General features: G+C 49.5%; 17 non-coding genes across 17 annotated transcripts; all 17 read left to right on the forward strand.

Annotated features, from left to right (window-relative positions):
* The first annotated feature begins 9,419 nt into the window (after nt 1–9,419).
* Nucleotides 9,420–9,492, forward strand: Trnat-ggu (transfer RNA threonine (anticodon GGU)). The gene has a single exon. It is a non-coding gene; the product is annotated as a tRNA-Thr (tRNA).
* Nucleotides 9,493–17,025: 7,533 nt separating this feature from the next.
* Trnat-agu (transfer RNA threonine (anticodon AGU)) lies at nt 17,026–17,099 on the forward strand. The gene has a single exon. It is a non-coding gene; the product is annotated as a tRNA-Thr (tRNA).
* A 9,409-nt stretch (nt 17,100–26,508) lies between these two features.
* On the forward strand, nt 26,509–26,581 carry Trnat-agu (transfer RNA threonine (anticodon AGU)). The gene has a single exon. It is a non-coding gene; the product is annotated as a tRNA-Thr (tRNA).
* Nucleotides 26,582–65,994: 39,413 nt separating this feature from the next.
* On the forward strand, nt 65,995–66,068 carry Trnaa-agc (transfer RNA alanine (anticodon AGC)). Its single transcript has one exon. It is a non-coding gene; the product is annotated as a tRNA-Ala (tRNA).
* Nucleotides 66,069–67,573: 1,505 nt separating this feature from the next.
* On the forward strand, nt 67,574–67,647 carry Trnaa-agc (transfer RNA alanine (anticodon AGC)). The gene has a single exon. It is a non-coding gene; the product is annotated as a tRNA-Ala (tRNA).
* Nucleotides 67,648–69,151: 1,504 nt separating this feature from the next.
* Trnaa-agc (transfer RNA alanine (anticodon AGC)) lies at nt 69,152–69,225 on the forward strand. The gene has a single exon. It is a non-coding gene; the product is annotated as a tRNA-Ala (tRNA).
* Nucleotides 69,226–72,307: 3,082 nt separating this feature from the next.
* Nucleotides 72,308–72,381, forward strand: Trnaa-agc (transfer RNA alanine (anticodon AGC)). Its single transcript has one exon. It is a non-coding gene; the product is annotated as a tRNA-Ala (tRNA).
* A 10,212-nt stretch (nt 72,382–82,593) lies between these two features.
* Trnaa-agc (transfer RNA alanine (anticodon AGC)) lies at nt 82,594–82,667 on the forward strand. The gene has a single exon. It is a non-coding gene; the product is annotated as a tRNA-Ala (tRNA).
* Nucleotides 82,668–84,171: 1,504 nt separating this feature from the next.
* On the forward strand, nt 84,172–84,245 carry Trnaa-agc (transfer RNA alanine (anticodon AGC)). Its single transcript has one exon. It is a non-coding gene; the product is annotated as a tRNA-Ala (tRNA).
* A 4,641-nt stretch (nt 84,246–88,886) lies between these two features.
* Trnaa-agc (transfer RNA alanine (anticodon AGC)) lies at nt 88,887–88,960 on the forward strand. The gene has a single exon. It is a non-coding gene; the product is annotated as a tRNA-Ala (tRNA).
* Nucleotides 88,961–90,464: 1,504 nt separating this feature from the next.
* Trnaa-agc (transfer RNA alanine (anticodon AGC)) lies at nt 90,465–90,538 on the forward strand. Its single transcript has one exon. It is a non-coding gene; the product is annotated as a tRNA-Ala (tRNA).
* Nucleotides 90,539–98,353: 7,815 nt separating this feature from the next.
* Trnaa-agc (transfer RNA alanine (anticodon AGC)) lies at nt 98,354–98,427 on the forward strand. The gene has a single exon. It is a non-coding gene; the product is annotated as a tRNA-Ala (tRNA).
* A 3,082-nt stretch (nt 98,428–101,509) lies between these two features.
* Nucleotides 101,510–101,583, forward strand: Trnaa-agc (transfer RNA alanine (anticodon AGC)). The gene has a single exon. It is a non-coding gene; the product is annotated as a tRNA-Ala (tRNA).
* A 1,517-nt stretch (nt 101,584–103,100) lies between these two features.
* Trnaa-agc (transfer RNA alanine (anticodon AGC)) lies at nt 103,101–103,173 on the forward strand. Its single transcript has one exon. It is a non-coding gene; the product is annotated as a tRNA-Ala (tRNA).
* Nucleotides 103,174–104,674: 1,501 nt separating this feature from the next.
* Trnaa-agc (transfer RNA alanine (anticodon AGC)) lies at nt 104,675–104,751 on the forward strand. The gene has a single exon. It is a non-coding gene; the product is annotated as a tRNA-Ala (tRNA).
* A 1,517-nt stretch (nt 104,752–106,268) lies between these two features.
* Trnaa-agc (transfer RNA alanine (anticodon AGC)) lies at nt 106,269–106,341 on the forward strand. Its single transcript has one exon. It is a non-coding gene; the product is annotated as a tRNA-Ala (tRNA).
* Nucleotides 106,342–107,842: 1,501 nt separating this feature from the next.
* On the forward strand, nt 107,843–107,919 carry Trnaa-agc (transfer RNA alanine (anticodon AGC)). Its single transcript has one exon. It is a non-coding gene; the product is annotated as a tRNA-Ala (tRNA).
* Nucleotides 107,920–108,382: the final 463 nt, after the last annotated feature.

Raw genomic sequence — 108,382 nt, forward strand, 5'->3', positions numbered from 1 at the left:
AGGAATAATTCCCAACCAGCAGAGGTTTCTAGGCAGATACAAGCGAACGATTAGCATCCACAATTGGCAAGCGTTCTTTTATTCGTGCGCAGGAAGCACCCAACTCGCACACCTACACTTAACTTAGAAACAGTACAAATGTTCCCATAAGATTCTCAAGCCTACGTCGGAAAGATCTGCCTTGCGCCGAGTTCACGTAAATCCCACTGCACGTTCCCATTCTTTGCGTGCAGTCGGCTGCTACTGGTGTTGCTGGTTGTGACTGCTGATAACAGATGCCGTAGCAATCACTTCATGGAGTGAGTTGAATGTTTTGCGATAGTCTGTCTCTGACAAGCAAGCACAGGTGATATAGGTGCGAACACAGGAAGCTTGCAGCCCCTCGCTGCCTGCAGACACAGAGCAGCCACACTAGGAGAGCGGCCTAAGCCGTAGGCGAAATGTGCTCATTCGCTTTGGCGCGACGTCGAACTATAAGTAAGGCTGTCACTAGCGTGAGCGTTGCGTGAGCGTCGTGTAAAGTCGGAAAAGTCGGCTGCATGGGTGATTGCCAAGTTTGTGGAGCGTTTCGCAGTATGATCAGTGCAATGGAGACGCGGAAACTGGTTGTGTCCCAGTGTTTTGCAGTTGGACGACAAGAGTTTTACACAGTAGCAAAGAGCGAGGCACTGAGTTGGCATGAACAATGGAGAGCACAATGGGGCTCGAGATGTGCTTGTTACCTCAGGTGCTGTGTGATTGTCGACAAGGAGTGAAATGGACCAATTTGTGACCGCCCTTTCCATTTAAGACGTGAAAAACAGACGGAATTTGCATTCGTAATACCAGAGTATCGAAACTACTTGGAACTCTTGTGTATATGAACGTGTCCGCGCCTTTGTACTCTGGTACCTTCGCCGCTACAAACCAACCAACCAACGTGTCCGTGCACATCAGAGTCCCAAAGAATGGAGAATAGCCAGGCTTGGACGTGTGTGCAGCCGTAGCTCAGTTGGCAGATCGTTCGCTTAGCGTGTGAAAGGTCTCGGGTTCAAGCTCCGGCTCCTCCATGTTTTGTGGTCAGTGCATGGTAAGTGTTGGTCGCGGCGAACATAAAGGGACGCATGAAGTTGCAAAACCAGCGTCACAGACTGATATGATGTATACTGTTATAAGGAGAGCAAGATGTAAGTGTGGTGACCGGCTGTTATCGTGGTGTCATCGAGTGCAGATCTGTCTTAGGTATCACGGCTTAACGTCATTGAAGCCTAGAGAGTGGACAACACGTTCGTCTTACTCAGAGCGGTGTCCGAATTCTACTTTCGACGTTATGCGTGCCACTCTTAATGTGGCCAACTACGATTCGATACAGAATGCACGAAACCTGAAAGACACCCTCACTGATACATAGAGAGTAGTGTTTGTCTGCGGAATAATGGGAGTGTAAGGGTCTGTGACGTTGATGTGGCTGTATGTAGCACTATTAGTCAACGGGGGGGTGGGCGTAGCTCAGATGGTAGAGCGCTCGCTTAGTGTGCGAGAGGTACTGGGATCGATACCCAGCGCCTCCAGAATTTTTAACACTCCTACATGCGCACCTTGCCATGCAAGAGGAATAATTCCCAACCAGCAGAGGTGTCTAGGCAGATACAAGCGAACGATTAGCATCCACAATTGGCAAGCGTTCTTTTATTCGTGCGCAGGAAGCACCCACCTCGCACACCTACACTTAACTTAGAAACAGTACAAATGTTCCCATAAGATTCTCAAGCCTACGTCGGAAAGATCTGCCTTGCGCCGAGTTCACGTAAATCCCACTGCACGTTCCCATTCTTTGCGTGCAGTCGGCTGCTACTGGCGTTGCTGGTTGTGACTGCTGATAACAGATGCCGTAGCAATCACTTCATGGAGTGAGTTGAATGTTTTGCGATAATCTGTCTCTGACAAGCAAGCACAGGTGATATAGGTGCGAACACAGGAAGCTTGCAGCCCCTCGCTGCCTGCAGACACAGAGCAGCCACACTAGGAGAGCGGCCTAAGCCGTAGGCGAAATGTGCTCATTCGCTTTGGCGCGACGTCGAACTATAAGTAAGGCTGTCACTAGCGTGAGCGTTGCGTGAGCGTCGTGTAATGTCGGAAAAGTCGGCTGCATGGGTGATTGCTAAGTTTGGGGAGCGTTTCGCAGTATGATCAGTGCAATGGAAACGCGGAAACTGGTTGTGTCCCAGTGTTTTGCAGTTGGACGACAAGAGTTTTACACAGTAGCAAAGAGCGAGGCACTGAGTTGGCATGAACAATGGAGAGCACAATGGGGCTCGAGATGTGCTTGTTACCTCAGGTGCTGTGTGATTGTCGACAAGGAGTGAAATGGACCAATTTGTGACCGCCCTTTCCATTTAAGACGTGAAAAACAGACGGAATTTGCATTCGTAATACCAGAGTATCGAAACTACTTGGAACTCTTGTGTATATGAACGTGTCCGCGCCTTTGTACTCTGGTACCTTCGCCGCTACAAACCAACCAACCAACGTGTCCGTGCACATCAGAGTCCCAAAGAATGGAGAATAGCCAGCCTTGGTCGTGTGTGCAGCCGTAGCTCAGTTGGCAGATCGTTCGCTTAGCGTGTGAAAGGTCTCGGGTTCAAGCTCCGGCTCCTCCATGTTTTGTGGTCAGTGCATGGTAAGTGTTGGTCGCGGCGAACATAAAGGGACGCAAGAAGTTGCAAAACCAGCGTCACAGACTGATATGATGTATACTGTTATAAGGAGAGCAAGATGTAAGTGTGGCGACCGGCTGTTATCGTGGTGTCATCGAGTGCAGATCTGTCTTAGGTATCACGGCTTAACGTCATTGAAGCCTAGAGAGTGGACAACACGTTCGTCTTACTCAGAGCGGTGTCCGAATTCTACTTTCGACGTTATGCGTGCCACTCTTAATGTGGCCAACTACGATTCGATACAGAATGCACGAAACCTGAAAGACACCCTCACTGATACATAGAGAGTAGTGTTTGTCTGCGGAATAATGGGAGTGTAAGGGTCTGTGACGTTGATGTGGCTGTATGTAGCACTATTAGTCAACGGGGGGGTGGGCGTAGCTCAGATGGTAGAGCGCTCGCTTAGTGTGCGAGAGGTACTGGGATCGATACCCAGCGCCTCCAGAATTTTTAACACTCCTACATGCGCACCTTGCCATGCAAGAGGAATAATTCCCAACCAGCAGAGGTGTCTAGGCAGATACAAGCGAACGATTAGCATCCACAATTGGCAAGCGTTCTTTTATTCGTGCGCAGGAAGCACCCACCTCGCACACCTACACTTAACTTAGAAACAGTACAAATGTTCCCATAAGATTCTCAAGCCTACGTCGGAAAGATCTGCCTTGCGCCGAGTTCACGTAAATCCCACTGCACGTTCCCATTCTTTGCGTGCAGTCGGCTGCTACTGGCGTTGCTGGTTGTGACTGCTGATAACAGATGCCGTAGCAATCACTTCATGGAGTGAGTTGAATGTTTTGCGATAATCTGTCTCTGACAAGCAAGCACAGGTGATATAGGTGCGAACACAGGAAGCTTGCAACCCCTCGCTGCCTGCAGACACAGAGCAGCCACACTAGGAGAGCGGCCTAAGCCGTAGGCGAAATGTGCTCATTCGCTTTGGCGCGACGTCGAACTATAAGTAAGGCTGTCACTAGCGTGAGCGTTGCGTGAGCGTCGTGTAATGTCGGAAAAGTCGGCTGCATGGGTGATTGCTAAGTTTGGGGAGCGTTTCGCAGTATGATCAGTGCAATGGAAACGCGGAAACTGGTTGTGTCCCAGTGTTTTGCAGTCGGACGACAAGAGTTTTACACAGTAGCAAAGAGCGAGGCACTGAGTTGGCATGAACAATGGAGAGCACAATGGGGCTCGAGATGTGCTTGTTACCTCAGGTGCTGTGTGATTGTCGACAAGGAGTGAAATGGACCAATTTGTGACCGCCCTTTCCATTTAAGACGTGAAAAACAGACGGAATTTGCATTCGTAATACCAGAGTATCGAAACTACTTGGAACTCTTGTGTATATGAACGTGTCCGCGCCTTTGTACTCTGGTACCTTCGCCGCTACAAACCAACCAACCAACGTGTCCGTGCACATCAGAGTCCCAAAGAATGGAGAATAGCCAGCCTTGGTCGTGTGTGCAGCCGTAGCTCAGTTGGCAGATCGTTCGCTTAGCGTGTGAAAGGTCTCGGGTTCAAGCTCCGGCTCCTCCATGTTTTGTGGTCAGTGCATGGTAAGTGTTGGTCGCGGCGAACATAAAGGGACGCAAGAAGTTGCAAAACCAGCGTCACAGACTGATATGATGTATACTGTTATAAGGAGAGCAAGATGTAAGTGTGGCGACCGGCTGTTATCGTGGTGTCATCGAGTGCAGATCTGTCTTAGGTATCACGGCTTAACGTCATTGAAGCCTAGAGAGTGGACAACACGTTCGTCTTACTCAGAGCGGTGTCCGAATTCTACTTTCGACGTTATGCGTGCCACTCTTAATGTGGCCAACTACGATTCGATACAGAATGCACGAAACCTGAAAGACACCCTCACTGATACATAGAGAGTAGTGTTTGTCTGCGGAATAATGGGAGTGTAAGGGTCTGTGACGTTGATGTGGCTGTATGTAGCACTATTAGTCAACGGGGCAGGGGGTGGGCGTAGCTCAGATGGTAGAGCGCTCGCTTAGTGTGCGAGAGGTACTGGGATCGATACCCAGCGCCTCCAGAATTTTTAACACTCCTACATGCGCACCTTGCCATGCAAGAGGAATAATTCCCAACCAGCAGAGGTGTCTAGGCAGATACAAGCGAACGATTAGCATCCACAATTGGCAAGCGTTCTTTTATTCGTGCGCAGGAAGCACCCACCTCGCACACCTACACTTAACTTAGAAACAGTACAAATGTTCCCATAAGATTCTCAAGCCTACGTCGGAAAGATCTGCCTTGCGCCGAGTTCACGTAAATCCCACTGCACGTTCCCATTCTTTGCGTGCAGTCGGCTGCTACTGGCGTTGCTGGTTGTGACTACTGATAACAGATGCCGTAGCAATCACTTCATGGAGTGAGTTGAATGTTTTGCGATAATCTGTCTCTGACAAGCAAGCACAGGTGATATAGGTGCGAACACAGGAAGCTTGCAACCCCTCGCTGCCTGCAGACACAGAGCAGCCACACTAGGAGAGCGGCCTAAGCCGTAGGCGAAATGTGCTCATTCGCTTTGGCGCGACGTCGAACTATAAGTAAGGCTGTCACTAGCGTGAGCGTTGCGTGAGCGTCGTGTAATGTCGGAAAAGTCGGCTGCATGGGTGATTGCTAAGTTTGGGGAGCGTTTCGCAGTATGATCAGTGCAATGGAAACGCGGAAACTGGTTGTGTCCCAGTGTTTTGCAGTCGGACGACAAGAGTTTTACACAGTAGCAAAGAGCGAGGCACTGAGTTGGCATGAACAATGGAGAGCACAATGGGGCTCGAGATGTGCTTGTTACCTCAGGTGCTGTGTGATTGTCGACAAGGAGTGAAATGGACCAATTTGTGACCGCCCTTTCCATTTAAGACGTGAAAAACAGACGGAATTTGCATTCGTAATACCAGAGTATCGAAACTACTTGGAACTCTTGTGTATATGAACGTGTCCGCGCCTTTGTACTCTGGTACCTTCGCCGCTACAAACCAACCAACCAACGTGTCCGTGCACATCAGAGTCCCAAAGAATGGAGAATAGCCAGCCTTGGTCGTGTGTGCAGCCGTAGCTCAGTTGGCAGATCGTTCGCTTAGCGTGTGAAAGGTCTCGGGTTCAAGCTCCGGCTCCTCCATGTTTTGTGGTCAGTGCATGGTAAGTGTTGGTCGCGGCGAACATAAAGGGACGCAAGAAGTTGCAAAACCAGCGTCACAGACTGATATGATGTATACTGTTATAAGGAGAGCAAGATGTAAGTGTGGCGACCGGCTGTTATCGTGGTGTCATCGAGTGCAGATCTGTCTTAGGTATCACGGCTTAACGTCATTGAAGCCTAGAGAGTGGACAACACGTTCGTCTTACTCAGAGCGGTGTCCGAATTCTACTTTCGGCGTTATGCGTGCCACTCTTAATGTGGCCAACTACGATTCGATACAGAATGCACGAAACCTGAAAGACACCCTCACTGATACATAGAGAGTAGTGTTTGTCTGCGGAATAATGGGAGTGTAAGGGTCTGTGACGTTGATGTGGCTGTATGTAGCACTATTAGTCAACGGGGGGGTGGGCGTAGCTCAGATGGTAGAGCGCTCGCTTAGTGTGCGAGAGGTACTGGGATCGATACCCAGCGCCTCCAGAATTTTTAACACTCCTACATGCGCACCTTGCCATGCAAGAGGAATAATTCCCAACCAGCAGAGGTGTCTAGGCAGATACAAGCGAACGATTAGCATCCACAATTGGCAAGCGTTCTTTTATTCGTGCGCAGGAGGCACCCACCTCGCACACCTACACTTAACTTAGAAACAGTACAAATGTTCCCATAAGATTCTCAAGCCTACGTCGGAAAGATCTGCCTTGCGCCGAGTTCACGTAAATCCCACTGCACGTTCCCATTCTTTGCGTGCAGTCGGCTGCTACTGGCGTTGCTGGTTGTGACTGCTGATAACAGATGCCGTAGCAATCACTTCATGGAGTGAGTTGAATGTTTTGCGATAATCTGTCTCTGACAAGCAAGCACAGGTGATATAGGTGCGAACACAGGAAGCTTGCAACCCCTCGCTGCCTGCAGACACAGAGCAGCCACACTAGGAGAGCGGCCTAAGCCGTAGGCGAAATGTGCTCATTCGCTTTGGCGCGACGTCGAACTATAAGTAAGGCTGTCACTAGCGTGAGCGTTGCGTGAGCGTCGTGTAATGTCGGAAAAGTCGGCTGCATGGGTGATTGCTAAGTTTGGGGAGCGTTTCGCAGTATGATCAGTGCAATGGAAACGCGGAAACTGGTTGTGTCCCAGTGTTTTGCAGTTGGACGACAAGAGTTTTACACAGTAGCAAAGAGCGAGGCACTGAGTTGGCATGAACAATGGAGAGCACAATGGGGCTCGAGATGTGCTTGTTACCTCAGGTGCTGTGTGATTGTCGACAAGGAGTGAAATGGACCAATTTGTGACCGCCCTTTCCATTTAAGACGTGAAAAACAGACGGAATTTGCATTCGTAATACCAGAGTATCGAAACTACTTGGAACTCTTGTGTATATGAACGTGTCCGCGCCTTTGTACTCTGGTACCTTCGCCGCTACAAACCAACCAACCAACGTGTCCGTGCACATCAGAGTCCCAAAGAATGGAGAATAGCCAGCCTTGGTCGTGTGTGCAGCCGTAGCTCAGTTGGCAGATCGTTCGCTTAGCGTGTGGAAGGTCTCGGGTTCAAGCTCCGGCTTCTCCATGTTTTGTGGTCAGTGCATGGTAAGTGTTGGTCGCGGCGAACATAAAGGGACGCAAGAAGTTGCAAAACCAGCGTCACAGACTGATATGATGTATACTGTTATAAGGAGAGCAAGATGTAAGTGTGGTGACCGGCTGTTATCGTGGTGTCATCGAGTGCAGATCTGTCTTAGGTATCACGGCTTAACGTCATTGAAGCCTAGAGAGTGGACAACACGTTCGTCTTACTCAGAGCGGTGTCCGAATTCTACTTTCGACGTTATGCGTGCCACTCTTAATGTGGCCAACTACGATTCGATACAGAATGCACGAAACCTGAAAGACACCCTCACTGATACATAGAGAGTAGTGTTTGTCTGCGGAATAATGGGAGTGTAAGGGTCTGTGACGTTGATGTGGCTGTATGTAGCACTATTAGTGAACGGGGGGTGGGCGTAGCTCAGATGGTAGAGCGCTCGCTTAGTGTGCGAGAGGTACTGGGATCGATACCCAGCGCCTCCAGAATTTTTAACACTCCTACATGCGCACCTTGCCATGCAAGAGGAATAATTCCCAACCAGCAGAGGTGTCTAGGCAGATACAAGCGAACGATTAGCATCCACAATTGGCAAGCGTTCTTTTATTCGTGCGCAGGAAGCACCCACCTCGCACACCTACACTTAACTTAGAAACAGTACAAATGTTCCCATAAGATTCTCAAGCCTACGTCGGAAAGATCTGCCTTTCGCCGAGTTCACGTAAATCCCACTGCACGTTCCCATTCTTTGCGTGCAGTCGGCTGCTACTGGCGTTGCTGGTTGTGACTGCTGATAACAGATGCCGTAGCAATCACTTCATGGAGTGAGTTGAATGTTTTGCGATAGTCTGTCTCTGACAAGCAAGCACAGGTGATATAGGTGCGAACACAGGAAGCTTGCAGCCCCTCGCTGCCTGCAGACACAGAGCAGCCACACTAGGAGAGCGGCCTAAGCCGTAGGCGAAATGTGCTCATTCGCTTTGGCGCGACGTCGAACTATAAGTAAGGCTGTCACTAGCGTGAGCGTCGTGTAAAGTCGGAAAAGTCGGCTGCATGGTTGATTGCCAAGTTTGGGGAGCGTTTCGCAGTATGATCAGTGCAATGGAGACGCGGAAACTGGTTGTGTCCCAGTGTTTTGCAGTTGGACGACAAGAGTTTTACACAGTAGCAAAGAGCGAGGCACTGAGTTGGCATGAACAATGGAGAGCACAATGGGGCTCGAGATGTGCTTGTTACCTCAGGTGCTGTGTGATTGTCGACAAGGAGTGAAATGGACCAATTTGTGACCGCCCTTTCCATTTAAGACGTGAAAAACAGACGGAATTTGCATTCGTAATACCAGAGTATCGAAACTACTTGGAACTCTTGTGTATATGAACGTGTCCGCGCCTTTGTACTCTGGTACCTTCGCCGCTACAAACCAACCAACCGACGTGTCCGTGCACATCAGAGTCCCAAAGAATGGAGAATAGCCAGGCTTGGTCGTGTGTGCAGCCGTAGCTCAGTTGGCAGATCGTTCGCTTAGCGTGTGAAAGGTCTCGGGTTCAAGCTCCGGCTCCTCCATGTTTTGTGGTCAGTGCATGGTAAGTGTTGGTCGCGGCGAACATAAAGGGACGCAAGAAGTTGCAAAACCAGCGTCACAGACTGATATGATGTATACTGTTATAAGGAGAGCAAGATGTAAGTGTGGTGACCGGCTGTTATCGTGGTGTCATCGAGTGCAGATCTGTCTTAGGTATCACGGCTTAACGTCATTGAAGCCTAGAGAGTGGACAACACGTTCGTCTTACTCAGAGCGGTGTCCAAATTCTACTTTCGACGTTATGCGTGCCACTCTTAATGTGGCCAACAACGATTCGATACAGAATGCACGAAACCTGAAAGACACCCTCACTGATACATAGGGAGTAGTGTTTGTCTGCGGAAAAATGGGAGTGTAAGGGTCTGTGACGTTGATGTAGCTGTATGTAGCACTATTAGTCAACGGGGGTGTGGGCGTAGCTCAGATGGTAGAGCGCTCGCTTGGTGTGCGAGAGGTACTGGGATCGATACCCAGCGCCTCCAGAATTTTTAACACTCCTACATGCGCACCTTGCCATGCAAGAGGAATAATTCCCAACCAGCAGAGGTGTCTAGGCAGATACAAGCGAACGATTAGCATCCACAATTGGCAAGCGTTCTTTTATTCGTGCGCAGGAAGCACCCACCTCGCACACCTACACTTAACTTAGAAACAGTACAAATGTTCCCATAAGATTCTCAAGCCTACGTCGGAAAGATCTGCCTTTCGCCGAGTTCACGTAAATCCCACTGCACGTTCCCATTCTTTGCGTGCAGTCGGCTGCTACTGGTGTTGCTGGTTGTGACTGCTGATAACAGATGCCGTAGCAATCACTTCATGGAGTGAGTTGAATGTTTTGCGATAGTCTGTCTCTGACAAGCAAGCACAGGTGATATAGGTGCGAACACAGGAAGCTTGCAGCCCCTCGCTGCCTGCAGACACAGAGCAGCCACACTAGGAGAGCGGCCTAAGCCGTAGGCGAAATGTGCTCATTCGCTTTGGCGCGACGTCGAACTATAAGTAAGGCTGTCACTAGCGTGAGCGTCGTGTAAAGTCGGAAAAGTCGGCTGCATGGGTGATTGCCAAGTTTGGGGAGCGTTTCGCAGTATGATCAGTGCAATGGAGACGCGGAAACTGGTTGTGTCCCAGTGTTTTGCAGTTGGACGACAAGAGTTTTACACAGTAGCAAAGAGCGAGGCACTGAGTTGGCATGAACAATGGAGAGCACAATGGGGCTCGAGATGTGCTTGTTACCTCAGGTGCTGTGTGATTGTCGACAAGGAGTGAAATGGACCAATTTGTGACCGCCCTTTCCATTTAAGACGTGAAAAACAGACGGAATTTGCATTCGTAATACCAGAGTATCGAAACTACTTGGAACTCTTGTGTATATGAACGTGTCCGCGCCTTTGTACTCTGGTACCTTCGCCGCTACAAACCAACCAACCAACGTGTCCGTGCACATCAGAGTCCCAAAGAATGGAGAATAGCCAGGCTTGGTCGTGTGTGCAGCCGTAGCTCAGTTGGCAGATCGTTCGCTTAGCGTGTGAAAGGTCTCGGGTTCAAGCTCCGGCTCCTCCATGTTTTGTGGTCAGTGCATGGTAAGTGTTGGTCGCGGCGAACATAAAGGGACGCAAGAAGTTGCAAAACCAGCGTCACAGACTGATATGATGTATACTGTTATAAGGAGAGCAAGATGTAAGTGTGGTGACCGGCTGTTATCGTGGTGTCATCGAGTGCAGATCTGTCTTAGGTATCACGGCTTAACGTCATTGAAGCCTAGAGAGTGGACAACACGTTCGTCTTACTCAGAGCGGTGTCCAAATTCTACTTTCGACGTTATGCGTGCCACTCTTAATGTGGCCAACTACGATTCGATACAGAATGCACGAAACCTGAAAGACACCCTCACTGATACATAGGGAGTAGTGTTTGTCTGCGGAATAATGGGAGTGTAAGGGTCTGTGACGTTGATGTGGCTGTATGTAGCACTATTAGTCAACGGGGGGGTGGGCGTAGCTCAGATGGTAGAGCGCTCGCTTAGTGTGCGAGAGGTACTGGGATCGATACCCAGCGCCTCCAGAATTTTTAACACTCCTACATGCGCACCTTACCATGCAAGAGGAATAATTCCCAACCAGCAGAGGTGTCTAGGCAGATACAAGCGAACGATTAGCATCCACAATTGGCAAGCGTTCTTTTATTCGTGCGCAGGAAGCACCCACCTCGCACACCTACACTTAACTTAGAAACAGTACAAATGTTCCCATAAGATTCTCAAGCCTACGTCGGAAAGATCTGCCTTTCGCCGAGTTCACGTAAATCCCACTGCACGTTCCCATTCTTTGCGTGCAGTCGGCTGCTACTGGTGTTGCTGGTTGTGACTGCTGATAACAGATGCCGTAGCAATCACTTCATGGAGTGAGTTGAATGTTTTGCGATAGTCTGTCTCTGACAAGCAAGCACAGGTGATATAGGTGCGAACACAGGAAGCTTGCAGCCCCTCGCTGCCTGCAGACACAGAGCAGCCACACTAGGAGAGCGGCCTAAGCCGTAGGCGAAATGTGCTCATTCGCTTTGGCGCGACGTCGAACTATAAGTAAGGCTGTCACTAGCGTGAGCGTCGTGTAAAGTCGGAAAAGTCGGCTGCATGGGTGATTGCCAAGTTTGGGGAGCGTTTCGCAGTATGATCAGTGCAATGGAGACGCGGAAACTGGTTGTGTCCCAGTGTTTTGCAGTTGGACGACAAGAGTTTTACACAGTAGCAAACAGCGAGGCACTGAGTTGGCATGAACAATGGAGAGCACAATGGGGCTCGAGATGTGCTTGTTACCTCAGGTGCTGTGTGATTGTCGACAAGGAGTGAAACAAACCAACCAACCAACGTGTCCGTGCACATCAGAGTCCCAAAGAATGGAGAATAGCCAGGCTTGGTCGTGTGTGCAGCCGTAGCTCAGTTGGCAGATCGTTCGCTTAGCGTGTGAAAGGTCTCGGGTTCAAGCTCCGGCTCCTCCATGTTTCGTGGTCAGTGCATGGTAAGTGTTGGTCGCGGCGAACATAAAGGGACGCAAGAAGTTGCAAAACCAGCGTCACAGACTGATATGATGTATACTGTTATAAGGAGAGCAAGATGTAAGTGTGGTAACCGGCTGTTATCGTGGTGTCATCGAGTGCAGATCTGTCTTAGGTATCACGGCTTAACGTCATTGAAGCCTAGAGAGTGGACAACACGTTCGTCTTACTCAGAGCGGTGTCCGAATTCTACTTTCGACGTTATGCGTGCCACTCTTAATGTGGCCAACTACGATTCGATACAGAATGCACGAAACCTGAAAGACACCCTCACTGATACATAGAGAGTAGTGTTTGTCTGCGGAATAATGGGAGTGTAAGGGTCTGTGACGTTGATATGGCTGTATGTAGCACTATTAGTCAACGGGGGGGTGGGCGTAGCTCAGATGGTAGAGCGCTCGCTTAGTGTGCGAGAGGTACTGGGATCGATACCCAGCGCCTCCAGAATTTTTAACACTCTTACATGCGCACCTTGCCATGCAAGAGGAATAATTCCCAACCAGCAGAGGTGTCTAGGCAGATACAAGCGAACGATTAGCATCCACAATTGGCAAGCGTTCTTTTATTCGTGCGCAGGAAGCACCCACCTCGCACACCTACACTTAACTTAGAAACAGTACAAATGTTCCCATAAGATTCTCAAGCCTACGTCGGAAAGATCTGCCTTTCGCCGAGTTCACGTAAATCCCACTGCACGTTCCCATTCTTTGCGTGCAGTCGGCTGCAACTGGTGTTGCTGGTTGTGACTGCTGATAACAGATGCCGTAGCAATCACTTCATGGAGTGAGTTGAATGTTTTGCGATAGTCTGTCTCTGACAAGCAAGCACAGGTGATACAGGTGCAAACACAGGAAGCTTGCAGCCCCTCGCTGCCTGCAGACACAGAGCAGCCACACTAGGAGAGCGGCCTAAGCCGTAGGCGAAATGTGCTCATTCGCTTTGGCGCGACGTCGAACTATAAGTAAGGCTGTCACTAGCGTGAGCGTCGTGTAAAGTCGGAAAAGTCGGCTGCATGGGTGATTGCCAAGTTTGGGGAGCGTTTCGCAGTATGATCAGTGCAATGGAGACGCGGAAACTGGTTGTGTCCCAGTGTTTTGCAGTTGGACGACAAGAGTTTTACACAGTAGCAAAGAGCGAGGCACTGAGTTGGCATGAACAATGGAGAGCACAATGGGGCTCGAGATGTGCTTGTTACCTCAGGTGCTGTGTGATTGTCGACAAGGAGTGAAACAAACCAACCAACCAACGTGTCCGTGCACATCAGAGTCCCAAAGAATGGAGAATAGCCAGGCTTGGTCGTGTGTGCAGCCGTAGCTCAGTTGGCAGATCGTTCGCTTAGCGTGTGAAAGGTCTCGGGTTCAAGCTCCGGCTCCTCCATGTTTTGTGGTCAGTGCATGGTAAGTGTTGTTCGCGGCGAACATAAAGGGACGCAAGAAGTTGCAAAACCAGCGTCACAGACTGATATGATGTATACTGTTATAAGGAGAGCAAGATGTAAGTGTGGTAACCGGCTGTTATCGTGGTGTCATCGAGTGCAGATCTGTCTTAGGTATCACGGCTTAACGTCATTGAAGCCTAGAGAGTGGACAACACGTTCGTCTTACTCAGAGCGGTGTCCGAATTCTACTTTCGACGTTATGCGTGCCACTCTTAATGTGGCCAACTACGATTCGATACAGAATGCACGAAACCTGAAAGACACCCTCACTGATACATAGAGAGTAGTGTTTGTCTGCGGAATAATGGGAGTGTAAGGGTCTGTGACGTTGATGTGGCTGTATGTAGCACTATTAGTCAACGGGGGGGTGGGCGTAGCTCAGATGGTAGAGCGCTCGTTTAGTGTGCGAGAGGTACTGGGATCGATACCCAGCGCCTCCAGAATTTTTAACACTCTTACATGCGCACCTTGCCATGCAAGAGGAATAATTCCCAACCAGCAGAGGTGTCTAGGCAGATACAAGCGAACGATTAGCATCCACAATTGGCAAGCGTTCTTTTGTTCGTGCGCAGGAAGCACCCACCTCGCACACCTACACTTAACTTAGAAACAGTACAAATGTTCCCATAAGATTCTCAAGCCTACGTCGGAAAGATCTGCCTTTCGCCGAGTTCACGTAAATCCCACTGCACGTTCCCATTCTTTGCGTGCAGTCGGCTGCTACTGGTGTTGCTGGTTGTGACTGCTGATAACAGATGCCGTAGCAATCACTTCATGGAGTGAGTTGAATGTTTTGCGATAGTCTGTCTCTGACAAGCAAGCACAGGTGATACAGGTGCGAACACAGGAAGCTTGCAGCCCCTCGCTGCCTGCAGACACAGAGCAGCCACACTAGGAGAGCGGCCTAAGCCGTAGGCGAAATGTGCTCATTCGCTTTGGCGCGACGTCGAACTATAAGTAAGGCTGTCACTAGCGTGAGCGTCGTGTAAAGTCGGAAAAGTCGGCTGCATGGGTGATTGCCAAGTTTGGGGAGCGTTTCGCAGTATGATCAGTGCAATGGAGACGCGGAAACTGGTTGTGTCCCAGTGTTTTGCAGTTGGACGACAAGAGTTTTACACAGTAGCAAAGAGCGAGGCACTGAGTTGGCATGAACAATGGAGAGCACAATGGGGCTCGAGATGTGCTTGTTACCTCAGGTGCTGTGTGATTGTCGACAAGGAGTGAAATGGACCAATTTGTGAGCGCCCTTTCCATTTAAGACGTGAAAAACAGACGGAATTTGCATTCGTAATACCAGAGTATCGAAACTACTTGGAACTCTTGTGTATATGAACGTGTCCGCGCCTTTGTACTCTGGTACCTTCGCCGCTACAAACCAACCAACCAACGTGTCCGTGCACATCAGAGTCCCAAAGAATGGAGAATAGCCAGGCTTGGTCGTGTGTGCAGCCGTAGCTCAGTTGGCAGATCGTTCGCTTAGCGTGTGAAAGGTCTCGGGTTCAAGCTCCGGCTCCTCCATGTTTTGTGGTCAGTGCATGGTAAGTGTTGGTCGCGGCGAACATAAAGGGACGCAAGAAGTTGCAAAACCAGCGTCACAGACTGATATGATGTATACTGTTATAAGGAGAGCAAGACGTAAGTGTGGTGACCGGCTGTTATCGTGGTGTCATCGAGTGCAGATCTGTCTTAGGTATCACGGCTTAACGTCATTGAAGCCTAGAGAGTGGACAACACGTTCGTCTTACTCAGAGCGGTGTCCGAATTCTACTTTCGACGTTATGCGTGCCACTCTTAATGTGGCCAACTACGATTCGATACAGAATGCACGAAACCTGAAAGACACCCTCACTGATACATAGAGAGTAGTGTTTGTCTGCGGAATAATGGGAGTGTAAGGGTCTGTGACGTTGATGTGGCTGTATGTAGCACTATTAGTCAACGGGGGGGTGGGTGTAGCTCAGATGGTAGAGCGCTCGCTTAGTGTGCGAGAGGTACTGGGATCGATACCCAGCGCCTCCAGAATTTTTAACACTCCTACATGCGCACCTTGCCATGCAAGAGGAATAATTCCCAACGAGCAGAAGTGTCTAGGCAGATACAAGCGAACGATTAGCATCCACAATTGGCAAGCGTTCTTTTATTCGTGCGCAGGAAGCACCCACCTCGCACACCTACACTTAACTTACAAACAGTACAAATGTTCCCATAAGATTCTCAAGCCTACGTCAGAAAGATCTGCCTTGCGCCGAGTTCACGTAAATCCCACTGCACGTTCCCATTCTTTGCGTGCAGTCGGCTGCTACAGGTGTTGCTGGTTGTGACTGCTGATAACAGATGCCGTAGCAATCACTTCATGGAGTGAGTTGAATGTTTTGCGATAGTCTGTCTCTGACAAGCAAGCACAGGTGATATAGGTGCGAACACAGGAAGCTTGCAGCCCCTCGCTGCCTGCAGACACAGAGCAGCCACACTAGGAGAGCGGCCTAAACCGTAGGCGAAATGTGCTCATTCGCTTTGGCGCGACGTCGAACTATAAGTAAGGCTGTCACTAGCGTGAGCGTTGCGTGAGCGTCGTGTAAAGTCGGCTGCATGGGTGATTGCCAAGTTTGGGGAGCGTTTCGCAGTATGATCAGTGCAATGGAGACGCGGAAACTGGTTGTGTCCCAGTGTTTTGCAGTTGGACGACAAGAGTTTTACACAGTAGCAAAGAGCGAGGCACTGAGTTGGCATGAACAATGGAGAGCACAATGGGGCTCGAGATGTGCTTGTTACCTCAGGTGCTGTGTGATTGTCGAGAAGGAGTGAAATGGACCAATTTGTGACCGCCCTTTCCATTTAAGACGTGAAAAACAGACGGAATTTGCATTCGTAATACCAGAGTATCGAAACTACTTGGAACTCTTGTGTATATGAACGTGTCCGCGCCTTTGTACTCTGGTACCTTCGCCGCTACAAACCAACCAACCAACGTGTCCGTGCACATCAGAGTCCCAAAGAATGGAAAATAACCAGGCTTGGTCGTGTGTGCAGCCGTAGCTCAGTTGGCAGATCGTTCGCTTAGCGTGTGAAAGGTCTCGGGTTCAAGCTCCGGCTACTCCATGTTTTGTGGTCAGTGCAATGTAAGTGTTGGTCGCGGCGAACATAAAGGGACGCAAGAAGTTGCAAAACCAGCGTCACAGACTGATATGATGTATACTGTTATAAGGAGAGCAAGATGTAAGTGTGGTGACCGGCTGTTATCGTGGTGTCATCGAGTGCAGATCTGTCTTAGGTATCACGGCTTAACGTCATTGAAGCCTAGAGAGTGGACAACACGTTCGTCTTACTCAGAGCGGTGTCCGAATTCTACTTTCGACGTTATGCGTGCCACTCTTAATGTGGCCAACTACGATTCGATACAGAATGCACGAAACCTGAAAGACACCCTCACTGATACATAGACAGTAGTGTTTGTCTGCGGAATAATGGGAGTGTAAGGGTCTGTGACGTTGATGTGGCTGTATGTAGCACTATTAGTCAACGGGGGGGTGGGCGTAGCTCAGATGGTAGAGCGCTCGCTTAGTGTGCGAGAGGTGCTGGGATCGATACCCAGCGCCTCCAGAATTTTTAACACTCCTACATGCGCACCTTGCCATGCAAGAGGAATAATTCCCAACCAGCAGAGGTGTCTAGGCAGATACAAGCGAACGATTAGCATCCACAATTGGCAAGCATTCTTTTATTCGTGCGCAGGAAGCACCCACCTCGCACACCTACACTTAACTTAGAAACAGTACAAATGTTCCCATAAGATTCTCAAGCCTACGTCGGAAAGATCTGCCTTGCGCCGAGTTCACGTAAATCCCACTGCACGTTCCCATTCTTTGCGTGCAGTCGGCTGCTACTGGTGTTGCTGGTTGTGACTGCTGATAACAGATGCCGTAGCAATCACTTCATGGAGTGAGTTGAATGTTTTGCGATAGTCTGTCTCTGACAAGCAAGCACAGGTGATATAGGTGCGAACACAGGAAGCTTGCAGCCCCTCGCTGCCTGCAGACACAGAGCAGCCACACTAGGAGAGCGGCCTAAGCCGTAGGCGAAATGTGCTCATTCGCTTTGGCGCGACGTCGAACTATAAGTAAGGCTGTCACTAGCGTGAGCGTTGCGTGAGCGTCGTGTAAAGTCGGAAAAGTCGGCTGCATGGGTGATTGCCAAGTTTGGGGAGCGTTTCGCTGTATGATCAGTGCAATGGAGACGCGGAAACTGGTTGTGTCCCAGTGTTTTGCAGTTGGACGACAAGAGTTTTACACAGTAGCAAAGAGGGAGGCACTTAGTTGGCATGAACAATGGAGAGCACAATGGGGCTCGAGATGTGCTTGTTACCTCAGGTGCTGTGTGATTGTCGACAAGGAGTGAAATGGACCAATTTGTGACCGCCCTTTCCATTTAAGACGTGAAAAACAGACGGAATTTGCATTCGTAATACCAGAGTATCGAAACTACTTGGAACTCTTGTGTATATGAACGTGTCCGCGCCTTTGTACTCTGGTAGCTTCGCCGCTACAAACCAACCAACCAACGTGTCCGTGCACATCAGAGTACCAAAGAATGGAGAATAGCCAGGCTTGGTCGTGTGTGCAGCCGTAGCTCAGTTGGCAGATCGTTCGCTTAGCGTGTGAAAGGTCTCGGGTTCAAGCTCCGGCTCCTTCATGTTTTGTGGTCAGTGCATGGTAAGTGTTGGTCGCGGCGAACATAAAGGGACGCAAGAAGTTGCAAAACCAGCGTCACAGACTGATATGATGTATACTGTTATAAGGAGAGCAAGATGTAAGTGTGGTGACCGGCTGTTATCGTGGTGTCATCGAGTGCAGATCTGTCTTAGGTATCACGGCTTAACGTCATTGAAGCCTAGAGAGTGGACAACACGTTCGTCTTACTCAGAGCGGTGTCCGAATTCTATTTTCGACGTTATGCGTGCCACTCTTAATGTGGCCAACTACGATTCGATACAGAATGCACGAAACCTGAAAGACACCCTCACTGATACATAGAGAGTAGTGTTTGTCTGCGGAATAATGGGAGTGTAAGGGTCTGTGACGTTGATGTGGCTGTATGTAGCACTATTAGTCAACATGGGGTGGGCGTAGCTCAGATGGTAGAGCGCTCGCTTAGTGTGCGAGAGGTACTGGGATCGATACCCAGCGCCTCCAGAATTTTTAACACTCCTACATGCGCACCTTGCAATGCAAGAGGAATAATTCCCAACCAGCAGAGGTGTCTAGGCAGATACAAGCGAACGATTACCATCCACAATTGGCAAGCGTTCTTTTATTCGTGCGCAGGAAGCACCCACCTCGCACACCTACACTTAACTTAGAAACAGTACAAATGTTCCCATAAGATTCTCAAGCCTACGTCGGAAAGATCTGCCTTGCGCCGAGTTCACGTAAATCCCTCTGCACGTTCCCATTCTTTGCTTGCAGTCGGCTGCTACTGGTGTTGCTGGTTGTGACTGCTGATAACAGATGCCGTAGCAATCACTTCATGGAGTGAGTTGAATGTTTTGCGATAGTCTGTCTCTGACAAGCAAGCACAGGTGATATAGGTGCGAACACAGGAAGCTTGCAGCCCCTCGCTGCCTGCAGACACAGAGCAGCCACACTAGGAGAGCGGCCTAAACCGTAGGCGAAATGTGCTCATTCGCTTTGGCGCGACGTCGAACTATAAGTAAGGCTGTCACTAGCGTGAGCGTCGTGTAAAGTCGGAAAAGTCGGCTGCATGGGTGATTGCCAAGTTTGGGGAGCGTTTCGCAGTATGATCAGTGCAATGGAGACGCGGAAACTGGTTGTGTCCCAGTGTTTTGCAGTTGGACGACAAGAGTTTTACACAGTAGCAAAGAGCGAGGCACTTAGTTGGCATGAACAATGGAGAGCACAATGGGGCTCGAGATGTGCTTGTTACCTCAGGTGCTGTGTGATTGTCGACAAGGAGTGAAATGGACCAATTTGTGACCGCCCTTTCCATTTAAGACGTGAAAAACAGACGGAATTTGCATTCGTAATACCAGAGTATCGAAACTACTTGGAACTCTTGTGTATATGAACGTGTCCGCGCCTTTGTACTCTGGTACCTTCGCCGCTACAAACCAACCAACCAACGTGTCCGTGCACATCAGAGTCCCAAAGAATGGAGAATAGCCAGGCTTGGTCGTGTGTGCAGCCGTAGCTCAGTTGGCAGATCGTTCGCTTAGCGTGTGAAAGGTCTCGGGTTCAAGCTCCGGCTCCTCCATGGTTTGTGGTCAGTGCATGGTAAGTGTTGGTCGCGGCGAACATAAAGGGACGCAAGAAGTTGCAAAACCAGCGTCACATACTGATATGATGTATACTGTTATAAGGAGAGCAAGATGTAAGTGTGGTGACCGGCTGTTATCGTGGTGTCATCGAGTGCAGATCTGTCTTAGGTATCACGGCTTAACGTCATTGAAGCCTAGAGAGTGGACAACACGTTCGTCTTACTCAGAGCGGTGTCCCAATTCTACTTTCGACGTTATGCGTGCCACTCTTAATGTGGCCAACTACGATTCGATACAGAATGCACGAAACCTGAAAGACACCCTCACTGATACATAGAGAGTAGTGTTTGTCTGCGGAATAATGGGAGTGTAAGGGTCTGTGACGTTGATGTGGCTGTATGTAGCACTATTAGTCAACGGGGGGGTGGGCGTAGCTCAGATGGTAGAGCGCTCGCTTAGTGTGCGAGAGGTACTGGGATCGATACCCGGCGCTTCCAGAATTTTTAACACTCCTACATGCGCACCTTGCAATGCAAGAGGAATAATTCCCAACCAGCAGAGGTGTCTAGGCAGATACAAGCGAACGATTACCATCCACAATTGGCAAGCGTTCTTTTATTCGTGCGCAGGAAGCACCCACCTCGCACACCTACACTTAACTTAGAAACAGTACAAATGTTCCCATAAGATTCTCAAGCCTACGTCGGAAAGATCTGCCTTGCGCCGAGTTCACGTAAATCCCTCTGCACGTTCCCATTCTTTGCTTGCAGTCGGCTGCTACTGGTGTTGCTGGTTGTGACTGCTGATAACAGATGCCGTAGCAATCACTTCATGGAGTGAGTTGAATGTTTTGCGATAGTCTGTCTCTGACAAGCAAGCACAGGTGATATAGGTGCGAACACAGGAAGCTTGCAGCCCCTCGCTGCCTGCAGACACAGAGCAGCCACACTAGGAGAGCGGCCTAAACCGTAGGCGAAATGTGCTCATTCGCTTTGGCGCGACGTCGAACTATAAGTAAGGCTGTCACTAGCGTGAGCGTCGTGTAAAGTCGGAAAAGTCGGCTGCATGGGTGATTGCCAAGTTTGGGGAGCGTTTCGCAGTATGATCAGTGCAATGGAGACGCGGAAACTGGTTGTGTCCCAGTGTTTTGCAGTTGGACGACAAGAGTTTTACACAGTAGCAAAGAGCGAGGCACTTAGTTGGCATGAACAATGGAGAGCACAATGGGGCTCGAGATGTGCTTGTTACCTCAGGTGCTGTGTGATTGTCGACAAGGAGTGAAATGGACCAATTTGTGACCGCCCTTTCCATTTAAGACGTGAAAAACAGACGGAATTTGCATTCGTAATACCAGAGTATCGAAACTACTTGGAACTCTTGTGTATATGAACGTGTCCGCGCCTTTGTACTCTGGTACCTTCGCCGCTACAAACCAACCAACCAACGTGTCCGTGCACATCAGAGTCCCAAAGAATGGAGAATAGCCAGGCTTGGTCGTGTGTACAGCCGTAGCTCAGTTGGCAGATCGTTCGCTTAGCGTGTGAAAGGTCTCGGGTTCAAGCTCCGGCTCCTCCATGTTTTGTGGTCAGTGCATGGTAAGTGTTGGTCGCGGCGAACATAAAGGGACGCAAGAAGTTGCAAAACCAGCGTCACAGACTGATATGATGTATACTGTTATAAGGAGAGCAAGATGTAAGTGTGGTGACCGGCTGTTATCGTGGTGTCATCGAGTGCAGATCTGTCTTAGGTATCACGGCTTAACGTCATTGAAGCCTAGAGAGTGGACAACACGTTCGTCTTACTCAGAGCGGTGTCCGAATTCTATTTTCGACGTTATGCGTGCCACTCTTAATGTGGCCAACTACGATACGATACAGAATGCACGAAACCTGAAAGACACCCTCACTGATACATAGAGAGTAGTGTTTGTCTGCGGAATAATGGGAGTGTAAGGGTCTGTGACGTTGATGTGGCTGTATGTAGCACTATTAGTCAACGGGGGGTGGGCGTAGCTCAGATGGTAGAGCGCTCGCTTAGTGTGCGAGAGGTAATGGGATCGATACCCAGCGCCTCCAGAATTTTTAACACTCCTACATGCGCACCTTGCAATGCAAGAGGAATAATTCCCAACCAGCAGAGGTGTCTAGGCAGATACAAGCGAGCGATTACCATCCACAATTGGCAAGCGTTCTTTTGTTCGTGCGCAGGAAGCACCCACCTCGCACACCTACACTTAACTTAGAAACAGTACAAATGTTCCCATAAGATTCTCAAGCCTACGTCGGAAAGATCTGCCTTGCGCCGAGTTCACGTAAATCCCTCTGCACGTTCCCATTCTTTGCTTGCAGTCGGCTGCTACTGGTGTTGCTGGTTGTGACTGCTGATAACAGATGCCGTAGCAATCACTTCATGGAGTGAGTTGAATGTTTTGCGATAGTCTGTCTCTGACAAGCAAGCACAGGTGATATAGGTGCGAACACAGGAAGCTTGCAGCCCCTCGCTGCCTGCAGACACAGAGCAGCCACACTAGGAGAGCGGCCTAAACCGTAGGCGAAATGTGCTCATTCGCTTTGGCGCGACGTCGAACTATAAGTAAGACTGTCACTAGCGTGAGCGTCGTGTAAAGTCGGAAAAGTCGGCTGCATGGGTGATTGCCAAGTTTGGGGAGCGTTTCGCTGTATGATCAGTGCAATGGAGACGCGGAAACTGGTTGTGTCCCAGTGTTTTGCAGTTGGACGACAAGAGTTTTACACAGTAGCAAAGAGCGAGGCACTTAGTTGGCATGAACAATGGAGAGCACAATGGGGCTCGAGATGTGCTTGTTACCTCAGGTGCTGTGTGATTGTCGACAAGGAGTGAAATGGACCAATTTGTGACCGCCCTTTCCATTTAAGACGTGAAAAACAGACGGAATTTGCATTCGTAATACCAGAGTATCGAAACTACTTGGAACTCTTGTGTATATGAACGTGTCCGCGCCTTTGTAGTCTGGTACCTTCGCCGCTACAAACCAACCAACCAACGTGTCCGTGCACATCAGAGTCCCAAAGAATGGAGAATAGCCAGGCTTGGTCGTGTGTGCAGCCGTAGCTCAGTTGGCAGATCGTTCGCTTAGCGTGTGAAATTTCTCGGGTTCAAGCTCCGGCTCCTCCATGTTTTGTGGTCAGTGCATGGTAAGTGTTGGTCGCGGCGAACATAAAGGGACGCAAGAAGTTGCAAAACCAGCGTCACAGACTTATATGATGTATACTGTTATAAGGAGAGCAAGATGTAAGTGTGGTGACCGGCTGTTATCGTGGTGTCATCGAGTGCAGATCTGTCTTAGGTATCACGGCTTAACGTCATTGAAGCCTAGAGAGTGGACAACACGTTCGTCTTACTCAGAGCGGTGTCCGAATTCTATTTTCGACGTTATGCGTGCCACTCTTAATGTGGCCAACTACGATTCGATACAGAATGCACGAAACCTGAAAGACACCCTCACTGATACATAGAGAGTAGTGTTTGTCTGCGGAATACTGGGAGTGTAAGGGTCTGTGACGTTGATGTGGCTGTATGTAGCACTGTTAGTCAACGGGGGGGGTGGGCGTAGCTCAGATGGTAGAGCGCTCGCTTAGTGTGCGAGAGGTACTGGGATCGATACCCAGCGCCTCCAGAATTTTTAACACTCCTACATGCGCACCTTGCCATGCAAGTGGAATAATTCCCAACCAGCAGAGGTGTCTAGGCAGATACAAGCGAACGATTACCATCCACAATTGGCAAGCGTTCTTTTATTCGTGCGCAGGAAGCACCCACCTCGCACACCTACACTTAACTTAGAAACAGTACAAATGTTCCCATAAGATTCTCAAGCCTACGTCGGAAAGATCTGCCTTGCGCCGAGTTCACGTAAATCCCACTGCACGTTCCCATTCTTTGCGTGCAGTCGGCTGCTACTGGTGTTGCTGGTTGTGACTGCTGATAACAGATGCCGTAGCAATAACTTCATGGAGTGAGTTGAATGTTTTGCGATTGTCTGTCTCTGACAAGCAAGCACAGGTGATATAGGTGCGAACACAGGAAGCTTGCAGCCCCTCGCTGCCTGCAGACACAGAGCAGCCACACTAGGAGAGCGGCCTAAGCCGTAGGCGAAATGTGCTCATTCGCTTTGGCGCGACGTCGAACTGTAAATAAGGCTGTCACTAGCGTGAGCGTTGCGTGAAGTCGGAAAAGTCATCTGCATGGGTGATTGCCAAGTTTGGGGAGCGTTTCGTAGTACGATCAGTGCAATGGAGACGCGGAAACTTGTTGTGTCCCAGTGTTTTGCAGTTGGACGACAAGAGTTTTACACAGTAGCAAAGAGCGAGGCACTGAGTTGGCATGAACAATGGAGAGCACAATGGGGCTCGAGATGTGCTTGTTACCTCAGGTGCTGTGTGATTGTCGACAAGGAGTGAAATGGACCAATTTGTGACCGCCCTTTCCATTTAGGACGTGAAAAACTGACGGAATTTGCATTCGTAATACCAGAGTATCGAAACTACTTGGAACTCTTGTGTATATGAACGTGTCCGCGCCTTTGTACTCTGGTACCTTCGCCGCTACAAACCAACCAACCAACGTGTCCGTGCACATCAGAGTCCCAAAGAATGGAGAATAGCCAGGCTTGGTCGTGTGTGCAGCCGTAGCTCAGTTGGCAGATTGTTCGCTTAGCGTGTGAAAGGTCTCGGGTTCAAGCTCCGGCTCCTCCATGTTTTGTGGTCAGTGCATGGTAAGTGTTGGTCGCGGCGAACATAAAGGGACGCAAGAAGTTGCAAAACCAGCGTCACAGACTGATATGATGTATACTGTTATAAGGAGAGCAAGATGTAAGTGTGGTGACCGGCTGTTATCGTGGTGTCATCGAGTGCAGATCTGTCTTAGGTATCACGGCTTAACGTCATTGAAGCCTAGAGAGTGGACAACACGTTCGTCTTACTCAGAGCGGTGTCCGAATTCTACTTTCGACGTTATGCGTGCCACTCTTCTTGTGGCCAACTATGATTCGATACAGAATGCACGAAACCTGAAAGACACCCTCACTGATACATAGAGAGTAGTGTTTGTCTGCGGAATAATGGGAGTGTAAGGGTCTGTGACGTTGATGTGGCTGTATGAAGCACTATTAGTCAACGGGGGGGTGGGCGTAGCTCAGATGGTAGAGCGCTCGCTTAGTGTGCGAGAGATACTGGGATCGATACCCAGCGCCTCCAGAATTTTTAACACTCCTACATGCGCACCTTGCCATGCAAGTGGAATAATTCCCAACCAGCATAGGTGTCTAGGCAGATACAAGCGAACGATTAGCATCCACAATTGGCAAACCTTCTTTTATTTGTGCGCAGGAAGCACCCACCTCGCACACCTACACTTAACTTAGAAACAGTACAAATGTTCCCATAAGATTCTCAAGCCTACGTCGGAAAGATCTGCCTTGCGCCGAGTTCACGTAAATCCCACTGCACGTTCCCATTCTTTGCGTGCAGTCGGCTGCTCCTGGTGTTGCTGGTTGTGACTGCTGATAACAGATGCCGTAGCAATCACTTCATGGAGTGAGTTGAATGTTTTGCGATAGTCCGTCTCTGACAAGCAAGCACAGGTGATATAGGTGCGAACACAGGAAGCTTGCAGCCCCTCGCTGCCTGCAGACACAGAGCAGCCACACTAGGAGAGCGGCCTAAGCCGTAGGCGAAAAGTGCTCATTCGCTTTGGCGCGACGTCGAACTATAAGTAAGGCTGTCACTAGCGTGAGCGTCGTGTAAAGTCGGAAAAGTCGGCTGCATGGGTGATTGCCAAGTTTGGGGAGCGTTTCGCAGTATGATCAGTGCAATGGAGACGCGGAAACTGGTTGTGTCCCAGTGTTTTGCAGTTGGACGACAAGAGTTTTACACAGTAGCAAAGAGCGAGGCACTGAGTTGGCATGAACAATGGAGAGCACAATGGGGCTCGAGATGTGCTTGTTACCTCAGGTGCTGTGTGATTGTCGACAAGGAGTGAAATGGACCAATTTTTGACCGCCCTTTCCATTTAAGACGTGAAAAACAGACGGAATTTGCATTCGTAATTCCAGAGTATCGAAACTACTTGGAACTCTTGTGTATATGAACGTGTCCGCGCCTTTGTACTCTGGTACCTTCGCCGCTACAAACCAACCACCCAACGTGTCCGTGCACATCAGAGTCCCAAAGAATGGAGAATAGCCAGGCTTGGTCGTGTGTGCAGCCATAGCTCAGTTGGCAGATCGTTCGCTTAGCGTGTGAAAGGTCTCGGGTTCAAGCTCCGGCTCCTCCATGTTTTGTGGTCAGTGCATGGTAAGTGTTGGTCGCGGCGAACATAAAGGGACGCAAGAAGTTGCAAAACCAGCGTCACAGACTGATATGATGTATACTGTTATAAGGAGAGCAAGATGTAAGTGTGGTGACCGGCTGTTATCGTGGTGTCATCGAGTGCAGATCTGTCTTAGGTATCACGGCTTAACGTCATTGAAGCCTAGAGAGTGGACAACACGTTCGTCTTACTCAGAGCGGTGTCCGAATTCTACTTTCGACGTTATGCGTGCCACTCTTAATGTGGCCAACTACGATTCGATACAGAATGCACGAAACCTGAAAGACACCCTCACTGATACATAGAGAGTAGTGTTTGTCTGCGGAATACTGGGAGTGTAAGGGTCTGTGACGTTGATGTGGCTGTATGTAGCACTATTAGTCAACGGGGGGGGGCGTAGCTCAGATGGTAGAGCGCTCGCTTAGTGTGCGAGAGGTACTGGGATCGATACCCAGCGCCTCCAGAATTTTTAACACTCCTACATGCGCACCTTGCCATGCAAGTGGAATAATTCCCAACCAGCAGAGGTGTCTAGGCAGATACAAGCGAACGATTAGCATCCACAATTGGCAAGCGTTCTTTTATTCGTGCGCAGGAAGCACCCACCTCGCACACCTACACTTAACTTAGAAACAGTACAAATGTTCCCATAAGATTCTCAAGCCTACGTCGGAAAGATCTGCCTTGCGCCGAGTTCACGTAAATCCCACTGCACGTTCCCATTCTTTGCGTGCAGTCGGCTGCTCCTGGTGTTGCTGGTTGTGACTGCTGATAACAGATGCCGTAGCAATCACTTCATGGAGTGAGTTGAATGTTTTGCGATAGTCTGTCTCTGACAAGCAAGCACAGGTGATATAGGTGCGAACACAGGAAGCTTGCAGCCCCTCGCTGCCTGCAGACACAGAGCAGCCACACTAGGAGAGCGGCCTAAGCCGTAGGCGAAAAGTGCTCATTCGCTTTGGCGCGACGTCGAACTATAAGTAAGGCTGTCACTAGCGTGAGCGTCGTGTAAAGTCGGAAAAGTCGGCTGCATGGGTGATTGCCAAGTTTGGGGAGCGTTTCGCAGTATGATCAGTGCAATGGAGACGCGGAAACTGGTTGTGTCCCAGTGTCTTGCAGTTGGACGACAAGAGTTTTACACAGTAGCAAAGAGCGAGGCACTGAGTTGGCATGAACAATGGAGAGCACAATGGGGCTCGAGATGTGCTTGTTACCTCAGGTGCTGTGTGATTGTCGACAAGGAGTGAAATGGACCAATTTGTGACCGCCCTTTCCATTTAGGACGTGAAAAACTGACGGAATTTGCATTCGTAATACCAGAGTATCGAAACTACTTGGAACTCTTGTGTATATGAACGTGTCCGCGCCTTTGTACTCTGGTACCTTCGCCGCTACAAACCAACCAACCAACGTGTCCGTGCACATCAGAGTCCCAAAGAATGGAGAATAGCCAGGCTTGGTCGTGTGTGCAGGCGTAGCTCAGTTGGCAGATCGTTCGCTTAGCGTGTGAAAGGTCTCGGGTTCAAGCTCCGGCTCCTCCATGTTTTGTGGTCAGTGCATGGTAAGTGTTGGTCGCGGCGAACATAAAGGGACGCAAGAAGTTGCAAAACCAGCGTCACAGACTGATATGATGTATACTGTTATAAGGAGAGCAAGATGTAAGTGTGGTGACAGGCTGTTATCGTGGTGTCATCGAGTGCAGATCTGTCTTAGGTATCACGGCTTAACGTCATTGAAGCCTAGAGAGTGGACAACACGTTCGTCTTACTCAGAGCGGTGTCCGAATTCTACTTTCGACGTTATGCGTGCCACTCTTAATGTGGCCAACTACGATTCGATACAGAATGCACGAAACCTGAAAGACACCCTCACTGATACATAGAGAGTAGTGTTTGTCTGCGGATTACTGGGAGTGTAAGGGTCTGTGACGTTGATGTGGCTGTATGTAGCACTATTAGCCAACGGGGGGGGGGGGGGGGGGGAACCTCAGATGGTAGAGCGCTCGCTTAGTGTGCGAGAGGTACTGGGATCGATACCCAGCGCCTCCAGAATTTTTAACACTCCTACATGCGCACCTTGCCATGCAAGTGGAATAATTCCCAATCAGCATAGGTGTCTAGGCAGATACAAGCGAACGATTAGCATCCACAATTGGCAAACCTTCTTTTATTTGTGCGCAGGAAGCACCCACCTCGCACACCTACACTTAACTTAGAAACAGTACAAATGTTCCCATAAGATTCTCAAGCCTACGTCGGAAAGATCTGCCTTGCGCCGAGTTCACGTAAATCCCACTGCACGTTCCCATTCTTTGCGTGCAGTCGGCTGCTCCTGGTGTTGCTGGTTGTGACTGCTGATAACAGATGCCGTAGCAATCACTTCATGGAGTGAGTTGAATGTTTTGCGATAGTCTGTCTCTGACAAGCAAGCACAGGTGATATAGGTGCGAACACAGGAAGCTTGCAGCCCCTCGCTGCCTGCAGACACAGAGCAGCCACACTAGGAGAGCGGCCTAAGCCGTAGGCGAAAAGTGCTCATTCGCTTTGGCGCGACGTCGAACTATAAGTAAGGCTGTCACTAGCGTGAGCGTCGTGTAAAGTCGGAAAAGTCGGCTGCATGGGTGATTGCCAAGTTTGGGGAGCGTTTCGCAGTATGATCAGTGCAATGGAGACGCGGAAACTGGTTGTGTCCCAGTGTCTTGCAGTTGGACGACAAGAGTTTTACACAGTAGCAAAGAGCGAGGCACTGAGTTGGCATGAACAATGGAGAGCACAATGGGGCTCGAGATGTGCTTGTTACCTCAGGTGCTGTGTGATTGTCGACAAGGAGTGAAATGGACCAATTTGTGACCGCCCTTTCCATTTAGGACGTGAAAAACTGACGGAATTTGCATTCGTAATACCAGAGTATCGAAACTACTTGGAACTCTTGTGTATATGAACGTGTCCGCGCCTTTGTACTCTGGTACCTTCGCCGCTACAAACCAACCAACCAACGTGTCCGTGCACATCAGAGTCCCAAAGAATGGAGAATAGCCAGGCTTGGTCGTGTGTGCAGGCGTAGCTCAGTTGGCAGATCGTTCGCTTAGCGTGTGAAAGGTCTCGGGTTCAAGCTCCGGCTCCTCCATGTTTTGTGGTCAGTGCATGGTAAGTGTTGGTCGCGGCGAACATAAAGGGACGCAAGAAGTTGCAAAACCAGCGTCACAGACTGATATGATGTATACTGTTATAAGGAGAGCAAGATGTAAGTGTGGTGACCGGCTGTTATCGTGGTGTCATCGAGTGCAGATCTGTCTTAGGTATCACGGCTTAACGTCATTGAAGCCTAGAGAGTGGACAACACGTTCGTCTTACTCAGAGCGGTGTCCGAATTCTACTTTCGACGTTATGCGTGCCACTCTTAATGTGGCCAACTACGATTCGATACAGAATGCACGAAACCTGAAAGACACCCTCACTGATACATAGAGAGTAGTGTTTGTCTGCGGAATAATGGGAGTGTATGGGTCTGTGACGTTGATGAGGGTGTATGTAGCACTATTAGTCAACGGGGGGGTGGGCGTAGCAAAGATGGTAGAGCGCTCGCTTAGTGTGCGAGAGGTACTGGGATCGATACCCAGCGCCTCCAGAATTTTTAACACTCCTACATGCGCACCTTGCCATGCAAGTGGAATAATTCCCAACCAGCAGAGGTGTCTAGGCAGATACAAGCGAACGATTAGCATCCACAATTGGCAAGCGTTCTTTTATTCGTGCGCAGGAAGCACCCACCTCGCACACCTACACTTAACTTAGAAACAGTACAAATGTTCCCATAAGATTCTCAAGCCTACGTCGGAAAGATCTGCCTTGCGCCGAGTTCACGTAAATCCCACTGCACGTTCCCATTCTTTGCGTGCAGTCGGCTGCTACTGGTGTTGCTGGTTGTGACTGCTGATAACAGATGCCGTAGCAATCACTTCATGGAGTGAGTTGAATGTTTTGCGATTGTCTGTCTCTGACAAGCAAGCACAGGTGATATAGGTGCGAACACAGGAAGCTTGCAGCCCCTCGCTGCCTGCAGACACAGAGCAGCCACACTAGGAGAGCGGCCTAAGCCGTAGGCGAAAAGTGCTCATTCGCTTTGGCGCGACGTCGAACTATAAGTAAGGCTGTCACTAGCGTGAGCGTCGTGTAAAGTCGGAAAAGTCGGCTGCATGGGTGATTGCCAAGTTTGGGGAGCGTTTCGCAGTATGATCAGTGCAATGGAGACGCGGAAACTGGTTGTGTCCCAGTGTCTTGCAGTTGGACGACAAGAGTTTTACACAGTAGCAAAGAGCGAGGCACTGAGTTGGCATGAACAATGGAGAGCACAATGGGGCTCGAGATGTGCTTGTTACCTCAGGTGCTGTGTGATTGTCGACAAGGAGTGAAATGGACCAATTTGTGACCGCCCTTTCCATTTAGGACGTGAAAAACTGACGGAATTTGCATTCGTAATACCAGAGTATCGAAACTACTTGGAACTCTTGTGTATATGAACGTGTCCGCGCCTTTGTACTCTGGTACCTTCGCCGCTACAAACCAACCAACCAACGTGTCCGTGCACATCAGAGTCCCAAAGAATGGAGAATAGCCAGGCTTGGTCGTGTGTGCAGGCGTAGCTCAGTTGGCAGATCGTTCGCTTAGCGTGTGAAAGGTCTCGGGTTCAATCTCCAGCTCCTCCATGTTTTGTGGTCAGTGCATGGTAAGTGTTGGTCGCGGCGAACATAAAGGGACGCAAGAAGTTGCAAAACCAGCGTCACAGACTGATAAGATGTATACTGTTATAAGGAGAGCAAGATGTAAGTGTGGTGACCGGCTGTTATCGTGGTGTCATCGAGTGCAGATCTGTCTTAGGTATCACGGCTTAACGTCATTGAAGCCTAGAGAGTGGACAACACGTTCGTCTTACTCAGAGCGGTGTCCGAATTCTACTTTCGACGTTATGCGTGCCACTCTTAATGTGGCCAACTACGATTCGATACAGAATGCACGAAACCTGAAAGACACCCTCACTGATACATAGAGAGTAGTGTTTGTCTGCGGAATAATGGGAGTGTAAGGGTCTGTGACGTTGATGTGGCTGTATGTAGCACTATTAGTCAACGGGGCGGTGGGCGTAGCTCAGATGGTAGAGCGCTCGCTTAGTGTGCGAGAAGTACTGGGATCGATACCCAGCGCCTCCAGAATTTTTAACACTCCTACATGCGCACCTTGCCATGCAAGTGGAATAATTCCCAACCAGCATAGGTGTCTAGGCAGATACAAGCGAACGATTAGCATCCACAATTGGCAAACCTTCTTTTATTTGTGCGCAGGAAGCACCCACCTCGCACACCTACACTTAACTTAGAAACAGTACAAATGTTCCCATAAGATTCTCAAGCCTACGTCGGAAAGATCTGCCTTGCGCCGAGTTCACGTAAATCCCACTGCACGTTCCCATTCTTTGCGTGCAGTCGGCTGCTACTGGTGTTGCTGGTTGTGACTGCTGATAACAGATGCCGTAGCAATCACTTCATGGAGTGAGTTGAATGTTTTGCGATAGTCTGTCTCTGACAAGCAAGCACAGGTGATATAGGTGCGAACACAGGAAGCTTGCAGCCCCTCGCTGCCTGCAGACACATAGCAGCCACACTAGGAGAGCGGCCTAAGCCGTAGGCGAAATGTGCTCATTCGCTTTGGCGCGACGTCGAACTATAAGTAAGGCTGTCACTAGCGTGAGCGTCGTGTAAAGTCGGAAAAGTCGGCTGCATGGGTGATTGCCAAGTTTGGGGAGCGTTTCGCAGTATGATCAGTGCAATGGAGACGCGGAAACTGGTTGTGTCCCAGTGTCTTGCAGTTGGACGACAAGAGTTTTACACAGTAGCAAAGAGCGAGGCACTGAGTTGGCATGAACAATGGAGAGCACAATGGGGCTCGAGATGTGCTTGTTACCTCAGGTGCTGTGTGATTGTCGACAAGGAGTGAAATGGACCAATTTGTGACCGCCCTTTCCATTTAGGACGTGAAAAACTGACGGAATTTGCATTCGTAATACCAGAGTATCGAAACTACTTGGAACTCTTGTGTATATGAACGTGTCCGCGCCTTTGTACTCTGGTACCTTCGCCGCTACAAACCAACCAACCAACGTGTCCGTGCACATCAGAGTCCCAAAGAATGGAGAATAGCCAGGCTTGGTCGTGTGTGCAGCCGTAGCTCAGTTGGCAGATCGTTCGCTTAGCGTGTGAAAGGTCTCGGGTTCAAGCTCCGGCTCCTCCATGTTTTGTGGTCAGTGCATGGTAAGTGTTGGTCGCGGCGAACATAAAGGGACGCAAGAAGTTGCAAAACCAGCGTCACAGACTGATATGATGTATACTGTTACAAGGAGAGCAAGATGTAAGTGTGGTGACCGGCTGTTATCGTGGTGTCATCGAGTGCAGATCTGTCTTAGGTATCACGGCTTAACGTCATTGAAGCCTAGAGAGTGGACAACACGTTCGTCTTACTCAGAGCGGTGTCCGAATTCTACTTTCGACGTTATGCGTGCCACTCTTAATGTGGCCAACTATGATTCGATACAGAATGCACGAAACCTGAAAGACACCCTCACTGATACATAGAGAGTAGTGTTTCTCTGCGGAATAATGGGAGTGTAAGGGTCTGTGACGTTGATGTGGCTGTATGTAGCACTATTATTCAGCGGGGGGGTGGGCGTAGCTCAGATGGTTGAGCGCTCGCTTAGTGTGCGAGAGGTACTGGGATCGATACCCAGCGCCTCCAGAATTTTTAACACTCCTACATGCGCACCTTGCCATGCAAGAGGAATAATTCCCAACCAGCAGAGGTGTCTAGGCAGATACAAGCGAACGATTAGCATCCACAATTGGCAAGCGTTCTTTTATTCGTGCGCAGGAAGCACCCACCTCGCACACCTACACTTAACTTACAAACAGTACAAATGTTACGATAAGATTCTCAAGCCTACGTCGGAAAGATCTGCCTTGCGCCGAGTTCACGTAAATCCCACTGCACGTTCCCATTCTTTGCTTGCAGTCGGCTGCTACTGGTGTTGCTGGTTGTGACTGCTGATAACAGATGCCGTAGCAATCACTTCATGGAGTGAGTTGAATGTTTTGCGATAGTCTGTCTCTGACAAGCAAGCACAGGTGATATAGGTGCGAACACAGGAAGCTTGCAGCCCCTCGCTGGCTGCAGACACAGAGCAGCCACACTAGGAGAGCGGCCTAAGCCGTAGGCGAAATGTGCTCATTCGCTTTGGCGCGACGTCAAACTATAAGTAAGGCTGTCACTAGCGTGAGCGTCGTGTAAAGTCGGAAAAGTCGGCTGCATGGGTGATTGCCAAGTTTGGGGAGCGTTTCGCAGTATGATCAGTGCAATGGAGACGCGGAAACTGGTTGTGTCCCAGTGTTTTGCAGTTGGACGACAAGAGTTTTACACAGTAGCAAAGAGCGAGGCACTGAGTTGGCATGAACAATGGAGAGCACAATGGGGCTCGAGATGTGCTTGTTACCTCAGGTGCTGTGTGATTGTCGACAAGGAGTGAAATGGACCAATTTGTGACCGCCCTTTCCATTTAGGACGTGAAAAGCTGACGGAATTTGCATTCGTAATACCAGAGTATCGAAACTACTTGGAACTCTTGTGTATATGAACGTGTCCGCGCCTTTGTACTCTGGTACCTTCGCCGCTACAAACCAACCAACCAACGTGTCCGTGCACATCAGAGTCCCAAAGAATGGAGAATAGCCAGGCTTGGTCGTGTGTGCAGCCGTAGCTCAGTTGGCAGATCGTTCGCTTAGCGTGTGAAAGGTCTCGGGTTCAAGCTCCGGCTCCTCCATGTTTTGTGGTTAGTGCATGGTAAGTGTTGGTCGCGGCGAACATAAAGGGACGCAAGAAGTTGCAAAACCAGCGTCACAGACTGATATGATGTATACTGTTATAAGGAGAGCAAGATGTAAGTGTGGTGACCGGCTGTTATCGTGGTGTCATCGAGTGCAGATCTGTCTTAGGTATCACGGCTTAACGTCATTGAAGCCTAGAGAGTGGACAACACGTTCGTCTTACTCAGAGCGGTGTCCGAATTCTACTTTCGACGTTATGCGTGCCACTCTTAATGTGGCCAACTACGATTCGATACAGAATGCACGAAACCTGAAAGACACCCTCACTGATACATAGAGAGTAGTGTTTGTCTGCGGAATAATGGGAGTGTAAGGGTCTGTGACGTTGATGTGGCTGTATGTAGCACTATTAGTCAACGGGGGGTGGGCGTAGCTCAGATGGTAGAGCGCTCGCTTAGTGTGCGAGAGGTACTGGGATCGATACCCAGCGCCTCCAGATTTTTTAACACTCCTACATGCGCACCTTGCCATGCAAGAGGAATAATTCCCAACCAGCAGAGGTGTCTAGGCAGATACAAGCGAACGATTAGCATCCACAATTGGCAAGCGTTCTTTTATTCGTGCGCAGGAAGCACCCACCTCGCACATCTACACTTAACTTAGAAACAGTACAAATGTTCCCATAAGATTCTCAAGCCTACGTCGGAAAGATCTGCCTTGCGCCGAGTTCACGTAAATCCCACTGCACGTTCCCATTCTTTGCGTGCAGTCGGCTGCTACTGGTGTTGCTGGTTGTGACTGCTGATAACAGATGCCGTAGCAATCACTTCATGGAGTGAGTTGAATGTTTTGCGATAGTCTGTCTCTGACAAGCAAGCACAGGTGATATAGGTGCGAACACAGGAAGCTTGCAGCCCCTCGCTGCCTGCAGACACAGAGCAGCCACACTAGGAGAGCGGCCTAAGCCGTAGGCGAAATGTGCTCATTCGCTTTGGCGCGACGTCGAACTATAAGTAAGGCTGTCACTAGCGTGAGCGTCGTGTAAAGTCGGAAAAGTCGGCTGCATGGGTGATTGCCAAGTTTGGGGAGCGTTTCGCAGTATGATCAGTGCAATGGAGACGCGGAAACTGGTTGTGTCCCAGTGTCTTGCAGTTGGACGACAAGAGTTTTACACAGTAGCAAAGAGCGAGGCACTGAGTTGGCATGAACAATGGAGAGCACAATGGGGCTCGAGATGTGCTTGTTACCTCAGGTGCTGTGTGATTGTCGACAAGGAGTGAAATGGACCAATTTGTGACCGCCCTGTCCATTTAGGACGTGAAAAACTGACGGAATTTGCATTCGTAATACCAGAGTATCGAAACTACTTGGAACTCTTGTGTATATGAACGTGTCCGCGCCTTTGTACTCTGGTACCTTCGCCGCTACAAACCAACCAACCAACGTGTCCGTGCACATCAGAGTCCCAAAGAATGGAGAATAGCCAGGCTTGGTCGTGTGTGCAGCCGTAGCTCAGTTGGCAGATCGTTCGCTTAGCGTGTGAAAGGTCTCGGGTTCAAGCTCCGGCTCCTCCATGTTTTGTGGTCAGTGCATGGTAAGTGTTGGTCGCGGCGAACATAAAGGGACGCAAGAAGTTGCAAAACCAGCGTCACAGACTGATATGATGTATACTGTTACAAGGAGAGCAAGATGTAAGTGTGGTGACCGGCTGTTATCGTGGTGTCATCGAGTGCAGATCTGTCTTAGGTATCACGGCTTAACGTCATTGAAGCCTAGAGAGTGGACAACACGTTCGTCTTACTCAGAGCGGTGTCCGAATTCTACTTTCGACGTTATGCGTGCCACTCTTAATGTGGCCAACTATGATTCGATACAGAATGCACGAAACCTGAAAGACACCCTCACTGATACATAGAGAGTAGTGTTTCTCTGCGGAATAATGGGAGTGTAAGGGTCTGTGACGTTGATGTGGCTGTATGTAGCACTATTATTCAGCGGGGGGGTGGGCGTAGCTCAGATGGTTGAGCGCTCGCTTAGTGTGCGAGAGGTACTGGGATCGATACCCAGCGCCTCCAGAATTTTTAACACTCCTACATGCGCACCTTGCCATGCAAGAGGAATAATTCCCAACCAGCAGAGGTGTCTAGGCAGATACAAGCGAACGATTAGCATCCACAATTGGCAAGCGTTCTTTTATTCGTGCGCAGGAAGCACCCACCTCGCACACCTACACTTAACTTACAAACAGTACAAATGTTACGATAAGATTCTCAAGCCTACGTCGGAAAGATCTGCCTTGCGCCGAGTTCACGTAAATCCCACTGCACGTTCCCATTCTTTGCGTGCAGTCGGCTGCTACTGGTGTTGCTGGTTGTGACTGCTGATAACAGATGCCGTAGCAATCACTTCATGGAGTGAGTTGAATGTTTTGCGATAGTCTGTCTCTGACAAGCAAGCACAGGTGATATAGGTGCGAACACAGGAAGCTTGCAGCCCCTCGCTGGCTGCAGACACAGAGCAGCCACACTAGGAGAGCGGCCTAAGCCGTAGGCGAAATGTGCTCATTCGCTTTGGCGCGACGTCAAACTATAAGTAAGGCTGTCACTAGCGTGAGCGTTGCGTGAGCGTCGTGTAAAGTCGGAAAAGTCGGCTGCATGGGTGATTGCCAAGTTTGGGGAGCGTTTCGCAGTATGATCAGTGCAATGGAGACGCGGAAACTGGTTGTGTCCCAGTGTTTTGCAGTTGGACGACAAGAGTTTTACACAGTAGCAAAGAGCGAGGCACTGAGTTGGCATGAACAATGGAGAGCACAATGGGGCTCGAGATGTGCTTGTTACCTCAGGTGCTGTGTGATTGTCGACAAGGAGTGAAATGGACCAATTTGTGACCGCCCTTTCCATTTAGGACGTGAAAAACTGACGGAATTTGCATTCGTAATACCAGAGTATCGAAACTACTTGGAACTCTTGTGTATATGAACGTGTCCGCGCCTTTGTACTCTGGTACCTTCGCCGCTACAAACCAACCAACCAACGTGTCCGTGCACATCAGAGTCCCAAAGAATGGAGAATAGCCAGGCTTGGTCGTGTGTGCAGCCGTAGCTCAGTTGGCAGATTGTTCGCTTAGCGTGTGAAAGGTCTCGGGTTCAAGCTCCGGCTCCTCCATGTTTTGTGGTCAGTGCATGGTAAGTGTTGGTCGCGGCGTACATAAAGGGACGCAAGAAGTTGCAAAACCAGCGTCACAGACTGATATGATGTATACTGTTATAAGGAGAGCAAGATGTAAGTGTGGTGACCGGCTGTTATCGTGGTGTCATCGAGTGCAGATCTGTCTTAGGTATCACGGCTTAACGTCATTGAAGCCTAGAGAGTGGACAACACGTTCGTCTTACTCAGAGCGGTGTCCGAATTCTACTTTCGACGTTATGCGTGCCACTCTTAATGTGGCCAACTACGATTCGATACAGAATGCACGAAACCTGAAAGACACCCTCACTGATACATAGAGAGTAGTGTTTGTCTGCGGAATAATGGGAGTGTAAGGGTCTGTGACGTTGATGTGGCTGTATGTAGCACTATTAGTCAACGGGGGGGTGGGCGTAGCTCAGATGGTAGAGCGCTCGCTTAGTGTGCGAGAGGTACTGGGATCGATACCCAGCGCCTCCAGAATTTTTAACACTCCTACATGCGCACCTTGCCATGCAAGTGGAATAATTCCCAACCAGCATAGGTGTCTAGGCAGATACAAGCGAACGATTAGCATCCACAATTGGCAAACCTTCTTTTATTTGTGCACAGGAAGCACCCACCTCGCACACCTACACTTAACTTAGAAACAGTACAAATGTTCCCATAAGATTCTCAAGCCTACGTCGGAAAGATCTGCCTTGCGCCGAGTTCACGTAAATCCCACTGCACGTTCCCATTCTTTGCGTGCAGTCGGCTGCTCCTGGTGTTGCTGGTTGTGACTGCTGATAACAGATGCCGTAGCAATCACTTCATGGAGTGAGTTGAATGTTTTGCGATAGTCTGTCTCTGACAAGCAAGCACAGGTGATATAGGTGCGAACACAGGAAGCTTGCAGCCCCTCGCTGCCTGCAGACACAGAGCAGCCACACTAGGAGAGCGGCCTAAGCCGTAGGTGAAATGTGCTCATTCGCTTTGGCGCGACGTCGAACTATAAGTAAGGCTGTCACTAGCGTGAGCGTTGCGTGAGCGTCGTGTAAAGTCGGAAAAGTCGGCTGCATGGGTGATTGCCAAGTTTGGGGAGCGTTTCGCAGTATGATCAGTGCAATGGAGATGCGGAAACTGGTTGTGTCCCAGTGTTTTGCATTTGGACGACAAGAGTTTTACACAGTAGCAAAGAGCGAGGCACTGAGTTGGCATGAACAATGGAGAGCACAATGGGGCTCGAGATGTGCTTGTTACCTCAGGTGCTGTGTGATTGTCGACAAGGAGTGAAATGGACCAATTTGTGACCGCCCTTTCCATTTAAGACGTGAAAAACTGACGGAATTTGCATTCGTAATACCAGAGTATCGAAACTACTTGGAACTCTTGTGTATATGAACGTGTCCGCGCCTTTGTACTCTGGTACCTTCGCCGCTACAAACCAACCAACCAACGTGTCTGTGCACATCAGAGTCCCAAAGAATGGAGAATAGCCAGGCTTGGTCGTGTGTGCAGCCGTAGCTCAGTTGGCAGATCGTTCGCTTAGCGTGTGAAAGGTCTCGGGTTCAAGCTCCGGCTCCTCCATGTTTCGTGGTCAGTGCATGGTAAGTGTTGGTCGCGGCGAACATAAACGCACGCAAGAAGTTGCAAAACCAGCGTCACAGACTGATATGATGTATACTGTTATAAGGAGAGCAAGATGTAAGTGTGGTGACCGGCTGTTATCGTGGTGTCATCGAGTGCAGATCTGTCTTAGGTATCACGGCTTAACGTCATTGAAGCCTAGAGAGTGGACAACACGTTCGTCTTACTCAGAGCGGTGTCCGAATTCTACTTTCGACGTTATGCGTGCCACTCTTAATGTGGCCAACTACGATTCGATACAGAATGCACGAAACCTGAAAGACACCCTCACTGATACATAGAGAGTAGTGTTTGTCTGCGGAATAATGGGAGTGTAAGGGTCTGTGACGTTGATGTGGCTGTATGTAGCACTATTAGTCAACGGGGGGGTGGGCGTAGCTCAGATGGTAGAGCGCTCGCTTAGTGTGCGAGAGGTACTGGGATCGATACCCAGCGCCTCCAGAATTTTTAACACTCCTACATGCGCACCTTGCCATGCAAGTGGAATAATTCCCAACCAGCATAGGTGTCTAGGCAGATACAAGCGAACGATTAGCATCCACAATTGGCAAACCTTCTTTTATTTGTGCGCAGGAAGCACCCACCTCGCACACCTACACTTAACTTAGAAACAGTACAAATGTTCCCATAAGATTCTCAAGCCTACGTCGGAAAGATCTGCCTTGCGCCGAGTTCACGTAAATCCCACTGCACGTTCCCATTCTTTGCGTGCAGTCGGCTGCTCCTGGTGTTGCTGGTTGTGACTGCTGATAACAGATGCCGTAGCAATCACTTCATGGAGTGAGTTGAATGTTTTGCGATAGTCTGTCTCTGACAAGCAAGCACAGGTGATATAGGTGCGAACACAGGAAGCTTGCAGCCCCTCGCTGCCTGCAGACACAGAGCAGCCACACTAGGAGAGCGGCCTAAGCCGTAGGCGAAATGTGCTCATTCGCTTTGGCGCGACGTCGAACTATAAGTAAGGCTGTCACTAGCGTGAGCGTCGTGTAAAGTCGGAAAAGTCGGCTGCATGGGTGATTGCCAAGTTTGGGGAGCGTTTCGCAGTATGATCAGTGCAATGGAGACGCGGAAACTGGTTGTGTCCCAGTGTTTTGCAGTTGGACGACAAGAGTTTTACACAGTAGCAAAGAGCGAGGCACTGAGTTGGCATGAACAATGGAGAGCACAATGGGGCTCGAGATGTGCTTGTTACCTCAGGTGCTGTGTGATTGTCGACAAGGAGTGAAATGGACCAATTTGTGACCGCCCTTTCCATTTAGGACGTGAAAAACTGACGGAATTTGCATTCGTAATACCAGAGTATCGAAACTACTTGGAACTCTTGTGTATATGAACGTGTCCTCGCCTTTGTACTCTGGTACCTTCGCCGCTACAAACCAACCAACCAACGTGTCCGTGCACATCAGAGTCCCAAAGAATGGAGAATAGCCAGGCTTGGCCGTGTGTGCAGCCGTAGCTCAGTTGGCAGATTGTTCGCTTAGCGTGTGAAAGGTCTCGGGTTCAAGCTCCGGCTCCTCCATGTTTTGTGGTCAGTGCATGGTAAGTGTTGGTCGCGGCGAACATAAAGGGACGCAAGAAGTTGCAAAACCAGCGTCACAGACTGATATGATGTATACTGTTATAAGGAGAGCAAGATGTAAGTGTGGTGACCGGCTGTTATCGTGGTGTCATCGAGTGCAGATCTGTCTTAGGTATCACGGCTTAACGTCATTGAAGCCTAGAGAGTGGACAACACGTTCGTCTTACTCAGAGCGGTGTCCGAATTCTACTTTCGACGTTATGCGTGCCACTCTTAATGTGGCCAACTACGATTCGATACAGAATGCACGAAACCTGAAAGACACCCTCACTGATACATAGAGAGTAGTGTTTGTCTGCGGAATAATGGGAGTGTAAGGGTCTGTGACGTTGATGTGGCTGTATGTAACACTATTAGTCAACGGGGGGGTGGGCGTAGCTCAGATGGTAGAGCGCTCGCTTAGTGTGCGAGAGGTACTGGGATCGATACCCAGCGCCTCCAGAATTTTTAACACTCCTACATGCGCACCTTGCCATGCAAGTGGAATAATTCCCAACCAGCATAGGTGTCTAGGCAGATACAAGCGAACGATTAGCATCCACGATTGGCAAACCTTCTTTTATTTGTGCGCAGGAAGCACCCACCTCGCACACCTACACTTAACTTAGAAACAGTACAAATGTTCCCATAAGATTCTCAAGCCTACGTCGGAAAGATCTGCCTTGCGCCGAGTTCACGTAAATCCCACTGCACGTTCCCATTCTTTGCGTGCAGTCGGCTGCTCCTGGTGTTGCTGGTTGTGACTGCTGATAACAGATGCCGTAGCAATCACTTCATGGAGTGAGTTGAATGTTTTGCGATAGTCTGCCTCTGACAAGCAAGCACAGGTGATATAGGTGCGAACACAGGAAGCTTGCAGCCCCTCGCTGCCTGCAGACACAGAGCAGCCACACTAGGAGAGCGGCCTAAGCCGTAGGCGAAATGTGCTCATTCGCTTTGGCGCGACGTCGAACTATAAGTAAGGCTGTCACTAGCGTGAGCGTCGTGTAAAGTCGGAAAAGTCGGCTGCATGGGTGATTGCCAAGTTTGGGGAGCGTTTCGCAGTATGATCAGTGCAATGGAGATGCGGAAACTGGTTGTGTCCCAGTGTTTTGCATTTGGACGACAAGAGTTTTACACAGTAGCAAAGAGCGAGGCACTGAGTTGGCATGAACAATGGAGAGCACAATGGGGCTCGAGATGTGCTTGTTACCTCAGGTGCTGTGTGATTGTCGACAAGGAGTGAAATGGACCAATTTGTGACCGCCCTTTCCATTTAAGACGTGAAAAACTGACGGAATTTGCATTCGTAATACCAGAGTATCGAAACTACTTGGAACTCTTGTGTATATGAACGTGTCCGCGCCTTTGTACTCTGGTACCTTCGCCGCTACAAACCAACCAACCAACGTGTCTGTGCACATCAGAGTCCCAAAGAATGGAGAATAGCCAGGCTTGGTCGTGTGTGCAGCCGTAGCTCAGTTGGCAGATCGTTCGCTTAGCGTGTGAAAGGTCTCGGGTTCAAGCTCCGGCTCCTCCATGTTTTGTGGTCAGTGCATGGTAAGTGTTGGTCGCGGCGAACATAAACGCACGCAAGAAGTTGCAAAACCAGCGTCACAGACTGATATGATGTATACTGTTATAAGGAGAGCAAGATGTAAGTGTGGTGACCGGCTGTTATCGTGGTGTCATCGAGTGCAGATCTGTCTTAGGTATCACGGCTTAACGTCATTGAAGCCTAGAGAGTGGACAACACGTTCGTCTTACTCAGAGCGGTGTTCGAATTCTACTTTCGACGTTATGCGTGCCACTCTTAATGTGGCCAACTACGATTCGATACAGAATGCACGAAACCTGAAAGACACCCTCACTGATACATAGAGAGTAGTGTTTGTCTGCGGAATAATGGGAGTGTAAGGGTCTGTGACGTTGATGTGGCTGTATGTAGCACTATTAGTCAACGGGGGGGTGGGCGTAGCTCAGATGGTAGAGCGCTCGCTTAGTGTGCGAGAGGTACTGGGATCGATACCCAGCGCCTCCAGAATTTTTAACACTCCTACATGCGCACCTTGCCATGCAAGTGGAATAATTCCCAACCAGCATAGGTGTCTAGGCAGATACAAGCGAACGATTAGCATCCACAATTGGCAAACCTTCTTTTATTTGTGCGCAGGAAGCACCCACCTCGCACACCTACACTTAACTTAGAAACAGTACAAATGTTCCCATAAGATTCTCAAGCCTACGTCGGAAAGATCTGCCTTGCGCCGAGTTCACGTAAATCCCACTGCACGTTCCCATTCTTTGCGTGCAGTCGGCTGCTCCTGGTGTTGCTGGTTGTGACTGCTGATAACAGATGCCGTAGCAATCACTTCATGGAGTGAGTTGAATGTTTTGCGATAGTCTGTCTCTGACAAGCAAGCACAGGTGATATAGGTGCGAACACAGGAAGCTTGCAGCCCCTCGCTGCCTGCAGACACAGAGCAGCCACACTAGGAGAGCGGCCTAAGCCGTAGGCGAAATGTGCTCATTCGCTTTGGCGCGACGTCGAACTATAAGTAAGGCTGTCACTAGCGTGAGCGTCGTGTAAAGTCGGAAAAGTCGGCTGCATGGGTGATTGCCAAGTTTGGGGAGCGTTTCGCAGTATGATCAGTGCAATGGAGACGCGGAAACTGGTTGTGTCCCAGTGTTTTGCAGTTGGACGACAAGAGTTTTACACAGTAGCAAAGAGCGAGGCACTGAGTTGGCATGAACAATGGAGAGCACAATGGGGCTCGAGATGTGCTTGTTACCTCAGGTGCTGTGTGATTGTCGACAAGGAGTGAAATGGACCAATTTGTGACCGCCCTTTCCATTTAGGACGTGAAAAACTGACGGAATTTGCATTCGTAATACCAGAGTATCGAAACTACTTGGAACTCTTGTGTATATGAACGTGTCCTCGCCTTTGTACTCTGGTACCTTCGCCGCTACAAACCAACCAACCAACGTGTCCGTGCACATCAGAGTCCCAAAGAATGGAGAATAGCCAGGCTTGGTCGTGTGTGCAGCCGTAGCTCAGTTGGCAGATTGTTCGCTTAGCGTGTGAAAGGTCTCGGGTTCAAGCTCCGGCTCCTCCATGTTTTGTGGTCAGTGCATGGTAAGTGTTGGTCGCGGCGAACATAAAGGGACGCAAGAAGTTGCAAAACCAGCGTCACAGACTGATATGATGTATACTGTTATAAGGAGAGCAAGATGTAAGTGTGGTGACCGGCTGTTATCGTGGTGTCATCGAGTGCAGATCTGTCTTAGGTATCACGGCTTAACGTCATTGAAGCCTAGAGAGTGGACAACACGTTCGTCTTACTCAGAGCGGTGTCCGAATTCTACTTTCGACGTTATGCGTGCCACTCTTAATGTGGCCAACTACGATTCGATACAGAATGCACGAAACCTGAAAGACACCCTCACTGATACATAGAGAGTAGTGTTTGTCTGCGGAATAATGGGAGTGTAAGGGTCTGTGACGTTGATGTGGCTGTATGTAACACTATTAGTCAACGGGGGGGTGGGCGTAGCTCAGATGGTAGAGCGCTCGCTTAGTGTGCGAGAGGTACTGGGATCGATACCCAGCGCCTCCAGAATTTTTAACACTCCTACATGCGCACCTTGCCATGCAAGTGGAATAATTCCCAACCAGCATAGGTGTCTAGGCAGATACAAGCGAACGATTAGCATCCACAATTGGCAAACCTTCTTTTATTTGTGCGCAGGAAGCACCCACCTCGCACATCTACACTTAACTTAGAAACAGTACAAATGTTCCCATAAGATTCTCAAGCCTACGTCGGAAAGATCTGCCTTGCGCCGAGTTCACGTAAATCCCACTGCACGTTCCCATTCTTTGCGTGCAGTCGGCTGCTACTGGTGTTGCTGGTTGTGACTGCTGATAACAGATGCCGTAGCAATCACGTCATGGAGTGAGTTGAATGTTTTGCGATAGTCTGTCTCTGACAAGCAAGCACAGGTGATATAGGTGCGAACACAGGAAGCTTGCAGCCCCTCGCTGCCTGCAGACACAGAGCAGCCACACTAGGAGAGCGGCCTAAGCCGTAGGCGAAATGTGCTCATTCGCTTTGGCACGACGTCGAACTATAAGTAAGGCTGTCACTAGCGTGAGCGTCGAGTAAAGTCGGAAAAGTCGGCTGCATGGGTGATTGCCAAGTTTGGGGAGCGTTTCGCAGTATGATCAGTGCAATGGAGACGCGGAAACTGGTTGTGTCCCAGTGTTTTGCAGTTGGACGACAAGAGTTTTACACAGTAGCAAAGAGCGAGGCACTGAGTTGGCATGAACAATGGAGAGCACAATGGGGCTCGAGATGTGCTTGTTACCTCAGGTGCTGTGTGATTGTCGACAAGGAGTGAAATGGACCAATTTGTGACCGCCCTTTCCATTTAAGACGTGAAAAACAGACGGAATTTGCATTCGTAATACCAGAGTATCGAAACTACTTGGAACTCTTGTGTATATGAACGTGTCCGCGCCTTTGTACTCTGGTACCTTCGCCGCTACAAACCAACCAACCAACGTGTCCGTGCACATCAGAGTCCCAAAGAATGGAGAATAGCCAGGCTTGGTCGTGTGTGCAGCCGTAGCTCAGTTGGCAGATCGTTCGCTTAGCGTGTGAAAGGTCTCGGGTTCAAGCTCCGGCTCCTCCATGTTTTGTGGTCAGTGCATGGTAAGTGTTGGTCGCGGCGAACATAAAGGGACGCAAGAAGTTGCAAAACCAGCGTCACAGACTGATATGATGTATACTGTTATAAGGAGAGCAAGATGTAAGTGTGGTGACCGGCTGTTATCGTGGTGTCATCGAGTGCAGATCTGTCTTAGGTATCACGGCTTAACGTCATTGAAGCCTAGAGAGTGGACAACACGTTCGTCTTACTCAGAGCGGTGTCCGAATTCTACTTTCGACGTTATGCGTGCCACTCTTAATGTGGCCAACTACGATTCGATACAGAATGCACGAAACCTGAAAGACACCCTCAATGATACATAGAGAGTAGTGTTTGTCTGCGGAATAATGGGAGTGTAAGGGTCTGTGACGTTGATGTGGCTGTATGTGGCACTATTAGTCAACGGGGGGGTGGGCGTAGCTCAGATGGTAGAGCGCTCGCTTAGTGTGCGAGAGGTACTGGGATCGATACCCAGCGCCTCCAGAATTTTTAACACTCCTACATGCGCACCTTGCCATGCAAGAGGAATAATTCCCAACCAGCAGAGGTGTCTAGGCAGATACAAGCGAACGATTAGCATCCACAATTGGCAAGCGTTCTTTTATTCGTGCGCAGGAAGCACCCACCTCGCACACCTACACTTAACTTAGAAACAGTACAAATGTTCCCATAAGATTCTCAAGCCTACGTCGGAAACATCTGCCTTGCGCCGAGTTCACGTAAATCCCACTGCACGTTCCCATTCTTTGCGTGCAGTCGGCTGCTACTGGTGTTGCTGGTTGTGACTGCTGATAACAGATGCCGTAGCAATCACTTCATGGAGTGAGTTGAATGTTTTGCGATAGTCTGTCTCTGACAAGCAAGCACAGGTGATATAGGTGCGAACACAGGAAGCTTGCAGCCCCTCGCTGCCTGCAGACACAGAGCAGCCACACTAGGAGAGCGGCCTAAGCCGTAGGCGAAATGTGCTCATTCGCTTTGGCGCGACGTCGAACTATAAGTAAGGCTGTCACTAGCGTGAGCGTCGTGTAAAGTCGGAAAAGTCGGCTGCATGGGTGATTGCCAAGTTTGGGGAGCGTTTCGCAGTATGATCAGTGCAATGGAGACGCGGAAACTGGTTGTGTCCCAGTGTTTTGCAGTTGGACGACAAGAGTTTTACACAGTAGCAAAGAGCGAGGCACTGAGTTGGCATGAACAATGGAGAGCACAATGGGGCTCGAGATGTGCTTGTTACCTCAGGTGCTGTGTGATTGTCGACAAGGAGTGAAATGGACCAATTTGTGACCGCCCTTTCCATTTAAGACGTTAAAAACAGACGGAATTTGCATTCGTAATACCAGAGTATCGAAACTACTTGGAACTCTTGTGTATATGAACGTGTCCGCGCCTTTGTACTCTGGTACCTTCGCCGCTACAAACCAACCAACCAACGTGTCCGTGCACATCAGAGTCCCAAAGAATGGAGAATAGCCAGGCTTGGTCGTGTGTGCAGCCGTAGCTCAGTTGGCAGATCGTTCGCTTAGCGTGTGAAAGGTCTCGGGTTCAAGCTCCGGCTCCTCCATGTTTTGTGGTCAGTGCATGGTAAGTGTTGGTCGCGGCGAACATAAAGGGACGCAAGAAGTTGCAAAACCAGCGTCACAGACTGATATGATGTATACTGTTATAAGGAGAGCAAGATGTAAGTGTGGTGACCGGCTGTTATCGTGGTGTCATCGAGTGCAGATCTGTCTTAGGTATCACGGCTTAACGTCATTGAAGCCTAGAGAGTGGACAACACGTTCGTCTTACTCAGGGCGGTGTCCGAATTCTATCTTCGACGTTATGCGTGCCACTCTTATTGTGGCCAACTACGATTCGATACAGAATGCACGAAACCTGAAAGACACCCTCACAGATCCATAGAGAGTAGTGTTTGTCTGCGGAATAATGGGTGTGTAAGGGTCTGTGACGTTGATGTGGCTGTAAGTAGCACTATTAGACACCGGGGGGGTGGGCGTAGCTCAGATTGTAGAGCGCTCGCTTAGTGTGCGAGAGGTACTGGGATCGATACTCAACGCCCCCAGAATTTTTAACACTCCTACATGCGCACCTTGCCATGCAAGTGGAATAATTCCCAACCAGCAGAGGTGTCTAGGCAGATACAAGCGAACGATTAGCATCCACAATTGGCAAGCGTTCTTTTATTCGTGCGCAGGAAGCACCCACCTCGCACACCTACACTTAACTTAGAAACAGTACAAATGTTCCCATAAGATTCTCAAGCCTACGTCAGAAAGATCTGCCTTGCACCGAGTTCACGTAAATCCCACTGCACGTTCCCATTCTTTGCGTGCAGTCGGCTGCTACTGGTGTTGCTGGTTGTGACTGCTGATAACAGATGCCGTAGCAATCACTTCATGGAGTGAGTTGAATGTTTTGCGATAGTCTGTCTCTGACAAGCAAGCACAGGTGATGTAGGTGCGAACACAGGAAGCTTGCAGCCCCTCGCTGCCTGCAGACACAGAGCAGCCACACTAGGAGAGCGGCCTAAGCCGTAGGCGAAATGTGCTCATTCGCTTTGGCACGACGTCGAACTATAAGTAAGGCTGTCACTAGCGTGAGCGTCGTGTAAAGTCGGAAAAGTCAGCTGCATGGGTGATTGCCAAGTTTGGGGAGCGTTTCGCAGTATGATCAGTGCAATGGAGACGCGGAAACTGGTTGTGTCCCAGTGTTTTGCAGATGGACGACAACAGTTTTACACAGTAGCAAAGAGCGAGGCACAGAGTTGGCATGAACAATGGAGAGCACAATGGGGCTCGAGGTGTGCTTGTTACCTCAGGTGCTGTGTGATTGTCAACAAGGAGTGAAATGGACCAAATTGTGACCGCCCTTTCCATTTAAGACGTTAAAAACAGACGGAATTTGCATTCGTAATACCAGAGTATCGAAACTACTTGGAACTCTTGTGTATATGAACGTGTCCGCGCCTTTGTACTCTGGTACCTTCGCCGCTACAAACCAACCAACCATCGTGTCCGTGCACATCAGAGTCCCAAAGAATGGAGAATAGCCAGGCTTGGTCGTGTGTGCAGCCGTAGCTCAGTTGGCAGATCGTTCGCTTAGCGTGTGAAAGGTCTCGGGTTGAAGCTCCGGCTCCTCCATGTTTTGTGGTCAGTGCATGGTAAGTGTTGGTCGCGGCGAACATAAAGGGACGCAAGAAGTTGCAAAACCAGCGTCACAGACTGATATGATGTATACTGTTATAAGGAGAGCAAGATGTAAGTGTGGTGACCGGCTGTTATCGTGGTGTCATCGAGTGCAGATCTGTCTTAGGTATCACGGCTTAACGTCATTGAAGCCTAGAGAGTGGACAACACGTTCGTCTTACTCAGAGCGGTGTCCGAATTCTATTTTCGACGTTATGCGTGCCACTCTTATTGTGGCCAACTACGATTCGATACAGAATGCACGAAACCTGAAAGACACCCTCACTGATCCATAGAGAGTAGTGTTTGTCTGCGGAATAATGGGAGTGTAAGGGTCTGTGACGTTGATGTGGCTGTATGTAGCACTATTAGTCACCGGGGAGGTGGGCGTAGCTCAGATGGTAGAGCGCTCGCTTAGTGTGCGAGAGGTACTGGGATCGATACCCAGCGCCTCCAAAATTTTTAACACTCCTACATGCGCACCTTGCCATGCAAGTGGAATAATTCCCAACCAGCAGAGGTGTCTAGGCTGATACAAACGAACGATTAGCATCCACAATTGGCAAGCGTTCTTTTATTCGTGCGCAGGAAGCACCCACCTCGCACACCTACACTTAACTTAGAAACGTTACAAATGTTCCCATAAGATTCTGAAGCCTACGTCGGAACGATCTGCCTTGCGCCGAGTTCACGTAAATCCCACTGCACGTTCCCATTCTTTGCGTGCAGTCGGCTGCTACTGGTGTTGCTGGTTGTGACTGCTGATAACAGATGCCGTAGCAATCACTTCATGGAGTGAGTTGAATGTTTTGCGATAGTCTGTCTCTGACAAGCAAGCACAGGTGATATAGGTGCGAACACAGGAAGCTTGCAGCCCCTCGCTGCCTGCAGACACAGAGCAGCCACACTAGGAGAGCGGCCTAAGCCGTAGGCGAAATGTGCTCATTCGCTTTGGCGCGACGTCGAACTATAAGTAAGGCTGTCACTAGCGTGAGCGTCGTGTAAAGTCGGGAAAGTCGGCTGCATGGGTGATTGCCAAGTTTGGGGAGCGTTTCGTAGTATGATCAGTGCAATGGAGACGTGGAAACTGGTTGTGTCCCAGTGTTTTGCAGTTGGACGACAAGAGTTTTACACAGTAGCAAAGAGCAAGGCACTGAGTTGGCATGAACAATGGAGAGCACAATGGGGCTCGAGATGTGCTTGTTACCTCAGGTGCTGTGTGATTGTCGACAAGGAGTGAAATGGACCAAATTGTGACCGCCCTTTCCATTTAAGACGTTAAAAACAGACGGAATTTGCATTCGTAATACCAGAGTATCGAAACTACTTGGAACTCTTGTGTATATGAACGTGTCCGCGTTTGTACTCTGGTACCTTCGCCGCTACAAACCAACCAACCATCGTGTCCGTGCACATCAGAGTCCCAAAGAATGGAGAATAGCCAGGCTTGGTCGTGTGTGCAGCCGTAGCTCAGTTGGCAGATAGTTCGCTTAGCGTGTGAAAGGTCACGGGTTCAAGCTCCGGCTCCTCCATGTTTTGTGGTCAGTGCATGGTAAGTGTTGGTCGCGGCGAACATAAAGGGACGCAAGAAGTTGCAAAACCAGCGTCACAGACTGATATGATGTATACTGTTATAAGGAGAGCAAGATGTAAGTGTGGTGACCGGCTGTTATCGTGGTGTCATCGAGTGCAGATCTGTCTTAGGTATCACGGCTTAACGTCATTGAAGCCTAGAGAGTGGACAACACGTTCGTCTTACTCAGAGCGGTGTCCGAATTCTATTTTCGACGTTATGCGTGCCACTCTTATTGTGGCCAACTACGATTCGATACAGAATGCACGAAACCTGAAAGACACCCTCACTGATCCATAGAGAGTAGTGTTTGTCTGCGGAATAATGGGAGTGTAAGGGTCTGTGACGTTGATGTGGCTGTATGTAGCACTATTAGTCAACAGGGGGGTGGGCGTAGATCAGATGGTAGAGCGCTCGCTTAGTGTGCGAGAATTTTTAACACTCCTACATGCGCACCTTGCCATGCAAGTGGAATAATTCCCAACCAGCAGAGGTGTCTAGGCTGATACAAGCGAACGATTAGCATCCACAATTGGCAAGCGTTCTTTTATTCGTGCGCAGGAAGCACCCACCTCGCACACCTACACTTAACTTAGAAACAGTACAAATGTTCCCATAAGATTCTCAAGCCTACGTCGGAAAGATCTGCCTTGCGCCGAGTTCACGTAAATCCCACTGCACGTTCCCATTCTTTGCGTGCAGTCGGCTTCTACTGGTGTTGCTGGTTGTGACTGCTTATAACAGATGCTGTAGCAATCACTTCATGGAGTGAGTTGAATGTTTTGCGATAGTCTTTCTCTGACAAGCAAGCACAGGTGATATAGGTGCGAACACAGGAAGCTTGCAGCCCCTCGCTGCCTGCAGACACAGAGCAGCCACACTAGGAGAGCGGCCTAAGCCGTAGGCGAAATGTGCTCATTCGCTTTGGCGCGACGTCGAACTATAAGTAAGGCTGTCACTAGCGTGAGCGTCGTGTAAAGTCGGGAAAGTCGGCTGCATGGGTGATTGTCAAGTTTGGGGAGCGTTTCGCAGTATGATCAGTGCAATGGAGACGCGGAAACTGGTTGTGTCCCAGTGTTTTGCAGTTGGACGACAAGAGTTTTACACAGTAGCAAAGAGCGAGGCACTGAGTTGGCATGAACAATGGAGAGCACAATGGGGCTCGAGATGTGCTTGTTACCTCAGGTGCTGTGTGATTGTCGACAAGGAGTGAAATGGACCAATTTGTGACCGCCCTTTCCATTTAAGACGTTAAAAACAGACGGAATTTGCATTCGTAATACCAGAGTATCGAAACTACTTGGAATTCTTGTGTATATGAACGTGTCCGCGCCTTTGTACTCTGGTACCTTCGCCGCTACAAACCAACCAACCATCGTGTCCGTGCACATCAGAGTCCCAAAGAATGGAGAATAGCCAGGCTTGGTCGTGTGTGCAGCCGTAGCTCAGTTGGCAGATCGTTCGCTTAGCGTGTGAAAGGTCTCGGGCTCAAGCTCCGGCTCCTCTATGTTTTGTGGTCAGTGCATGGTAAGTGTTGGTCGCGGCGAACATAAAGGGACGCAAGAAGTTGCAAAACCAGCGTCACAGACTGATATGATGTATACTGTTATAAGGAGAGCAAGATGTAAGTGTGGTGACCGGCTGTTATCGTGGTGTCATCGAGTGCAGATCTGTCTTAGGTATCACGGCTTAACGTCATTGAAGCCTAGAGAGTGGACAACACGTTCGTCTTACTCAGAGCGGTGTCCGAATTCTATTTTCGACGTTATGCGTGCCACTCTTATTGTGGCCAACTACGATTCGATACAGAATGCACGAAACCTGAAAGACACCCTCACTGATCCATAGAGAGTAGTGTTTGTCTGCGGAATAATGGGAGTGTAAGGGTCTGTGACGTTGATGTGGCTGTATGTAGCACTATTAGTCACCGGGGAGGTGGGCGTAGCTCAGATGGTAGAGTGCTCGCTTAGTGTGCGAGAGGTACTGGGATCGATACCCAGCGCCTCCAAAATTTTTAACACTCCTACATGCGCACCTTGCCATGCAAGTGGAATAATTCCCAACCAGCAGAGGTGTCTAGGCTGATACAAACGAACGATTAGCATCCACAATTGGCAAGCGTTCTTTTATTCGTGCGCAGGAAGCACCCACCTCGCACACCTACACTTAACTTAGAAACAGTACAAATGTTCCCATAAGATTCTCAAGCCTACGTCGGAACGATCTGCCTTGCGCCGAGTTCACGTAAATCCCACTGCACGTTCCCCTTCTTTGCGTGCAGTCGGCTGCTACTGGTGTTGCTGGTTGTGACTGCTGATAACAGATGCCGTAGCAATCACTTCATGGAGTGAGTTGAATGTTTTGCGATAGTCTGTCTCTGACAAGCAAGCACAGGTGATATAGGTGCGAACACAGGAAGCTTGCAGCCCCTCGCTGCCTGCAGACACAGAGCAGCCACACTAGGAGAGCGGCCTAAGCCGTAGGCGAAATGTGCTCATTCGCTTTGGCCCGACGTCGAACTATAAGTAAGGCTGTCACTAGCGTGAGCGTCGTGTAAAGTCGGAAAAGTCGGCTGCATGGGTGATTGCCAAGTTTGGGGAGCGTTTCGCAGTATGATCAGTGCAATGGAGACGCGGAAACTGGTTGTGTCCCAGTGTTTTGCAGTTGGACGACAAGAGTTTTACACAGTAGCAAAGAGCGAGGCACTGAGTTGGCATGAACAATGGAGAGCACAATGGGGCTCGAGATGTGCTTGTTACCTCAGGTGCTGTGTGATTGTCGACAAGGAGTGAAATGGACCAATTTGTGACCGCCCTTTCCATTTAAGACGTGAAAAACAGACGGAATTTGCATTCGTAATACCAGAGTATCGAAACTACTTGGAACTCTTGTGTATATGAACGTGTCCGCGCCTTTGTACTCTGGTACCTTCGCCGCTACAAACCAACCAACCATCGTGTCCGTGCACATCAGAGTCCCAAAGAATGGAGAATAGCCAGGCTTGGTCGTGTGTGCAGCCGTAGCTCAGTTGGCAGATCGTTCGCTTAGCGTGTGAAAGGTCTCGGGTTCAAGCTCCGGCTCCTCCATGTTTTGTGGTCAGTGCATGGTAAGTGTTGGTCGCGGCGAACATAAAGGGACGCAAGAAGTTGCAAAACCAGCGTCACAGACTGATATGATGTATACTGTTATAAGGAGAGCAAGATGTAAGTGTGCTGACCGGCTGTTATCGTGGTGTCATCGAGTGCAGATCTGTCTTAGGTATCACTGCTTAACGTCATTGAAGCCTAGAGAGTGGACAACACGTTCGTCTTACTCAGAGCGGTGTCCGAATTCTATTTTCGACGTTATGCGTGCCACTCTTATTGTGGCCAACTACGATTCGATACAGAATGCACGAAACCTGAAAGACACCCTCACTGATCCATAGAGAGTAGTGTTTGTCTGCGGAATAATGGGAGTGTAAGGGTCTGTGACGTTGATGTGCCTGTATGTAGCACTGTTAGTCACCGGGGAGGTGGGCGTAGCTCAGATGATAGAGCGCTTGCTTAGTGTGCGAGAGGTACTGGGATCGATACCCAGCGCCTCCAAAATTTTTAACACTCCTACATGCGCACCTTGCCATGCAAGTGGAATAATTCCCAACCAGCAGAGGTGTCTAGGCTGATACAAACGAACGATTAGCATCCACAATTGGCAAGCGTTCTTTTATTCGTGCGCAGGAAGCACCCACCTCGCACACCTACACTTAACTTAGAAACAGTACAAATGTTCCCATAAGATTCTCAAGCCTACGTCGGAACGATCTGCCTTGCGCCGAGTTCACGTAAATCCCACTGCACGTTCCCATTCTTTGCGTGCAGTCGGCTGCTACTGGTGTTGCTGGTTGTGACTGCTGATAACAGATGCCGTAGCAATCACTTCATGGAGTGAGTTGAATGTTTTGCGATAGTCTGTCTCTGACAAGCAAGCACAGGTGATATAGGTGCGAACACAGGAAGCTTGCAGCCCCTCGCTGCCTGCAGACACAGAGCAGCCACACTAGGAGAGCGGCCTAAGCCGTAGGCGAAATGTGCTCATTCGCTTTGGCCCGACGTCGAACTATAAGTAAGGCTGTCACTAGCGTGAGCGTCGTGTAAAGTCGGAAAAGTCGGCTGCATGGGTGATTGCCAAGTTTGGGGAGCGTTTCGCAGTATGATCAGTGCAATGGAGACGCGGAAACTGGTTGTGTCCCAGTGTTTTGCAGTTGGACGACAAGAGTTTTACACAGTAGCAAAGAGCGAGGCACTGAGTTGGCATGAACAATGGAGAGCACAATGGGGCTCGAGATGTGCTTGTTACCTCAGGTGCTGTGTGATTGTCGACAAGGAGTGAAATGGACCAATATGTGACCGCCCTTTCCATTTAAGACGTTAAAAACAGACGGAATTTGCATTCGTAATACCAGAGTATCGAAACTACTTGGAACTCTTGTGTATATGAACGTGTCCGCGCCTTTGTACTCTGGTACCTTCGCCGCTACAAACCAACCAACCATCGTGTCCGTGCACATCAGAGTCCCAAAGAATGGAGAATAGCCAGGCTTGGTCGTGTGTGCAGCCGTAGCTCAGTTGGCAGATCGTTCACTTAGCGGGTGAAAGGTCTCGGGTTCAAGCTCCGGCCCCTCCATGTTTTGTGGTCAGTGCATGGTAAGTGTTGGTCGCGGCGAACATAAAGGGACGCAAGAAGTTGCAAAACCAGCGTCACAGACTGATATGATGTATACTGTTATAAGGAGAGCAAGATGTAAGTGTGGTGACCGGCTGTTATCGTGGTGTCATCGAGTGCAGATCTGTCTTAGGTATCACGGCTTAACGTCATTGAAGCCTAGAGACTGGACAACACGTTCGTCTTACTCAGAGCGGTGTCCGAATTCTATTTTCGACGTTATGCGTGCCACTCTTATTGTGGCCAACTACGATTCGATACAGAATGCACGAAACCTGAAAGACACCCTCACTGATCCATAGAGTTTAGTGTTTGTCTGAGGAATAATGGGAGTGTAAGGGTCTGTGTCGTTGATGTGGCTGTACGTAGCACTATTAGTCAACGGGGGGTGGGCGTAGCTCAGATGGTAGAGCGCTCGCTTAGTGTGCGAGAGGTACTGGGAACGATACCCAGCGCCTCCAGAATTTTTAACACTCCTACATGCGCACCTTGGCATGTAAGTTTAATAATTCCCAACCAGCAGAGGTGTCTAGGCTGATACAAGCGAACGATTAGCATCCACAATTGGCAAGCGTTCTTTTATTCGTGCGCAGGAAGCACCCACCTCCCACACCTACACTTAACTTAGAAACAGTACAAATGTTCCCATAAGATTCTCAAGCCTACGTCGGAACGATCTGCCTTGCGCCGAGTTCACGTAAATCCCACTGCACGTTCCCATTCTTTGCGTGCAGTCGGCTGCTACTGGTGTTGCTGGTTGTGACTGCTGATAACAGATGCCGTAGCAATCACTTCATGGAGTGAGTTGAATGTTTTGCGATAGTCTGTCTCTGACAAGCAAGCACAGGTGATATAGGTGCGAACACAGGAAGCTTGCAGCCCCTCGCTGCCTGCAGACACAGAGCAGCCACACTAGGAGAGCGGCCTAAGCCGTAGGCGAAATGTGCTCATTCGCTTTGGCGCGACGTCGAACTATAAGTAAGGCTGTCACTAGCGTGAGCGTTGCGTGAGCGTCGTGTAAAGTCGGAAAAGTCGGCTGCATGGGTGATTGCCAAGTTTGGGGAGCGTTTCGCAGTATGATCAGTGCAATGGAGATGCGGAAACTGGTTGTGTCCCAGTGTTTTGCAGTTGGACGACAAGAGTTTTACACAGTAGCAAAGAGCGAGGCACTGAGTTGGCATGAACAATGGAGAGCACAATGGGGCTCGAGATGTGCTTGTTACCTCAGGTGCTGTGTGATTGTCGACAAGGAGTGAAATGGACCAATTTGTGACCGCCCTTTCCATTTAAGACGTTAAAAACAGAATGAATTTGCATTCGTAATACCAGAGTATCGAAACTACTTGGAACTCTTGTGTTTATGAACGTGTCCGCGCCTTTGTACTCTGGTACCTTCGCCGCTACAAACCAACCAACCATCGTGTCCGTGCACATCAGAGTCCCAAAGAATGGAGAATAGCCAGGCTTATTCGTGTGTGCAGCCGTAGCTCAGTTGGCAGATCGTTCGTTTAGCGTGTGAAAGGTCTCGGGTTCAAGCTCCGGCTCCTCCATGTTTTGTGGTCAGTGCATGGTAAGTGTTGGTCGCGGCGAACATAAAGGGACGCAAGAAGTTGCAAAACCAGCGTCACAGACTGATATGATGTATACTGTTATAAGGAGAGCAAGATGTAAGTGTGGTGACCGGCTGTTATCGTGGTGTCATCGAGTGCAGATCTGTCTTAGGTATCACGGCTTAACGTCATTGAAGCCTAGAGAGTGGACAACACGTTCGTCTTACTCAGAGCGGTGTCCGAATTCTATTTTCGACATTATGCGTGCCACTCTTATTGTGGCCAACTACGATTCGATACAGAATGCACGAAACCTGAAAGACACCTTCAGTGATACATAGAGAGTAGTGTTTGTCTGCGGAATAATGGGAGTGTAAGGGTCTGTGACGTTGATGTGGCTGTATATAGCACTATAAGTCAACGGGGGGGTGGGCGTAGCTCAGATGGTAGAGCGCTCGCTTAGTGTGCGAGAGGTACTGGGATCGATACCCAGCGCCTCCAGAATTTTTAACACTCCTACATGCGCACCTTGCCATGCAAGTGGAATAATTCCCAACCAGCAGAGGTGTCTAGGCAGATACAAGCGAACGATTAGCATCCACAATTGGCAAGCGTTCTTTTATTCGTGCGCAGGAAGCACCCACCTCGCACACCTACACTTAACTTAGAAACAGTACAAATGTTCCCATAAGATTCTCAAGCCTACGTCGGAAAGATCTGCCTTGCGCCGAGTTCACGTAAATCCCACTGTACGTTCCCATTCTTTGCGTGCAGTCGGCTGCTACTGGTGTTGCTGGTTGTGACTGCTGATAACAGATGCCGTAGCAATCACTTCATGGAGTGAGTTGAATGTTTTGCGATAGTCTGTCTCTGACAAGCAAGCACAGGTGATATAGGTGCGAACACAGGAAGCTTGCAGCCCCTCGCTGCCTGCAGACACAGAGCAGCCACACTAGGAGAGCGGCCTAAGCCGTAGGCGAAATGTGCTCATTCGCTTTGGCGCGACGTCGAACTATAAGTAAGGTTGTCACTAGCGTGAGCGTCGTGTAAAGTCGGAAAAGTCGGCTGCATGGGTGATTGCCAAGTTTGGGGAGCGTTTCGCAGTATGATCATTGCAATGGAGACGCGGAAACTGGTTGTGTCCCAGTGTTTTGCAGTTGGACGACAAGAGTTTTACACAGTAGCAAAGAGCGAGGCACTGAGTTGGCATGAACAATGGAGAGCACAATGGGGCTCGAGATGTGCTTGTTACCTCAGGTGCTGTGTGATTGTCGACAAGGAGTGAAATGGACCAATTTGTGACCGCCCTTTCCATTTAAGACGTTAAAAACAGACGGAATTTGCATTGGTAATACCAGAGTATCGAAACTACTTGGAACTCTTGTGTATATGAACGTGTCCGCGCCTTTGTACTCTGGTACCTTCGCCGCTACAAACCAACCAACCATCGTGTCCGTGCACATCAGAGTCCCAAAGAATGGAGAATAACCAGGCTAGGTCGTGTGTGCAGGCATAGCTCAGTTGGCAGATCGTTCGTTTAGCGTGTGAAAGGTCTCGGGTTCAAGCTCCGGCTCCTCCATGTTTTGTGGTCAGTGCATGGTAAGTGTTGGTCGCGGCGAACATAAAGGGACGCAAGAAGTTGCAAAACCAGCGTCACAGACTGATATGATGTATACTGTTATAAGGAGAGCAAGATGTAAGTGTGGTGACCGGCTGTTATCGTGGTGTCATCGAGTGCAGATCTGTCTTAGGTATCACGGCTTAACGTCATTGAAGCCTAGAGAGTGGACAACACGTTCGTCTTACTCAGAGCGGTGTCCGAAATCTATTTTCGACGTTATGCGTGCCACTTTCATTGTGGCCAACTACGATTCGATACAGAATGCTCGAAACCTGAAAGACACCCTCACTGGTACATAGAGAGTAGTGTTTGTCTGCGGAATAATGGGAGTGTAAGGGTCTGTGACGTTGATATGGCTGTATGTAGCACTATTAGTCAACGGGGGGGTGGGTGTAGCTCAGATGGTAGAGCGCTCGCTTAGTGTGCGAGAGGTACTGGGATCGATACACAGCGCCTCCAGAATTTTTAACACTCCTACATGCGCACCTTGCCATGCAAGTGGAATAATTCCCAACCAGCAGAGGTGTCTAGGCAGATACAAGCGAACGATTAGCATCCACAATTGGCGAGCGTGCTTTTATTCGTGCGCAGGAAGCACCCTCCTCCCACACCTACACTTAATTTAGAAACAGTAGAAATGTTCCCATAAGATTCTCAAGCCTACGTCGGAAAGATCTGCCTTGCGCCGATTTCACGTAAATCCCACTGCACGTTCCCATTCTTTGCGTGCAGTCGGCTGCTACTGGTGTTGCTGGTTGTGACTGCTGATAACAGATGCCGTAGCAATCAATTCATGGAGTGAGTTGTATGTTTTGCGATAGTCTGTCTCTGACAAGGAAGCACAGGTGTTATAGGTGCGAACACAGGAAGCTTGCAGCCCCTCGCTGCCTGCAGACACAGAGCAGCCACACTAGAAGAGCGGCCTAAGCCGTAGGCGAAATGTGCTCATTCGCTTTGGCGCGACGTCGAACTGTAAATAAGGCTGTCACTAGCGTGAGCGTCGTGTAAAGTCGGAAAAGTCATCTGCATGGGTGATTGCCAAGTTTGGGGAGCGTTTCGTAGTACGATCAGTGCAATGGAGACGCGGAAACTTGTTGTGTCCCATTGTTTTGCAGTTGGACGACAAGAGTTTTACAGAGTAGCAAAGAGCAAGGCACTGAGTTGGCATGGACAATGGAGAGCACAATGGGGCTCGAGATGTGCTTGTTACCTCAGGTGCTGTGTGATTGTCGACAAGGAGTGAAATGGACCAATTTGTGACCGCCCTTTCAATTTAAGACGTTCAAAACAGACGGAATTTGCATTCGTAATACCAGAGCATCGAAACTACTTGGAACTCTTGTGTATATGAACGTGTCCGCGCCTTTGTATTCTGGTACCTTCGCCGCTACAAACCAACCAACCATCGTGTCCGTGCACATCAGAGTCGCAAAGAATGGAGAATAGCCAGGCTTGGTCGTGTGTGTAGCTGTAGCTCAGTTGGCAGATCGTTCGCTTAGCGTGTGAACGGTCTCGGGTTCAAGCCCCGGCTCCTCCATGTTTTGTGGTCAGTGCATGGTAAGTGTTGGTCGCGGCGAACATAAACGCACGCAAGAAGTTGCAAAACCAGCGTCACAGACTGATATGATGTATACTGTCATAAGGAGAGCAAGATGTAAGTGTGGGGACCGGCTGTTATGGTGGTGTCATCGAGTGCAGATCTGTCTTAGGTATCACGGCTTAACGTCATTGAAGTCTAGAGGTGGACAACACGTTCGTCTTACTCAGAGCGGTGTCTGAACTCTATTTTCGACGTTATGGGTGCCACTTTCATTGTGGCCAACTACGATTCGATACAGAATGCACGAAACCTGAAAGACACCCTCACTGATACATAGAGAGTAGTGTTTGTCTGCGGAATAATGGGAGTGCAAGGGTCTGTGACGTTTATATGACTGTATGTAGCACTACTAGTTATCGGGGGGGGGTGGGCGTAGCTCAGATGGTAGAGCGCTCGCTTAGCGTGCGAGAGGTACTGGGATCGATACCCAACGCCTCCAGAATTTTTATCGCACCTACATGCGCACCTTGCCATGCAAGTGGAATAATTCCCAACCGGCAGAGGTGTGTAGGCAGATACAAGCGAACGATTAGCATCCACAATTGGCGAGCGTGCTTTTATTCGTGTGCAGGAAGCACCCTCCTCCCACACCTACACTTAATTTAGAAACAGTAGAAATGTTCCCATAAGATTCTCAAGCCTACGTCGGAAAGATCTGCCTTGCGCCGATTTCACGTAAATCCCACTGCACGTTCCCATTCTTTGCGTGCAGTCGGCTGCTACTGGTATTGCTGGTTGTGACTGCTGATAACAGATGCCGTAGCAATCAATTCATGGAGTGAGTTGTATGTTTTGCGATAGTCTGTCTCTGACAAGGAAGCACAGGTGATATAGGTGCGAACACAGGAAGCTTGCAGCCCCTCGCTGCCTGCAGACACAGAGCAGCCACACTTGAAGAGCGGCCTAAGCCGTAGGCGAAATGTGCTCATTCGCTTTGGCGCGACGTCGAACTGTAAATAAGGCTGTCACTAGCGTGAGCGTCGTGTAAAGTCGGAAAAGTCATCTGCATGGGTGATTGCCAAGTTTGGGGAGCGTTTCGTAGTACGATCAGTGCAATGGAGACGCGGAAACTTGTTGTGTCCCATTGTTTTGCAGTTGGACGACAAGAGTTTTACAGAGTAGCAAAGAGCAAGGCACTGAGTTGGCATGGACAATGGAGAGCACAATGGGGCTCGAGATGTGCTTGTTACCTCAGGTGCTGTGTGATTGTCGACAAGGAGTGAAATGGACCAATTTGTGACCGCCCTTTCAATTTAAGACGTTCAAAACAGACGGAATTTGCATTCGTAATACCAGAGCATCGAAACTACTTGGAACTCTTGTGTATATGAACGTGTCCGCGCCTTTGTATTCTGGTACCTTCGCCGCTACAAACCAACCAACCACCGTGTCCGTGCACATCAGAGTCGCAAAGAATGGAGAATAGCCAGGCTTGGTCGTGTGTGTAGCTGTAGCTCAGTTGGCAGATCGTTCGCTTAGCGTGTGAACGGTCTCGGGTTCAAGCCCCGGCTCCTCCATGTTTTGTGGTCAGTGCATGGTAAGTGTTGGTCGCGGCGAACATAAACGCACGCAAGAAGTTGCAAAACCAGCGTCACAGACTGATATGATGTATACTGTTATAAGGAGAGCAAGATGTAAGTGTGGTGACCGGCTGTTATCGTGGTGTCATCGAGTGCAGATCTGTCTTAGGTATCACGGCTTAACGTCATTGAAGAATAGAGAGTGGACAACACGTTCGTCTTACTCAGAGCGGTGTCCCAATTCTACTTTCGACGTTATGCGTGCCACTCTTAATGTGGCCAACTACGATTCGATACAGAATGCACGAAACCTGAAAGACACCCTCACTGATACATAGAGAGTAGTGTTTGTCTGCGGTATAATGGGAGTGTAAGGGCCTGTGACGTTGATGTGGCTGTATGTAGCACTATTAGTCAACGGGGGGTGGGCGTAGCTCAGATGGTAGAGCGCTTGCTTAGCGTGCGAGAGGTACTGGGATCGATACCCAGCGCCTCCAGTATTTTTATCGCACCTACATGCGCACCTTGCCATGCAAGTGGAATAATTCCCAACCGGCAGAGGTGTGTAGGCAGATACAAGCGAACGATTAGCATCCACAATTGGCGAGCGTGCTTTTATTCGTGCGCAGGAAGCACCCTCCTCCCACACCTACACTTAATTTAGAAACAGTACAAATGTTCCCATAAGATTCTCAAGCCTACGTCGGAAAGATCTGCCTTGCGCCGATTTCACGTAAATCCCACTGCACGTTCCCATTCTTTGCGTGCAGTCGGCTGCTACTGGTGTTGCTGGTTGTGACTGCTGATACCAGATGCCGTAGCAATCAATTCATGGAGTGAGTTGTATGTTTTGCGATAGTCTGTCTCTGACAAGGAAGCACAGGTGATATAGGTGCGAACACAGGAAGCTTGCAGCCCCTCGCTGCCTGCAGACACAGAGCAGCCACACTAGGAGAGCGGCCTAAGCCGTAGGCGAAATGTGCTCATTCGCTTTGGCGCGACGTCGAACTGTAAATAAGGCTGTCACTAGCGTGAGCGTCGCGTAAAGTCGGAAAAGTCATCTGCATGGGTGATTGCCAAGTTTGGGGAGCGTTTCGTAGTACGATCAGTGCAATGGAGACGCGGAAACTTGTTGTGTCCCAGTGTTTTGCAGTTGGACGACAAGAGTTTTACACAGTAGCAAAGAGCGAGGCACTGAGTTGGCATGAACAATGGAGAGCACAATGGGGCTCGAGATGTGCTTGTTACCTCAGGTGCTGTGTGATTGTAGACAAGGAGTGAAATGGACCAATTTGTGACCGCCCTTTCAATTTAAGACGTTCAAAACAGACGGAATTTGCATTCGTAATACCAGAGCATCGAAACTACTTGGAACTCTTGTGTATATGAACGTGTCCGCGCCTTTGTATTCTGGTACCTTCGCCGCTACAAACCAAACAACCATCGTGTCCGTGCACATCAGAGTCGCAAAGAATGGAGAATAGCCAGGCTTGGTCGTGTGTGTAGCTGTAGCTCAGTTGGCAGATCGTTCGCTTAGCGTGTGAACGGTCTCGGGTTCAAGCCCCGGCTCCTCCATGTTTTGTGGTCAGTGCATGGTAAGTGTTGGTCGCGGCGAACATAAACCCACGCAAGAAGTTGCAAAACCAGCGTCACAGACTGATATGATGTATACTGTCATAAGGAGAGCAAGATGTAAGTGTGGGGACCGGCTGTTATGGTGGTGTCATCGAGTGCAGATCTGTCTTAGGTATCACGGCTTAACGTCATTGAAGTCTAGAGGTGGACAACACGTTCGTCTTACTCAGAGCGGTGTCTGAACTCTATTTTCGACGTTATGGGTGCCACTTTCATTGTGGCCAACTACGATTCGATACAGAATGCACGAAACCTGAAAGACACCCTCACTGATACATAGAGAGTAGTGTTTGTCTGCGGAATAATGGGAGTGCAAGGGTCTGTGACGTTGATATGACTGTATGTAGCACTACTAGTTATCTGGGGGGTGGGCGTAGCTCAGATGGTAGAGCGCTCGCTTAGCGTGCGAGAGGTACTGGGATCGATACCCGCCGCCTCCAGAATATTTATCACACCTACTTGCGCCCCTTGCCATGCAAGTGGAATATTTCCCAACCGGCAGAGTTGTGTAGGCAGATACAAGCGAACGATTAGCATCCACAATTGGCGAGCGTGCTTTTATTCGTGCGCAGGAAGCACCCTCCTCCCACACCTACACTTAATTTAGAAACAGTACAAATGTTCCCATAAGATTCTCAAGCCTACGTCGGAAAGATCTGCCTCGCGCCGATTTCACGTAAATCCCACTGCACGTTCCCATTCTTTGCGTGCAGTCGGCTGCTACTGGAGTTGCTGGTTGTGACTTCTGATAACAGATGCCGTAGCAATCAATTCATGGAGTGAGTTGTATGTTTTGCGATAGTCTGTCTCTGACAAGGAAGCACAGGTGATATAGGTGCGAACACAGGAAGCTTGCAGCCCCTCGCTGCCTGCAGACACAGAGCAGCCACACTAGAAGAGCGGCCTAAGCCGTAGGCGAAATGTGCTCATTCGCTTTGGCGCGACGTCGAACTGTAAATAAGGCTGTCACTAGCGTGAGCGTCGTGTAAAGTCGGAAAAGTCATCTGCATGGGTGATTGCCAAGTTTGGGGAGCGTTTCGTAGTACGATCAGTGCAATGGAGACGCGGAAACTTGTTGTGTCCCAGTGTTTTGCAGTTGGACGACAAGAGTTTTACACAGTAGCAAAGAGCGAGGCACTGAGTTGGCATGAACAATGGAGAGCACAATGGGGCTCGAGATGTGCTTGTTACCTCAGGTGCTGTGTGATTGTCGACAAGGAGTGAAATGGACCACTTTGTTACCGCCCTTTCAATTTAAGACGTTCAAAACAGACGGAATTTGCATTCGTAATACCAGGGCATCGAAACTACTTGGAACTCTTGTGTATATGAACGTGTCCGCGTCTTTGTATTCTGGTACCTTCGCCGCTACAAACCAACCAACCATCGTGTCCGTGCACATCAGAATCGCAAAGAATGGAGAATAGCCAGGCTTGGTCGAGTGTGTAGCTGTAGCTCAGTTGGCAGATCGTTCGCTTAGCGTGTGAACGGTCTCGGGTTCAAGCCCCGGCTCCTCCATGTTTTGTGGTCAGTGCATGGTAAGTGTTGGTCGCGGCGAACATAAACGCACGCAAGAAGTTGCAAAACCAGCGTCACAGACTGATATGATGTATACTGTCATAAGGAGAGCAAGATGTAAGTGTGGGGACCGGCTGTTATGGTGGTGTCATCGAGTGCAGATCTGTCTTAGGTATCACGGCTTAACGTCATTGAAGTCTAGAGGTGGACAACACGTTCGTCTTACTCAGAGCGGTGTCTGAACTCCATTTTAGACGTTATGGGTGCCACTTTCATTGTGGCCAACTACGATTCGATACAGAATGCACGAAACCTGAAAGACACCCTCACTGATACATAGAGAGTAGTGTTTGTCTGCGGAATAATGGGAGTGCAAGGGTCTGTGACGTTGATATGACTGTATGTAGCACTACTAGTTATCTGGGGGGTGGGCGTAGCTCAGATGGTAGAGCGCTCGCTTAGCATGCGAGAGGTAATGGGATCGATACCCAGCACCTCCAGAATATTTATCACACCTACATGCGCCCCTTGCCAAGCAAGTGGAATAATTCCCAACCGGCAGAGGTGTGTAGGCAGATACAAGCGAACGATTAGCATCCACAATTGGCGAGCGTGCTTTTATTCGTGCGCAGGAAGCACCCTCCTCCCACACCTACACTTAATTTAGAAACAGTACAAATGTTCCCATACGATTGTCAAGCCTACGTCGGAAAGATCTGCCTTGCGCCGATTTCACGTGAATCCCACTGCACGTTCCCATTCTTTGCGTGCAGTCGGCTGCTACTGGTATTGCTGGTTGTGACTGCTGATAACAGATGCCGTAGCAATCAATTCATGGAGTGAGTTGTATGTTTTGCGATAGTCTGTCTCTGACAAGGTGGCACAGGTGATATAGGTGCGAACACAGGAAGCTTGCAGCCCCTCGCTGCCTGCAGACACAGAGCAGCCACACTAGAAGAGCGGCCTAAGCCGTAGGCGAAATGTGCTCATTCGCTTTGGCGCGACGTCGAACTGTAAATAAGGCTGTCACTAGCGTGAGCGTTGCGTTAGCGTCGTGTAAAGTCGGAAAAGTCATCTGCATGGGTGATTGCCAAGTTTGTGGAGCGTTTCGTAGTACGATCAGTGCAATGGAGACGCGGAAACTTGTTGTGTCCCAGTGTTTTGCAGTTGGACGACAAGAGTTTTACACAGTAGCAAAGAGCGAGGCACTGAGTTGGCATGAACAATGGAGAGCACAATGGGGCTCGAGATGTGCTTGTTACCTCAGGTGCTGTGTGATTGTCGACAAGGAGTGAAATGGACCAATTTGTGACCGCCCTTTCAATTTAAGACGTTCAAAACAGACGGAATTTGCATTCGTAATACCAGAGCATCGAAACTACTTGGAACTCTTGTGTATATGAACGTGTCCGCGCCTTTGTATTCTGGTACCTTCGCCGCTACAAACCAACCAACCATCGTGTCCGTGCACATCAGAGTCGCAAAGAATGGAGAATAGCCAGGCTTGGTCGTGTGTGTAGCTGTAGCTCAGTTGGCAGATCGTTCGCTTGGCGTGTGAACGGTCTCGGGTTCAAGCCCCGACTCCTCCATGTTTTGTGGTCAGTGCATGGTAAGTGTTGGTCGCGGCGAACATAAACGCACGCAAGAAGTTGCAAAACCAGCGTCACAGACTGATATGATGTATACTGTCATATGGAGAGCAAGATGTAAGTGTGGGGACCGGCTGTTATGGTGGTGTCATCGAGTGCAGATCTGTCTTAGGTATCACGGCTTAACGTCATTGAAGTCTAGAGGTGGACAACACGTTCGTCTTACTCAGAGCCGTGTCTGAACTCTATTTTCGACGTTATGGGTGCCACTTTCATTGTGGCCAACTACGATTCGATACAGAATGCACGAAACCTGAAAGACACCCTCACTGATACATAGAGAGTAGTGTTTGTCTGCGGAATAATGGGAGTGCAAGGGTCTGTGACGTTGATATGGCTGTATGTAGCACTACTAGTTATCTGGGGGGTGGGCGTAGCTCAGATGGTAGAGCGCTCGCTTAGCGTGCGAGAGGTACTGGGATCGATACCCAGCGCCTCCAGAATTTTTATCACACCTACATGCGCACCTTGCCATGCAAGTGGAATAATTCCCAACCGGCAGAGGTGTGTAGGCAGATACAAGCGAACGATTAGCATCCACAATTGGCGAGCGTGCTTTTATTCGTGCGCAGGAAGCACCCTCCTCCCAAACCTACACGTAATTTAGAAACATTACAAATGTTTCCATAAGATTCTCAAGCCTACGTCGGAAAGATCTGCCTTGCGCCGATTTCACGTAAATCCCACTGCACGTTCCCATTCTTTGCGTGCAGTCGGCTGCTACTGGTGTTGCTGGTTGTGACTGCTGATAACAGATGCCGTAGCAATCAATTCATGGAGTGAGTTGTATGTTTTGCGATAGTCTGTCTCTGACAAGGAAGCACAGGTGATATAGGTGCGAACACAGGAAGCTTGCAGCCCCTCGCTGCCTGCAGACACAGAGCAGCCGCACTAGAAGAGCGGCCTAAGCCGTAGGCGAAATGTGCTCATTCGCTTTGGCGCGACGTCGAACTGTAAAGAAGGCTGTCTCTAGCGTGAGCGTCGTGTAAAGTCTGAAAAGTCATCTGCATGGGTGATTGCCAAGTTTGTGGAGCGTTTCGTAGTACGATCAGTGCAATGGAGACGCGGAAACTTGTTGTGTCCCAGTGTTTTGCAGTTGGACGACAAGAGTTTTACACAGTAGCAAAGAGCGAGGCACTGAGTTGGCATGAACAATGGAGAGCACAATGGGGCTCGAGATGTGCTTGTTACCTCAGGTGCTGTGTGATTGTCGACAAGGAGTGAAATGGACCAATTTGTGACCGCCCTTTCAATTTAAGACGTTCAAAACAGACGGAATTTGCATTCGTAATACCAGAGCATCGAAACTACTTGGAACTCTTGTGTATATGAACGTGTCCGCGCCTTTGTATTCTGGTACCTTCGCCGCTACAAACCAACCAACCATCGTGTCCGTGCACATCAGAGTCGCAAAGAATGGAGAATAGCCAGGCTTGGTCGTGTGTGTAGCTGTAGCTCAGTTGGCAGATCGTTCGCTTAGCGTGTGAACGGTCTCGGGTTCAAGCCCCGACTCCTCCATGTTTTGTGGTCAGTGCATGGTAAGTGTTGGTCGCGGCGAACATAAACGCACGCAAGAAGTTGCAAAACCAGCGTCACAGACTGATATGATGTATACTGTCATAAGGAGAGCAAGATGTAAGTGTGGGGACCGGCTGTTATGGTGGTGTCATCGAGTGCAGATCTGTCTTAGGTATCACGGCTTAACGTCATTGAAGCCTAGAGAGTGGACAACACGTTCGTCTTACTCAGAGCGGTGTCCGAATTCTACTTTCGACGTTATGCGTGCCACTCTTAATGTGGCCAACTACGATTCGATACAGAATGCACGAAACCTGAAAGACACCCTCACTGATACATAGACAGTAGTGTTTGTCTGCGGAATAATGGGAGTGTAAGGGTCTGTGACGTTGATGTGGCTGTATGTAGCACTATTAGTGAACGGGGGGGTGGGCGTAGCTCAGATGGTAGAGCGCTCGCTTAGCGTGCGAGAGGTACTGGGATCGATACCCAGCGCCTCCAGAATTTTTATCACACCTACATGCGCACCTTGCCATGCAAGTGGAATAATTCATAACCGGCAGAGGTGTGTAGGCAGATACAAGCGAACGATTAGCATCCACAATTGGCGAGCGTGCTTTTATTCGTGCACAGGAAGCACCCTCCTCCCACACCTACACGTAATTTAGAAACAGTACAAATGTTCCCATAAGATTGTCAAGCCTACGTCGGAAAGATCTGCCTTGCGCCGATTTCACGTAAATCCCACTGCACGTTCCCATTCTTTGCGTGCAGTCGGCTGCTACTGGTGTTGCTGGTTGTGACTGCTGATAACAGATGCCGTAGCAATCAATTCATGGAGTGAGTTGTATGTTTTGCGATAGTCTGTCTCTGACAAGGAAGCACAGGTGATATAGGTGCGAACACAGGAAGCTTGCAGCCCCTCGCTGCCTGCAGACACAGAGCAGCCACACTAGAAGAGCGGCCTAAGCCGTAGGCGAAATGTGCTCATTCGCTTTGGCGCGACGTCGAACTGTAAATAAGGCTGTCACTAGCGTGAGCGTCGTGTAAAGTCGGAAAAGTCATCTGCATGGGTGATTGCCAAGTTTTTGGAGCGTTTCGTAGTACGATCAGTGCAATGGAGACGCGGAAACTTGTTGTGTCCCAGTGTTTTGCAGTTGGACGACAAGAGTTTTACACAGTAGCAAAGAGCGAGGCACTGAGTTGGCATGAACAATGGAGAGCACAATGGGGCTCGAGATGTGCTTGTTACCTCAGGTGCTGTGTGATTGTCGACAAGGAGTGAAATGGACCAATTTGTGACCGCCCTTTCAATTTAAGACGTTCAAAACAGACGGAATTTGCATTCGTAATACCAGAGCATCGAAACTACTTGGAACTCTTGTGTATATGAACGTGTCCGCGCCTTTGTATTCTGGTACCTTCGCCGCTACAAACCAACCAACCATCGTGTCCGTGCACATCAGAGTCGCAAAGAATGGAGAATAGCCAGGCTTGGTCGTGTGTGTAGCTGTAGCTCAGTTGGCAGATCGTTCGCTTAGCGTGTGAACGGTCTCGGGTTCAAGCCCCGACTCCTCCATGTTTTGTGGTCAGTGCATGGTAAGTGTTGGTCGCGGCGAACATAAACGCACGCAAGAAGTTGCAAAACCAGCGTCACAGACTGATATGATGTATACTGTCATAAGGAGAGCAAGATGTAAGTGTGGGGACCGGCTGTTATGGTGGTGTCATCGAGTGCAGATCTGTCTTAGGTATCACGGCTTAACGTCATTGAAGTCTAGAGGTGGACAACACGTTCGTCTTACTCAGAGCCGTGTCTGAACTCTATTTTCGACGTTATGGGTGCCACTTTCATTGTGGCCAACTACGATTCGATACAGAATGCACGAAACCTGAAAGACACCCTCACTGATACATAGAGAGTAGTGTTTGTCTGCGGAATAATGGGAGTGCAAGGGTCTGTGACGTTGATATGACTGTATGTAGCACTACTAGTTATCGGGGGGGTGGGCGTAGCTCAGATGGTAGAGCGCTCGCTTAGCGTGCGAGAGGTACTGGGATCGATACCCAGCGCCTCCAGAATTTTTATCACACCTACATGCGCACCTTGCCATGCAAGTGGAATAATTCCCAACCGGCAGAGGTGTGTAGGCAGATACAAGCGAACGATTGGCATCCACAATTGGCGAGCGTGCTTTTATTCGTGCGCAGGAAGCACCCTCCTCCCACACCTACACGTAATTTAGAAACAGTACAAATGTTCCCATAAGATTCTCAAGCCTACGTCGGAAAGATCTGCCTTGCGCCGATTTCACGTAAATCCCACTGCACGTTCCCATTCTTTGCGTGCAGTCGGCTGCTACTGGTGTTGCTGGTTGTGACTGCTGATAACAGATGCCGTAGCAATCAATTCATGGAGTGAGTTGTATGTTTTGCGATAGTCTGTCTCTGACAAGGAAGCACAGGTGATATAGGTGCGAACACAGGAAGCTTGCAGCCCCTCGCTGCCTGCAGACACAGAGCAGCCGCAATAGAAGAGCGGCCTAAGCCGTAGGCGAAATGTGCTCATTCGCTTTGGCGCGACGTCGAACTGTAAATAAGGCTGTCACTAGCGTGAGCGTCGTGTAAAGTCGGAAAAGTCATCTGCATGGGTGATTGCCAAGTTTGGGGAGCGTTTCGTAGTACGATCAGTGCAATGGAGACGCGGAAACTTGTTGTGTCCCAGTGTTTTGCAGTTGGACGACAAGAGTTTTACACAGTAGCAAAGAGCGAGGCACTGAGTTGGCATGAACAATGGAGAGCACAATGGGGCTCGAGATGTGCTTGTTACCTCAGGTGCTGTGTGATTGTCGACAAGGAGTGAAATGGACCAATTTGTGACCGCCCTTTCAATTTAAGACGTTCAAAACAGACGGAATTTGCATTCGTAATACCAGAGCATCGAAACTACTTGGAACTCTTGTGTATATGAACCTGTCCGCGCCTTTGTATTCTGGTACCTTCGCCGCTACAAACCAACCAACCATCGTGTCCGTGCACATCAGAGTCGCAAAGAATGGAGAATAGCCAGGCTTGGTCGAGTGTGTAGCTGTAGCTCAGTTGGCAGATCGTTCGCTTAGCGTGTGAACGGTATCGGGTTCAAGCCCTGGCTCCTCCATGTTTTGTGGTCAGTGCATGGTAAGTGTTGGTCGCGGCGAACATAAACGCACGCAAGAAGTTGCAAAACCAGCGTCACAGACTGATATGATGTATACTGTCATAAGGAGAGCAAGATGTAAGTGTGTGGACCGGCTGTTATCGTAGTGTCATCGAGTGCAGATCTGTCTTAGGTATCACGGCTTAACGTCATTGAAGTCTAGAGGTGGACAACACGTTCGTCTTACTCAGAGCGGTGTCTGAACTCTATTTTCGACGTTATGGGTGCCACTTTCATTGTGGCCAACTACGATTCGATACAGAATGCACGAAATCTGAAAGACACCCTCACTGATACATAGAGAGTAGTGTTTGTCTGCGGAATAATGGGAGTGCAAGGGTCTGTGACGTTGATATGACTGTATGTAGCACTACTAGTTATCGGGGAGGTGGGCGTAGCTCAGATGGTAGAGCGCTCGCTTAGCGTGCGAGAGGTACGGGGATCGATACCCAGCGCCTCCAGAATTTTTATCACACCTACATGCGCACCTTGCCATGCAAGTGGAATAATTCCCAACCGGCAGAGGTGTGTAGGCAGATACAAGCGAACGATTAGCATCCACAATTGGCGAGCGTGCTTTTATTCGTGCGCAGGAAGCACCCTCCTCCCACACCTACACTTAATTTAGAAACAGTACAAATGTTCCCATAAGATTCTCAAGCCTACGTCGGAAAGATCTGCCTTGCGCCGATTTCACGTAAATCCCACTGCACGTTCCCATTCTTTGCGTGCAGTCGGCTGCTACTGGTGTTGCTGGTTGTGACTGCTGATAACAGATGCCGTAGCAATCAATTCATGGAGTGAGTTGTATGTTTTGCGATAGTCTGTCTCTGACAAGGAAGCACAGGTGATATAGGTGCGAACACAGGAAGCTTGCAGCCCCTCGCTGCCTGCAGACACAGAGCAGCCACACTAGAAGAGCGGCCTAAGCCGTAGGCGAAATGTGCTCATTCGCTTTGGCGCGACGTCGAACTGTAAATAAGGCTGTCACTAGCGTGAGCGTCGTGTAAAGTCGGAAAAGTCATCTGCATGGGTGATTGCCAAGTTTGGGGAGCGTTTCGTAGTACGATCAGTGCAATGGAGACGCGGAAACTTGTTGTGTCCCAGTGTTTTGCAGTTGGACGACAAGAGTTTTACACAGTAGCAAAGAGCGAGGCACTGAGTTGGCATGAACAATGGAGAGCACAATGGGGCTCGAGATGTGCTTGTTACCTCAGGTGCTGTGTGATTGTCGACAAGGAGTGAAATGGACCACTTTGTTACCGCCCTTTCAATTTAAGACGTTCAAAACAGACGGAATTTGCATTCGTAATACCAGAGCATCGAAACTACTTGGAACTCTTGTGTATATGAGCCTGTCCGCGCCTTTGTATTCTGGTACCTTCGCCGCTACAAACCAACCAACCATCGTTTCCGTGCACATCAGAGTCGCAAAGAATGGAGAATAGCCAGGCTTGGTCGTGTGTGTAGCTGTAGCTCAGTTGGCAGATCGTTCGCTTAGCGTGTGAACGGTCTCGGGTTCAAGCCCCGGCTCCTCCATGTTTTGTGGTCAGTGCATGGTAAGTGTTGGTCGCGGCGAACATAAACGCACGCAAGAAGTTGCAAAACCAGCGTCACAGACTGATATGATGTATACTGTCATAAGGAGAGCAAGATGTAAGTGTGGGGACCGGCTGTTATGGTGGTGTCATCGAGTGCAGATCTGTCTTAGGTATCACGGCTTAACGTCATTGAAGTCTAGAGGTGGACAACACGTTCGTCTTACTCAGAGCCGTGTCTGAACTCTATTTTCGACGTTATGGGTGCCACTTTCATTGTCTCCAACTACGATTCGATACAGAATGCACGAAACCTGAAAGACACCCTCACTGATACATAGAGAGTAGTGTTTGTCTGCGGAATAATGGGAGTGCAAGGGTCTGTGACGTTGATATGACTGTATGTAGCACTACCAGTTATCTGGGGGGTGGGCGTAGCTCAGATGGTAGAGCGCTCGCTTAGCGTGCGAGAGGTACTGGGATCGATACCCAGCGCCTCCAGAATATTTATCACACCTACATGCGCCCCTTGCCATGCAAGTGGAATAATTCCCAACCGGCAGAGGTGTGTAAGCAGATACAAGCGAACGATTAGCATCCACAATTGGCGAGCGTGCTTTTATTCGTGCGCAGGAAGCACCCTCCTCCCACACCTACACTTAATTTAGAAACAGTACAAATGTTCCCATAAGATTCTCAAGCCTACGTCGGAAAGATCTGCCTTGCGCCGATTTCACGTAAATCCCACTGCACGTTCCCATTCTTTGCGTGCAGTCGGCTGCTACTGGTGTTGCTGGTTGTGACTGCTGATAACAGATACCGTAGCAATCAATTCATGGAGTGAGTTGTATGTTTTGCGATAGTCTGTCTCTGACAAGGAAGAACAGGTGATATAGGTGCGAACACAGGAAGCTTGCAGCCCCTCGCTGCCTGCAGACACAGAGCAGCCACACTAGAAGAGCGGCCTAAGCCGTAGGCGAAATGTGCTCATTCGCTTTGGCGCGACGTCGAACTGTAAATAAGGCTGTCACTAGCGTGAGCGTCGTGTAAAGTCGGAAAAGTCATCTGCATGGGTGATTGCCAAGTTTGTGGAGCGTTTCGTAGTACGATCAGTGCAATGGAGACGCGGAAACTTGTTGTGTCCCAGTGTTTTGCAGTTGGACGACAAGAGTTTTACATAGTAGCAAAGAGCGAGGCACTGAGTTGGCATGAACAATGGAGAGCACAATGGGGCTCGAGATGTGCTTGTTACCTCAGGTGCTGTGTGATTGTCGACAAGGAGTGAAATGGACCAATTTGTGACCGCCCTTTCAATTTAAGACGTTCAAAACAGACGGAATTTGCATTCGTAATACCAGAGCATCGAAACTACTTGGAACTCTTGTGTATATGAACGTGTCCGCGCCTTTGTATTCTGCTACCTTCGCCGCTACAAACCAACCAACCATCGTGTCCGTGCACATCAGAGTCGCAAAGAATGGAGAATAGCCAGGCTTGGTCGTGTGTGTAGCTGTAGCTCAGTTGGCAGATCGTTCGCTTAGCGTGTGAACGGTCTCGGGTTCAAGCCCCGGCTCCCCCTTCTTTTGTGGTCAGTGCATGGTAAGTGTTGGTCGCGGCGAACATAAACGCGCGCAAGAAGTTGCAAAACCAGCGTCACAGACTGATATGATGTATACTGTCATAAGGAGAGCAAGATGTAAGTGTGGGGACCGGCTGTTATGGTGGTGTCATCGAGTGCAGATCTGTCTTAGGTATCACGGCTTAACGTCATTGAAGTCTAGAGGTGGACAACACGTTCGTCTTACTCAGAGCGGTGTCTGAACTCTATTTTCGACGTTATGGGTGCCACTTTCATTGTGGCCAACTACGATTCGATACAGAATGCACGAAACCTGAAAGACACCCTCACTGATACATAGAGAGTAGTGTTTGTCTGCGGAATAATGGGAGTGCAAGGGTCTGTGACGTTGATATGGCTGTATGTAGCACTACTAGTTATCTGGGGGGTGGGCGTAGCTCAGATGGTAGAGCGCTCGCTTAGCGTGCGAGAGGTACTGGGATCGATACCCTGCGCCTCCAGAATTTTTATCACACCTACATGCGCACCTTGCCATGCAAGTGGAATAATTCCCAACCGGCAGAGGTGTGTAGGCAGATACAAGCGAACGATTAACATCCACAATTGGCGACCGTGCTTTTATTCGTGCGCAGGAAGCACCCTCCTCCCACACCTACACGTAATTTAGAAACAGTACAAATGTTCCCATAAGATTCTCAAGCCTACGTCGGAAAGATCTGCCTTGCGCCGATTTCACGTAAATCCCACTGCACGTTCCCATTCTTTGCGTGCAGTCGGCTGCTACTGGTGTTGCTGGTTGTGACTGCTGATAACAGATGCCGTAGCAATCAATTCATGGAGTGAGTTGTATGTTTTGCGATAGTCTGTCTCTGACAAGGAAGCACAGGTGATATAGGTGCGAACACAGGAAGCTTGCAGCCCCTCGCTGCCTGCGGACACAGAGCAGCCGCACTAGAAGAGCGGCCTAAGCCGTAGGCGAAATGTGCTCATTCGCTTTGGCGCGACGTCGAACTGTAAATAAGGCTGTCACTAGCGTGAGCGTCGTGTAAAGTCGGAAAATTCGGCTGCATGGGTGATTGCCAAGTTTGGGGAGCGTTTCGTAGTACGATCAGTGCAATGGAGACGCGGAAACTTGTTGTGTCCCAGTGTTTTGCAGTTGGACGACAAGAGTTTTACACAGTAGCAAAGAGCGAGGCACTGAGTTGGCAGGAACAATGGAGATCACAATGGGGCTCGAGATGTGCTTGTTACCTCAGGTGCTGTGTGATTGTCGACAAGGAGTGAAATGGACCAATTTGTGACCGCCCTTTCAATTTAAGACGTTCAAAACAGACGGAATTTGCATTCGTAATACCAGAGCATCGAAACTACTTGGAACTCTTGTGTATATGAACGTGTCCGCGCCTTTGTATTCTGGTACCTTCGCCGCTACAAACCAACCAACCATCGTGTCCGTGCACATCAGAGTCGCTAAGAATGGAGAATAGCCAGGCTTGGTCGTGTGTGTAGCTGTAGCTCAGTTGGTTTATCGGGGGGGTGGGCGTAGCTCAGACGGTAGAGCGCTCGCTTAGCGTGCGAGAGGTACTGGGATCCATACCCAGCGCCTCCAGAATTTCAGTCGGCTTTCGGCCGTGGTCGCGTGCGGACCGGCTCCGCGCGCCGGACAGCGCACCGTAGTTTGTTTACTTCCGCGTCGCGGTATTTCGTGTTGTGTAGCGTCCATTTCTATTGCACCTCATGGCGCACTGTTACCGCCAAGCGACAGTTAAAGTAACATTCCAAGCCGAACATGCTAGACCACGCGCTTTTGAAATTGAGCAATTCATTCGCGAAGAGCTACGTCTGGACCCTCAGGAAGTGATAGGTATTCATTTCTCTATCACTAGCAGCATCGTCTATATTAAGATGACGACGGAGGAAGCGTGTGCTAACGTAGTTCGACAACACGCACGCGGACTCAAGTTCAAACATTCTGACGGGCATATTGGAGAGGTGACGGTCGATCACGCTGGTTTCGGACTTCGAACAATCCGGGTTTTTGAGCTCCCTTTCGAAGTGCCGCAAGATGTGGTCGTCGAAGCTTTGCGACCCTATGGCAATGTTGTGGGGCACATCGCGGAGAAATGGCAGACATTCACGACATACAACGTGTTGAATGGTGTCCGCCAAATCAAAATCGAACTCTCCAAACATGTACCATCCTATCTGCTGATAGGTGGCGTGCGAGCCATCGTTATGTATGATGGCCAGCCGCGGACGTGTGCCGGTTGCGGACAGGAGGGCCATGTTCGGTCAGAATGTCTCCGCCGACGTTTGCTCCAGGTCCCGACCAGTGACTCAGCTCCCAAAGTGACGGCCGCTTCTTTACCAGATAGCTACGCCACAGCCGTACGCAGCCCCGATGCGTCACTTCAGGAAGCACCTCTTCTCCACCCGGCACTCCCCACTGGAAATGACGGTGCTGCCATGGCCTCACCGGCACCATCTCCTCTGACGGCTACGACACCACCAACTCTCCAGAGCTCGATGGACATCGACGCGAATGCGGTGCCTACCTCTGCTTTTCTTCAGACTGGCGCGACCTCGGACATCGAACATCCACATTCTGATTCAGAACAGCACCTCCGAAAGCAACGGTCGCCCAGAAAACGGAAGAAGAGGAGTCAAACGCCATCTGACGACACACTTCTTCATGTGGCATCACAGGCAGTGGAGCTGATACACGACAGTGATCTCCCGTCGAGCGTTCTGACGACAGGAGAGGCTGCTCCTGATGTCCCATCTGAAGAACGATCTCACACGAATATGACGGATTCCAAGGAGGGTGCCTCCCTGGACCCCACTACAGCAGCGTCGCTACAACTCGCCCTCGAGGAGTGTGACAGTCGCTCACCGTCTGTTCCAGTCTCCTGGGCTGATGATATCGACGAAGGAGCAGTTCGAGATGGTGGTCCTCCCATCAGGCAGTGCCCCATGGAGGTGCCTGACCCACCTTCCAGCCAGTGATTACGACAACGGTGACTACGTCAGATGTTACACGCCAGCCAGGCATCTCTGCCGGAACATCTGTGCCAATGGTGGGAACACGCCCCCAACATTACCGCATAGCGACGATGAATCTGGCCACCATTCGGGCCCCCCATAAACTGGCAATGTTCCGTGAGACCATTTATGCTGCTGATGTCGACATTGCCCTCCTCCAAGAAGTGTTTGTCGCCGATTTCCATGCCCCCACTGGCTATGTGGCACACATCTCCCATGCTTCTGACAACGGTAGTGGAGTTGCCATCCTCCTCCGTTCTGGACTCCCTGCTGAAGATGTAGTGTACCTTGCTAATGCTAGGGGTATGGCTCTCACGCTGTTCGGCGTCCGTATCCTCAATGTATATGCGCCGTCCGGCTCCAGTCGACGTCGTGATCGACACACTTTCTTTGCTGACGAGGTAACGCCGCTGTTTGAGGGTCCCCTAGATGATATGGTCCTCGGTGGCGATTTCAACTCCACGCAAAGGCCTGAAGATCAATTACCGCATCATTCCCCTTGTGCGGCCCTCTCCGTCATCATCGACAGACTCCAGCTTGTTGACACATGGACAAAGGTGCATGGCACCCGTGCAGGTTTCACATATTATACGGCGCATTCATCTAGTCGTCTCGATCGTATATACCTCACACGTTCCCTTGCTGCCGACACTCGACATGCCGAAGTAAGGCCTCTGGCTTTCTCTGACCATGACGCCTACATCTGCGATGTCGTCCTCGCCCGCCAACAAGTGTGGCACAGCCGCGGCTTGTGGAAATTCAACGTTTCCCACCTGACTGTCCCTGACTGCCGACGAATCGTTGAGGATGCGTGGGCCCTCTGTCATCGTCGTCGCCCCGCCTACGCATCCACCTTATCGTGGTGGGTATCATGCGCGAAACCAGCTCTGCGCAGGGCGCTGATAGGATATGGCAAAGACTTCAAAGCCTGGCAAGCGAGCACCATGGACTTTTATTATGCAGTCCTTCGTGACTGCACTTCGATGGCCTTCTCTCCTGATCGTCAGATGATGGTGCATCGTGCTAAAGCGCAGATCACTTCCCTCACGCGACAGCGCTTAGAAGGGACTCTTGTCAGATCCTGCACCCGTGACCATATGCCTCATGAAACGCCATCGATGTACCACCTTCTCAGGGAACGCCGACGTCGTCGTCGAACCCTCATCCACGATCTCACAGATGCGGAAGGACGACGACACACTACGCAATGCGACATTGGTCACGCTTTCTATTCTCATTTTCGTCAACTGTTCGCTGCCGTCCCTCATCCCCCGACCTTAATTGAGGAGGTGGCAGCAATGACTGTCAACACCATGCCAGAGGATGTGGCTCAAGAACTTCAGGAACAAGTGACCTCTGATGAAGTCCTAGATGCAATCAAGGTGGGGGCTGCCAACAAGTCCCCTGGACCTGACGGCCTCCCCCTCGACTTTTACAAGTATTTTAGCTACCTTTTGTTACCTGCTTGGACGTCCATCTGTCGTGAATTGATGTCACCCACAACGATGATCCCAGCCACCTTCCTTGATGGGGTCATCATCCTGGTCCCTAAGCCACATGGGCGATCACGGATCTGTGATTACCGGCCCATCACTCTACTCAACAGTGACATGAAAATTTTTACCCGTTTGTTGGCCTCACGCCTCAAGAAGGCAGCAAGATCCGTCACCTCTCTTGATCAGACTTCGTTGGGCGGTGACAACAACATCCATACGGCCCTTTGCCGTTATAGGGACATGATTGCGCTCGCGCGCTCGCGACATTTACCTGGCGCATTGGCATCGCTTGACTTCCGTCAAGCTTTCGACCGTGTCGACCATACTTTTCTGAAATCGGTCCTCCAACACATGGGTTTTCCGGTTCGTACAATCACCGTGGTAATGCGGCTCTTGAGCGGCGCAACTTCAAGAATACTCTGTAATGGTCGCCTCACCGCGCCTCTAGCGATCGAGCGCTCTGTCCGACAGGGATGCCCACTTTCCACGATACTGTATGCTTTGGCATTAGAGCCCCTCCTACAGGGGCTTCGCCAACGCCTGGTGGGCCTGACATTGCATGGGCACCGCTTCTGTTGTACAGCCTATGCTGACGATCTAGTCCTCTACCTCCGCAATGAAGACGATGTTCGCGCTGCTCTGACTTGGGTGACGACTTATGGGGAGGCATCGGGCAGTTCTCTTAACATTTCCAAATCGAAGTTTCTGCTCATTGGTGAGGGTCTACCAGAAAGATCTGTCGCTCCTCTAAGTGTGGCCACCAGCGTCCGCTGTTTGGGCATTGATTTTATGAATGACCTCCGTCGCTCAGCGGCAACCAACGGTCGACGTCTCCTACAAACGATCAGGGCTGGCCTTGTGGACCACCGGCTTCGATCCCTCGACATTATACAGCGCGCGCAATACGTGAATGTTTATCACGCCTCACGCATCCCCCATGTGGCACAAGTGTTCCCGGTTCCGATTACCCTCGCACGTCGTATGTTGATGGCGATGGGATCCTTTGTCTGTGCCGGGATGTTATTTAAAGTTCAATATTCCTCCCTTGCCCTCCCGCGGGAGCGTGGTGGAGTGGGCTTATTCCATGTGCCAGACAGAGTTACCGCACTTTTTGTTAGCTCCCAACTGAAAGTCTGGCGTCGCTGCCCGACGAGCCTGACCGGACTGCTTTTGCGTGAATACGCACCAGTCTCCATGTCAGCCCCGGTCATGTTATCCGACATTCCACCCCCCTTTTATCACTTTCGGTACTTCTTCTTTGAAATCAGTTACATTCTGCACTCCTTACCCCTTCTCCGTATACTCCAGACAAAGACTGTATACGACACCTTACAAATGTGTCAAACCCCCAACCCCATTGAACACAAGTTTCCCCAGATCATATGGCGCCGTGTGTGGAAAGCAGTGCATGCTGGTTACCTCGACACCAGCGTTCAGTCCACCTGGTATATCACCGTCAATGGCAAACAGGTCAACCAGTCTCGTTTGCACCGCATCCGCCTTGCTGACACACCACTCTGTGTTCACTGTGGTGTAGAGGACACGGACGCTCATCGGTTCTCATGTGGTCCGTCTGCTGACGTCTGGAGGCTCGCGCAGCGTATCCTGGCTTTCCTCACCCGACAGCCGCCTGATCAGATTACTTTCCTGACGCTTCTATTCCCGGATGTGATTCATTACCCCACAACAAAAACTAATGCCGTGAATTGGATACGCGGTCATACAGTCCGCTACCTTTTTGGGCCCGATGAGAAATCAGAACTAGGTTATTGGACGTACCTTAACGATCGACATTGTGCACTTGTTCGCAACCCCAGATACAAGCAGTTCTTTTCCAATTTTCTACGGAGCGCCTTTCATGACCCGCCTTCCAGCTGGAACGTCCAAGCCATGAGATGCTGATGCTTTTTTGCCGATATGATGTTCTGAACGTACTACACACGGAATCCACACTAAAATTTCGAGAAGACACGTTTGGATGTTCCGCCAATCAGACGGCGCAAGCGACTCCTAGAATTCTGGTGCAACGACTGCCATAATACAAAAAAAAAATGAATAAATAAAAACATACATACAAAAAAAACAAAGTAAAATAAAGGAAACAAAAATGCAATACAATAAACTAAAAACAAAAAAAAAGTTCCTGTTCACAACAAATTTCATTTTTTTATCGCTACTCTCTATGTCTCTTCCCCCCTACTTTCTTCCTTTCCTACACCTTTGCAGTAATCGGTTAGTTGTTTTGGAATAGGTGTAGATAGGTGCCAACGCCTGAAGAGGTGCATTTAATTTTATTTTTTTGTTAGAATACAAGTGGCGGTGGCAAATAGACATTTTTTTGTAGTTTTTCATTTCCTGTCCAGATAAAAAAAAAAAAAAAAAAAGATGGTAGAGCAGTTGTCCGTAAAAAAAATTAAAAAAAAAGAGCCATTTGAACCGATTCTTCAGACTTTACATTTTCTTTAGTGCCACTGAGCCTAGGGTAACGGAAAAAAAAATAAAAAAAATAAAAAAAAAGAAGATTAAAAAAAAAGTTGGCAGATCGTTCGCTTAGGGTGTGAACGGTCTCGGGTTCAAGCCCCGGCTCCTCCATGTTTTGTGGTCAGTGCATGGTAAGTGTTGGTCGCGGCGAACATAAACGCACGCAAGAAGTTGCAAAACCAGCGTCACAGACTGATATGATGTATACTGTCATAAGGAGAGCAAGATGTAAGTGTGGGGACCGGCTGTTATGGTGGTGTCATCGAGTGCAGATCTGTCTTAGGTATCACGGCTTAACGTCATTGAAGTCTAGAGGTGGACAACACGTTCGTCTTACTCAGAGCCGTGTCTGAACTCTATTTTCGACGTTATGGGTGCCACTTTCATTGTGGCCAACTACGATTCGATACAGAATGCACGAAACCTGAAAGACACCCTCACTGATACATAGAGAGTAGTGTTTGTCTGCGGAATAATGGGAGTGCAAGGGTCTGTGACGTTGATATGGCTGTATGTAGCACTACTAGTTATCTGGGGGGTGGGTGTAGCTCAGATGGTAGTGCGCTCGCTTAGCGTGCGAGAGGTACTGGGATCGATACCCTGCGCCTCCAGAATTTTTATCACACCTACATGCGCACCTTGCCATGCAAGTGGAATAATTCCCAACCGGCAGAGGAGTGTAGGCAGATACAAGCGAACGATTAGCATCCACAATTGGCGACCGTGCTTTTATTCGTGCGCAGGAAGCACTCTCCTCCCACACCTACACTTAATTTAGAAACAGTACAAATGTTCCCATAAGATTCTCAAGCCTACGTCGGAAAGATCTGCCTTGCGCCGATTTCACGTAAATCCCACTGCACGTTCCCATTCTTTGCGTGCAGTCGGCTGCTACTGGTGTTGCTGGTTGTGACTGCTGATAACAGATGCCGTAGCAATCAATTCATGGAGTGAGTTGTATGTTTTGCGATAGTCTGTCTCTGACAAGGAAGCACAGGTGATATAGGTGCGAACTCAGGAAGCTTGCAGCCCCTCGCTGCCTGCAGACACAGAGCAGCCACACTAGAAGAGCGGCCTAAGCCGTAGGCGAAATGTGCTCATTCGCTTTGGCGCGACGTCGAACTGTAAATAAGGCTGTCACTAGCGTGAGCGTCGTGTAAAGTCGGAAAAGTCATCTGCATGGGTGATTGCCAAGTTTGGGGAGCGTTTCGTAGTACGATCAGTGCAATGGAGACGCGGAAACTTGTTGTGTCCCAGTGTTTTGCAGTTGGACGACAAGAGTTTTACACAGTAGCAAAGAGCGAGGCACTGAGTTGGCATGAACAATGGAGAGCACAATGGGGCTCGAGATGTGCTTGTTACCTCAGGTGCTGTGTGATTGTCGACAAGGAGTGGAATGGACCAATTTGTGACCGCCCTTTCAATTTAAGACGTTCAAAACAGACGGAATTTGCATTCGTAATACCAGAGCATCGAAACTACTTGGAACTCTTGTGTATATGAACGTGTCCGCGCCTTTGTATTCTGGTACCTTCGCCGCTACAAACCAACCAACCATCGTGTCCGTGCACATCAGAGTCGCAAAGAATGGAGAATAGCCAGGCTTGGTCGTGTGTGTAGCTGTAGCTCAGTTGGCAGATCGTTCGCTTAGCGTGTGAACGGTCTCGGGTTCAAGCCCCGGCTCCTCCATGTTTTGTGGTCAGTGCATGGTAAGTGTTGGTCGCGGCGAACATAAACGCACGCAAGAAGTTGCAAAACCAGCGTCACAGACTGATATGATGTATACTGTCATAAGGAGAGCAAGATGTAAGTGTGGGGACCGGCTGTTATGGTGGTGTCACCGAGTGCAGATCTGTCTTAGGTATCACGGCTTAACGTCATTGAAGTCTAGAGGTGGACAACACGTTCGTCTTACTCAGAGCGGTGTCTGAACTCTATTTTCGACGTTATGGGTGCCACTTTCATTGTGGCCAACTACGATTCGATACAGAAAGCACGAAACCTGAAAGACACCCTCACTGATACATAGAGAGTAGTGTTTGTCTGCGGAATAATGGGAGTGCAAGGGTCTGTGACGTTGATATGACTGTATGTAGCACTGCTAGTTATCTGGGGGGTGGGCGTAGCTCAGATGGTAGAGCGCTCGCTTAGCGTGCGAGAGGTACTGGGATCGATACCCAGCGCCTCCAGAATTTTTATCACACCTACATGCGCACCTTGCCATGCAAGTGGAATAATTCCCAACCGGCAGAGGTGTGTAGGCAGATACAAGCGAACGATTAGCATCCACAATTGGCGAGCGTGCTTTTATTCGTGCGCAGGAAGCACCCTCCTCCCACACCTACACTTAATTTAGAAACAGTACAAATGTTCCCATAAGATTCTCAAGCCTACGTCGGAAAGATCTGCCTTGCGCCGATTTCACGTAAATCCCACTGCACGTTCCCATTCTTTGCGTGCAGTCGGCTGCTACTGGTGTTGCTGGTTGTGACTGCTGATAACAGATGCCGTAGCAATCAATTCATGGAGTGAGTTGTATGTTTTGCGATAGTCTGTCTCTGACAAGGAAGCACAGGTGATATAGGTGCGAACTCAGGAAGCTTGCAGCCCCTCGCTGCCTGCAGACACAGAGCAGCCACACTAGAAGAGCGGCCTAAGCCGTAGGCGAAATGTGCTCATTCGCTTTGGCGCGACGTCGAACTGTAAATAAGGCTGTCACTAGCGTGAGCGTCGTGTAAAGTCGGAAAAGTCATCTGCATGGGTGATTGCCAAGTTTGGGGAGCGTTTCGTAGTACGATCAGTGCAATGGAGACGCGGAAACTTGTTGTGTCCCAGTGTTTTGCAGTTGGACGACAAGAGTTTTACACAGTAGCAAAGAGCGAGGCACTGAGTTGGCATGAACAATGGAGAGCACAATGGGGCTCGAGATGTGCTTGTTACCTCAGGTGCTGTGTGATTGTCGACAAGGAGTGAAATGGACCAATTTGTGATCGCCCTTTCAATTTATTACGTTCAAAACAGACGGAATTTGCATTCGTAATACCAGAGCATCGAAACTACTTGGAACTCTTGTGTATATGAACGTGTCCGCGCCTTTGTATTCTGGTACCTTCGCCGCTACAAACCAACCAACCATCGTGTCCGTGCACATCAGAGTCGCAAAGAATGGAGAATAGCCAGGCTTGGTCGTGTGTGTAGCTGTAGCTCAGTTGGCAGATCGTTCGCTTAGCGTGTGAACGGTCTCGGGTTCAAGCCCCGGCTCCTCCATGTTTTGTGGTCAGTGCATGGTAAGTGTTGGTCGCGGCGAACATAAACGCACGCAAGAAGTTGCAAAACCAGCGTCACAGACTGATATGATGTATACTGTCATAAGGAGAGCAAGATGTAAGTGTGGGGACCGGCTGTTATGGTGGTGTCATCGAGTGCAGATCTGTCTTAGGTATCACGGCTTAACGTCATTGAAGTCTAGAGGTGGACAACACGTTCGTCTTACTCAGAGCGGTGTCTGAACTCTATTTTCGACGTTATGGGTGCCACTTTCATTGTGGCCAACTACGATTCGATACAGAATGCACGAAACCTGAAAGACACCCTCACTGATACATAGAGAGTAGTGTTTGTCTGCGGAATAATGGGAGTGCAAGGGTCTGTGACGTTGATATGACTGTATGTAGCACTACTAGTTATCGGGGAGGTGGGCGTAGCTCAGATGGTAGAGCGCTCGCTTAGCGTGCGAGAGGTACTGGGATCGATACCCAGCGCCTCCAGAGTTTTTATCACACCTACATGCGCACCTTGCCATGCAAGTGGAAAAATTCCCAACCGGCAGAGGTGTGTAGGCAGATACAAGCGAACGATTAGCATCCACAATTGGCGAGCGTGCTTTTATTCGTGCGCAGGAAGCACCCTCCTCCCACACCTACACTTAATTTAGAAACAGTACAAATGTTCCCATAAGATTCTCAAGCCTACGTCGGAAAGATCTGCCTTGCGCCGATTTCACGTAAATCCCACTGCATGTTCCCATTCTTTGCGTGGAGTCGGCTGCTACTGGTGTTGATGGTTGTGACTGCTGATAACAGATGCCGTAGCAATCAATTCATGGAGTGAGTTGTATGTTTTGCGATAGTCTGTCTCTGACAAGGAAGCACAGGTGATATAGGTGCGAACACAGGAAGCTTGCAGCCCCTCGCTGCCTGCAGACACAGAGCAGCCACACTAGAAGAGCGGCCTAAGCTGTAGGCGAAATGTGCTCATTCGCTTTGGCGCGACGTCGAACTGTAAATAAGGCTGTCACTAGCGTGAGCGTCGTGTAAAGTCGGAAAAGTCATCTGCATGGGTGATTGCCAAGTTTGGGGAGCGTTTCGTAGTACGATCAGTGCAATGGAGACGCGGAAACTTGTTGTGTCCCAGTGTTTTGCAGTTGGACGACAAGAGTTTTACACAGTAGCAAAGAGCGAGGCACTGAGTTGGCATGAACAATGGAGAGCACAATGGGGCTCGAGATGTGCTTGTTACCTCAGGTGCTGTGTGATTGTCGACAAGGAGTGAAATGCACCAATTTGTGACCGCCCTTTCAATTTAAGACGTTCAAAACAGACGGAATTTGCTTTCGTAATACCAGAGCATCGAAACTACTTGGAACACTTGTGTATATGAACGTGTCCGCGCCTTTGTATTCTGGTACCTTCGCCGCTACAAACCAACCAACCATCGTGTCCGTGCACATCAGAGTCGCAAAGAATGGAGAATAGCCAGGCTTGGTCGTGTGTGTAGCTGTAGCTCAGTTGGCAGATCGTTCGCTTAGCGTGTGAATGGTCTCGGGTTCAAGCCCCGGCTCCTCCATGTTTTGTCGTCAGTGCATGGTAAGTGTTGGTCGCGGCGAACATAAACGCACGCAAGAAGTTGCAAAACCAGCGTCACAGACTGATATGATGTATACTGTCATAAGGAGAGCAAGATGTAAGTGTGGGGACCGGCTGTTATCGTGGTGTCATCGAGTGCAGATCTGTCTTAGGTATCACGGCTTAACGTCATTGAAGTCTAGAGGTGGACAACACGTTCGTCTTACTCAGAGCGGTGTCTGAACTCTATTTTCGACGTTATGGGTGCCACTTTCATTGTGGCCAACTACGATTCGATACAGAAAGCACGAAACCTGAAAGACACCCTCACTGGTACATAGAGAGTAGTGTTTGTCTGCGGAATAATGGGAGTGCAAGGGTCTGTGACGTTGATATGACTGTATGTAGCACTACTAGTTATCTGGGGGGTGGGCGTAGCTCAGATGGTAGAGCGCTCGCTTAGCGTGCGAGAGGTATTGGGATCGATACCCAGCGCCCCCAGAATTTTTATCACACCTACATGCGCACCTTGCCCAACCGGCAGAGGTGTGTAGGCAGATACAAGCGAACGATTAGCATCCACAATTGGCGAGCGTGCTTTTATTCGTGCGCAGGAAGCACCCTCTTCCTACACCTACACGTAATTTAGAAACAGTACAAATGTTCCCATAAGATTCTCAAGCCTACGTCGGAAAGATCTGCCTTGCGCCGATTTCACGTAAATCCCACTGCACGTTCCCATTCATTGCGTGCAGTCGGCTGCTACTGGTGTTGCTGGTTGTTACTGCTGATAACAGATGCCGTAGCAATCAATTCATGGAGTGAGTTGTATGTTTTGCGATAGTCTGTCTCTGACAAGGAAGCACAGGTGATATAGGTGCGAACACAGGAAGCTTGCAGCCCCTCGCTGCCTGCAGACACAGAGCAGCCACACTAGAAGAGCGGCCTAAGCCGTAGGCGAAATGTGCTCATTCGCTTTGGCGCGACGTCGAACTGTAAATAAGGCTGTCACTAGCGTGAGCGTCGTGTAAAGTCGGAAAAGTCATCTGCATGGGTGATTGCCAAGTTTGGGGAGCGTTTCGTAGTACGATCAGACCAATGGAGACGCGGAAACTTGTTGTGTCCCAGTGTTTTGCAGTTGGACGACAAGAGTTTTACACAGTAGCAAAGAGCGAGGCACTGAGTTGGCATGAACAATGGAGAGCACAATGGGGCTCGAGATGTGCTTGTTACCTCAGGTGCTGTGTGATTGTCGACAAGGAGTGAAATGGACCAATTTGTGACCGCCCTTTCAATTTAAGACGTTCAAAACAGACGGAATTTGCATTCGTAATACCAGAGCATCGAAACTACTTGGAACTCTTGTGTATATGAACGTGTCCGCGCCTTTGTATTCTGGTACCTTCGCCGCTACAAACCAACCAACCATCGTGTCCGTGCACATCAGAGTCGCAAAGAATGGAGAATAGCCAGGCTTGGTCGTGTGTGTAGCTGTAGCTCAGTTGGCAGATCGTTCGCTTAGCGTGTGAACGGTCTCGGGTTCAAGCCCCGGCTCCTCCATGTTTTGTGGTCAGTGCATGGTAAGTGTTGGTCGCGGCGAACATAAACGCACGCAAGAAGTTGCAAAACCAGCGTCACAGACTGATATGATGTATACTGTCATAAGGAGAGCAAGATGTAAGTGTGGGGACCGGCTGTTATGGTGGTGTCACCGAGTGCAGATCTGTCTTAGGTATCACGGCTTAACGTCATTGAAGTCTAGAGGTGGACAACACGTTCGTCTTACTCAGAGCGGTGTCTGAACTCTATTTTCGACGTTATGGGTGCCACTTTCATTGTGGCCAACTACGATTCGATACAGAATGCACGAAACCTGAAAGACACCCTCACTGATACATAGAGAGTAGTGTTTGTCTGCGGAATAATGGGAGTGCAAGGGTCTGTGACGTTGATATGACTGTATGTAGCACTACTAGTTATCGGGGAGGTGGGCGTAGCTCAGATGGTAGAGCGCTCGCTTAGCGTGCGAGAGGTACGGGGATCGATACCCAGCGCCTCCAGAGTTTTTATCACACCTACATGCGCACCTTGCCATGCAAGTGGAATAATTCCCAACCGGCAGAGGTGTGTAGGCAGATACAAGCGAACGATTAGCATCCACAATTGGCGAGCGTGCTTTTATTTGTGCGCAGGAAGCACTCTCCTCCCACACCTACACTTAATTTAGAAACAGTACAAATGTTCCCATAAGATTCTCAAGCCTACGTCGGAAAGATCTGCCTTGCGCCGATTTCACGTAAATCCCACTGCATGTTCCCATTCTTTGCGTGGAGTCGGCTGCTACTGGTGTTGATGGTTGTGACTGCTGATAACAGATGCCGTAGCAATCAATTCATGGAGTGAGTTGTATGTTTTGCGATAGTCTGTCTCTGACAAGGAAGCACAGGTGATATAGGTGCGAACACAGGAAGCTTGCAGCCCCTCGCTGCCTGCAGACACAGAGCAGCCACACTAGAAGAGCGGCCTAAGCCGTAGGCGAAATGTGCTCATTCGCTTTGGCGCGACGTCGAACTGTAAATAAGGCTGTCACTAGCGTGAGCGTCGTGTAAAGTCGGAAAAGTCATCTGCATGGGTGATTGCCAAGTTTGGGGAGCGTTTCGTAGTACGATCAGAGCAATGGAGACGCGGAAACTTGTTGTGTCCCAGTGTTTTGCAGTTGGACGACAAGAGTTTTACACAGTAGCAAAGAGCGAGGCACTGAGTTGGCATGAACAATGGAGAGCACAATGGGGCTCGAGATGTGCTTGTTACCTCAGGTGCTGTGTGATTGTCGACAAGGAGTGAAATGGACCAATTTGTGACCGCCCTTTCAATTTAAGACGTTCAAAACAGACGGAATTTGCATTCGTAATACCAGAGCATCGAAACTACTTGGAACTCTTGTGTATATGAACGTGTCCGCGCCTTTGTATTCTGGTACCTTCGCCGCTACAAACCAACCAACCATCGTGTCCGTGCACATCAGAGTCGCAAAGAATGGAGAATAGCCAGGCTTGGTCGTGTGTGTAGCTGTAGCTCAGTTGGCAGATCGTTCGCTTAGCGTGTGAACGGTCTCGGGTTCAAGCCCCGGCTCCTCCATGTTTTGTGGTCAGTGCATGGTAAGTGTTGGTCGCGGCGAACATAAACGCACGCAAGAAGTTGCAAAACCAGCGTCACAGACTGATATGATGTATACTGTCATAAGGAGAGCAAGATGTAAGTGTGGGGACCGGCTGTTATCGTGGTGTCATCGAGTGCAGATCTGTCTTAGGTATCACGGCTTAACGTCATTGAAGTCTAGAGGTGGACAACACGTTCGTCTTACTCAGAGGGGTGTCTGAACTCTATTTTCGACGTTATGGGTGCCACTTTCATTGTGGCCAACTACGATTCGATACAGAATGCACGAAACCTGAAAGACACCCTCACTTATACATAGAGAGTAGTGTTTGTCTGCGGAATAATGGGAGTGCAAGGGTCTGTGACGTTGATATGACTGTATGTAGCACTACTAGTTATCCGAGGGGTGGGCGTAGCTCAGATGGTAGAGCGCTCGCTTAGCGTGCGAGAGGTACTGGGATCGATACCCAGCGCCTCCAGAATTTTTATCGCACCTACATGCGCACCTTGCCATGCAAGTGGAATAATTCCCAACCGGCAGAGGTGTATAGGCAGATACAAGCGAACGATTAGCATCCACAATTGGCGAGCGTGCTTTTATTCGTGCGCAGGAAGCACCCTCCTCCCACACCTACACTTAATTTAGAAACAGTACAAATGTTCCCATAAGATTCTCAAGCCTACGTCGGAAAGATCTACCTTGCGCCGATTTCACGTAAATCCCACTGCACGTTCCCATTCTTTGCGTGGAGTCGGCTGCTACTGGTGTTGCTGGTTGTGACTGCTGATAACAGATGCCGTAGCAATCAATTCATGGAGTGAGTTGTATGTTTTGCGATAGTCTGTCTCTGACAAGGAAGCACAGGTGATATAGGTGCGAACTCAGGAAGCTTGCAGCCCCTCGCTGCCTGCAGACACAGAGCAGCCACACTAGAAGAGCGGCCTAAGCCGTAGGCGAAATGTGCTCATTCGCTTTGGCGCGACGTCGAACTGTAAATAAGGCTGTCACTAGCGTGAGCGTCGTGTAAAGTCGGAAAAGTCATCTGCATGGGTGATTGCCAAGTTTGGGGAGCGTTTCGTAGTACGATCAGTGCAATGGAGACGCGGAAACTTGTTGTGTCCCAGTGTTTTGCAGTTGGACGACAAGAGTTTTACACAGTAGCAAAGAGCGAGGCACTGAGTTGGCATGAACAATGGAGAGCACAATGGGGCTCGAGATGTGCTTGTTACCTCAGGTGCTGTGTGATTGTCGACAAGGAGTGAAATGGACCAATTTGTGACCGCCCTTTCAATTTAAGGCGTTCAAAACAGACGGAATTTGCATTCGTAATACCAGAGCATCGAAACTACTTGGAACTCTTGTGTATATGAACGTGTCCGCGCCTTTGTATTCTGGTACCTTCGCCGCTACAAACCAACCAACCATCGTGTCCGTGCACATCAGAGTCGCAAAGAATGGAGAATAGCCAGGCTTGGTCGAGTGTGTAGCTGTAGCTCAGTTGGCAGACCGTTCGCTTAGCGTGTGAACGGTCTCGGGTTCAAGCCCCTGCTCCTCTATGTTTTGTGGTCTGTGCATGGTAAGTGTTGGTCGCGGCGAACATAAACGCACGCAAGAAGTTGCAAAACCAGCGTCACAGACTGATATGATGTATACTGTCATAAGGAGAGCAAGATGTAAGTGTGGGGACCGGCTGTTATCGTGGTGTCATCGAGTGCAGATCTGTCTTAGGTATCACGGCTTAACGTCATTGAAGTCTAGAGGTGGACAACACGTTCGTCTTACTCAGAGCGGTGTCTGAACTCTATTTTCGACGTTATGGGTGCCACTTTCATTGTGGCCAACTACGATTCGATACAGAATGCACGAAACCTGAAAGACACCCTCACTGATACATAGAGAGTAGTGTTTGTCTGCGGAATAATGGGAGTGCAAGGGTCTGTGACGTTGATATGACTGTATGTAGCACTACTAGCTATCTGGGAGGTGGGCGTAGCTCAGATGGTAGAGCGCTCGCTTAGCGTGCGAGAGGTACTGGGATCGATACCCAGCGCCTCCAGAATTTTTATCACACCTACATGCGCACCTTGCCATGCAAGTGGAATAATTCCCAACCGGCAGAGGTGTGTAGGCAGATACAAGCGAACGATTAGCATCCACAATTGGCGAGCGTGATTTTATTCGTGCGCAGGAAGCACCCTCCTCCCACACCTACACTTAATTTAGAAACAGTACAAATGTTCCCATAAGATTCTCAAGCCTACGTCGGAAAGATCTGCCTTGCGCCGATTTCACGTAAATCCCACTGCACGTTCCCATTCTTTGCGTGCAGTCGGCTGCTACTGGTGTTGCTGGTTGTGACTGCTGATAACAGATGCCGTAGCAATCAATTCATGGAGTGAGTTGTATGTTTTGCGATAGTCTGTCTCTGACAAGGAAGCACAGGTGATATAGGTGCGAACACAGGAAGCTTGCAGCCCCTCGCTGCCTGCAGACACAGAGCAGCCTCACTAGAAGAGCGGCCTAAGCCGTAGGCGAAATGTGCTCATTCGCTTTGGCGCGACGTCGAACTGTAAATAAGGCTGTCACTAGCGTGAGCGTCGTGTAAAGTCGGAAAAGTCATCTGCATGGGTGATTGCCAAGTTTGGGGAGCGTTTCGTAGTACGATCAGTGCAATGGAGACGCGGAAACTTGTTGTGTCCCAGTGTTTTGCAGTTGGACGACAAGAGTTTTACACAGTAGCAAAGAGCGAGGCACTGAGTTGGCATGAACAATGGAGAGCACAATGGGGCTCGAGATGTGCTTGTTACCTCAGGTGCTGTGTGATTGTCGACAAGGAGGGAAATGGACCAATTTGTGACCGCGCTTTCAATTTAAGACGTTCAAAACAGACGGAATTTGCATTCGTAATACCAGAGCAGCGAAACTACTTGGAACTCTTGTGTATATGAACGTGTCCGCGCCTTTGTATTCTGGTACCTTCGCCGCTACAAACCAACCAACCATCGTGTCCGTGCACATTAGAGTCGCAAAGAATGGAGAATAGCCAGGCTTGGTCGTGTGTGTTGCTGCAGCTCAGTTGGCAGATCGTTCGCTTAGCGTGTGAACGGTCTCGGGTTCAAGCCCCGGCTCCTCCATGTTTTGTGTTCAGTGCATGGTAAGTGTTGGTCGCGGCGAACATAAACGCACGCAAGAAGTTGCAAAACCAGCGTCACAGACTGATATGATGTATACTGTCATAAGGAGAGCAAGATGTAAGTGTGGGGACTGGCTGTTATCGTGGTGTCATCGAGTGCAGATCTGTCTTAGGTATCACGGCTTAACGTCATTGAAGTCTAGAGGTGGACAACACGTTCGTCTTACTCAGAGCGGTGTCTGAACTCTATTTTCGACGTTATGGGTGCCACTTTCATTGTGGCCAACTACGATTCGATACAGAATGCACGAAACCTGAAAGACACCCTCACTGATACATAGAGAGTAGTGTTTGTCTGCGGAATAATGGGAGTGCAAGGGTCTGTGACGTTGATATGACTGTATGTAGCACTACTAGTTATCGGGGAGGTGGGCGTAGCTCAGATGGTAGAGCGCTCGCTTAGCGTGGGAGAGGTACTGGGATCGATACCCAGCGCCTCCAGAATTTTTATCACACCTACATGCGCACCTTGCCATGCAAGTGGAACAATTCCCAACCGGCAGACGTGTGTAGGCAGATACAAGCGAACGATTAGCATCCACAATTGGCGAGCGTGCTTTTATTCGTGCGCAGGAAGCACCCTCCTCCCACACCTACACTTAATTTAGAAACAGTACAAACGTTCCCATAAGATTCTCAAGCCTACGTCGGAAAGATCTGCCTTGCACCGATTTCACGTAAATCCCACTGCACGTTCCCATTCTTTGCGTGCAGTCGGCTGCTACTGGTGTTGCTGGTTGTGACTGCTGATAACAGATGCCGTAGCAATCAATTCATGGAGTGAGTTGTATGTTTTGCGATAGTCTGTCTCTGACAAGGAAGCACAGGTGATATAGGTGCGAACACAGGAAGCTTGCAGCCCCTCGCTGCCTGCAGACACAGAGCAGCCACACTAGAAGAGCGGCCTAAGCCGTAGGCGAAATGTGCTCATTCGCTTTGGCGCGACGTCGAACTGTAAATAAAACTGTCACTAGCGTGAGCGTCGTGTAAAGTCGGATAAGTCATCTGCATGGGTGATTGCCAAGTTTGGGGAGCGTTTCGTAGTACGATCAGTGCAATGGAGACGCGGAAACTTGTTGTGTCCCAGTGTTTTGCAGTTGGACGACAAGAGTTTTACACAGTAGCAAAGAGCGAGGCACTGAGTTGGCATGAACAATGGAGAGCACAATGGGGCTCGAGATGTGCTTGTTACCTCAGGTGCTGTGTGATTGTCGACAAGGAGTGAAATGGACCAATTTGTGACCGCCCTTTCAATTTAAGACGTTCAAAACAGACGGAATTTGCATACGTAATACCAGAGCATCGAAACTACTTGGAACTCTTGTGTATATGAACGTGTCCGCGCCTTTGTATTCTGGTACCTTCGCCGCTACAAACCAACCAACCATCGTGTCCGTGCACATCAGAGTCGCAAAGAATGCAGAATAGCCAGGCTTGGTTGTGTGTGTAGCTGTAGCTCAGTTGGCAGACCGTTCGCTTAGCGTCTGAACGGTCTCGGGTTCAAGCCCCGGCTACTCCATGTTTTGTGGTCAGTGCATGGTAAGTGTTGGTCGCGGCGAACATAAACGCACGCAAGAAGTTGCAAAACCAGCGTCACAGACTGATATGATGTATACTGTCATAAGGAGAGCAAGATGTAAGTGTGGGGACCGGCTGTTATCGTTGTGTCATCGAGTGCAGATCTGTCTTAGGTATCACGGCTTAACGTCATTGAAGTCTAGAGGTGGACAACACGTTCGTCTTACTCAGAGCGGTGTCTGAACTCTATTTTCGACGTTATGGGTGCCACTTTCATTGTGGCCAACTACGATTCGATACAGAATGCACGAAACCTGAAAGACACCCTCACTGATACATAGAGAGTAGTGTTTGTCTGCGGAATAATGGGAGTGCAAGGGTCTGTGACGTTGATATGACTGTATGTAGCACTACTAGTTATCGGGGAGGTGGGCGTAGCTCAGATGGTAGAGCGCTCGCTTAGCGTGCGAGAGGTACGGGGATCGATACCCAGCGCCTCCAGAATTTTTATCACACCTACATGCGCACCTTGCCATGCAAGTGGAATAATTCCCAACCGGTAGAGGTGTGTAGGCAGATACAAGCGAACGATTAGCATCCACAATTGGCGAGCGTGCTTTTATTCGTGCGCAGGAAGCACCCTCCTCCCACACCTACACTTAATTTAGAAACAGTACAAATGTTCTCATAAGATTCTCAAGCCTACGTCGGAAAGATCTGCCTTGCGCCGATTTCACGTAAATCCCACTGCACGTTCCCATTCTTTGCGTGCAGTCGGCTGCTACTGGTGTTGCTGGTTGTGACTGCTGATAACAGATGCCGTAGCAATCAATTCATGGAGTGAGTTGTATGTTTTGCGATAGTCTGTCTCTGACAAGGAAGCACAGGTGATATAGGTGCGAACACAGGAAGCTTGCAGCCCCTCGCTGCCTGCAGACACAGAGCAGCCACACTAGAAGAGCGGCCTAAGCCGTAGGCGAAATGTGCTCATTCGCTTTGGCGCGACGTCGAACTGTAAATAAGGCTGTCACTAGCGTGAGCGTCGTGTAAAGTCGGAAAAGTCATCTGCATGGGTGATTGCCAAGTTTGGGGAGCGTTTCGTAGTACGATCAGTGCAATGGAGACGCGGAAACTTGATGTGTCCCAGTGTTTTGCAGTTGGACGACAAGAGTTTTACACAGTAGCAAAGAGCGAGGCACTGAGTTGGCATGAACAATGGAGAGCACAATGGGGCTCGAGATGTGCTTGTTACCTCAGGTGCTGTGTGATTGTCGACAAGGAGTGAAATGGACCAATTTGTGACCGCCCTTTCAATTTAAGGCGTTCAAAACAGACGGAATTTGCATTCGTAATACCAGAGCATCGAAACTACTTGGAACTCTTGTGTATATGAACGTGTCCGCGCCTTTGTATTCTGGTACCTTCGCCGCTACAAACCAACCAACCATCGTGTCCGTGCACATCAGAGTCGCAAAGAATGGAGAATAGCCAGGCTTGGTCGTGTGTGTAGCTGTAGCTCAGTTGGCAGATCGTTCGCTTAGCGTGTGAACGGTCTCGGGTTCAAGCCCCGGCTCCTCCATGTTTTGTGGTCAGTGCATGGTAAGTGTTGGTCGCGGCGAACATAAACGCACGCAAGAAGTTGCAAAACCAGCGTCACAGACTGATATGATGTATACTGTCATAAGGAGAGCAAGATGTAAGTGTGGGGACCGGCTGTTATGGTGGTGTCATCGAGTGCAGATCTGTCTTAGGTATCACGGCTTAACGTCATTGAAGTCTAGAGGTGGACAACACGTTCGTCTTACTCAGAGCGGTGTCTGAACTCTATTTTCGACGTTATGGGTGCCACTTTCATTGTGGCCAACTACGATTCGATACAGAATGCACGAAACCTGAAAGACACCCTCACTGATACATAGAGAGTAGTGTTTGTCTGCGGAATAATGGGAGTGTAAGGGTCTGTGACGTTGATGTGGCTGTATGTAGCACTATTAGTCAACGGGGGGTGGGCGTAGCTCAGATGGTAGAGCGCTCGCTTAGTGTGCGAGAGGTACTGGGATCGATACCCAGCGCCTCCAGATTTTTTAACACTCCTACATGCGCACCTTGCCATGCAAGAGGAATAATTCCCAACCAGCAGAGGTGTCTAGGCAGATACAAGCGAACGATTAGCATCCACAATTGGCAAGCGTTCTTTTATTCGTGCGCAGGAAGCACCCACCTCGCACATCTACACTTAACTTAGAAACAGTACAAATGTTCCCATAAGATTCTCAAGCCTACGTCGGAAAGATCTGCCTTGCGCCGAGTTCACGTAAATCCCACTGCACGTTCCCATTCTTTGCGTGCAGTCGGCTGCTACTGGTGTTGCTGGTTGTGACTGCTGATAACAGATGACGTAGCAATCAATTCATGGAGTGAGTTGTATGTTTTGCGATAGTCTGTCTCTGACAAGGAAGCACAGGTGATATAGGTGCGAACACAGGAAGCTTGCAGCCCCTCGCTGCCTGTAGACACAGAGCAGCCACACTAGAAGAGCGGCCTAAGCCGTAGGCGAAATGTGCTCATTCGCTTTGGCGCGACGTCGAACTGTAAATAAGGCTGTCACTAGCGTGAGCGTCGTGTAAAGTCGGAAAAGTCATCTGCATGGGTGATTGCCAAGTTTGGGGAGCGTTTCGTAGTACGATCAGTGCAATGGAGACGCGGAAACTTGTTGTGTCCCAGTGCTTTGCAGTTGGACGACAAGAGTTTTACACAGTAGCAAAGAGCGAGGCACTGAGTTGGCATGAACAATGGAGAGCACAATGGGGCTCGAGATGTGCTTGTTACCTCAGGTGCTGTGTGATTGTCGACAAGGAGTGAAATGGACCAATTTGTGACCGCCCTTTCAATTTAAGGCGTTCAAAACAGATGGAATTTGCATTCGTAATACCAGAGCATCGAAACTACTTGGAACTCTTGTGTATATGAACGTGTCCGCGCCTTTGTATTCTGGTACCTTCGCCGCTACAAACCAACCAACCATCGTGTCCGTGCACGTCAGAGTCGCAAAGAATGGAGAATAGCCAGGCTTGGTCGAGTGTGTAGCTGTAGCTCAGTTGGCACATCGTTCGCTTAGCGTGTGAACGGTCTCGGGTTCAAGCCCCGGCTCCTCCATGTTTTGTGGTCAGTGCATGGTAAGTGTTGGTCGCGGCGAACATAAACGCACGCAAGAAGTTGCAAAACCAGCGTCACAGACTGATATGATGTATACTGTCATAAGGAGAGCAAGATGTAAGTGTGGTGACCGGCTGTTATCGTGGTGTCATCGAGTGCAGATCTGTCTTAGGTATCACGGCTTAACGTCATTGAAGCCTAGAGAGTGGACAACACGTTCGTCTTACTCAGAGCGGTGTCCGAATTCTACTTTCGACGTTATGCGTGCCACTCTTAATGTGGCCAACTACGATTCGATACAGAATGCACGAAACCTGAAAGACACCCTCACTGATACATAGAGAGTAGTGTTTGTCTGCGGAATAATGGGAGTGCAAGGGTCTGTGACGTTGATATGACTGTATGTAGCACTACTAGTTATCGGGGGGTGGGCGTAGCTCAGATGGTAGAGCGCTCGCTTAGTGTGCGAGAGGTACTGGGATCGATACCCAGCGCCTCCAGAATTTTTAACACTCCTACATGCGCACCTTGCCATGCAAGAGGAATAATTCCCAACCAGCAGAGGTGTCTAGGCAGATACAAGCGAACGATTAGCATCCACAATTGGCGAGCGTGCTTTTATTCGTGCGCAGGAAGCACCCTCCTCCCACACCTACACTTAATTTAGAAGCAGTACAAATGTTCCCATAAGATTCTCAAGCCTACGTCGGAAAGATCTGCCTTGCGCCGATTTCACGTAAATCCCACTGCACGTTCCCATTCTTTGCGTGCAGTCGGCTGCTACTGGTGTTGCTGGTTGTGACTGCTGATAACAGATGACGTAGCAATCAATTCATGGAGTGAGTTGTATGTTTTGCGATAGTCTGTCTCTGACAAGGAAGCACAGGTGATATAGGTGCGAACACAGGAAGCTTGCAGCCCCTCGCTGCCTGTAGACACAGAGCAGCCACACTAGAAGAGCGGCCTAAGCCGTAGGCGAAATGTGCTCATTCGCTTTGGCGCGACGTCGAACTGTAAATAAGGCTGTCACTAGCGTGAGCGTCGTGTAAAGTCGGAAAAGTCATCTGCATGGGTGATTGCCAAGTTTGGGGAGCGTTTCGTAGTACGATCAGTGCAATGGAGACGCGGAAACTTGTTGTGTCCCAGTGCTTTGCAGTTGGACGACAAGAGTTTTACACAGTAGCAAAGAGCGAGGCACTGAGTTGGCATGAACAATGGAGAGCACAATGGGGCTCGAGATGTGCTTGTTACCTCAGGTGCTGTGTGATTGTCGACAAGGAGTGAAATGGACCAATTTGTGACCGCCCTTTCAATTTAAGGCGTTCAAAACAGATGGAATTTGCATTCGTAATACCAGAGCATCGAAACTACTTGGAACTCTTGTGTATATGAACGTGTCCGCGCCTTTGTATTCTGGTACCTTCGCCGCTACAAACCAACCAACCATCGTGTCCGTGCACGTCAGAGTCGCAAAGAATGGAGAATAGCCAGGCTTGGTCGAGTGTGTAGCTGTAGCTCAGTTGGCACATCGTTCGCTTAGCGTGTGAACGGTCTCGGGTTCAAGCCCCGGCTTCTCCATGTTTTGTGGTCAGTGCATGGTAAGTGTTGGTCGCGGCGAACATAAACGCACGCAAGAAGTTGCAAAACCAGCGTCACAGACTGATATGATGTATACTGTCATAAGGAGAGCAAGATGTAAGTGTGGGGACCGGCTGTTATCGTGGTGTCATCGAGTGCAGATCTGTTTTAGGTATCACGGCTTAACGTCATTGAAGTCTAGAGGTGGACAACACGTTCGTCTTACTCAGAGCGGTGTCTGAACTCTATTTTCGACGTTATGGGTGCCACTTTCATTGTGGCCAACTACGATTCGATACAGAATGCACGAAATCTGAAAGACACCCTCACTGATACATAGAGAGTAGTGTTTGTCTGCGGAATAATGGGAGTGCAAGGGTCTGTGACGTTGATATGACTGTATGTAGCACTACTAGTTATCGGGGAGGTGGGCGTAGCTCAGATGGTAGAGCGCTCGCTTAGCGTGCGAGAGGTACTGGGATCGATACCCAGCGCCTCCAGAATTTTTATCACACCTACATGCGCACCTTGCCATGCAAGTGGAATAATTCCCAACCGGCAGAGGTGTGTAGGCAGATACAAGCGAACGATTAACATCCACAATTGGCGACCGTGCTTTTATTCGTGCGCAGGAAGCACCCTCCTCCCACACCTACACTTAATTTAGAAACAGTACAAATGTTCCCATAAGATTCTCAAGCCTACGTCGGAAAGATCTGCCTTGCGCCGATTTCACGTAAATCCCACTGCACGTTCCCATTCTTTGCGTGCAGTCGGCTGCTACTGGTGTTGCTGGTTGTGACTGCTGATAACAGATGGCGTAGCAATCAATTCATGGAGTGAGTTGTATGTTTTGCGATAGTCTGTATCTGACAAGGAAGCACAGCTGATATAGGTGCGAACACAGGAAGCTTGCAGCCCCTCGCTGCCTGCAGACACAGAGCAGCCACACTAGAAGAGCGGCCTAAGCCGTAGGTGAAATGTGCTCATTCGCTTTGGCGCGACGTCGAACTGTAAATAAGGCTGTCACTAGCGTGAGCGTCGTGTAAAGTCGGAAAAGTCATCTGCATGGGTGATTGCCAAGTTTGGGGAGCGTTTCGTAGTACGATCAGTGCAATGGAGACGCGGAAACTTGTTGTGTCCCAGTGTTTTGCAGTTGGACGACAAGAGTTTTACACAGTAGCAAAGAGCGAGGCACTGAGTTGGCATGAACAATGGAGAGCACAATGGGGCTCGAGATGTGCTTGTTACCTCAGGTGCTGTGTGATTGTCGACAAGGAGTGAAATGGACCAATTTGTGACCGCCCTTTCAATTTAAGACGTTCAAAACAGACGGAATTTGCATTCGTAATACCAGAGCATCGAAACTACTTGGAACTCTTGTGTATATGAACGTGTCCGCGCCTTTGTATTCTGGTACCTTCGCCGCTACAAACCAACCAACCATCGTGTCCGTGCACATCACAGTCGCAAAGAATGGAGAATAGCCAGGCTTGGTCGTTTGTGTAGCTGTAGCTCAGTTGGCACATCGTTCGCTTAGCGTGTGAACGGTCTCGGGTTCAAGCCTCGGCTCCTCCATGTTTTGTGGTCAGTGCATGGTAAGTGTTGGTCGCGGCGAACATAAACGCACGCAAGAAGTTGCAAAACCAGCGTCACAGACTGATATGATGTATACAGTCATAAGGAGAGCAAGATGTAAGTGTGGGGACCGGCTGTTATCGTGGTGTCATCGAGTGCAGATCTGTCTTAGGTATCACGGCTTAACGTCATTGAAGTCTAGAGGTGGACAACACGTTCGTCTTACTCAGAGCGGTGTCTGAAATCTATTTTCGACGTTATGGGTGCCACTTTCATTGTGGCCAACTACGATTCGATACAGAATGCACGAAACCTGAAAGACACCCTCACTGATACATAGAGAGTAGTGTTTGTCTGCGGAATAATGGGAGTGCAAGGGTCTGTGACGTTGATATGACTGTATGTAGCACTAGTAGTTATCGGGGGGCTGGGCGTAGCTCAGATGGTAGAGCGCTCTCTTAGCGTGCGAGAGGTACTGGGATCGATACCCAGCGCCTCCAGAATTTTTATCACACATACATACGCACCTTGCCATGCAAGTGGAATAATTCCCAACCGGCAGAGGTGTGTAGGCTGATACAAGCGAACGATTAGCATCCACAATTGGCGAGCGTGATTTTATTCGTGCGCAGGAAGCACCCTTCTCCCACACCTACACTTAATTTAGAAACAGTACAAATGTTCCCATAAGATTCTCAAGCCTACGTCGGAAAGATCTGCCTTGCGCCGATTTCACGTAAATCCCACTGCACTTTCCCATTCTTTGCGTGCAGTCGGCTGCTACTGGTGTTAATGGTTGTGACTGCTGATAACAGATGCCGTAGCAATCAATTCATGGAGTGAGTTGTATGTTTTGCGATAGTCTGTCTCTGACAAGGAAGCACAGGTGATATAGGTGCGAACACAGGAAGCTTGCAGCCCCTCGCTGCCTGCAGACACAGAGCAGCCACACTAGAAGAGCGGCCTAAGCCGTAGGCGAAATGTGCTCATTCGCTTTGGCGCGACGTCGAACTGTAAATAAGGCTGTCACTAGCGTGAGCGTCGTGTAAAGTCGGAAAAGTCATCTGCATGGGTGATTGCCAAGTTTGGGGAGCGTTTCGTAGTACGATCAGTGCAATGGAGACGCGGAAACTTGTTGTGTCCCAGTGTTTTGCAGTTGGACGACAAGAGTTTTACACAGTAGCAAAGAGCGAGGCACTGAGTTGGCATGAACAATGGAGAGCACAATGGGGCTCGAGATGTGCTTGTTACCTCAGGTGCTGTGTGATTGTCGACAAGGAGTGAAATGGACCAATTTGTGACCGCCCTTTCAATTTAAGACGTTCAAAACAGACGGAATTTGCATTCGTAATACCAGAGCATCGAAACTACTTGGAACTCTTGTGTATATGAACGTGTCCGCGCCTTTGTATTCTGGTACCTTCGCCGCTACAAACCAACCAACCATCGTGTCCGTGCACATCAGAGTCGCAAAGAATGGAGAATAGCCAGGCTTGGTCGCGTGTGTAGCTGTAGCTCAGTTGGCAGTTCGTTCGCTTAGCGTGTGAACGGTCTCGGGTTCAAGCCCCGGCTCCTCCATGTTTTGTGGTCAGTGCATGGTAAGTGTTGGTCGCGGCGAACATAAACGCACGCAAGAAGTTGCAAAACCAGCGTCACAGACTGATATGATGTATACTGTCATAAGGAGAGCAAGATGTAAGTGTGGGGACCGGCTGTTATGGTGGTGTCATCGAGTGCAGATCTGTCTTAGGTATCACGGCTTAACGTCATTGAAGTCTAGAGGTGGACAACACGTTCGTCTTACTCAGAGCGGTGTCTGAACTCTATTTTCGACGTTATGGGTGCCACTTTCATTGTGGCCAACTACGATTCGATACAGAATGCACGAAACCTGAAAGACACCCTCACTGATACATAGAGAGTAGTGTTTGTCTGCGGAATAATGGGAGTGCAAGGGTCTGTGACGTTGATATGACTGTATGTAGCACTACTAGTTATCGGGGAGGTGGGCGTAGCTCAGATGGTAGAGCGCTCGCTTAGCGTGCGAGAGGTACTGGGATCGATACCCAGCGCCTCCAGAATTTTTATCACACCTACATGCGCACCTTGCCATGCAAGTGGAATAATTCCCAACCGGCAGAGGTGTGTAGGCAGATACAAGCGAACGATTAACATCCACAATTGGCGACCGTGCTTTTATTCGTGCGCAGGAAGCACCCTCCTCCCACACCTACACTTAATTTAGAAACAGTACAAATGTTCCCATAAGATTCTCAAGCCTACGTCGGAAAGATCTGCCTTGCGCCGATTTCACGTAAATCCCACTGCACGTTCCCATTCTTTGCGTGCAGTCGGCTGCTACTGGTGTTGCTGGTTGTGACTGCTGATAACAGATGGCGTAGCAATCAAATCATGGAGTGAGTTGTATGTTTTGCGATAGTCTGTCTCTGACAAGGAAGCACAGCTGATATAGGTGCAAACACAGGAAGCTTGCAGCCCCTCGCTGCCTGCAGACACAGAGCAGCCACACTAGAAGAGCGGCCTAAGCCGTAGGTGAAATGTGCTCATTCGCTTTGGCGCGACGTCGAACTGTAAATAAGGCTGTCACTAGCGTGGGCGTTGCTTGAGCGTCGTGCAAAGTCGGAAAAGTCATCTGCATGGGTGATTGCCAAGTTTGGGGAGCGTTTCGTAGTACGATCAGTGCAATGGAGACGCGGAAACTTGTTGTGTCCCAGTGTTTTGCAGTTGGACGACAAGAGTTTTACACAGTAGCAAAGAGCGAGGCACTGAGTTGGCATGAACAATGGAGAGCACAATGGGGCTCGAGATGTGCTTGTTACCTCAGGTGCTGTGTGATTGTCGACAAGGAGTGAAATGGACCAATTTGTGACCGCCCTTTCAATTTAAGACGTTCAAAACAGACGGAATTTGCATTTGTAATACCAGAGCATCGAAACTACTTGGAACTCTTGTGTATATGAACGTGTCCGCGCCTTTGTATTCTGCTACCTTCGCCGCTACAAACCAACCAGCCATCGTGTCCGTGCACATCAGAGTCGCAAAGAATGGAGAATAGCCAGGCTTGATCGTGTGTGTAGCTGTAGCTCAGCTGGCAGATCGTTCGCTTAGCGTGTGAATGGTCTCGGGTTCAAGCCCAGGCTCCTTCATGTTTTGTGGTCAGTGCATGGTAAGTGTTGGTCGCGGCGAACATAAACGCACGCAAGAAGTTGCAAAACCAGCGTCACAGACTGATATGATGTATACTGTCATAAGATGAGCAAGATGTAAGTGTGGGGACCGGCTGTTATCGTGGTGTCATCGAGTGCAGATCTGTTTTAGGTATCACGGCTTAACGTCATTGAAGTCTAGAGGTGGACAACACGTTCGTCTTACTCAGAGCGGTGTCTGAACTCTATTTTCGACGTTATGGGTGCCACTTTCATTGTGGCCAACTACGATTCGATACAGAATGCACGAAACCTGAAAGACACCCTCACTGATACATAGAGAGTAGTGTTTGTCTGCGGAATAATGGGAGTGCAAGGGTCTGTGACGTTGATATGACTGTATGTAGCACTACTAGTTATCGGGGGGTGTGGGCGTAGCTCAGATGGTAGAGCGCTCGCTTAGCGTGCGAGAGGTACTGGGATCGATACCCAGCGCCTCCAGAATTTTTATCACACCTACATGCGCACCTTGCCATGCAAGTGGAATAATTCCCAACCGGCAGAGGTGTGTAGGCAGATACAAGCGAACGATTAGCATCCACAATTGGCGAGCGTGCTTTTATTCGTGCGCAGGAAGCACCCTCCTCCCACACCTACACTTAATTTAGAAACAGTACAAATGTTCCCATAAGATTCTCAAGCCTACGTCAGAAAGATCTGCCTTGCGCCGATTTCACGTAAATCCCACTGCACGTTCCCATTCTTTGCGTGCAGTCGGCTGCTACTGGTGTTGCTGGTTGTGACTGCTGATAACAGATGCCGTAGCAATCAATTCATGGAGTGAGTTGTATGTTTTGCGATAGTCTGTCTTTGACAAGGAAGCACAGGTGATATAGGTGCGAACACAGGAAGCTTGCAGCCCCTCGCTGCCTGCAGACACAGAGCAGCCACACTAGAAGAGCGGCCTAAGCCGTAGGCGAAATGTGCTCATTCGCTTTGGCGCGACGTCGAACTGTAAATAAGGCTGTCACTAGCGTGAGCGTCGTGTAAAGTCGGAAAAGTCATCTGCATGGGTGATTGCCAAGTTTGGGGAGCGTTTCGTAGTACGATCAGTGCAATGGAGACGCGGAAACTTGTTGTGTCCCAGTGTTTTGCTGTTGGACGACAAGAGTTTTACACAGTAGCAAAGAGCGAGGCACTGAGTTGGCATGAACAATGGAGAGCACAATGGGGCTCGAGATGTGCTTGTTACCTCAGGTGCTGTGTGATTGTCGACAAGGAGTGAAATGGACCAATTGGTGACCGCCCTTTCAATTTAAGACGATCAAAACAGACGGAATTTGCATTCGTAATACCAGAGCATCGAAACTACTTGGAACTCTTGTGTATATGAACGTGTCCGCGCCTTTGTATTCTGGTACCTTCGCCGCTACAAACCAACCAACCATCGTGTCCGTGCACATCACAGTCGCAAAGAATGGAGAATAGCCAGGCTTGGTCGTTTGTGTAGCTGTAGCTCAGTTGGCACATCGTTCGCTTAGCGTGTGAACGGTCTCGGGTTCAAGCCTCGGCTCCTCCATGTTTTGTGGTCAGTGCATGGTAAGTGTTGGTCGCGGCGAACATAAACGCACGCAAGAAGTTGCAAAACCAGCGTCACAGACTGATATGATGTATACAGTCATAAGGAGAGCAAGATGTAAGTGTGGGGACCGGCTGTTATCGTGGTGTCATCGAGTGCAGATCTGTCTTAGGTATCACGGCTTAACGTCATTGAAGTCTAGAGGTGGACAACACGTTCGTCTTACTCAGAGCGGTGTCTGAAATCTATTTTCGACGTTATGGGTGCCACTTTCATTGTGGCCAACTACGATTCGATACAGAATGCACGAAACCTGAAAGACACCCTCACTGATACATAGAGAGTAGTGTTTGTCTGCGGAATAATGGGAGTGCAAGGGTCTGTGACGTTGATATGACTGTATGTAGCACTAGTAGTTATCGGGGGGCTGGGCGTAGCTCAGATGGTAGAGCGCTCGCTTAGCGTGCGAGAGGTACTGGGATCGATACCCAGCGCCTCCAGAATTTTTATCACACCTACATGCGCACCTTGCCATGCAAGTGGAACAATTCCCAACCGGCAGACGTGTGTAGGCAGATACAAGCGAACGATTAGCATCCACAATTGGCGAGCGTGCTTTTATTCGTGCGCAGGAAGCACCCTCCTCCCACACCTACACTTAATTTAGAAACAGTACAAATGTTCCCATAAGATTCTCAAGCCTACGTCGGAAAGATCTGCCTTGCGCCGATTTCACGTAAATCCCACTGCACGTTCCCATTCTTTGCGTGCAGTCGGCTGCTACTGGTGTTGCTGGTTGTGACTGCTGATAACAGATGGCGTAGCAATCAATTCATGGAGTGAGTTGTATGTTTTGCGATAGTCTGTCTCTGACAAGGAAGCACAGCTGATATAGGTGCAAACACAGGAAGCTTGCAGCCCCTCGCTGCCTGCAGACACAGAGCAGCCACACTAGAAGAGCGGCCTAAGCCGTAGGTGAAATGTGCTCATTCGCTTTGGCGCGACGTCGAACTGTAAATAAGGCTGTCACTAGCGTGGGCGTTGCTTGAGCGTCGTGCAAAGTCGGAAAAGTCATCTGCATGGGTGATTGCCAAGTTTGGGGAGCGTTTCGTAGTACGATCAGTGCAATGGAGACGCGGAAACTTGTTGTGTCCCAGTGTTTTGCAGTTGGACGACAAGAGTTTTACACAGTAGCAAAGAGCGAGGCACTGAGTTGGCATGAACAATGGAGAGCACAATGGGGCTCGAGATGTGCTTGTTACCTCAGGTGCTGTGTGATTGTCGACAAGGAGTGAAATGGACCAATTTGTTACCGCCCTTTCAATTTAAGACGTTCAAAACAGACGGAATTTGCATTCGTAATACCAGAGTATCGAAACTACTTGGAACTCTTGTGTATATGAACCTGTCCGCGCCTTTGTATTCTGGTACCTTCGCCGCTACAAACCAACCAACCATCGTGTCCGTGCACATCAGAGTCGCAAAAAATGGAGAATAGCCAGGCTTGGTCGTGTGTGTAGCTGTAGCTCAGTTGGCAGATCGTTCGCTTAGCGTATGAACGGTCTCGGGTTCAAGCCCCAGCTCCTCCATGTTTTGTGGTCAGTGCATGGTAAGTGTTGGTCGCGGCGAACATAAACGCACGCAAGAAGTTGCAAAACCAGCGTCACAGACTGATATGATGTATACTGTCATAAGGAGAGCAAGATGTAAGTGTGGGGACCGGCTGTTATCGTGGTGTCATCGAGTGCAGATCTGTCTTAGGTATCACGGCTTAACGTCATTGAAGTCTAGAGGTGGACAAAACGTTCGTCTTACTCAGAGCGGTGTCTGAACTCTGTTTTCGACGTTATGGGTGCCACTTTCATTGTGGTCAACTACGATTCGATACAGAATGCACGAAACCTGAAAGACACCCTCACTGATACATAGAGAGTAGTGTTTGTCTGCGGAATAATGGGAGTGCAAGGGTCTGTGACGTTGATATGACTGTATGTAGCACTACTAGTTATCGGGGGGTGTGGGCGTAGCTCAGATGGTAGAGCGCTCGCTTAGCGTGCGAGAGGTACTGGGATCGATACCCAGCGCCTCCAGAATTTTTATCACACCTACATGCGCACCTTGCCATGCAAGTGGAATAATTCCCAACCGGCAGAGGTGTGTAGGCAGATACAAGCGAACGATTAGCATCCACAATTGGCGAGCGTGCTTTTATTCGTGCGCAGGAAGCACCCTCCTCCCACACCTACACTTAATTTAGAAACAGTACAAATGTTCCCATAAGATTCTCAAGCCTACGTCAGAAAGATCTGCCTTGCGCCGATTTCACGTAAATCCCACTGCACGTTCCCATTCTTTGCGTGCAGTCGGCTGCTACTGGTGTTGCTGGTTGTGACTGCTGATAACAGATGCCGTAGCAATCAATTCATGGAGTGAGTTGTATGTTTTGCGATAGTCTGTCTCTGACAAGGAAGCACAGGTGATATAGGTGCGAACACAGGAAGCTTGCAGCCCCTCGCTGCCTGCAGACACAGAGCAGCCACACTAGAAGAGCGGCCTAAGCCGTAGGCGAAATGTGCTCATTCGCTTTGGCGCGACGTCGAACTGTAAATAAGGCTGTCACTAGCGTGAGCGTCGTGTAAAGTCGGAAAAGTCATCTGCATGGGTGATTGCCAAGTTTGGGGAGCGTTTCGTAGTACGATCAGTGCAATGGAGACGCGGAAACTTGTTGTGTCCCAGTGTTTTGCAGTTGGACGACAAGAGTTTTACACAGTAGCAAAGAGCGAGGCACTGAGTTGGCATGAACAATGGAGAGCACAATGGGGCTCGAGATGTGCTTGTTACCTCAGGTGCTGTGTGATTGTCGACAAGGAGTGAAATGGACCAATTTGTGACCGCCCTTTCAATTTAAGACGATCAAAACAGACGGAATTTGCATTCGTAATACCAGAGCATCGAAACTACTTGGAACTCTTGTGTATATGAACGTGTCCGCGCCTTTGTATTCTGGTACCTTCGCCGCTACAAACCAACCAACCATCGTGTCCGTGCACATCACAGTCGCAAAGAATGGAGAATAGCCAGGCTTGGTCGTTTGTGTAGCTGTAGCTCAGTTGGCACATCGTTCGCTTAGCGTGTGAACGGTCTCGGGTTCAAGCCTCGGCTCCTCCATGTTTTGTGGTCAGTGCATGGTAAGTGTTGGTCGCGGCGAACATAAACGCACGCAAGAAGTTGCAAAACCAGCGTCACAGACTGATATGATGTATACTGTCATAAGGAGAGCAAGATGTAAGTGTGGGGACCGGCTGTTATCGTGGTGTCATCGAGTGCAGATCTGTCTTACGTATCACGGCTTAACGTCATTGAAGTCTAGAGGTGGACAACACGTTCGTCTTACTCAGAGCGGTGTCTGAAATCTATTTTCGACGTTATGGGTGCCACTTTCATTGTGGCCAACTACGATTCGATACAGAATGCACGAAACCTGAAAGACACCCTCACTGATACATAGAGAGTAGTGTTTGTCTGCGGAATAATGGGAGTGCAAGGGTCTGTGACGTTGATATGACTGTATGTAGCACTAGTAGTTATCGGGGGGCTGGGCGTAGCTCAGATGGTAGAGCGCTCGCTTAGCGTGCGAGAGGTACTGGGATCGATACCCAGCGCCTCCAGAATTTTTATCACACATACATGCGCACCTTGCCATGCAAGTGGAATAATTCCCAACCGGCAGAGGTGTGTAGGCTGATACAAGCGAACGATTAGCATCCACAATTGGCGAGCGTGCTTTTATTCGTGCGCAGGAAGCACCCTTCTCCCACACCTACACTTAATTTAGAAACAGTACAAATGTTCCCATAAGATTCTCAAGCCTACGTCGGAAAGATCTGCCTTGCGCCGATTTCACGTAAATCCCACTGCACTTTCCCATTCTTTGCGTGCAGTCGGCTGCTACTGGTGTTAATGGTTGTGACTGCTGATAACAGATGCCGTAGCAATCAATTCATGGAGTGAGTTGTATGTTTTGCGATAGTCTGTCTCTGACAAGGAAGCACAGGTGATATAGGTGCGAACACAGGAAGCTTGCAGCCCCTCGCTGCCTGCAGACACAGAGCAGCCACACTAGAAGAGCGG

This window comes from Schistocerca gregaria, unplaced genomic scaffold (genome assembly GCF_023897955.1).
Source record: "Schistocerca gregaria isolate iqSchGreg1 unplaced genomic scaffold, iqSchGreg1.2 ptg000156l, whole genome shotgun sequence".
Lineage (NCBI taxonomy): Eukaryota > Metazoa > Arthropoda > Insecta > Orthoptera > Acrididae > Schistocerca > Schistocerca gregaria.